Here is a 144,179-nt window from a genome sequence, read left to right on the forward strand (position 1 = left end):
TGATTATCAATGTGTATTACTAACATATATCCCTCCACAACTACAATATATACAAACTAGGGAATTTCCATCACAATAGCCATGATGATAGATGGAAAATGTGCAGATTAAATAACAACACTGTCTTTTTACAGGGTATACAACTATAAAGATTTGTCAATTTAGGCAGTTGAGGATTTTTTTCGTTTGGTCGTCAGATACAGGTCAGAATCAAAGCAGGCAATATGATACCAGGCAGCACACAGAAGCAGATTAGGAGAAAGCTAGGAAGACATCAGAGACCGTACCAGAGGAGCGAGCAGGCAAAAGGATCGTGATCGTCAATAGGTCGGGTCATGATGCAAGTAAGTATCACGTAGGTGAACACAGGTAAATACTGGAATACAGAAGTAAGCCTCATGCTCTGGCAGGGATACACTACCAGAGCAGTATAAAGAGACTAGGTCATTCCAATTTATAAAGTTCTGTGATTTTGGAGGATGTCTGAAAGGGGTATTAGTGCCTAGATATTGGAGCCTACCATTTGGCGAAAAATTATTCTGATTGTCAGGACAACCCAAAAAATCTGACAGTGTTTACCTAGCTTATTACTCTTTAGAAAATATACGTTAATATACTTACTGTTGATAACAGTATTTCTCCTAAGTCCACAGGATATATTGGGATATAGTGGAGCGACAGCAGATTTGCACCAAACGGTCAAAGCTTTTCGACCTTCCAGCATGCAATGGGCCCGTCCATGTATCCCGCCTACTGGCTCAGGCAAATCAGTTGTTTTCCAAAGCTCAAGGCAGGAACATCATGTAGAGCCCTAATGAGGCAACAAGAACACACATGCACACCCTTCCGTATAAGAATGGAAGAGGTTAGTGAGTAAAAGGATCCTCAAATCAGGTGCGTCAGGATGGGATTCCTGTGGAACATGTGGACTTAGGAGAAATACTGTTATCAACGGTAAGTTCTTACCATAACGAATATTTCTGCTGCAGGGTCCACAGGATATTTTTGGATGTCCCAAAGCAATTTAGTGGTAGGATGCTCCTGATTAGACAGGAGAATCCTTCGCCCAAATTCAGCGTCCTGAGAGGCAAAGGTATCAAGGCATAATGTCTAATGAATGTGTAAATGGAGAACATGTGTCTACCTAACATATCTATTCTGCTGAAAATAGCACATTGTGCTGCCCATAATTGCCTACCTTACAAGTAGAATGAGCAGAGACATTAGCCGGAAACAGGGAGATCAGCCTGAGAATATGCTTCTCAAATTTTCATCCGAAGCCACTTCACCAGTGTCTGCTTATCCGCAGACCATCCTCTCTTGTGAAATTCATAGAGAATGAAGAGAGTATCTTTCTGATGGCACTGGTATGATCCACGTAAATTCTAAAGGCACAGGGGGCGTGGCTTGCATCCTGACTGGAAGATTGTGTCCCAGGGGAGCTCCTGTCCGATTGAGCCCTTTTACCCCCTTTTTGGTGACCTACCCTAGTGTGTCCCCCTCCTGCAGCTTCCTATTGCAGTCCTTGCTGCTTTGTGGACATTGGGGGTGAGCTGCGGAGCCGGAGCACAGGCTTGTCCTGTGCTTGCAGGTTGCGGCATTCCCCTCGTGCTGCTGCCGGGACCTCGATTTGGACCCCCTCCCGCCCGAGTTCGGATGAAAACTGGGCGCCGCGCGCCGTTGAATACAGCCTGACCCACTTCTCCTCTCCTACCTGGGTGACCCAGCCGAGCAGTGGAAGCGGCGAGAGAAGCCCCTGGAGCTGCGGTCCCGGAGCTGAGCGGAGCGGCGGTGGTCCGGTGGCAGCGGCCTTCTTGGTTGTGGAGGTGAATGCAGCGCGAGTGCTGCGCCTCTACGAGCGGCCCGCCTGCCACACGCAGTTACCAGGGGGGTATTAATAAAGACAGTGGGGGTGACAGCCGGTCCCTACCCCCGCATATAAGTGTTGGTGACAATCACTGGAGTCTGGAGGGACACATTACATATCACTGACGGCGGCCATCTTGGAGGTGGCAAAGCAAGCTTCCCTATACTGTGCTGTCCCTTTTGTGCTAATAAAGGAGCCAGCTTACTGTTTCAGCAGGGAATTACTTCAGCACACCTGCTCTACACAAATACCTGCCTACAAGCAAAGCACTGTACATTTGTATCCAACTCCTTTCTTTTTTGTATATACAGTGCACCCTGCAGGACCTGATTCTCAGAGCCCCCTGCTGTTGTTTGTTATACTACATTTCACCTACTCTCGGTACGGTGTGCCGTGATCCTGGACGCTCTCCTGTGGACCCTTTTCGCTGTTTTAACAGATTATTGAGGCCTCGACCCTTCGAATGATGTGAACATATAGGTGCCTGACTTCCCCCCCACCCAAATCATCTGATGAGCACGCAACATTTTGGTGGATCTTTCTTGTAATCACTCCCTACTTGGGCACCTCAATTTCACCAGCTACTATGGGAAAAGCGAACACCTGAGCAAAAAAACGGGAACTTCACAAGATATTGCACAACACTTCTCACGCCGGGAAAAGCCAGCTGAAATTCCATCTCCGTCCTCTCGGCTGTCCACCCCTACCATGGATCCGACGGAGTCAACCTCAACCAAAGCGGATATTCAATCCCTTCAGAATATGATTTTGGACCTTAAGAGTTCTTTTACCACCGCTCTCCAGTCAGCGATTGGTGAACTGAAATCTGACTTGGCGGCTCTGGATTCCCGCACCAGCTCATTGGAATCACAAGTGGAAGAACAACAGGATTTCCGCAAACAAGTGGGTGAGGACATGAGCTACCTATCCGGTGAATTGGAATTCCTTAAGGATAAGGTTGAGGAAAGCGAAAATCGTGAGAGGCGGAATAATTTACGCATTCGCAATGTCCCTGAATCTGTATCGGCCTCCGAATTGGAACCTTACCTCAAACGTCTGTTTCTTCACTTGGTCCCGTCGCTCTCGGAATCTGCTATCTTGATAGAAAGAGCTCATCGTGCCCTGAGGCCTAAACCAAAGGATTCTGATCCTCCCCGTGATGTTATCCTCCGGTTTTTGTCTTTCAAGATTAAGAACAGTATTACAATGGCATGCAGAAATTCGACCTCGATTCTGTTAGAAGATTCCCGGATTCAGGTCTACCAAGACTTTTCGCCAGTGACCATTGCTAAACGGCGTGACCTGCGCTCTATTACTTCAACACTGCGCAATAATGGTTACAAATATCGCTGGGGTTTTCCTGTTCGCCTCATTGTGGAGATTGATGGCAAAGTATATATAATTCGCTCTCCTGAGGACGGGGACAAGCTGCCTCGAAAACTTCAACTGTCCCCCGCTGCTACTTCTCAGATGTGAAGCTTCCCATGTTTAAAATGTTAAAAAATTTAACTTTTATCAACGTTTAGTTTAAATAATTTTGTTCTCACTCTTGCTCCAATATTCTGTTGCCTTTATAATAGATGCTGTTTCGTATACGAATGCCCATCTACCTTATCTTTGAACTGTTTTTTTTGTTTTTTTGTTTTTTTATCTTCAGGTTTATATAATCTTTGTATCGCTAGGTTTTTGTCTCACTGTTCTGGTCGGTGGCTCGGAGGCACGGCCATGTGGAGGGGACATGGGAATAGATCCCTGCTCCGATACCATGGGGCCTGCCTCTGGCTATCGATATGCTCTGCGACTATGCCATTTGCTCTATTAATGTTACTTTTTTGATACTGTTTGCTATCTGGTCATCTTTTCTCTAGTACCCTGAATTTTAGACTGTCCTGCCTCTACTATGGGTCTTTATTTGGTTCATGAAGGTCCGTCCTCTTTATTTTAGATTAGTTTTGGGTGGGGTTGTTGGCGCCATAGCTTGACACTTCCTCCCCCAGTATTTAGGGATTAGAGATATTACCAAAAATACTGGGTTCATACCCTCATCTGTTTCATTGTATTTGTGTCCCACCTGTGAGCTCTTTCCTTTTTTTTTTTTTTTAGAGCTCTATCGTTCGTAGCAGTCCGGTATCCTGCCTTTTGGATACTACGTCTGCTTTTTTCGTTTTGTTTTTTCTCACTCTCCCCCCCTTTTAGATCCTTGCTACAGTTTGAGAGTATGTTGACGTATCTGCATTCACAGTTAGATATATCCATTTATTTTATACTGTTGTTCGTGTGTTGAATTGTACATCTCTATTTCTTTTTTTTTTCTCTCTCCCTCTTTTTTTCTTTTATTTGTTTTAGCAGAGTCCGGATCCCTATTGGTTTCCAGTGGTTTCTTCTTTTTTCAATTCTTCAATCATGCCTGTCCATCAATGTTAAAGGGCTAAACACCCCCCAGAAACGCTCTCACCTCCACAGGTCTCTTAAAACTTTAAAAGGTGACGTGATTTTCTTTTACAGGAGACACATTTAAAACCGGCCTCCCATCCCTCCCTGACATCTAAACAATTTCCCATGGCCTAGTACTCCAATAACACTGCAAAAAGAAATGGGGTAGCAATCTTAGTTAGGGGATCCGTTCCTTTTACAGTTCTTAGACTGTAAATGCGACAATGAAGGTCGTTATGTAATGGTGAGAGGACAAATTGGACACGAGGATGTTACCTTGGCTAATCTGTACTCTCCAAACACCGCAAAATCTAAATTCTTCCGCAAGTTTTTTCACGACCTTTACTCATATAGATGAGGTAAGACACTTGTCGGTGGAGATTTCAATATGGCTCTCACGTGCATGGATAGGTCCGACCCCTTACGTAGTAGTCAAACCCCAAACTCCTCAGTACTACACAGGGGTATGGCCGAGGCTGGTTTGTTCGATATATGGCGTTTCCTTAATCCGACCACCAGGGACTACACTTTTTATTCCAATCCGCATGATGTGTACTCTCGCATTGATATGTTCTTGAGCTGTGCACCTCTCTCCCGGACGGCTCGCTCTTCCTCGATAGTCCCACTTACTTGGACTGACCACGCGGCTTTAGCTGCAACATTTTACATATTTGATATCCCTGACGGTAGACCAACATGGAGACTTAACGAAATGCTATTGAAGATTCCTAAGTTTCAGGACTTAATTAAAACTAAGCTTCAGGAATATTTTGAGGTTAATGTAGAAGACGACTGCAGTATAGCTACAATATGGGAAGCCCATAAGGCGGTTATTAGAGGATCCATTATTCAATTTGCATCCCGCCATAAGAGAAACCGGGAAACTCAAATTGCTCTGTTAACAGACAACATTGCAACATTAGATCGGGAACACAAACGTACACACTCCAAGAAAACACTAGCCGAACTAAGGCCCGTGATGACCTACAATCTCTTTTGGCGGAGAATATTGAGCGCTCACTTCGGTGGGCTAATCAATCGTTTTACGACAAAAGCAACAAGGCACATACTTTGTTGGCTAATCGCTTACGTGCCAAGAAGGCTAACCAATGCATCCATACTATTAGAAAACCCTCAGGCAACATTACCTATGACCCCAAGAAAATTAATGGCATCTTTTCTGACTATTATAGAGCACTCTATAACCTTGACCCCCCGTCCGACCCCTTGGCACAAGCCGACCAGGCTCAACAGTATCTAGATAAGTGCGCTCTTCCTCGTTTAGATGAGGAAACTAACTCTGCTCTCAATGCTGATATTTCTGCTGAAGAGATTGAAGCTGCACTAAAAACCCAGAAACCTTCTAAGGCACCTGGCCCGGATGGCTATCCGATGGTGTACTACAAAACCTTCGCCCCTCAGCTCATTCCTCATATGGTCTTTTTGTTTAACAAAATAATGCAGGGCACTCTTTTTCACACTGACTACATGACCTCTCGCATTATAGTAATCCCGAAACCTGGAAAGAATCTCTCGTATTGCTCAAATTATAGGCCCATATCTTTGATAAATACTGATCTCAAGCTTTTTGCCAAAGTACTAGCGTCTCGCCTGAATACTGTGTTGCCGTCATTAATAGACTCTGATCAAGTGGGATTTATTCCCGGCCGCCAGGCCTCGGAGAACACCAGACGTATTGTTAACTTAATTCATCAAATAAACTCGACGAAAACACCAGCGATTGCTTTGACGCTAGACGCCGAAAAGGCATTTGATCGCATCTCTTGGCCCTTTTTGTTTTCTACGTTTGGCCTCCATGGTCATTTCATCACTGCAGTAGCGGCCCTCTATTCTAACCCCTCATCTACATTCCTGACCAATGGATTAAGCTCGCCTCGGTTTAGTTTAAAGAACGGCACTCGACAGGGCTGCCCTCTCTCACCCATACTTTTTGTTTTATGTATTGAACCTCTTGCAGCCTGTATTAGGCTCAACACTGACATTGGAGGTGTTACTGTGGGGCAGAGCTCGTATAAAATATCTCTGTTTGCGGATGACGTGCTCTTGACTCTTTCTAACCCTCTGATTTCTCTTCCTAATCTACAGAAAGAATTACTTCTGTATAGTTCCCTCTCTGGTTATAAAATAAATCATACCAAATCTGAGGCCCTCACGTTTAATGTTTCATCCCATACTTATTTGATTTTAACTTCCTCTTTCCCCTTTCTCTGGAGACCCACGGCTATCAAATACCTTGGCATATTTATCACTAAATCCTACACCAGCCTATATCAGACTAATTATGGCCCTCATTCCGAGTTGTTCGCTCGCAAGCGGATTTTAGCAGATTTGCTCATGCTAAGCCGCCGCCTACTGGGAGTGAATCTTAGCATCTTAAAATTGCGAACGATGTATTCGCAATATTGCAATTACACACCTCGTAGCAGTTTCTGAGTAGCTTCAGACTTACTCGGCATCTGCGATCAGTTCAGTGCTTGTCGTTCCTGGTTTGACGTCACAAACACACCCAGCGTTCGCCCAGACACTCCTCCGTTTCTCCGGCCACTCCTGCGTTTTTTCCGGAAACGGTAGCGTTTTTTCCCACACGCCCATAAAACGGCCTGTTTCCGCCCAGTAACACCCATTTCCTGTCAATCACATTACGATCGCCAGAACGATGAAAAAGCCGTGAGTAAAATTCCTAACTGCATAGCAAATTTACTTGGCGCAGTCGCAGTGCGAACATTGCGCATGCGCATTAAGCGGAAAATCGCTGCGATGTGAAGATTTTTACCGAGCGAACAACTCGGAATGAGGGCCCATGTTCCTATGATTAAAACTCTCACTCAAGACCTAGATAAATGGGATCGGTTATACATTTCGTGGATTGGACGGATTAACACCCTAAAAATGAATTTCCTTCCCCGTATTCTTTATCTGTTCCGGACCATTCCGATAATGGTGCCCCGAGTGACTTTGGCATCCCTGCAAACACTGTGCAACAAATTTATTTTGGCTCACTGTAAATCTCGATTAAGACGAACATTGTTGACTAAGAGTGCTACCTCAGGCGGCTTGGGATATCCTAATCTTCAGGCTTATTTTAACGCCTGTCACCTTAACCACGTAGTGCCCTGGCATTCCCCCTGAGGGATCAGAAAATGGGTCGATATTGAGAACTCAATATATCAGGGTATTCCCCTCGACTCTCTTCTGTGGCTCCCCAGGTCCTGCAGACCAGCCTCGGCCTATTCAGTCCCCACGATTAAATTCACCCTTGGATTGTGGGACAAACTCTGCATCACCTATAATCTCTCTTCATACCTCTCACCTCTATCACCTATCTGGGGTCACCCTGCCTTCCCCCCAGGCAGCAAACGAAATATAGCGGCCCCATGGCAATCTCAGGGTGTCACGAGATTTATCCATGTTAAAGGCCACTCAGCACCGACCTCTTTTGGAGATTTTCAAGAGCGCCTCGGTATTCCATCCTTGTGTCATTACCATTATATTCAAATTCTTAGCTTTCTTAAATCAGAACTTAAAACTACTCCTTTGAGATCACCCACCTCCTTTCAACATATGTGTTTACTTTCGATTGGCAAAAAGGGGAATATCTCTACAATATATAACTCTATTTTGACTCCAGATCCTCCTACCCGTGAACCCCATGAACTAGCTTGGGAATCAGATCTCTCCCATCCGTTGGAAGATGATAAATGGGAAGAAATTAGATTGCGCATTGCTAAAGCTTCTATTAGTGTGGCACTTAGGGAAACATGTTATAAAGTTTATACCAGATGGTATTTGGTCCCCTCCAGACTTTATTCCATTTTACCCGCGACCTCGAATTTGTGCTGGAGACTCTGTGGAGAGGAGGGCACCTTTTTCCACGTCTGGTGGACTTGCCCCTCTATTCACCCCTTCTGGAACACAGTTGGAGCGCTTATTGCTCAAACTTGCGGGCATAACCTAGATCTCTCCCCTGAAATTGCTTTACTTCATGCCCACATATCGTCACTAGCCAAAATCTAAGACAAGCTTGCTATGCAATTCTGCATGGCGGCTAAATCTCTGATTGATAAATGTTGGAAAGACCATAAACCACCCTCCAAGGCTTTACTGATGACCAAGATTGATTATATAGCCAATATGGAGTATATTACTAGCCTGAGGAATAACACTGTGGCCCAATTCCACAACATTTGGTCTCCATGGTACCTCGCGCGCTCTTTATTAATACCCGGACTCTGCTAATACCTCTAATACCTCTGTTATTTCCTCCTCTATTGTCATTGCATGGGACTGTAGCCAACCTCTCGCTTCCTTATATGTAATTTTTTCAACTTTCCCCTTTTATTCGTGTACTTTTTCTTACTCTTTTTTTTTCCTTTACTCTTCTTTCTCTTTTTTGTTTTTACTTTTAACAAGTTTTTTCTCTGTTTTGGCATAGATTCTATACTATAAATGAAAAATAAAATGAGACTGATCATGTACACGTTTGGATTTACACAGGGTGCATACTGCTATTACTTGATAGCCTATATTGTCATAGAACTGTATATTTCATTCTGATGTGGTATGTAAAAACTTTTATCTGCATGTTCAATATCTTAACCTGTACAACTTCGATATTGTTTTGGTTACTGATCACTCTTAATAAAAATTCTAACTTTAAAAAAAAAAAAAAAAATTCTAAAGGCACAGACTACATCCAGTGATGCATCTCCCGCAGCACAGTCCAGCCCCTATAAGACCGAGACTACAATTTCTTCATTAAGATGGAATTTAGAAACTACCATAGGAAGATACCCAGATTTGGTTCGAAGAACTGCTCTATCTGGATAAAAAAAATGTAGAAATGGAGGATGACATAACAATGCCCCTAAATCTGAAATTCTTCTATTTGAAGCAAAGTCAGTAGAAAAAAAACTTTAGCTGTAATTTAAGATCCAATCTTTCAAGTGGTTCAAATGGGACGACCTGAAGGGTCTTTAGGACTAACTTAAATCCCCAGGCACTGTAGGAAGAACAAAAGGAGGTTGAACATGTCGCATTCCTTGGAAAAAAAGTTCACACATCCTGTAGGTTAACATTTTCTTTTGGAACCATACAGTCAATGCTGACACTTGTACTCTCAAGGAAGTCAGCCATAAACCTTTATGCATTGCTGCCTGAAGGATGCTAAGACTCTGGAAATTCTGAAAAATCAAGGATCAAATTTTTGGTATCTACACCATTGAACATGGGCTTGCCATATTTGGTGATAAATGTGAGCTGAGGAAATTTTCCTTGCTCTGAGCATAATTAGAATTACCTGTTGTGAGAATCCTTTTGCCTTCAGGATGGAGGTCTCGAGAGTCACTTCGTCAAAGACAGTCCATGCAGGTGTTTGTGTTAACCAGGACCCTGAGACGCTAGATCTGACCGTTGAAGGAGTAGGAATGGAGCATCCATCGACATCCTCTGCAGATCTGTGTATCAATGTCTTCTGGACCAAGCTGGAGCTATTCGTATCACAGCACCCTTTCAATGTCTTACCTTTCGTATCACCCTGTATCACAAGGCAATTGGTGGAAACAGATGAACCAGACGAAAGTTGACAAGTCATCCACAAGATCGTTTTGGGATCTGTTCTCGATATGTATGCGAAACCTTTGTTGTTCTGACAGAATAGCATGAGGTGTATCTCCGGTAACCCCCCTTATCCTAGGGGAGTAAGTCCATATGTTTACCTGAATGGCGAGTTGACTGAGAAAATCTGCTTCCCAGTTTAGGACTGCCGGAATGAGTACTGCGGACAAGCCTGGATAACGAAGTTCTTTCCACCTTACAGTGTGACTTACGTACTTCATTATGTTTTGGCTGTGAGATCCTCCCTGATGGTTGAGATAAGCCACTGCCATTGCATGTCCGAGCAGATTCCATCTGGATTCATTAGAAGGATATTCTTTGCCTGAATAAATACCACATATATGGCCTGAGGTTCCAATATATTTATTGTCAGGCAACATTTTTTCCTTGGTCCACTGCCCCTGGAAGCAACTTCTTCCTGACACTTCTCCCCAGCCCCACAGGCAGGCATCCATTGTCAGAGTTGCCATCTAATCACCAAAGGAGCCTTCCTTTGTCCAGGATAGGATGTCCAATAACCATCAAGCTATTGACCTCCTAACTTCCAGAGGAAGACCATAATCTGTGCTTTTATTGTCTGATGAAAATCCTTTCTACTAGGAAATGATCAGACATTGCAGATGTATCTAATGAAACTAAGTATACTCCATCATGTCCAATGTCTACACCATCGAACCCATCACATGCAGTACCACGTAAATGGATACCATTTGACTGTGTAGCAACTCCTAAATCCTTAAGTGAATTTTGGATATTTTCTTCAGAGGTAATTACTCTCTGAATACCCAATTCCAACACAGCCCCCAAATGAGTCATCCGATGTGACGGAATCAGAAACGACTTTGCCCAATTTATGAGCCAACCCTATCTCTGTAACAAGCTGTTGACAGAGACAGATGACAGAGAACAATTCCTGCGACTGTGTCAGGATTATTAAGTCATCGAGGTATGGGTTTTATAAAATACTTATCTCCTGCTAACAGAGATAAGATGCCATCACTACCATAATTTTGGTTAATACTCTGGGAGCTGTGGTCAGCCCAAATGGCAGGGCCTGAAATAGAGGATGAAGGATAGCAACCTAACATAGCGCTGAAGGAACAGTGCTATGGGAACATGTGGATAGGCATCCTGAATATTCTGGAATGCCCTGAATCCTCCTCTGTGGCAGAAGTAATGGAAAGTCTCCATATGAAACCTGAGGCACCCAAAAGTACCTGTTCATTGCTTTGAAATTGAGTATGGGCCATAATGACCCATTTGGCTTCTGGAATAGAAACAGGTTGAATCAAACATTGTCCTTACTGTGCAGGAGGAACTGAATTATCACTCCTCACTGAAGCACCTGAACTGCCTCTTGCAAAGCCCTAGTCTTCGTTTCCACTGAAGATGGGCTGGTACAATTTTTAATTAGGGTATTTCTGAAAACACCTACAGCACTTGGTATTACCAGGTGGTTTACCATCCAAGTACTAACCAGGACCAACACTGCTTAGCTTCCAAGATCAGATAAGATTGGGCATGTCCAGTGTGGTTTGGCTGTAGATCATACCGTGAGATACCACTTTTTGCACCCAGACATCTGTAGTAGACTGCTGGCAGCTCTGTGCAAACTGAAGAAATCAGCCTCCCACCCTGGGTCGCCCCAGGTGGAGGCCCTCATGATCAGGCTGATGGCTTATCTTCAGATTCGAAAACCAGTCTTCTGATAGCCCAATACCTTTTAGTCCTACCAGACTTGTTGGATTGGGACTGTTAGCCTTTTACCCTTTCCTTTTGCTTTTCCTTGATTCCAAAAGGACCGGAAAGCTGGAAACTAGGCTTGAATTTTTGTGTGAAAAGAAACTTCACTTTCTTGGAGTCTGATTTCAAATACTGTTACTCCTTTACCAAAAGAAAATTTTCAGTAACAAAGATAAGACTCCAGAACCTTCCTGGATTCTGACTCAGATTACCATGTACACAGCCAACCTGCTCTGCGAGCTGCTGCTACAGCTGCTGTCTGAGAGGCAATTGTACCCATATCCAGGTCCGCTTATCGCTGCCTGTTTGATATGCAATATGGAATTTTTGCTTTCTAGATGCCATTGAAAGATCTCCTTTCAATGCATCAGCCCAGGCTGCCACTGCTTACTCTATCTGAGCTGAAGCCAAGGCTGGTATAATGATTGTCCCACACAAAAAGAAAAAATGGTCTTTAGAAAGCCATTGAGTCTCCTATCCATGACATCATTTATTTATGTTGAAAATAAAAATAATGTAGAATGTCACAGCAATCTAAGGTCTGCAAATCTACTTAGGGAGCCACCCTTCTTTTTTAAACAGTCCCCAGCTGGATGAGGATAATTGGAATTTAATTTCCTGGAATTCTAACTTCCTATTGGGCGTAACCCAACATAATTTCCATCAGCTGTTTTGGAACGTTTAAACACAGCTGCCTTAGTTTCTAACACAGGCTCTGCTGCTTCTGAGGATAGAATGGCTTACATAGCACTAATTAGCTCAGGTATGTCCACTGAGCTGAGACCTTCCGAAATTCAATGAGTCCTCAGCTAAACATGTGTAGACTGTGAAGATGTTGTATCATGTCTATGTGATATACTTACCACTGGCCTTTCAGGCTGCCATTCCTGCATGTAAAGGTTAATAGGATAACCTATCGCTGGTATAGGAGCTGGGATTATCTGCTCAGCTACATTGGATAATGTCTGTGCAAAATAGTCCATGAAGGTTCAACCAGAACCTGTGCCTGCCTCAGTTACTTAAGAGGCTTTGGAGACAACTAAACCATTTTGCACATAATCCCATTGAAACAGTCCTGATAGGTTAACCTAGCTCTGCAAGACAACATGAAATGAGTGTTGGTGCTGCTGTGGAAAGTGTATTTTCCTCACCCTTGCCGCTCTTAGACATGATAAATAAATTACACACCTTACAGTGTTATTACACAATTTGTTACTGTAATCACTTTAAATTTGTTAAAGTGACATACAATCTGACCCTACCCTGCTTTGCACCAGCATTGGGGATCAGATACACAGAAAAATTGATGGAATTTATAGTAAAGTCAGCAATCACACTAGCAGTCAGTCACAGGTTATGCATTAGTATAATAAGCAGTATGAGCACATAATCAAATACAAATACATTTCAAGTATGTAGGAGAAACATATTACTGCATTACCTTTTATAGGAGTTTTAAACATATTCAGTTGCACAGCAAACGAAGACCACAGCAATAGTTATCAGACTCATATGCATCAGGCACTTTATCTAACTATTCGAACTCAAAGGTAGATAGAGACTTAGTGCTGTATTACCCACTCAGTAGAATGGGATACAGGAAGATGCTCCCCGCTTCCAGGACCGATCAATACATTTGCGAAAACTGAGTGGATTCAAATGCTACTAGTGTACACAATGGCTCCATGAACCTACAGTGAACACAGATGCCCAAGTGAGCACTGACGCACCAGTCACACAGCCGCCTATGCAGCGACTGGGTCCCCCAAGTACACAGCGTCTCAGACCGAAGCGGAAAAAACAGTTCATGGCGGGAGACTTGGAGGAAACTGGTCATGAACCAGGGGGAGGGGTGACCAGGGGAGCATCTGACTCCCCACTGCTATCAACCCTAGGGATCGCGGCCTCATACTACCCCTGGAGCCTATGATCCTTAAGGCCTAGCGCTGGTGCACTCTCGGTGACAGTCGTGTCAGCGACTGTTTGGTAGTCTCCTCCCAAACCAGTGCGGCTGTGTCCGCATTCCCCCTCTAAGCGGAACCGATACCTTGCCTCCTGGACCTGCTAGTATATTCGACACAGACGCCTGCCGAAACAGCACTGTACTCGTGGGTAAGCGTTGTCGCGACCCGGCGGAGAGTTGTTGGAGCAACTTTCTAATATAAAATGCTTTTTAGAAAGATCACTCAGAAAAAATAGTAAGACTATAAAAATAAAATAATAAAGCTTATGGCTGCTAAAAAAACAGCAGCCCCCTGACCATGGTCCGGCTCCTGCTGCACAAAAAACAGATTTGCCTGAGCCAGGAGGCAGGAATATGGACGGGCACGTTACATGCTGGGAGCCCGAAAAGCTTTGACCGCTTGATGCTGTCGCTCCACTATATCCCAATGTATCCTGTGGATACCCTGTGGACCCTGCAGGAGAAATCAGTTTTTAAATTGTAGTGATCTACTAAAAGTGAATTATAAAACAAAGTACAGTTGTGAAAGGAGATATAGTTATTTGACTGGCGGTCACAATACCTCCCCCTACACCCCGCCCACTTAGAATCCTGACAGTCGGCATGCCAACTAGCAGGGACTATTCCCACTTGTGGGTGTCCACGACACCCATAGAGTGGGAATAGAACCTGTGGCGAGTGCAGCGAGCGGGATCCCGGCGTCGGTATGGTGATCGGCGGTGTCCCGACCACCGGTCAGGCATACCCAACCCTTGTGAATGATAATATACTATTCCCTATAGATTGTTGACTTGCATACAATCTGTTAATACCGTCTTGTTTTATTACAATGGGTTTCAAAACTGTAAAGTGCAATGGAATATGTTGGCACTACATAAATACATGTTAATAAATTGTATTTACAAACTTGGCACTACACATTCTTGTCAGCTCAGCAGCATCGCATCACAATGGCCGACACGGACAGCTTCCTCCAGTCTTCAAAATTCATACATACTATCCAAGCTTCCAGCACCATCCCAGGAACTACTCTGGCATGCCCAAGATCATTACAATTTCTGATTTTTTTCATTTGTTCTGCAATTCCCCGCTGTATATACTTAATAGTAATTGGTCATCCCGCCCACTGAAACCAATGTAGTGTGACCAAGAAAACCAATGTAGTGTGACCAAGATAACTGCCTCATGTGGTACTTTCATGGGCAGGATGGACAATACATGGAACTAGTTACTGAGTGGGTATCTTGTTACTAGCTTTTCATGTTTCATTTCTATGTCTTTATTTTCATGTACTGTACTGAAGATGGCTGCCCGTGCCTCGTCTGATACTCTTGTGGGTAGAATGAACAATACACAGATCTGATGGTTTTGAAAGGATTGTGTATCTTGCTTTATTATTTTGTATATCCCCCAATATGTGTCATCTATTCCAGACATTGAATATTCCCCTCAATATAACCTATACAGTACATCCAAAATGGCTGGCTCGTCTGGTACCTTTGTGGGTAGGATGAATAATGCTGGAACTGATGACCCTAAATAACTGCCTCACCGCTTTATTATGTTCCTGGTTTCTGTATTTTATGCAAATATAACTCTCTCCGAATTTGGTTTGTGTTTTGTAATGTGAAGCAGGTCCCATTGGACTATTATATTACTACACCATATATGATAGGCCCTCTTACAGTGTAACCTGTGATTGGAAGACTTTATTCATTTTCTTTTTGAGTGCTTAAATGTGCCTGTAAGTAATGAACAGCTTAAATGTTTGGTCTAGAGTGAATGAATAACAACGATTTCACTCTGAAAATACTTGGCAGGTGCTAAATATTCATCAAGATATATTTACCAAGGCTGTCATACATCCAATGTCAAATGCATTCCAGACCAACAGACTGAGCATGTGGAAGTGCCAAAATGTTCTTCAGACTATGGTATTCACAAAAAGCTAACTTGAATTTCACCTTAGGCAATGAGGGGAAATATTTGAAGGTAATTGTTTTTAGAATTGTATACAGTAAATTAAAAACTGTAAAATGTAATTAGGCTACAATTCAAGTTAAGCTTCTTCCAAATCTGCCCATAAGTACACTATTTATATATTGGAATCGCTTTTAGCCAGATGTCACTGACACAATTATCTGAAATGACTTGAAGGGCCTGATTCAGGTTTACTAAGCAAAAAAGCACACAACTGGGCAAAAACTATGTTGCACTGCAGGTGGGGCAGATGTAACATGTGTAGAGAGATTTCGATTTGGGTGGGTTATATTATTTCTATGCATGGTAAAAACTGTCTGCTTTTGTATGTAGCCCACTTTATTTTTAAACTACAATTTAGATTTCAGTTTGGAAACACATCACCCTAATCTGACTCTCTCTGCACGTTACATCTGCCCCACCTGCAATGCAGCATAGTTTTGCCTAGTTCAGTACTTTTTGGCTTTGCTTGCAAACATGAATCAGGTCCGAAATTTGTAATATCATCATTGGGAAACAGTGGGTAATGAAAAGATCTGTGTGTAGGTTTTCTTGTTAGAAATTAGTAAATTAAATAAAATTGTCATTCAACTGTTTAAAACCATATGAAGACCAATTAAAATAATCTGAATGAATGTGATTTAAACATGCAAAATTGTCCTATAAAACAGCTGCTAATAATATTCAGAAGTATACTAAAGAAAGCACATTTTAATTATTGTTCTCAGACATTTTACACTGAGAAATCATGGCAGACCAGAGTTCTTCAGGAAGTCTGCTGCATGTAGGTAAATATACCCGTTGCAGTACTCCCTGCTTCCCTAATCTCACATGTCCTGGTAAGCTCCCGACACTGTTACATGTGAATACATACGTGATGCTGGCTGTCAGTAAACCGACAGTGGCATCCCGCACACCTGAATCCCATCAGTGAGCTGAGCGAGTCCGCTCGCCGCGCCTCTGGCCCAGTGGCGTACTTTGTCAGTGGCATTACTATGTTTTATTTATATAGACCAACTTTACAGTTTGTGGTTCTTTAAATATTACGATGTATAAGTCTTCATAATAATCTGTCAGCATAACTCCCTTCAAAATCACTGCAAAATGAAGCATTCTAGTGTTTCATTATTTTAATTACATTTGAACAAAAAAACAACAGTATTATGCAGTTATGAAACATCTTCTGCTCATTGTTTGGAAGGCAAGGTAAGCTGATCGAATGATGATATAAGCCGGTACGCTGATTTCTCCTCATCCGTTAGTGCTGCATTGCCAGATCTTACTACTAGAGCCACGTGCACTCCTGCTTCCTCCGCAGCTTGTGCCTCTGTAACAACAACAAAATATTATTTTTCATTAAGTAAATTCGCTATTTGAATCTCATTATATATCAAAGACTTTGTATAACTGATCTGAATAACATATTAAATAACAAGAGGTGTTTATACTAAGTTCACCATGGTCTCTTAAGGCACTACACCCAGCTGCCACATTAGCTGCAGGCAGTGTGAAGGACAGCTTGGCATAACTGTGGGTTCATACAGTACATAGGGGCAGGATCAGGGATGTCTGCATCAGCTCCTGTCAGACCAATGACTATGTGAGAGGAGCTTCAGGGGTGCTATGTTAGGCCGACATTTATTATGTCGACATGGCTGCAATGTCAACATACTTAGCATGTAGCCAGTAACCATGTTGACATTCATCATGTCTACATGATAAAATGTCAAATTACCTGGTCCTGGTGGCAGCAGCGTCTCCAGTGGTAGCTTGCGGGTTCCGGTGGGGACATGTGCAGTACATTCGATGCAGAGGTGATGAACTACAGTATTTTTCCCCTAATCTCTAATCTGTAACACTAACTCTCCCCCCTAGTGCTTAACCCTAACAGTTAGCATCCTCACAATTTTGACATTTCACATGGCAACATTTTATTCTGAGGATATAGACATGTTGACATGCTAGTGTCAACACTGTGGTGTTGACATGGTCACTGTTGACCATGCAACTAGATCCCAGCTGTCTGTAGTGCAATGAGTAGGCAGTCACAGAGCTATGGTACTTTGGATTTTTCAGGTTAACACAAAATAGGGAAACCATCCCAATGCCGGAATCCTAACAGCCAGGATGACGAACAAGCAACCACCAGCCCGCTGGAAAGGTAAGCCGCGGATGGGGGCTGGTTAGGTGTGGGCTGCAGGAGGAGATTTAGGGTTAGGCTCCAAAGGGGGAAGGGTGGGGTAGGATTAGGCACCAGCAGGGAGGGTTAGGGTTAGTCTGCGGAGAGGGGAGGGTTTGGTTTAGAGGGCCAGTGGAGGGGGGGGTTTAAAGGTAAATATACTTACCTTCCCCTGTTGGGATTCCGATCGTAGGAATGCAGCAGTCGGTTTTCTGGCCGCCGGCATCCTAAATACTGGCAAATTGAACCTAACCCCTGTCAAACAGAGGTGGAGGCATGATGAAATGATAATAAACCAAAACATACCTCCATGCTATGTCAGAATTACTGTATCTTTGAGGAAAGATAATAACCTTCAAATCATTTAATGGCCAGCAGTCTCAAACTTAAATCCCATCAAGCTGGTTTGGGATGGACTGGACAGTAAGGTGAAAGCAAAGAAACCTATGAATGCAACACATTTGTGGGAACTTCTGTAACAGTGCTGGGAAGAACTTCCCAAGCAATATTTGATTTCTATTGTGTGCATTCTTAAGTTATATCTGTAAAAGGTGGCTACATTGACTTTAAAATGTAAATTAGGTTTTGTTAAACCAAAATTAAAATTTTTTTTTCTTGATTCCAATTGTTTATTCTTTCTATGCTGTAATTTCAAAGTACATTGAGACATGCGTACTGTAAATACTTAAGCTCCAAAAATCTGGGCTGCAAAACTTATGACCGGTAGTGTGTATCAGGGAAGTGTTCGTGTTACACAGAACTTTCTGGTACCTGGTGGTCCCAGAGCAGGTCCCAGTGATTTTTCCTAAAAATAAAGTTTTTAGGAAAAATCAGACTTCATCTGGGGGTTCACTAGAATTCACTGCTCCCTATTTTCAGCAACGCAAATTGAACAACATCCCCTGGGCTGCAGGAACAGGAAACACCCTGCACTACAGGGTATTTTAAATAACACACCGGCAATTGGATTGGACAGATGCGTAATGGCTGATTATACACGTCACACCAACAGATGGGAGGTAAGTCCCAAACCTGTGCATATTCCTCGGAATTCAAACATTTCTGATAACATTTTTGCTACCTAACAGAGTAACGTTTATTTTTTTCTATTGTTGATGATAGAAGTAAGACTCCGTTTCTACTTTTTTTGCTGCAGTCTGTGGATGATGCAATATTTGTACTTTTTTTTTTTTTTGTGACAAACATCTTACTTCAAAAAATCTTCTTTTGAGTAGTGAAAAAATAGAGAAGCAACCTTATTCCCTGAAGTATCCTGAACCAGTGCAATACAAAAAAAGAAAATGTACACATAAATCAAGCGCTAAAAAACAATACTTCCCTTATTGTGGGATAGTTGTGAACCAATGTTACTCCTCTTGAGTGAATGATATTCTTAAATAGATTCACCAGATGAATGCAGAAACATGGAACAAAGAATAAAAACAAATATGGTGTAGTATGTCAACCACACAATGATATAAAGTCCCACACTTCTGTGGTTGGCATACTACACCATATTTGTTTTTATTCTTTGTTCCATGTTTCTGCATTCATCTGGTGAATCTATTTGAGAATATCATTCACTCAAGAGGAGTAACATTGGTTCACAACTATCCCACAATAAGGGAAGTATTGTTTTTTAGCGCTTGATTTATGTGTACATTTACTTTTTTTGTATTGCATTGTTGTTTGGGAAGTAAGGTGAAACTTCTGAGAATTGCACTTAGTCAGCAGCTTCGGCGCCTGGTTGTGATATACTCTAACCCATTCCATTATCCTGAACCAGTGTCTGTGGAAGTAAATATCACTAAGGTGTAAAAGATAAAGGGGTCGATTCATTTAGTGCCCTCGCAGACCAATCTCACACCGGACTCAGATTTTTGTGGGAACCTTTAGAGGGAACCAGCAACTTAGATGGTTTAATTAGTCTTTCACACCTATGCCAAGGTCGGACGACTGATTTGCAGGTCAGGACCGCTGCGGACCATGAACAAAAATCAGCGAGTCCGGAGCTCCCCTTAGTGTGGCATATAGCCAAACATAACTGCACGAATTCACAGGGCGCATTTAACCCCTTAGATGAGGAATAGACTCTGCTTTTGAATTTGTTTTTCTTCTTCGGGTTGAATAGGGGGTCCACTATGGGGTTGTAGATGGTGGTCACTATTGTGGTAAAGAGGAATTACCACATCTGGATTTGAGATGATCCCAGAGAAAGAGCATAGTATGCCAACACCTGCTCAAGAGGCAGCTGCTGTACTGTCTTGAACAAGGCAAGGAAACCATTTAAAGTCAGCTAAGTCAGTGGATAACCCATAACTCCTTGCAGGAAATGTATTTGGAAGAAGACCCTTGATAAGCTTTTAAAACATCTCAAAAGGTTCCCAAAACTAACCTGCTTGATACTATAAAGGCCACCTATTTAGCTTGTCCGGACAGAAGTGAAGTAATAGGGCAAAAAGCAGGTACACACCAATACACATTGGGGCAGATGTATTAAGCTGGACAAGGCATAAGGAAGTGATAAACCAGTGATATGTGTAAGGTGATAAAGGCACCAGCCAATCAGATCCTAACTGTTAATTTACATATTGAAGCTGATTGGCTGGTGCCTTTAACACCTTGCACATATCACTGGTCTATCACTTCCTTATGCCTTCTCCAGGATAATACATCTGCCCCATACTTCCTTAAACTGTGCTGCTTAATGTAAGTAGGAAGAGTCAGTATGACAGGTACCCCAGTAGACTAACCAGGGTCATTGCAAGATACAAAACATTATTATGGAACAATTCTGACACCTAGTGGATTCTTCTTGAATTATTCCAGTAACTCATTTATACACACTGCAAAGACTTTCAAGCATAACTATATATCTTTGCTAGCAATATTTTACATATTAATATGTTTAAATGTGAAAAACACATAAAATGTGTTGAAGTACTGTTCCGAAACATACTACTCAAATGCAAAACAATGCAATGAGTATGGTAACACTAAAGACAATTGTTTTTTGTGGGGGGGGGTTTGCGTCACACTGGTTTACATGCAGTTTTTAAACATTAAAAACACTTATAAAACACAGCTGAAAACATGACAGTGGTTATGAGCCTTTAGATAGCCACTTCTGCATTCTGTGTACTAACAAGCGGATTGAAGCCTCTTTTCAAAGAATGCAGTCACAATGTCAACAGTTATGATGTCAGCATTATGTTGACAGGATGTTGACATTGTTGAAATAGCTACATTGAACAAGTCGGCATCTGCAGAATGTTGGCAAGTTAAGGTAGACATTCTGCAGGAACTGGAGGGTTAGATTTAGGTTGCAGCAGAGCAAAAGTGTTATGAGGGGTTGGGATTGCGTTGTTAGCACTAGTATACGTAAGGGGAGGATAAGGGACAGGTATACTCACCGCTGGAAGCTCCGCAGGATCTGCTGGAAGTCATCAGGAATCAGGACGTCACAGTCAGACCCTGCAGGCACCACTGAAGACGCCGTACCAGGTAAGTCACCACTAGACCACCGGGAACATTTTCTTGACATTCTAATCATGTTGCATTTCATGAATGTCGACATGAAAATGTTAACATGACAAGTGTGTCAACATCACAACCATGTCGTGATTCTCATGTCAACGTTATGAATGTTGACAAAATATACCAACCCCCTTTTTAATCATGTGTTTAGGTAAAAGTACATTTAACTCACGTCCACACACAGAGTTATAGACATATAAAAATATTTTGAAGGTAAAAATAAAGTCTTGGAGAGTACCAAGCAAACTGAAGCTCCATCCTGACCTACTGTTTCATCTGTAAACATCTTTCTGCATCAGGACACATAGTTTTAAAAAATTTAAGAAAAAAAGTTTACCATTTCAAGGGATTAAGAAATATATAACAATACCACGTGGGTAACATAGTATTAGAAGCAAAGCTACAATGTTTACCTATAGCACAGTTTTTATTCTTGTAAAATGTAATTTCTCCTATATTACAGACTAGGGAGCTAATGCAGAGCGTAATGCCTGTTTGCGGAGTATATCATGCATGTTTTCACACAGCGTAGTCTCGGACTTCTGTAAAAAGAAATCTGTGTTTTGCCCTCTTTTTATATTGTTTCTTTCTTCTTTCCTTTCCCTTCCAAAACTACGGGGGTGATTCAGACCTGATCGTAGATGTGCTAATTTTAGCACATCTACAATTAGATTCTCTGACATGCGCAGGGACTCCCAGCATAGGGCTAGTCCGCCTCACATGTCAGGCCCTACCCCCCTTCCTCCCAGCACAAATGCAAAAGCATTGCACGGCATCGATGCTTTCACACCCACCAAGTAGCTAGCTGCGCTGGCAGGTGGCTACCCGCCATGTTCTGGCCCACAGCCGCTCCGTGTGACATCACGCAGACACCGTGGCCCGCCCCAACAATGGTCCGGATATGTCTGCATTGTCCGTACCGCCAACCCCCCAACGGCATTCCAACGCCGTTGGCACGCACCCTCCTGAACCCGCCACCGCCTCTGCCTGTCAATCAGGCAGAGGCAATCACAGCAGTGAGATGCTTTTGCATCTCACTGTGTGCGCACGCGCAACGAGGCCACTGCGCGTGCGCACAACCAAAAGGGCTTAAGGCTGCGATTGCTGCCGTTGCAGCAATCGGGTCTGAATTAGGCCCTATGTCTTTTAACTACATTACGGAACGGTTGTCATTTTGTATGATATATATATATATATATATATATATATACACACACACACACACACACACACACACACACACACACACACACACACACACAACGGCTTGGAATACCTGTAATATGAAAACTTCTTTCTCAATAAAAATACTTTTGTTAAAAAGAAAGAAGGAAGAAATCTATGTTTTGGTGCACAACAAATAAAATATAACCGTTATTCATTTTGGTTAAAATCAGTGTGTAGACATCACATAGATTACTATGGATCTGATAGGATGGCTATGTATTACATTAAATAAGTATACAGGTTGAGTATCCCTTATCCAAAATGCTTTGGACCAGAGGTATTTTGGATATCAGATTTTTCCGTATTTTGGAATAATTGCATACCATAATGAGATATCATGGTGATGGGACCTAAATCTAAGCACAGAATGCATTTAAGTTTCATATACATTTTATACACACAGCCTGAAGGTCATTTTAGCCAATATTTTTTATAACTTTGTGCATTAAACAAAGTATGTCTACATTCACACAATTCATTTATGTTTCATATACACCTTATACACACAGCCTGAAGGTCATTTAATACCATATTTTTAATAACTTTGTGTATTAAACAAAGTTTGTGTACATTGAGCCATCAAAAAACAAAGGTTTCACTATCTCACTCTCACTCAAAAAAGTCCGTATTTCGGAATATTCCGTATTTCGGAATATTTGGATATGGGATACTCAACCTGTAACAGCACAATAATTAATTGGACTTTACTCCATTTGAAATATACAAAACATTAGTCCAGAAACCCATACATAATAGGTAGTCTTATAACTCCAAATATAATTTATTCACGTAAGTGAATCTGCTAGTAAACTAAAGTTAGGAGCATTTTCTATGCATAATGTGGAATCATAAATGCATGTAAAACTGGGGATTTAATCTGAATTTATGTACTTGTATATACTTCAATTAGTCCAAAATTATTTTATGATCATAAATGACCAGCTGATGTAATATTCATATTATGAAGATGGGTCATTCCATGTGACTCATGTTACATTTCAAGTTAATTTTAAAGGTTTAACCACTTGCCTGGCATGGTCGCATCAGATGCGACCACACCAGCAAGTGCTTTATCTGACCTGGTCGCAGAGGATGTGACCAGTCAGATAACCTGTGTTATCAGTGGTAGGGAAGGGAAACTTCCCTCCGTTGCTGCTGTCAGAGGGACCAGAAGGTCCCTCAGCCTCCCTGCACCCTCGCCCAGTGTTTGCCGTGCTGTCGATCACTGCTGATCGGTCAGTATGACCAGAGCCGGCCCTAACCAATATGATGCCCTAGGCAAGAATTTGGCTGGTGCCCCCTAGCACCGCCGCTAGTTCTTCAAGAGATGCCTGGCATGAGTCAGCTGGCAGCTCTACTAACTTCGGGCGCATTTTGTTTATGAAAATGCATCTTATTTGCATTACTATATGGCTAGAATGCACAAGCAGCTTCTACTGATTAAAATGATATGCGGCATGCCTATATTCTGTGTGCGACTGCGGCTGTATCTGCATATACGAAATGCTTCATTAGTTATTTCCAGGAATACACGCAACGTAGCATTTCGTATGCAGATACAGCCACAGTCGCACACAAAATATAGGCATGCCGCATATCATTTTAATCAGCAGAAGCTGCTGGTGCCCCTAAGCATACCAAATGCCCTAGGCATTTGCCTAGTTTGCCTATGCCTAAGGCCGGCTCTGAGTATGACAGGACACCCTACCCAGTGGCTGCAGGCAATAGGTACCGCTGGGAAAGTATAAACTAACCCCTTCAAGACCCCTCTGTGTACCTGGCAGCTGTCTGGTGTGGATCTATAAGACATCGCGCTTAGGAATGTATACTATAATTAAATAATATAACGATATAGCGAAAAAATATATATAATTTTTTTGTTTTGAAAGAATGGCTGTGAAGTGGTCTGGTGTGTAAAAAGTAATGTCACAATATTACCGATCTTCCCGACCGATGTTACGATTTTTGAGAAAAAATGTAAAAAACTGATTTTCATAAAAATGTTATTATTATTTTTTTTTTTTTTTTTTAACTAAAATCATTTTGGATAAGGTTAAATTCATGTTCTTCACCTAATTGACTCATAAAAAAACCTGACAATTTCTGAGCGGTTCTTGGGGGAAAAAATAATCAGTTAAGTGGTTAAATGCCCCCCACACAAAAATGAAGCAGAAATTCAACATTTTAAAAATGACAATAATATATGGGGTATGTAGCCATAATTAATGCTTACAAAGCAACAACAAAAAATTGTACACTCTTAGTAGTTAAGATTTTAGTTTTTATATGTGTGACTCATGTTACAACAGAATGGACATAGGAACTGAGGTCCGGACTAATTATTTTTACAATATAATTGTTATATTATACAATTAGAAGATCCTAAAGTGTACAAGTGTAAGGTAATGCACTGTGGTAACAAGAACAAAAATTACACCTACCTACTAAATGGGGTAAAATTAGGGGATTCTGTACTGGAAAAGGACTTAAGTGTCCTCATAGATAGCAAGCTAAGCAGTAGTACCCAAAGTAGGACTGCAGCAAAGAAGGCTAATAAGATATTAGCATGCATAAAACGGGGTATTGATGCTAGGGACAAGAGTATTATACTCCCGTTATATAAATCACTAGTGAGGCCACACCTTGAATACTGTGTACAATTCTGGGCACCGTACTACAAAAAGGATATCCTGGAGCTTGAAAAGGTACAGAGGAGGGCGACCAAACTAATTAAGGGCATGGAGACGATGGAATACAAGGAAAGGCTTGAAAGACTAGGCATGTTTACATTGGAAAAGCGGAGACTAAGAGGGGATATGATCAACATCTACAAATATATAAGGGGACAATACACAGAGCTTGCGCGGGACCTGTTTTTGGTTAGATCAACACAGAGGACTCGTGGACACTCGCTCAGGTTAGAGGAGAGGAGATTCCGCACAATACGGCGTAAAGGCTTTTTCACGGTAAGGACAATACGTGTTTGGAATTCCCTGCCCGAGGGAGTTGTAACGGCGGAATCTGTCAACACCTTTAAGAATGGGTTAGATAAATTCCTAATGGATAAGGATATCACGGGGTATGGTGCATAGTCATGCATTATAGTTACTATAAATAGGGATAAAATGCAACGGCTGACAGCAGCATCAGTCAGAAATTTTAGTCAAATCATCATGCATAGGAGACCACAAATAGGTTGAACTCGATGGACAATTGTCTTTTTTCAACCTCAGATACTATGTTACTAAACTTATGACTGACACACAAACAAAAACTGAATTTTAACCAAACTATACTTAAACTCAATTTTGACATGTGACTTATATTACATACAAATGTGACTCGCGTTACATTTCTGTCCCCAGTCAAAGGGCTCTGATACATATTACTCAAACCTGTAGAATCCACGTGATTTAATCAATGTAGGCCTGTTTCTCTTCCTGATTAACTGTGAAGATGTATAAAATATCTCATCTGGTGATGATGGTCAAATGAAAATCCGTTTATAACATACATGGAAATGCGCTGTTTTTGCATCCACTTCAACTACTTCCATATATGTTCAGTGTTTACACATAGAGGAAGTAGATACGCGATAAATATATCTATTTTCAAAGATCACACAATATACTACGATCTTTTAGCAGCATAAATATCCTAAAATGTTAGCGATTATGTGACCTTTAATTTTCATGTATTGTGTCCTATATTTCGTGGAATGACCAAGATATGTTCTCTTAAACCTATATGTGTAGCCAAAAATATGAGCGTTAATCCTTCATATATTACCCATGTCGGACTGGGACATGAAGGGCTCACTGGGGGAATGCAGTCTTAGGGGCCCATGTTAAGGGGTGTGGCCAGTATCCAGAGGGGTAGTGTCCAGCCACCACAGAGGCTTGGCTAACCATTAGAGAGTGCATGCCTAGATCCCTTGATAAATATATATAGCAAATACTGCTAGGGCATGCATGATTGCTGGCGCCTCCCTCTTAGCCCCTCCTACCAGACTCAGTCTAGGAAACTGTGCCCGAGGAGACGGACATACTTTGAGAGAAGGATAGACAGGGATAGTGGTGAGATTCCGAACCAGCACACCTCTCTCTGACCACCATCTCCTTTCTTTCACCCTCTCATCTTCCCCTCTCTGCTCCACACCCAGACCCACCATCACCAGACGCAATCTCGGGTCCCTCAACCCCGCTATCATGTCCTCCCTCGAGACCTTCCTCTCTCCTCTTTCCACTATGACTTGTCCCAACCAGGCAGCCTCCTTCTATAACTCTTCCCTTACTGCTGCTCTTGACTCTGTGGCCCCCCTCTCATCTGTCCCCCTCCGCCGCTTCAAACCCCAACCCTGGCACACCAAACTCACACGATTCCTACAAAAATGTTCACGGTCTGCAGAACGCTCCTGGAGGAGATCCCACTCTCTGGCGGACTTTCTCCATTTCAAGTTTATCCTCTCTTCCTATAGCTCTGCTCTTTCTCTCGCCAAGCAATCCTTTTTCCAAACACTCATCTCTTCTCAGTCCTCCAGTCCACGCCGACTCTTTGAAACTTTCAACACTCTCCTTCGCCCCCCTCCTCCTCCCCTCCCCTCCCCTCTTCCCTCACTCCCACTGACTTTGCCTCCTTCTTCATCTCCAAAATTGAGGATATTCAAAATTACATCTCCTCCCGTCACCCCCCTGCTGCCACCATCCCTCCCGTCCATCTATCCCACCCTGTCCTGCTTCCGTCCCACCTCAGACAAGGAAGTCCACTCCCTCATTTTATCCTCTCCCCCCACAACCTGCCACTTGGACCCCCTCCCCTCCCGTCTTCTCCGCTCCCTCCCCCCCACTGCCTGCTCCCACCTTGCTCACCTCTTTAACCTATCGCTCTCTACTGGCATCTTTCCCTCACCATTCAAACATGCTCTGGTGTCCCCTATTCTCAAAAAAGCCAACCTCGACCCTTCATCACTCACTAGCTACCGCCCCATCTCTCGTCTCCCTTTCGCCTCCAAACTACTTGAACGACTCGTCTACAGCCGTCTCACAAGCTACCTCTCTGACCACTCCATCCTTGATCCACTACAATCTGGCTTTCGCCCACTCCACTCCACCGAGACTGCCCTGGTGAAAGTCACCAGTGACCTGCTTTCGGCCAAATCCAAGGGCCACTTCTCTTTGCTCATCCTTCTGGACCTCTCTGCTGCCTTTGACACCGTGGATCACCCTCTCCTCCTCCGCACACTCCAAAATGTTGGCCTCTCTAGCACCGTCCTTGACTGGTTTACCTCATACCTCACTAACCGCTCCTTCTCTGTGTCTGCCTCCGGAACCACCTCACACCCTTCTATCCTTCCTGTTGGTGTCCCTCAGGGTTCTGTCCTAGGCCCCCTACTGTTCTCCCTCTACACCTCTTCCCTGGGTGCACTCATTAACTCATTTGGCCTTCAATACCACCTCTATGCTGATGACACACAACTCTACCTCTCCTCTCCTGATCTGTCCCCCTCTGTCCTCTCTCAGGTCTCCAGCTGCCTCTCTGCCATCTCCTCCTGGATGTCTGAGCGCTCTCTGAAGCTCAACATGGATAAAACTGAACTTATTATCTTTCCCCCAGCCAGAGCAACACCCCCTACAAATATCTCTATCACTGTTGACAACACTATCATCTCCCCCGTTCCCCAACTCCGCTGCCTGGGCGTCACTCTTGACTCCTCCCTCTCCTTTGCACCCTACATCCAAGCTCTGGCGCAATCATGTCGGTTCCAGCTACGCAACATTGCTCGCATCAGGCCATTTCTCTCCCAGAGTGCAACTAAACTTATCATCCACTCACTGGTCATCTCACGACTTGACTACTGCAATGTGCTCCTCACTGGCCTCACTTGCTCCCACATTGCTCCCCTCCAATCTGTCCTCAACTCTGCAGCTAGGCTCATCTTCCTCTCCCGCCGCTCCACTTCTGCCACTCCCCTTCAACAAAATCTACACTGGCTCCCATTCCCCTACAGAATCCTCTTCAAACTCCTCACCCTCACATACAAGGCCATCTCTAATTCCACTGCTCCCTACATCTCCAACCTCCTCTCCCTTCATACTCCCTCCTGCCCACTACGGTCGGCTGATGACCGTCGCCTCTCCTCTGCCTTGGTCACTGCTTCCCATGCACGAGTACAGGATTTTACCCGTGCTGCACCCCTTCAGTGGAATGCGCTCCCCCGCTCCATTAGACTCTCCCCGACCTTGCAAAGCTTCAAACGGGCATTGAAAACCCACCTATTTATCAAAGCGTACCCCTCCAATAAATAACCTAGTCCTTAGGCTGCTCCTCCATCCCCCTGCCCCATGCCTTGGACATCTCTGCTTTGCTCGCATACCACCATCAGGCTTCTACCTGCTTGCTTGTACCTCATGTCATCTGTCTGTTGCCCCTCCCCACTAGATTGTTAGCTCTTCAGAGCAGGACCCTCTTTCCTCTTGTCTAAACCCTCTTCTTGACACATTTCACTCAGCGACCATCTTTACCTGCTTTCTCTCCTGCTGGTAAAGGCTCATCTCTATCTATGGCCGCCAGCCCCAAGTAGTACAATGATTACTCCTTCGCTACTTACATCTAAGCTGTATTATGTTTTGAGAACTGTGTTGCTCTTTGTTACCTGCACTCCATTTTTGTTATTTATTTACTGTTATGCTAAGTTTTGTCTCCCTGTACTGTCCTTTGTACGGCGCTGCGAAACACTTGTGGCGCCCTATAAATAAAATGTAATAATAATAATAATAACAAGAGGAAAGCCATGCCAACCAAACTTGAAACAGGAACAGCAACAACTGAACCAAACAACAATACTTAACCAAGTAACAGTGCACGAAGCACCGGGCGAGCACCCAGTATCCTCTACGGACTACGAGAAAAGGATTTACCAGTAGGTAATTAAAATCCTATTTTCTCTTACATCCTAGAGGATACTGGGGTTCCATTTAGTACCATGGGGAAGTACCAAAGCGCCCAAACCGGGTGGGAGAGTGCTGAGGTTCCTGCAGAACTGATTGACCAAAATTAAGGTCTTCAGAGGCCAAGGTATCAAACTTGTAAAACTTAGCAAACGTGTTCGAACCTGACAAAGTAGCTGCTTGACAGAGCTGTAAAGCCGAGACACCCCGGGCAGCCGCCCAAGAAGAACCCATGGACCGAGTCGAGTGGGCCTGAACAGAAATTCCACTGCAGTATATTTTCTGTTCTCACACCAAGAGAAGTATTTCTTCCAAATCTGGTGGTAATATTTAGACGTTACCCCCTTCCAGACTTGGATCATAATCGGGATAACTCAGTCGTTCAACTTCCATGCCGTCAAACGTAGCCGTGGTAAGTCTTGACAGACGAACGGGCCCTGTTGCAGAAGATCCTCGCGAAGAGGTAGAGGCCACGGATCTTCGAGGCGCATCTCCAGGAGGTCCGCGTACCAGGACCTTCTTGGCCAGTCCGGAGCAATGAGAAATGCCTGAACCTTTTCCCTTTTTATTCTTTTCAGCATCCTTGGGATTAGAGGAAGTGAAGGAAACACGTACACCGTCTGATAGACCCATGGAGTCGTCAGAGTGTTCCACCGCCACTGCCTGTGGGTCTCTCGACCTGAAACAATACCGCCTGAGCTTCTTGTTGAGACGAGAGGCCATCATGTCAATCTGTGGATATCCCCATCGACTTGTCAAGCACCTAAATACTTCCGGGTGAAGGCCCCACTCGCCCGGGTGCAGGTCGTGTATGCTGAAGAAGTCTGCCGTCACATTGTCCGACTGGACCTGAATGGCCCGATCATGAAGAAGATATGAGGCCTGCAGAAGGGCATTGTATATGGCCCTGAGTTCCAGAATGTTGATTGGAAGGACGACTTCCTGACTTGACCATCTTTCTTGAAACTGCACCCCCTGGGTGACTGCTCCCCAACCGCTGAGGCTTGCGTCCGTGGTTAGCAGAATCCAATTTTGAATCCCGAACCGTCATTCTTCGAGCAGATGAGAAGTGTGTAGCCACCACAGAAGGGAGATCCTGGCCTTTGGCGACAGACGGATCCTCTGGTGCATGTGAAGATGCGATTTGGACCATTTGTCCAACAGATCGAGTTGGAAGGGTCGTGCATGAAACCTCCCGTACTGAAGAGCCTCGTAAGAGGCCACCATTTTCCCCAGAAGGCGAATGCACAGGTGCACCGATATCCGGGTTGGCTTCAGGACATCCCGGACCATCGACTGGATTACCAATGCTTATTCCATCGGAATAAAAACTTTCTGCGACTGTGTGTCCAGTATCATTCCCAGAAATGGGAGCCTCCAAGTTGGCTCTAAGTGAGACTTCGGAAGATTTAGAATCTAGCTGTGATCCGGGAGTAGTCTGGTTGTGAGGCCAATGCTGTGCAACAACTACTCCCTGGACGGAGCCTTTATCAAAAGATCATCCAGGTATGGAATAATGTTCACTCACAGCCGGCAATGCAGAAACATCATCTCTGCCATCACCCTGGTGAACACCCTCGGTGCCGTAGAAAGACCAAAGGGTAGGGCCTTGTGCTGGTAGTGACAGTCCTGTAGTGCAAACTGTAGATAAGCCTGATGAGGCGGCCAGATCGGAATGTGAAGGTACGCATCCTTGATGTCCAGAGACACTAGGAATTCCCCTTCCTCCAAACCTGAGATCACTGCTCTCAGAGACTCCATCTTGAATTTGAACACCCGTAAGTACGGGTTTAATGATTTGAGATTCAGATTCGACCTTACCGAACCATCTGGTTTCGGTACCACAAATAAGTTGGAATAATATCCCTTGTTTTGGAGATTAGGTGTAACAATTACCTGCATTTGTATCAGTTTTTGAATAGCATCCTGTAAGGTTATACTTGCCTCCTGTGAAACTGGTAAGCCTGATTTGAAGACTCTGTGAGGTGGGAGCTCCTGAAACTCCAGTCTGTAACCCTGGGAAATGAGATCTATGACCCAGGGATCCTGGCATGATGTTGTCCAGATGTGACTGAAATGTTTTAGTCGGGCTCCCACCTGCCAGCCTTCCAGGCATTGCGGTCCACCGTCATGCTGAAGGCTTTGAGGAAGCAGAGCTGGAGCTCTGTTACTGAGAACCGGCAGTTGCTGGTCTACGTGGTTTACCTCTACGCCACTGTTAGCTGTAGAAGATTCTCTGGCTTTGCCCTTAAACTGGGCAGTCCAAAAGGACTGTAGAGTAGGTCTTGAATAGGTCTTCCTTGTTGGGGGAGCTGCAGAAGGAAGATATGTGGACTTACCCACAGTAGCTTTGGAGATCAATTTGTCTAGTTCGTCTCCAAATAAGGCCTCGTCTGTGAAGGGTAGGCCTGCCACGCCTTTCCTGGAGTCTGTGTCCGCAGTCCACTGTTGTAACCATAAGCCCCTGCGTGCTGACACTGACATAGCCGTGGCGCATGCATTAAGCATACCCACTTAATTTATGGCTTCCACCATAAAGTTCGCAGAGTCCTGTATATGTTGCAGGAGTAAAACAATCTTACCCCTAGGTAAGGAATCCAACCCCTCAATTAGGTTACCTGACCACCTAGCAACGGCTTTAGGTAGTCATTTCGAGTTGTTCGCTCGCTGCCGTTTTTAGCAGAATAGCAATCAGGCTTAAAACCGGCAGTTATGCGTATGCGTATGGGCCGCAGGGCGCACGCGCTAAGTAATTTCACACAAAACTATGTAATTTTACACAGGGCCGAGCGACGCTTTTCAGTCGCTCTGCTGATCGGTGAGTGATTGACAGGAAGTGGGTGTTTCTGGGTGGTAACTGAGCCTTTTCTGGGAGTGTGCTAAAAAAACGCAGGCGTGACGGTTAAAAACGCAGGCGTGCCTGGGGAAACGGGGGAGTGGCTGGCCGAACGCAGGGCGTGTTTGTGACGACAAACCAGGAACCAAACAGTCTGCAGTGAATGCACTCTAGGAGTAGGTCTGTAGCTACTCAGAAACTGCAGGGAAATATTTAATAGCAGAACTGCTAACCTTTCGTTAGCAATTCTGCTAAGCTAAGATACACTCCCAGAGGGAGGCAGCCTAGCGTTTGCACTGCTGCTAAAAGCAGCTAGCGAGCGAACAACTCGGAATGAGGGCCTTAGTAATCCACGCACAGGCTATAGTGGGTCTTTGGGCCACCACAGCAGCTGTGTACAAGTCTCAATTTTACGATCAGCCATGCCTTTCAGGGAGGCTGCACCAGGGACAGGTAATACTATTTTCCGTGACAACCTGGACACTGATGCATCCACTATCGGTGGATTTTCCCATTTTTTCCTATCCTCCGGAGGAAAAGATGAGAGCAACCTTTTAGGGATTTGAAATGTCTTACCAAGATTAACCCACAATTCTTCAAACAGGGTATTCAATTCCTTTGACACAGGAAAAGTGACTGAGGATTTCTTCAGTACATTAAAGTAAGATTCCACACACTCCTCTGCCACTTTATTAGGAATCTGCAGAACGTCTCTGATAGCTTCTATAAGAGCCTCTATTCCCTGCCACAGAGCAGCGTCCGTCCCCACCCCTTCTGAATCCACCTCCCCCTCCTCCAAGTCTGACCCCTTTGCGGCAGATTCGGACTACAGAATATGTGCCAGAGATCGATTCTGTGGACAAATGGGAGGGGACTGAGATGCTTGTTTGGGGACTGAGTCTCTATTCATAATCTCATCCACAGACTGTCTTAAGTATTGCGTCTTTTTTTCATTGTGGGACAATTTATTAGATATATTGGAAATCCTACCTTTAATGGAATCCAGCCACGCTGGTTCAGCCCCGCTAGCCTGAGAAGGTGCACTACACTGAGTACATAGTAGTGAGCTCCCTGGGGAAGAGTAACACTCCGCCATACACGAAACGCACTCTTTGCCTGACATATTGTAAATGTGACAGCACACACATACAGGAAAGGTTAAAAGCACAATTAACCCACAACGAGCCCTTCCAGGGAGAGAGAGAGTATTTTGGAGCCAGCCCATAGTGCCCTTATCACTAATGCCAAACTTAGCCGGGTCGCAGACTAAGTACCCAGATTGTGGACTTAGTACACTAATATCGCTCCCCAACCTGCTATGACCCTCTGGTACCGCTGAGGTAATCTGGAGTCACACCGGAGGAGCTGCGCGTCCCTGTCAGTCAGCGCCTGTGTCCACTGCAGAGGGAAAATGGTGCTGGTGAGCTGCTGGATCCTCTCATAGTGAAGCCCCGCCCCTTCAATGGCGCGCGGTCTTCCTGCTTTTTTTATACTGGCTGAGGTAAATTTTGTGCTTAAAATGAAGCAAATCCATTTTAAGGCTGTGTTTGCCAGTGTGGGTACTGTGTACAGTGTACTGAGACGCAGCTGTGTACTGAATCTGGAGAAGCAATCCGCCCCGGTTAGAAGCCGTGTGTCTCTGCACCCTTATGCCGCCACAATGGCTGGCGACCCACTAACCAGGACGCCAGCTTAGTACTCACCACTCTTCTTTCTTCTGGCTCTGTTAGGGGTGGCGGCATGCTGTGGGAATGTGCGCTCGCCGTGGTGGGGCTTGCGAATAATTCCCGCAGGAGCTAGTGTCCTGTCAGCAGGGAACGGGACCATTAACCCTTCAAGAGGTTGGGCCAGAGTTGAAGATAAATTTAATGAACAAGAGGACTAGTAGAGCCACTAACAAAGTATGACTTCTAAATCATACAGGGTATGGAACCTGTGTCAGGAATGTTGGCTCTTAGCACAAAGAACCAGCTGAATGAAATTCCTTCAGGTATGGTCAGAAATAAATGTAAGTACTTTAACCCGTTCACTACCAATTACATTGTCCTTTTTCCTGGTATCTTCATATGACAGTGAGCAGTTATGCCCGAGAAGTACAAAAGACAAGTAGATACTGACATGTCTATTTAGAATCTGCCATATCCCACAATTAGGCAGCCAATAACAAATTCTACATCACCTGCTCCTATTGTATTACTGAATGTTTGATGTCCTGATCATCAACACTTATCGATTTTCACTGATACATCTGTAAATGTATATTTTTTGTTTGTTTGTACTTTTATTATCGATATTATTGTTAAAGTGAAAGTGTTTTAAGTTTAAGTTCATGCACAGTATACTAGGTATGGCCATCAACCATCGATGATATGCAACCATTGATGGTCTATGACAGAGGGGTAACCCCTTGTGTGGAAGAACATGCTTTCAATGTACTTTGATTTCCCCCCATATAATACTGCACACCCCCACACAGCAAATCTGAAGCTGGAAGACCGACTGAGCCACAACCTACTAATATCAGTTGCGGCTGAAACCACTGTACAACAGTCCTCCAGCCCATCAATGTCATGAGCAGCATGAGATGGCTCCCAGCTTTATTGTATAGTGCACCTCCCTTTTTAGTATACAGGTAGAGTTTTACAAATATATTAAACAAGCCTGTTATGCTGGTTCTTAAAAAACTTCAGCATAGAATAAAAAAATCCTGATTTCTTCACATTTCAGCATTTGCTATGATTGCATCAAATATATTATCATTATCTTTTCTTACTGGATTGAATGGATGAATTTACGTACATGAATGAAGAAATGTGATGGTGGAAATAGCACTATGGAACACAATGGATCTCATTTGCCAACACTGTGTAATGTAACACAAAAAGCACACACTTGTTTCATGGTCTATCCCAGTGGTTTTCAAACTTTTTTGAATCGCAGCGCCCTAGAGTATAAGAATTTTTTTCACGGCACCCCTAGGCCAAAAGATTCTTATTGAGAAATTTAGAAGGAAATATTACATTAGGTAAATTGTGTTTATATGTCATCCTTAGGCTCAGTTGTGTGGTGAGGGACAGGATTTGCTTCTGTTTGTCCACATATTTTATGATTGGCAGCCACCAGCGCTACATATTACATTGACTATAAATAATTTTAATTGGTCCTGGACCACCAACCCAGGGCACCCCTGCAAGTGTCTTGAAGCATCCCAGGGTGCCACGGCACACAGTTTGAGAACTGGTGTAACCGGTTATAAACACACAAAAAGATATTGCTGATTGGCTGCTTAAGGCAATATTAACAACCCTGTGTGTGTGGTGCAATTTGATTTTTATATTTATATGGTCTATTTTTCCACATGGGTTTTCTAAACTTTTCATTTGTTGGCTCCCAAAACATTACCAACTTTCCAGCAAAGAGGCACATTAACCTCTGTGTTCACAAATGCAGAATATCAGTTTGTAATAAGGATTCACAACGTTTCTGTGTAACAGACAGATGGTGCCCCAACTCAGGGCTGTATAAAGCTGAATTAGGATGCAGGATTCCGTAACTCTCCTGCAGCTTTACCTCATTCCTCCACCTTTGCTGCTTATTTTGCAATTTGGTCCCAAAACTTAAACACACCATGCCTATAATACTGTATGTTCATTCTCTCTGCTTCGTTTTTTTTGTTTTTTTGTGATACCATGGCATGTTATATTTTTCATATCATTCTACAGAACACGTGTCATTTATGAAAGATTAAGGGGAGTGTGTGATTGCTTACCTTTAGTAACATCTGTGAGAAAAAGAATGTTCCCAGTGGAGCATCCAATTATTTCAGCAATTTTTCTGTAGCTCTCACTTTCTAACTTGGAACCAATGGTGGTATCAAAATGCCCATGAAAGAACTGAAAAATACATTTGAATATTGAAATCTATTTACAGAAAAACAATAAATACTGTTGGATAACAACACTGCAATCACATGGTGTGCTGCATGCCTACATATTTACTAAATTTACCAGGTGTGTGATAAGAGTAAGACTTATAATCCACATTAAGGTTGTTACTGATGTTTATTTGCTTATTACACCGTGCAGAAGGTGAGCCTTGGAATATAAAGAAGGTTACTACAGGAGAGCACATAGGGGTAAATGTACCAAACTTTCTAAAGAGTATAGGTGACAGGGGCGTATCTAGAGAGGAGGGGACCCGTGTGTAGTCTCCGGGTGTGGGCCCCCTACTCTCCCGTCACTGCAGCAGCGCTATTAGCGCTCTATCTGAGCACTATAAACTCTGGCAGTGCCAAAGTCTACAGCGCATGCGCAAGTCTCCGAAAAAATGGCGCGGCGGCCATTTTTTCAGAGACATGCGCTGTAGACTCTGGCACTGTGCCAGAGTTTCTAGCGCTCAGACAGAGCACTAACAGCACTGCTGCGGCTGCCGGCTATGGTGACGGGAGAGGAGGGGGCCCATGCACGGACACCAGAAGGTAAGTATATAGAAGAAATGAGTGCCGTGTGTGCAGTGTGGGGCCCCTCTAGACCCAGGGACCTGTGTGCACCGCACACACTGTACCCATTATAGATACGCCAGTGATAGGTGATGAAGTTGCCCAAAGCATCTAGATTCTAACTATCATTTTATAGAATGTACTAGAGATCGTAAGAAGCGTATTGGTTTATATGGGCAACTTCTCCTCTTTTGAAGGTCTGATTCATCTCCCCCATAGTGTCTCTGATCTGTAATAATCTATAGGCACAAACATTTGTAAACTAGACATACATGGAACCTGGCTGCTCAAAACACTTGGTCCATTGATGTTTAGGTAGTTAAATGTTAACCTGAAAATATTTCAAGATCCAGAGAGCTAGGGAATACCAGGTTGTGAGGACAAGAGCTAGACAAGCTGACGCAGTATGTCGTGGCAGCGTTTAGCCTCTCCTTGGCATTACACAAATCCCCTATTACAGTTTAGTAACACATGGAGGAAAGCACAATAGGCATGTTAAGGAGGGTACACATGGGGAAATGTGTGCTGAGCAATCAGAGAACGCTCAGCACACATCTCTCCCCTACCTCAGCGCGATGTGTGCTGAGCGAGGGGGGGAGGTGAACGCTCATTTCACCCAGTGGATCTATTTAGATTTGGCATGCATGTATGCTAAATCTAGAGCCGGCAATAGCTACACGGAGTGATGTGTGCTTAATTTCTAAGCAATCTAGTCAGATTGCTTAGAAATTAAGTAAAAATCACTGTGTGTGTACCCCCCTTTAGGCAATGTATCATTACTTAAGTGACACAATAGCAGTAGCAGTGAGATAAGAGAGAACAGTCACCTATACAGGATAGTTCTTGAACTAAGAGCTGTATTTATCAGCTGTTATACGTGTGTGTGTGCTCTATATATTTTTTATGCGTAAAAAAACCCTCGATACAAAGGGCAAATAGTATGTAAATACATTTGGTATCACCTTTCTTTTCTATTTGTGCACATACCCTGGCACACACTGCTTTGTCTGCTCTGACTGAATGTTTGCATTAGAATTGTTGCTCATACATCTGCTATAAGGGTCTATTTACTGGATAGAGATAAAGTTGCTGGAGATAAAGTAGCAGCCAATCGGCCCCTAATTGTAATTTTTCAAACCCAGCCTGTGACATGTCAGTTAGGAGACGATTGGCTGGTACTTTATCTCCAGTGACTTTATCTCCATTCAAGGCTTAGTAAATAGACCCCATAGTCTTCTATTTCTTATACAAATGTATGTTTCGTATCAGTGCACTGTTTACATTTCTGATACAATGATTTTGCAGACATAATGAATCCATGGCTTTATGCAGCCTAATCAAAGGTTGTTAAGTCCCAAATACTGAATGAATGCAAATGGTTTAGCGTCTCTGTAGTTGTGATGCAACAAACAAGAAATGAAACATTACATGGATTTTTTTTAACCACTTGACTGACATGTGATTCGACCAGAGACAAGAGTACGTTACCTGGCCAGGTCGCATCACACGTGACGCCCTGCCCCACTGTTTACCTGGCTTGTAGATTAGGGGATTTGTTGTGCATCTCCCTGGCTCCCTGGACACACTGCAGTGATGTGGTAGTCTCTGACCGCTGACATCACTGCCAGAATCGCGCCCCAGAATGTTGTGCGACCACCATTCTGGAGTGCATGCACCAGGGATCACAGCGCAGGGAAGGGAACTTAGGGGCAGATGTATTAACCTGGAGAAGGGATAAAGAAGTGATAAAGCAGTGATATGTGCAAGGTGATAAACGCGCCAGCCAATCAGCTTCTAACTGTTCATTTACACACTGGAACTGATTGGCTGGTGCGTTTATCACCTTGCACATATCACTGGTTTATCACTTCCTTATGCATTCTCCAGGTTAATACATCTGCCCCTTAGTTCCTCCCCCAGCACAACTTGGCTGTGCTCTGCATGAGTGTGAGTGTTTGTGTGCGTGTGCGTGTGTGTGTGTGTGTGTGTGTGTGGGGGGGGGGGGGTATATGCCAAAGGGGGTGTGTGGGGGGGGGGGGGGTATATGCCAAAGGGTGTGTGGGGGGGGTGAGGAGGGATAAAATAAATATAAATAATGCTGAAGGGGGTAAATAATAATAATAAAAATAATTGGTCACAGGGTAGGTGGAGGGAGGCTACAAAAAGGGGCTTTTTTACCATGGGGGCGGTTGTTAAAAAAAACATGGAATTTTTATTACTACGAAGGGTGTAGCGGGGGTACTGTTATTAGTATTTAAGACCACTGAGGGGTCTATCGCTAATGGGGGTGGGGGTGGGGCGTAAATAAGAGGATTTTGATACTTACCGATAAATCCATGTCTCTAAATCCACTCAGGGACACTGAAGAACTAGACAGCTGGGGGTGTGAAGGATACAGACCGGAGGTAGCACAATGTAGTAAAAAAATTATGCACAGCTGGCTCCTTCCCTTTCACGTCCCCCCCCTCCATAATTCCTCCAGTTTGAAAAATTGACAAAGAGAAGAAGGAACATGAAAGATCAAGGCCATACGAGAAGAAACCAACCATACTATCACGTCAAATAGCAACCAAGAAACATTAACACAATAACCAAACTGCTTGAACTAAATTTTACAAGAACACACAGGCTGACAGCACCGAGGAGGGCGTCCAGTGTCCCCAAGTGGATTCAGAGAAATGGATTTATCGGTAAGTATCAATATACTATTTTCTCTATCATCCACTAGGGGACACTGGAGAACCAGACAGCTGGGGACACCCCAAAGATACTCCTATGGGCGGGAGTGCTATCCGAAGCCTGAAGAACCAAATGTCCAATATTTGCATCTCTAGATGCAAACGTATCAAACTTGTAGAAATGAGTGAACGTATGTGCCTATGTCCACGTTCCAGCTCTGCAAAGTTGGGTAGTGGAAGCTCCTCTAGCCACACCCCATGAAGCTCCTACTGATCTGGTGGTATGAGCACCTACCCAAAAAGGAACTCTCTTTCCACAAGAAATATATACCTGTTTGATGGTTAGTCGTATCCATCTAGCCAAGGTTTGTTTTGAAGCTGGCCAACCCCTCCTGGGTCCATCATACAGTACAAACAAAGTGTCAGACTTCCTAATAGAATCCGTAGCATGTACATAGACCCATAAGGCTCTGACCACATCCAAGGACAAGTCCCCCTCAGACAATCTTTGGAAGGAGGGAACCACAATCGGCTGGTTTATGTGGAAACCCGAAACCACCTTAGGTAAAAACTCTGCTTTTGTATGGAGCTCCGCTCTGTCTTCATGAAAAACTAGGAAAGGACTTTTACATGACAGGGTACCTAACTCTCAGAACCTTGCTGATGCTAAAGCTAGGAGCAGGACTGCTTTCAGATCATATATTTTAAATCCGCCTTTTCCAAAGGCTTGAAAACGGCCGATCTCAATAATTCTAACACCAAATTTAGATCCCACGGGGCCATGGGAGGACGAAAAGGTGGTTGTATTATCAACACACCTTGTAAAAATGTCTGGACCTCCTGCAAGGACGCCAGACTTTGCAGGAAAAGAATCTAGAGGGCCGAGATCTGTACCTTCAAGGATCCCAGTCTCAAACTACCATCCAAACCATTTTGGAGAAACCTCAACAGTCTAGGAAGGCAGAACTCTCTGGGGTTCCAACCCCTAGGCTGGCACCAGTCCATGTACTTCTTCCAGATTCTGTAGTAATGTGCCGCAGTGACTGGTTTACTTGCTGCTAACATGGTAGGAATAGCTGATTTCGGGATAGCCCTGTCTCTTAGTATCCTGGTCTCAAGAACCACGCTGTCAAACATAGACAGTTCGGATCTGGGTGAAGGAATGGGCCTTGTGATAGCAGGTCCTCCCTCTGCAGCAGTTTCCAAGGCTCTTCTGCCAGGAGTCCCCTGAGGTCCAAGTACTAACTTCTGCGAGGCCAGTCTGGTGCTATTAAAATCACCCACGCTCTTTCCCATTTCAACACTCTCGGTAACATAGGAAACAGTAGGAAGATATACACCAGAACATATGTCCAGGGAATCATCAGCGCGTCCACTACCTCTGCTGCTGGATCCCGCATCCTGGCCACATATCTTGGCAGCTGATGGTTGTTTCGAGAGGACATTAGGTCTATCTGCGGTAGAGCCCACCTTCGTAGACACCACTCCCCTGGATGCCTATCTTGACAACTGAGGTAGTCTGCTTCCCAATTGTCCATTCCTGGAATGAAGACTGCCGACAGGATTATGTTGCACTTTTCTGTCCAAGACAGAATCTTTGTGGCCTCTTTTAAAGTCATGCGGCTTCTTGTTCCTCCCTGACGATTTATGTAAGCTGTTGCCGTCACATTGTCTGACTGCACTCTCACGTGCTGAGCCCATACTAGGTTTTCCTCCAGAAGAAGTGCATTGTAAATGGCCCTTAGCTCCAGCACATTTATTGGAAGACTGCTCTCCTGTGGTGACCATCTTTCCTGAAACTGATGGTTGTCCAGTACTGCTCCCCATCCTGAGACTGGCATCTGTTGTCAAAATTTTTCAATCTCAGATTCCAAACATCTTTCCTGCCGCTAGGTTCTTATGCACCGACCACCAAATTAACGAGGTCCTGGCCTGGGGCGACAAGCAAATCCTTCAGTGAAAAAGTAAATGCATGCCTACCTCCTGAGCAATCAGATTCAGCTGAAAGGGTCTTGAATGTAGTCTGCCGCATTGGATTGCTTCGAAGGATGCTACCATCTTTCCTAGAAGCCGTACACAAAGATGCAGAGAGACCGTCTGGTGTTGTAGAACCTGACGTACCATTTCCTTGATGTCTCGAATCTTGTCTTCTGGGAGAAACACCTTCAGATGTATTGTATCTAAAATGAGACCCAGGAATTGAATCCTCTGTGTCGGTTGCAGATTGGATTTTTTTAAATTCATGATCCAGCCGTGTTGAATCAGAAACCGATGAGTGATCTGAGCATCCCGGATCAACTGGTCCTGAGAGGGGGCCTTGATAAGAAGGTCGTCTAGATACGGTACTGTCGTTACCCCTAACAATCTCAATTTTGCAACAATGACTGCCATGATCTTTGTGAAGACTCTAGGGGCTGATGATAGGCCAAACAAATTGGTAATGAGTCTTGCCCACTGCAAACCGTAAACAGGCTTGGTGCGGGGTCCAAATTGGGACATGGAGGTACACATCCTTTATGTCCATCGACATCATGAACTCCCGTTGCTCCAGACCCGCAATAACTGACTGTATTGATTCCATCTTGAATCTGTAAACCGTCAGGAATTGATTTACCACCTTTAAATTGAGGATTGGCCTACCAGACCCATCCGGTTTTGGCTCTACAAAAAGCTTTGAATAAAATCCCGTTCCTCTTTGAGAAGTCGGGACAGGCATAATCACTTCTGTCTGAAGTAACTTTTGAATAGAAGTGTCTAATGCCATCGCACTTTGAGGGCACAGAGGAACGCCTGTTGTAAAGAACTGACTGTGAGGTCGGTTCAGAAAATCTATTTTGTATCCCTGGGAAATAATATTGTTGATCCAGACTTCTGGTGAGGTTTCAGCCCAGGTGTCCTGAAACCTTTCAAACCGTGCGCCCACCATAGGAGACCCAAGGTGAGCTGGGAGACCATCATGCCTGCAGGTTTAGAGTAGTGTTTTTGGGCTGTGGACTGGGAATGGCCTCTGCCTCTGTTTCCACGAGCTTGACCCCCAAAACCTCTTCCTCTGGCTCAAAAAGTTTGAGACCTAAATGAACTGAACCCCGGACCAGAGTAATTTATTCTGACCTGTGGCGTAGTTCTAGGATACATGGTAGGCACAAAAGTAGATTTTCCCGCTGTTGCTTGTGAAATCCACTTGTCTAATTCCGGACCAAATAAAGCCTCTCCTACAAAAGGGATCGCCTCCACTGCCTTCTTGGAATCTGTGTCCACTTACCATTCTCTGCGCCAAAGAATCCTTCTCGCTGATATAGCCGAAGCCGAGATGCTATCCTGCTAGCATCCCTTGTAGCTTGGCAAATGTATGGGCGGACTCCCGGATATGCTCCGCTAGTCGAACTCTCTCTTCATGGCTGTTATCTTCTGCCACTGCCTGAACAATTTGACCAGCCCATGCTACAAAAGCCTTATTTACTCAAGCACTGATAATCGTAGGTCTTTGTGATGCTCCTGCCGCCACAAAGATCGACTTTAGTGCCGTATCCAACTTACGATCTACAAACAAAAAATGAGACAGCGCTACCCACCTTGGTTTTGAGATTTAAGTTTATCTTTTTATACTTTACATACACAAAGATGACAAAAAATAAATATAATAAATATAAACAAAAAGATACCGGCCAGTATCACACTAATATGATTAATCTAATTAAAATATAATCATAAAATACAATTCTTCATACATAAAATTGCCCTAGCGAATTAATGACAAGATTATATATAACTCTGGACTTTATAATGAAGAGTGCTATACTAACAGTCCCGGCAATTAGCACAATGATTTACTATGCCCCAATGAGCAAGCATATATCCCCTTATCCGAGCAGCCTTTCAATCATCCATATATGGCAAGGTTAGTATTATTATGTAGCCACACAAGATTCTCTCAGCTCAGATAGAAGAAGCAGACTTTAAAGAATAATGTCCTGTAAGACTTGCAAGAATTGACAGCCAATTGCCAGTGATAGAAGCAGAATTAGTAGATTAGGTTAGCCCTTGTTTTGCATTGATCCAGGATTAGAGCACATTTTGCCAAAGCACTCAACATAGATGTTATCCTTTCTGGCTGCACAAGCTAGCAGCATATGATTCAAAGGGTCACCAAAGCTTCATAGCACTCTTAACCCTGTGCACTGGGGTATGAGTGATAACAGTTCACCGGTCGGTAAATGCAAGTTGTGAGCCACACACCCGGTATTGCAAGGGGTGAGAGACTTTCTCTTAACTCACAGTACTTGTCTTTATCCCTCTCAAACGCGTTTCTCCGCCTCAGGGTCCGTTTTCAGCCGCTTCATCAGTGTCCGATGTGTCTGCTTGTCTCATTGAAACTTTAAATACCGGACTCGCCGGTTCGCGCATGCGCATAGCGCTCGCGGTTCAAGCCTCACTTTCAACGGAAAGTACTGAGCATGTGCGGCCAGCGTGTTCACTATCCAAGTATCCTTTTCATTAAATCGAACCTCCTGCGCATTCTAATAGTAATACCATTGTGCATATATTATCTAAAACCATATAGATAAGGTCAAACATAATTTTCTACCTTAATAATCAGACAACACATCTAAAAAAGAAAAATACATATATAAATAATAACAATAATCGCACTCTAGCAATATTAATCGTCATCATTATTAAAACCCTATCATCAATATATTATTATCAACCTTAATTTCCTATATATACAAACATACATACACACATACATACACATGCATACATGTATGTATCCATTTAGTTCAAACACCAGCATTGTCAAGCAAATTAATCCTAAACTGATGCCATCTAGTGGCCAATCTTTATATGGTCATCACCTAATAACCCATATATATGTATATCTCAGTCACCACTACAGAGTTCCCAAAATCTCCCCTAAATAATCGCAATATCGGACCAGTTCACATTATCAATCCTCCCAATATATTATGCAATATCCATCTTTTTATATTCTATTAATTAAATCCCAATATAGATATTGTTAATTTCTCTTCCTGGGTACCTAGACATCTATCCATTAAATTTCAACATAGTATCTCTACCTCGTACGACCCCAAATATATACTGTATCCATATAACGTCATCAAGAAAATATGTCCCTTTTAATGTTAGATGAAGTCCTTAAACCTCAATTAGATCCAAAGGGAATAACAATTTTTAGGAAGGCAGATAATCTGCGTTCCATTTTGGTCCCTAGTCATTTTGAAAGATCAAAAACATTAAAATCAGAAAAAATGTGGTTACCAGAAAAACCAGTAGGTTTCCACAAATGTGGTAGGTCCAGCTGCTGGTCTTGTAAAAACATACCTAGAAAAAGTGTTTCGTTTATATCCTCGAATACTGGGGAAGAATTCCTGATAAAGGAATTCTTAAATTGTAATTCCACATATATTATTTATGTGATCACCTGCGTATGTGGGAAACAATATATTGGAAGGACCACACGAACTATGCATATTCGGTACATGGAACATAGACGTAATGTATCTAAAGGCGCACGGCACCCACTGTCCAGTCATATAGCACAATGCCAGAATTAAAAATTTGAAAGCAGCACAATGGTAGCTATTGAACAGATAAAGAACACAATACGTGGAGGAGATCGTTATAACCTTCTCTGTAGAAGGGAAGCATTTTGGATATATAAAATGGACACGTTGGTGCCGGGTGGTCTTAATGATACGGTGGAACTGAATGGAATTTAATGGATTATTTGTATATATTCTTTCTTGACAGTGATCATTTTTCGCCTAAGAGGTGTATGAGGTACTATAAGTAAATGGTTGGCTCCAATTAGGGGTTAAGATAAATCATTAATAACTTAGTTTTGGTGACGTTATATGGATACAGTATATATTTGGGGTCGTACGAGGTAGAGATACTATGTTGAAATTTAATGGATAGATGTCTAGGTACCCAGGAAGAGAAATTAACAATATCTATATTGGGATTTAATTAATAGAATATAAAAAGATGGATATTGCATAATATATTGGGAGGATTGATAATGTGAACTGGTCCGATATTGCGATTATTTAGGGGAGATTTTGGGAACTCTGTAGTGGTGACTGAGATATACATATATATGGGTTATTAGGTGATGACCATATAAAGATTGGCCACTAGATGGTATCAGTTTAGGATTAATTTGCTTGACAATGCTGGTGTGTGAACTAAATGGATACATACATGTATGCATGTGTATGTATATGTGTATGTATGTTTGTATATATAGGAAATTAAGGTTGATAATAATATATTGATAGGGTTTTAATAATGATGACGATTAATATTGCTAGAGTGCGATTATTGTTATTATTTATATATGTATTTTTCTTTTTTAGATGTGTTGTCTGATTATTAAGGTAGAAAATTATGTTTGACCTTGTCTATATGGTTTTAGATAATATATGCACAATGGTATTACTATTAGAATGCGCAGGAGGTTCGATTTAATGAAAAGGATACTTGGATAGTGAACACGCTGGCCGCACATGCTCAGTACGTACAGTTGAAAGTGAGGCTTGAACCGCGAGCGCTATGCGCATGCGCGAACCGGCGAGTCCGGTATTTAAAGTTTCAATGAGACAAGCAGACACATCGGACACTGATGAAGCGGCTGAAAACGGACCCTGAGGCGGAGAAACGCGTTTGAGAGGGATAAAGACAAGTACTGTGAGTTAAGAGAAAGTCTCTCACCCCTTGCAATACCGGGTGTGTGGCTCACAACTTGCATTTACCGGCCGGTGAACTGTTATCACTCATACCCCAGTGCACAGGGTTAAGAGTGCTATGAAGCTTTGGTGACCCTTTGAATCATATGCTGCTAGCTTGTGCAGCCAGAAAGGATAACATCTATGTTGAGTGCTTTGGCAAAATGTGCTCTAATCCTGGATCAATGCAAAACAAGGGCTAACCTAATCTACTAATTCTGCTTCTATCACTGGCAATTGGCTGTCAATTCTTGCAAGTCTTACAGGACATTATTCTTTAAAGTCTGCTTCTTCTATCTGAGCTGAGAGAATCTTGTGTGGCTACATAATAATACTAACCTTGCCATATATGGATGATTGAAAGGCTGCTCGGATAAGGGGATATATGCTTGCTCATTGGGGCATAGTAAATCATTGTGCTAATTGCCGGGACTGTTAGTATAGCACTCTTCATTATAAAGTCCAGAGTTATATATAATCTTGTCATTAATTCGCTAGGGCAATTTTATGTATGAAGAATTGTATTTTATGATTATATTTTAATTAGATTAATCATATTAGTGTGATACTGGCCGGTATCTTTTTGTTTATATTTATTATATTTATTTTTTGTCATCTTTGTGTATGTAAAGTATAAAAAGATAAACTTAAATCTCAAAACCAAGGTGGGTAGCGCTGTCTCATTTTTTGTTTGTATATTCTTTGTTGGAGGGTTTTTGGATCATCCCTCAGAGTTCAGCTGCTTTCACTGTGGTTAGTGATTAGCGCCAGGTGCAAATCCATTTTTTTGTCCAACTTACGATCTGACACATCCTTTAGTGCAGTCACATTTGGTATCGGTAAGATTGTCTTTTTGACAATCTAGCCAGGGAGGGGTTCACAATCGGAGGAACCTCCCACTTAGACATGACACCCTTTAGCAGTGGGCAATTAGCCGTGAACTTTTGGGAATCTGGAAGCATCTATCTGGCTGCTTCCATGCTTCTCCCATTTGATCCTGGACAGTCTGAGGAATCGGAAAAACTGTTTGTGGTTTCTGAGACTCAAATAGATCAAAGACTTCCGGTTCCTTAACCTCTTCTTCCTTGAAGTTAAGGACCTGTTTAAACCGCTTCAATAAGGGATTCTAACCCCTTGACCTCAGCATACTCCTCCTGAGGATTGACATCAATTACCACCTCTACTGACTCCCCCTCATCCTCTATAAGACCCTCCCTCATCCTCCGACTATTCCTGCAGGAGAGGGAAGGGTCTCTTTACTGCTTTATGCACATTCTTTTCTACTTGTGCGGGGGGAATAATTCTAATTAGGAATTCCTCCATAGTTTTGGAAAACATTCTAAATGTTGCTTGCGGGATTCCACCATTTCCTTAGTCTTGATTGGTGCTTTAGACAAGATAAAACACACACACACACACACACACACACACACACACACACACACACACCAATCAGCAGTACTTTCACCCCATTAGAATAGGAGTCACACAGCTGGAATTATACTAAAATTAAAAAAAAAAATCTAAATTTTTAACCAGCCTGACGTTTATAACCCCCACACCACCAACTGTTGATACAGCTTGAGTTGACGGGGTTGAAATTCTGGTGCTCCTCCTCCGCAGGACCTGTCAGCAGTGTTCCTTGGAAGACAAAACATATAGGGGTCTATTCATGCAGCAGAGAAAAGCCCTGTTTTGCTGTAAACATGGCTTTTCTCTGCTTACCGCAATTCACAGAGCGGGTTACCGTAGAGAAGTCCCTGACTTCCCCAGCGGCACCCCCGCTCTGTGGCTGAATCGCATCACCATACGTTTGTATGGTGACTGCAATTTATGTAGGAACGGAAAGCCCAGCTTTCCGTTACCCTTCGCAAAACCCCATCGCCATCTCAGACAGGCGATGGGGAGGCTTGTACAGGAGAAGAGCAGTGAAAACGTCCATCTCCTGCCTTCTCCCCGCCCCCTTCCGTGACAAGAGCCAATCAGAGGAGCCCAGGGCATATGCATTTGCATATGCTGGGTCACCTCCTCCTTGCTGCCCTTGCCCGCCGCTGGAGGTCTCGTTTCCCCGGCGCATGTGCAGATTACACCTGGAGGCGGGGGGGGGGGGGGGGGGGACACTGCGCATGTGCAGAAGACCCCAGCCGCGGTATGAAGAGAGAAGACTGGAGAAGCCGGGATCGCGGACCAGCCGGATGCCGCATCGCATCAGGGAACAGGTAAGTATTAATGAATTGCGTTAGAAATCTGAAAAAAACCCTGAAATAAGAATGCGATGTTTAGTGATAAGTTAAACATAAACATCGCATTCTTACATGACTAGACCCCACAGTCTTTAATAAATTGATTTCAGAAAGATCTCAGCAGTAGAGTCTATACTAATCTCTTTTCTCTCTGCCTGCGCCAGTATGGAAAACCTGTCAGCATGTAACCAAAGTACCTATCCACTGCACCTGAGGTAAAATACTAACAACATTACAGCTATACATTCCCCTTCTGTAACAGGACTCTTAGCATGCCCACCCCCCTCAGAGAGGATTTCATGCTCTATCTGCGCGCCTGACAGAGAAAAACAAAATGGCCAAAACTGGGGGTTTTTTTTTAATTCACCTCGCAGCCCCTAATCCTTAACATATCCGGCTGCTTCCTGTGAAGACTATGCATGCCTGCCACGTTAGCCCTTCCTGTGCGCCCACAAGGAGCCCCCATTACCTCAGCGTCTCTCTGTACCAGCATCCTGTAATTACTATTCGGCTGCTTCCTGCTGCGCGCCTGACTCTCTCCTCCTGCTAGAAGTGCTGTGACTGCCGCTCAGAGCCTCCCCGTCCTGGCTGCCTGCGCCGCTCTGCCGCCATGTCTCCGCTTCAGCGGTGACCTCAGCGGCTCTCCTTATTCAGCTGCGCGCCTGTTAAAACTCACACTGTAACTCCTGCCTGAGGAGAGAGCAACATCTGCTGCTGGGGGGGGAATAGCCGCCTTGCTGCGTGCAAAGCCCCTGCTCAGTACTCACTGCTTGACGATCTCATAAGAGAGATGCTGATTCCTTCCACCGAGATCTTTGTCTCACTATATACTTTAAGTATAGCTTGTGGGAGCCTTCACCCTTCTTTCATATAGCCTGGATTGGCCCACTTGTAAATTTAGAGTGAAAAAACCTTTCATGGAGCAAATGGAGCAAGAGCTCCTTTCCTGTGCTGCTACCTCCAAGCACAATTTTTCAAACTGGAGGGATGGGAGGGCTACCTCCGGTCTGCATCCTTCACACATCCAGCTGTCTCGTTCTCCAGTGTCCCCTACTGGATGTTTGAGAAATATATTTTATTATATATATATATATATATATATATATACACGGACAAAGAACCAGGCGGCACTCAGGAGACAATAATTCGGTGAAACCAACGGGTGCTTTAGTTCAACGTTTCGGGGTTCGGGACCCCGTCTTCAGGACACACACAGTGCAATACAACTATTTAAATACCTCTCAGCTCTTTTTCATCACACAAGTTGCACAGTGTGAGTTTTATTCCACATATGAATATTGGCCACAGCACACGTGGTAAACTATACGGATTTTAGTACTTCCAGCATTAATACATCTCAGCGGACTTAACAACTATGGCAGTGGAGGTGTCGACCTGGATGAGGCTGCCTCTCTTTTAATGCTGAGTGATAATTTTGAAATGTTCAGTTTTTCAGACATTGAAGCTGAAAAAATACTGTACAGTGATACCCAGAGGTTTTCGCATCCACAATATGCCCACCATAGGAAGACACAATTTAGTGTTCTGTAAACACTGGATCTCAATACTGAATAAGTGCTCGATGGACTTAATCCTTCTGGTCATAGAAGAGTCCAAGAAAGAATTGAGTAGCACTAAGGCTAATATCAGCACATTTGAGTCTCAGCATGGAACAAGCCTAATGGCTGATACTACCACTAAATGGATGGACAAACTTACCACACAAGTGGAGCAATACCAAAGGGATCTGATACGATACAAAAAACAGAAACTGGCCCGTGTCCAACAGGATTACATACAACATAGAGTATATGCATGGCTTGGTGCCAAATCTCAATCACAGCAGCAAGGCCCGAGAGGCCAAGCAAGGAGGAGACGGATGGTCCAATTCACCAGCACCTCGGCCAGTGATAATGAGGAATGCACATCCACTCGGGGAGATCGAGTACAGGATGTCCCTTTAGTGGCTCGCACCTGGGCCGGTATCTCTGGCAGAAAAATAAGCCCACGAGGAGGGGGGGCCAAATGAGGCGGAGGGAGAGGAGCCGCATCAGACAAGAAACCTCCGAGAGCGACCCGCAATTGATCTTTAATCATTTCCATTGACCAAGGACATGACTGGGGTATTGAGTAAAGGCCTGTCATATGTGCCTACTCACAAGCCAGACATGGTACAGTGGAAAATTGACACATATAGATTACAACGAAACCTGAAGTTGAAAGAGTATTTTGGGAAGCATCCTAAAGCGACCAGTACATGTGTTGAGTCCACAGTACCCGAGGCCGTAAGAAAGATCACTACCAAGTCTCACTTTGAGCCAATATCCATCAACCCTTCTATTAAAACATTTAACCGTATGGTTGAGTCGTCGATAGAGCACTCGTGTGAGAAATCACATTCCAATTTAACTAAAGGGGAGCACTTGGCGCTCAAAGAATTGAGGGACAGAGATGATATCGTCATACGGGGAGCAGACAAGGGAGGAGCCAGTCATAATGGACATGGATAAATATAAAGCCGAATGTACTAGACTCCTTGGCGATACCTCCACTTATGTCTGTCTAGGCTAGAACCCCACCGTTAGGTTCCAGAGGGAACTAGATGAGTTGTTGTCGGAAGCTCTCACGAGGGCATCATCACGACAGCGGTACATAAGGCGTTGGTCAGAGTACATCCAGTGACACCTCTATTTTACATCATTCCCAAGGTTCACAAAGATGTGAATAACCCCCCTGGCAGACCTATCATCTCTGCCAGGGGGTCATTGTGTGAACCTATAGCGGTTTATTTAGACGCCTTCCTGCAGCCCTGCATACAAGCGACTCAGACACACTTGAAAGATACGTCAGCCCTGTTGAGGAAGTTGGATATGTTAAAAACCATTCCAGTTTCCTCCACTTTGGCCACAATTGACGTCTCGAGTTTATACACCTGTATTCCACATCATCAGGGAATACAGGCAGTGAGGATCCTTATTACCAATAATCCGCTTTACACTGGCCCAGATCCTGATTTCTTTTTGTCATTACTTGAATTTACGCTTACACAACTATTTTTTGCATGATAACAAATTTTATTTACAGCTCACAGGGTGTGCGATGGGGTCCTGTGTGGCCCCTTCGTTCGCGAATACATTTATGTGGGAGACGGATAAGGATTTATTTTTGTCACAACCCATTATTTTGCAACATTTGGTTCTATATACGAGGTATATAGACGATTTGTTGGTAATTGAGTCAGGACCTAAATGTGAACTGGAGAATTTGATCAATACACATAATGTTTCTTGTAGCCCAGTTAAATTTACCATGGCGCTCGATGCCCATCAGATCAATTTTCTAGACGTCCAGATCTCCATTGAGAATGGCGTGATCAGTACATCCATGTACACGAAAGAAACAGACCGTAATACTATATTGAGGTTCGATAGTTTTCACCCTAAGGCTACCATTTATGGCTTACCTTATTCGCAGATGTTGAGAGTATGCAGGATTAACAGCGACCCCAGTGTACGTGATATACAACTTGACAGCATGACATCCAAATTTCTTGAAAGGGGATATCCCATCGAGTTGTTACAACAAGCCCGACATAGAGCATTGAGTAAGCCCCGACAGCAATTGCTGGAAAGTAAAGACAAGAAATCCCAAGGGGATATTTTTCCTTGGGTCAATCAATTCAACACTGCTAGCAGATACACCAACAAAAAAACTAGAGAGCTGTGGCCCATTATTCAAACTGACCCAGAATTATGGATGTTCAAAAACAGCAGACTCATGCCTAGTTACACTAGGAGTAAAAATCTTAGGAGTCTATTAGTTAGATCAGACGTTTCAAAAAAAGCTGTTACAGCCACACATTTTTTGAGACAGAAAAAAGGCTGTTACAAATGTGGATGCACTACTTGTAATTTCCTGATACCCGGAGATTCGTTTCAGCACCCATATACTGGTAAAAAGATCAACATTCGGGTATCGGTTAATTGCAATTCTAAGTTTGTTGTATATTTACTGAAATGCCCCTGCGGTCAACATTACGTAGGGAAAACTGAATGCAGCTTTAAAGTCAGAATGACCCAACACAGGTCAGCGATGAGGGCGGCCCTGAACACGGGTACAAGTGAGCAACCTGTAGCCAGGCATTTTGCTTTAGCCAAACATAGCCTGGCTACATTAAGGTACCGTATTATAGACCAGGCCCCCTTTTCAATAAGAGGGGGAGACAGGGCCAAACACCTGTATCAATTAGAAACGAGGTGGATTCTGATGCTTAACACACTCAGCCCGAAGGGACTCAATGAATCCCTAGGCATGAGCAATTTTATATAAAGGTTATATTTCAAAATGAGTACTGTGAGTCCTATCATTGTCCGATGATGCATGTAGCAATTTTTATATTGCTTTTTTGCCATTCTGACAGGCACGGTGTATGTTTGTGAGATAGCATTTAGTGTAGATGGAACACTGGTTCCTCTGAATCTAATATTATCTTGATCCGTGACCTGTTTATTAAAGTACCTTAGACGTGTTAGTTATTTATTAGGTCAAGAAATAGCCTGCAGGTCGCTCAATCTGGTAAGATATGATTGCGCAGCCGCGGGACACTGTGCAATTAATGTTTCATTGTTTTTAATCTAGTATAGTAGGTATTAGCATATCTTCGTCACTGTGTCACTTTTTGCATATTATTTTTAGGTATTTATGATAATCAATTACTCAGGCAGTGTGAATGCTAGCCTGTCTTATAATATTTTAAATAATATTTCATACGATTCACTGTCATTTGTTCACTCAGTAATGTGGTGTTATTGTTGTTGACAGGCGTATCCTGGCAACATTCCCCCATGCCCCCCTGTGACGGCCTGGTGAGCGGGTATCCGGTCATGTGACAGTGTCCGGAACCGGAAGCCTGGATCCTGGAAGCCGAACGGAGGCGCGGCGAGGACAGCCAGAGAGGCGCCAGGTAAGGTATTTAAATAGTTGTATTGCACTGTGTTCACTGTGTGTGTCCTGAAGACGGGGTCCCGAACCCCGAAATGTTGAAGTAAAGCACCCGTTGGTTTCACCGAATTATTGTCTCCTGAGTGCCGCCTGGTTCTTTGTCCGTGTATGTACAGACTATCTAGTCTGGTTGGAGGGCACCGGAGCATATACACCATCAGCTGTCTATTCCTGAGTGCCGGACCAGTTTTATATATATATATATATATATATATATATATATATATATATATATATATATATATATATATATATACATACATACATACATATACACACACGCACTTTTACGTTTATTACGTAATTAAAATAAAAAAGATAATTTCTGAGTGGTTTTGTTGGGAAAAAAGTATCAGTTAAGTGATTAATGGAAGTACCTCCTTAATTGTAAATATTATTCTTTTTTAAACAAACTATGAATCAATTGGCCATATACATTCATTGAATTCAGACAGACTTTCATATCCCCTATATAAAAACTATAATTATTTGGTTAAATGATTGGAATGCCCCATGAATGGCCAGATTAAGGTTTCTTTGTTCAAATAAAACAATGGTATGTTTAGAATCGATGAACAAGGTGGTAATCGAAGACAAAATGAAAGACACATAGTGAGGGATCAGTATGAAAAGCCGGCAGTCGGGATGCCGGTTGTCAGTATACCGACACCGGCATTCCGATCGTGGCAATGCCGACAAAGGTGTGCAGGGTCCCCTAACCACCCGCCCCTACCTCTCCCTGTCCGCAGCTTAACCATAACCTTCCCTATTGGTGCCTAACCCTAACCTCCCCCGGTGGTGCCTAAACCTAACCCCCATTTCCCACAGCCTAAACCTAACCCGCCCCCCTTAGTGCCTAACCCTAACACTTCCCCGGTGGTGCCTAACCCTAACCCCCCTCTCTGCAGCCTAACCCTAATCTCCCTCCCCCCCGTAGCCTAACCCTAACCCCCCTAAAGCTGGGGTGATTGTGATACCCTCATCCTGGCTCAGATACAACTTATTTTGCTATATGATGTGGTCAGGGTAGGACAGAGAACATTTTAGGCTAAATATCAAATCGACTACATTTTGCGGGACACTTAGAAAATGTAACTCATCCATAACCAAACCCAGACACCCTTCTTGTGTACACATTAAAGGTATTGTTAAGTCATGCAACACCAGTACACACTTGGAAAATGTGCCAGCATCCATTCTAAAATGTCATTTTGCAGGAACAGTATTACACCATGAAATCCAGAGTATTATATACCTTAAGCAGATCACCTTCGATTGAGTGTCCAAACAGGAGCTTCTGTGCTTCAACACTGCCAGAAGAATATATATATAACTTCAGGCCCGCATTCCTCCATTTTCTCAATGCCGGCTGCACATCCTCGTATACCCTACAGGAAAATTGAGGATGCTTTTACTTAGTATATTAATATAGTATATATTAATTATATACTTTGTGTGGATAAATTGCAACCATGCCAATAGAATTAAATCAAATGTACAATGTAGTCTAGAGCAGGGGATCCCAACCAAGGTCCTCAATCACATTAACAGTCTGAGTTTTAAGGATAGTCAAATTGAGCACAGGTGACTTATTTATACCCCTTTCACACCAAATCCTTGGTTCAACTTGGGTTACTGTATATGGTTTGAAACCCTGTTCACACTGCAGGCTGTACCCGGGATATTGCTGGATAGACCCCTTTCAGACTGCATCAGTGTGCAAACTGCCTGATCTGCTAGCATCATCTCCAAGTGCTGGTGATCTGACACTCTGGTCCTTGTAGCATGACTAGGGTCGGATAACCTGGGTCACGTTATTACCACCACAGGCTACCCGAAGCACACCCAAATCCGACCCTGATAGCGGCCAGGGTCGGATTCCTGGGTAACGCAACCCGGATAGACCCTTTCACACCAAGCCAGGACTTGGGATGCCTCAGCAACATCCCGAGTCAGAAGCTTGGTGTGAAAGGCCTATAAGAACCTCAGTAAGTTTTGATTTAAACATTTGTGCTCAAGTATGGATATCACTAAAACGGGATCCGGTCTCTAGGGCGACAGTAACTAGGTCGACAGGGTCTCGAAGTCGACAGGTCACAAGGTCGACATTAGTTTTTCACAATTTTTTTCTTTTTTTGAACCTTTTCAAACTTAACGGTCCACGTGGACTACGAAGCATGGAAAGCTAAGCGAACCATGCGAAGGGACACGGTGCACTAATTGGAGTTCCCGGTCACTCTACGAAGAAAACTAGACCAAAAAAAACATAAAAAACTCATGTTGACCTTTTGACCTAGACCATGTCGACCTAGAGACCCTGTCGACCAATAGTGGTCGACCTAGACACTGTCGACCTAGTTACTATCTACCTTCCATACCACACCCCACTAAAACGGGGACTATTATACCCCTATTCCACCTAAATCCTGGGTCTGACCTGGGTTTTTGAACATGGTTCCAACCCAGGTTTGAGCAGGGACACACCCCGTTTAACACACTGCCGCCCCAACCTGGGTTGACCCCTTTCACACTGAACCTGTGTGCAGTGTGTTTCTGTTCCGCCAGCGCTTGGAGATGACATCATCTTCAAGCGCCTGTGAGCTAGCTTTCCCTATGGTTACAACAGAACCCGCATCACCCGTTTACACAGCCTCATTACCCAGGTTCTTCCCAGGAATAACTATTGGTATATATGTACAGTAAGTTTTATAAACTGTGGAAAAGAATTCAAGAACATACATATTAAATATAAAAATATATTTGTCATTTTATTTGTAAATATAATCGACTGCATTAAGTACCAAGCAGTAGGCAAGTGCCAGTCTGAAAATGCTAATTAATTGAATTTGAAAGATGTACAATCAAAGCAAGATACCGTATACCGGGACACTTCGACCGCACATAGCTTGAATAATTATATCTTACATCTATATTAGACTGTTCATTTGTTTATTTCAAATAAGAGCATTCTTAATATAGGGCACTCCCAAATGTAAGTCATAATTTCATAACGGTAATGGGTCTCTAATTCACAGTTGTTATTATTGTATCAATATTGCTACAATACTTACAATGTCTTGGGTTTTTGAGGATTTCAATGGAGAAGGCTTGACTGTGACTTATCAGTGTTATATTGTTTTCCTTAACACTGACTGTGCAGGCAAATTCAATAACTTTACTTACATTTGTCCTCACTGTTGTCTACAACCAGGATTAGCATTTTAAGTCAACTGTCTAATGGGAGTAATTTGACGATGCTCATTTTCTGATGTCTTTTATTGTTCAGTATTATTTATACTAGTGAAAGCAACATGATAAACTTTGGGAACCTTATTACACGGCCCTTTTACCTTCAAAAGGACCGCTCTAAAAAATATAAATCAATGAAAGAGACACTTATCAGTTTTGCAAGCTATAACAAACAAGTATGACAACAAAGAAGGGAGGAGCTGGTTGCTACATTTGAAGGCTTGTAGGGCATCATACTGCCCATAACTGATCTATACTCATCAGGGCTGTTTCTAGCCAATTTGGCTCCCAGTGCGAGATTTAAAAATGCGCCCCCCCATGACATAAAAAATGTGCGCCCCCCCCCCCCCCCCCCACACACACCTAGATGAAAAAGACTTGCGCGCGCACCCGGCAAGTGGGCGTGGCCTCGTCTAAATGGGTGTGGCCTCATTTTAATGGGCATGGCCTCGTCTGAAAAGACTACCTCACAATCCAGTTTTTGACCCTGCTCCAACAGATCACGACCACCACAGGAAAAAAAAATTCTACCATATTAAGCCCCACACAGTAATGCCCCCTGCACCATATTATGCCACACACTGCAATGCCCTTAATACATTAAATACCCACACTACGGCAGGCAAGAGTCCCCATTTCACACATTACGGGCAGGTGTCCCCATTTTACACATTGAAAGAGAGAGAGAGAATACTTACAGAGGCGATTACCGCTCTTCGGCACGCCTCACCAGTCGCTCCTCGCTCCGGCCTTTCCCTCTTCCTAACTTGGATCCCCCTCTGTACTCTGCTCGGGGGGTTTGTGGAGTGACGGGGTTGCGTCGTGACGTAACGACGCAACCGCGTCATTCCGTGAAACTCCGCCCCCCGAGCGGGTTACTCAGGGAGAAATATGAGGGGAAAGCAGGGAGCCACAGTTAGTGCCGGGGCGGGCGCCCAGTGCGGTTGCACTGCTCTTCTGCCCCAAGAAACGGCCCTGATACTCATTATGTCCCCAGTCATTTTAGGGTTTCGGGTGCTATTTTCTTGCAGGCACATTATTAACATCACACATAGAAAAAATGGATGCAGATGCACTATGCACTCATTACTACTCAAAACTGAAATATATATTACAATTAAATATCATATAAGAGGCTGTTAGCATATATTTGGCCAAAGATACGGGCCAGCTCACCAATGTCCAGGTCACCTCTTGTTGGGCAAGTCCCTAACACACTCTTGTGTTCGCGAATGGGGCGCAAAGCACCCCCAAACCTGTCCAGCCAATCCCCCCCCAAGGGCATCACTCTGATGAAAGATAGCAGTGAGTGGAGTGTTAATGGGGGTACACACGAAGAGATCAGTGCTTAAATACTAAGCAATCTGCCTAGATTGCTTAGAAGTTAAGCACAGATCTCTCCGTGTGTATGCCCCACAGTGATAGCGATGCGCAGCGCTGTACTAGATTGGCACAACAGTCTAGCAGGTCGCTTATTTCACCGCTGGGTGAAATGAGCGCCCCTCCCCGCTCAGCACACATCGTGTTAAGAGTGTTACAAAAGTAATAAATGTGTGAAAAAATATATGGATAAAAAGTGATATAAATTGTGAATATAAGTGTTAAGTGGTGATGCCTTGAAATGGCTTAGACAGAGTAGCTCAGGAGGCCCCACACCTCAACGCTCACCCAAAAAAACTGACACTATATAAATATAAAAAGGACTTACTTTTGATTATGCCTGAATCAATTTGCAGTCAGATATTTTCCTGCTTAAAACAGTTAGAGGGAGGTGGGTGAGGGGTGCCACTCTAGACTGAAGCAATCTCAAACTTCTAGTGTACATATATATATACATAGCATGGAATATACAGAGGAGTGGCTCTATACTGCACACCCAACCTGCTTGTAATGAGAGGTGCTAGCTTGCTGAGCTTTATAGTACTGCGCACAGAAAAAAAATATTTATTTTATTCTTTATTACCAGTTATTTATATAGCGCACACATATTCGGCAGCGCTTTACAGAGAATACTTGGCCATTCACATCAGTCCCTGCCCCAGTGGAGCTTACAATCTATATTCCTTACCACATGTACACACACACATTCACGCTAGGGTTATTTTGCAGGGAGCCAATTAACCTACCAGTATATTTTTGGATTGTGGGAGGAAACTGGAGTACCCGGAGGAAACCCACGCAAGTCCAGGGAAAATATACAAACTCTACACAGTTAGAGCCATGGTGGGAATCGAACCCATGACCTCAGTGCTGTGAGGCAGTAATGCGAACCATTACACCATCCGTACTTACTAAAAAATGAATACAGATGCACTATGCAATCATTAATACTCTGTTTTTTCTATGTGTAGTACTATAAATCTCAGTAAGATAGCAGCTCTCATTACAAGCAGCTAGGGTGTGCAGTCCAGAGCCACTCCCTCTGTACATTATTAACATCATTATACTTTATTATATCCATTATTTCCAAACTGTTCTGTAACCTAATACAATCGTAGAGTATTCATTTAATTCTATTTTTTTTTAATACAAATATGATAATGAGCTGATATTTGTATCGAACACTTACTAACCTGAAAGCAGTATAGAAAAAGCTGTAAATACTCACTCTCCTTTAACTTGTCCAGTAGCATATGCACACCTCCACATATGGCCCTGGAGCTGCTTAAGTGCTGTAGTCTTTCTGTCCAGTGACATTTGCCAATGAACATTATTCACTACGCCTTGTATGACTTGTTGCAACTCTGCATTATTATCGGTTACATCTGGAATAGGCACAAATCCATTCAGTCCACAGTCTTTTTCTGCCTTACAAGTACGAACAGAGAAAATAAAATAGATTAGTTTATGTTTAGTCTCATTAAGCATAAGCATGTTTGCCCATGTGAAAGTGTGCTGTAAACAAAATGCTATCTATCAAATGAAAAGAACACGAATGGGGAATAAAATATACAAAGAGACAGCAAACTTCAGCTCACATATTTAATTAGTTTCAATGGTAAATGGATGGGTGGCACTCGATATACCAGCTGTCGGGATCCCGACACTCAGCATACTGGCGCCGCAATCCTGACAGCCGGTATACCGACAACTATTCTCTCTCTTGGGGTTTCCACGACACCCCTGGAGGAAGAATAAATAATGTGGAGTGCGTAGCATTACGAGTGCAGCGAGCCTGCAAGGGGCTCTTTTGCGCTCACCCCGCTGCTGGCATTCTGACAGTCGGGATCTCGGCGCCAGGATCCCGACTGCCGGTCAGTCGTACTACACCCAAATGGATGCAGAGCTCAGTGTGAAATGTCTGTCAATGCTCGTTACTGATCTATATGGCAGTATATTTATTACTATGGGTGTTTTGCATGCTGCCTGGACACAAAACACCACAACAACAAAAACAAGGGCCACATCAGTCTGCCAGGATACATTATCCTATCTCAATAACTTGTATGAGACTTCATGTCACACTCATCCACACAGTATGTTCCCTGACTTACCCTATATATAGGTGTCTCCATCCCTGAGTGATGATAGGCTCCCATTATTTGTTAATTTAAAAATGGAACATAATTTATATGTGATAAAGTTTTCCTCAGTCTATTCCCCCAATGTTTTTGGACATTAAATGCTACAAATCAGAAATAAGAATATCTTGTAATGGAGCTTGTAATGTAGGAAATTTAGCTATTTTAAAAGGAGTCACAATAAAAAAGTGAATGTCTTGGAAAAATTGGGCATTTGACAGGTAACATGTATGTAACAGCACAGAGGAGTGGATAGTAATATTATTTTCAATGAAATTGGAATATGGTTGGGCAGACAAGACTGTATTTGATGGTGTTATCAGGTAGGCAGACAAACCAGAATATTGGCTTATCTCTAATGGATTATACTCATGCGCTTTTACAACAATGCGTGTTAATAGTATATTAGATAATACCTATGCTATGTCCTTGCGCTTGGAGCATGTTACATTATAAGCTTAGGAAAGTGTCTCAATGTAGTCAATGTACTTAGAAATGTCCTATAAATTAAGTCAAGACATCAAGCAATAATGTGAAGTACTAAAATGCTGACTGAGCATTCCCATAGCACTCCACTGCATTTATAACCCGTCATACTCTTCTGGACATTGAGTAGAACAAGCAAAGTGAAGGCTTGACAGAAAATGATGGGACCATCCATCCTCTATGTGTAATGACTAACCATCAGATTCTGTTTATACCTACAGAACAATCTGGAATTCACATATAGCAGGCACATCTCCCATAGAAGGCAATGTGCTCATCTGTAACTCAGTTTCCCCCAGGACTTATGTGCAAGTTAGTACAAGTTTACTTGAAGGTGGTGCTGACAATAGCAGGCAGTATATGAGACAGGTTAGCACAAACTGAACAATCACAATACTGGAATATTTGTGACATTATTGAAAAGTCATTGCAGATTGATAGTGTGAGAAAACAATGTGAGCATAGGCAAAGTTAAATAATAGAAAAGTCAAGTATAGGTAAAACAAGAGCACAACGGAGCAACACAATGGACAGGCAGGCTGAATGGTATAACCGAACATGTGTGCCCCTGATAGCCTTATAAAGCACCTAGGCAAAATTACACAACCCACCTCTACCCTGCAATTTAAGACTAAGGGGTCTATTGAATTAGTGTTTAAATTTCCGACAAGTCGGAAAAACGTCACTTTTGACTTTTTTAGGTCGAATCTGGATTCGACCTATTTAATTCCAGTGGTGTTTTTCCGACTTGACGAAAAAATCTGACTTGTCGGAAACCACGTGGATCGGAAGATAGCCACGGATCCACGTTTTTTGCCGAATTTGTGGGCATTTCCGACAGTTTTTTGGCCCGTTTTCGACAATGACAATTAGACTTTAAAAAAGTTGAATTGGCATTGTCGAAAACAGACCAAAAAACAGTCGGAAATGCCCGCAATTGAATAGGGGGTGTCGGATTAGAACTGTATTTCCGACTTGTCGGAAATTCTGGCTCTAACAGAATAGAGCCCTAAGGGGCATATTTATCTCAATCTGCAACTCAGATGCAGATGGGATGTAATAAAATCACCCCAATCCGCAATGTGATTACTGAATACATCACAGCGATGTATGAGGGAAAACGTGCCCCACAATGGCGCTGCCCCAGATTACAGTCACCTTTTAATGTGTAACCTTATTATTTTACACAAATAATAGATGAAGATTCCTTTCACACTTGTTCACTGATGAATGAATCAACAAAAGTTTTTTTTCCATGGGATAGACAATTCTATGCTAAAACTCCAAAAAAGATATTAACATAATGCAGTATTGTCTCAAATAGCTTAATTCTTATTGGAGTTTGGTGAAGGCACTATGTGTGTCACCACAGGCTGAAGTCACCAGTGTATGTGCATTTTTAGATCTAATTTTTATTATTTACAGGGATGTATCAATCATCACACGCAGGGACAGAGCTTGTGAGAAAGCGCTGTCCCTGCAAATCCACTACGCAGACTTCTCAGTAATTTTCACAAAAAAATACCCTGATTATGTGCTGCGCACGAGCAGCCGTTGGGTATCCCCCCTCCCTTGCACTTACCCGGTGAGCTTGTCCGGGTCCGGTCATCTGATCGCTGGCTTCGAGTTCTGTGACCCCATCATCTGATGTCTGCTGTAAACTGAGATGCCGGTTTACAGCAGACATCTGATGACTGCGCAGGAAGCCGGCACTCAGATGACCGGAGGAAAGGAGGAGCTCACAGGGCCCCGATTACCACACCAGGGGGCCTGTAAGTTTTTTATTTTTTTTTAATGGTGATCAGCCTGTGGTTTTATTAGACACACATGGCTGATCACAAGCGCAGGTTCCCGACTCTGCTCTGTCTGTCAAAGAGGAGAATGGAGCTGGGACTGTGGATAACGTTATCACATGGCTCCCTCCAGTGTTTTTATAAAAAAATGTAATAGTAAATCTGGCCATAACGTATTTCCCATTCCAAGTATGGGAAATGCAATCTGATTACTAAAGAAATGTGAATTAATGGGCTTGGAGTATTTTTACACTTAAACTGCTCCAAGAGTCATTTAACACATTTCAGTGAAACTAAAATAATGTGTAAAGGGTGTGAAAACACCCTTTTTTCCATTATTTTAGTAAAAATAACATCAATAAATATGCCCGTTAATGACATACACCTGGGGGAGTGACATCATGCTGTTTGGCCAGAGGAGTAATGGAATTACTGAGACTATTGTTGCTATCTTTCTGATCCTGATCAGGGCCGGCAACAGAAATCTTGGGGCCCCATACAGCATACCTCCTAACATGACCCTCTCCAGGAGGGACAGAATGATCTGCTCCTGGACTTCCCTCTTAATGTGTGATTGTCAGCACCTGTGCTGTAACACCTTTCTTATCCATTAACCTGTTCAATACAGGTGCTGCCAATCACAAATTAAGAGAGAAGTCCAGAAGCAGAGCATTGTGTCCCTCCTGGAGAGAATCATGTTGGGAGGTATGATACAGTGATAGCTATGGGGCCACCTCAGATTTTTTATACATATACAAATATATATATATATATATATATATATATATATAATATTAAAGTGCAACTAGCGATATATGAAAATGTTAATAGAAGAAGAGAAAAAATAAATAAATATATCTATATCTATATATATATATATATATATATATACCACACACACACATACAAGTTCAAGTACTGGCACTCCATTAGCTCCCAATGAGTGAACTGCAGCCGGAGCCGCACTTTATATATATATATATATATATATATAATGTCCACAGGCAGCCGGCACTCACTTAATTAGATGCTAAGGACTCAGGTGCTCCATCCAAAAGATAATGTACAAGTCCCAAAGAAATAGACGGCACTCAGAGACTTTGAAGAAATGAATATACAAGGCTGTATTCAAAATCGACGTTTCGGGGGTGCAACCCCCTTTCTCAAGATTGCATCACAGCATAACAGACATATATGTCTGTTATGCTGTGATACAATCTTGAGAAAGGGGGTTGCACCCCGAAACGTCGATTTTGAATACAGCCTTGTATATTCATTTCTTCAAAGTCTCTGAGTGCCGTCTATTTCTTTGGGACTTATTTATATATATATATATATAACACCAAAGATGCAGCAGGCGGCACTCACGGCTCAGAAAGAATCACAGTATACAACCTGATTCAGTCAACGTTTCAATGCTTTAGTCAAACATTTTTGTCAGCCGTGAGTGCCGCCAGCTGCATCTTTGGTTGTATTTTGAGGACTGGTCTTCAATGGAAGGCACCGGCCGTTTGTATTTACTTGTACAAAGCAAGGAGTGCCGCAGACCAGCCACTAATATTTATATATATATATATATATATATATATATATATATATACACACACACACACAGGGGAGGGATCCTGGGGTGCACACCGGTAATGAGAGGTGCGACCCTGCGGAGACCTTTCAGTAGAACTGCATACAAAGACAAGGTTGCAGGTGCACAATTCAAACATTACCATTTTATTAATGATAATCATTGCAATAAAATTTTGCATTTTGAGCGAGGTTCTTCGCTTAGTTATGGCCATAAGTAATGGCTTGCCCACCGTGTCCAGGTGACCTCATTAGTCGGGCAATATCTCCTTCCTCCCCCACATACACCACAGTCTGTGTCTGCCTTCCTCCCACACACCCCACTGTCCGTCTCTCCCCAATGACTCTGTGTTGCATTCCCAGCTCTTCCACCTCATGCCAAAGCCTTGTATCCCCTCACCAATCTCCTCTAGCCCCAGGGAGAGACTTCCCAGTATCCAGACCCTCACACCGCACAGCAGGAACCATGCTGCCCTCATACCCCACCAGAAGAGGCCGGCGCAGGGCACAGGAATACTGGTCAGCGGAGCTGCTGCAATGTCCTGTAACATCCTGCAGCAGATCCAAGACCAGGACACTTGTGCCACACTCTGTGCGAGAGGCTCCTGTCACTATGAGGTTACACCCACACCGCCTACAGCTCGCTGCCCTATGTGGTTAAGACGGTTCACATCCCTGCCGGGCACTAACCAGGATATACTTGGGGCCCCTCTGATCCTTGGGGCCTGGTACAGGTGTCCCCTGTCGCCGGCCGGCCCTGATCCTGACACTGCTCCACATAGTAGTGTCTCCCCTCCCCCCCACCCCCCCGGTCGAGGCAACAGATTTTTTAAGGAATTTAGGGGAAGATGTATTAACCTGCAGAAGGCATAAGGAAGTGATAAACCAGTGATATGTGCAAGGTGATAAAGGCACCAGCCAATTAGATCCTAACTGTTAATTTACATATTGGAGCTGATTGGCTGGTGCCTTTATCACCTTGCACATATCACTGATTTATCACTTCCTTATGCCTTCTCCAGGTTAATACATCTGCCCCTTAAGGTGAAACATCTCTATACTGTCTCTCTGTATGCACATACAGTAACTATTCTTGATCCATGCTCTCTCATCAGGACCATATCCTTTTCAGCAGAAATAGTGTTGGCACTGAGCTTCATATGATTTTATAGTTTCCTTAATGGAATATTGGACCAAATCTTCTTTAATTGTCCGGAAAGATGCCCTGCTTCAGGTAAATTCAGAGGACTACTACCAGAAAATGAGCATGACCAAAGAGGATAACCATGCCCACAAAAAATGTAAGAGTTATGGGAGACTTACAATTAACTATTTTTGACGAGGTCCATAGAATCCACAGGTAATACCTTGGGGTGTAGGTGGTTGCAGAGGATCAGGCACCAAACCGTTAAATCTTTTAAGCTCCCAGGATGCTTCAGTCCCTCGTCCCCATTATATTCCGTCCCCAGCCAGGGCCAGTCAATTTTCATGAACAAGCCCAAGGCAGAAGCAGGATAGGAGAGAAGGAAGAAACACACTCTCATACAACAGAGAAGGGAACTGGTGACCAAGAGGAAAAACCCATAGAAGCAAGGTGCACCAGTGCGGGTGCCCTGTGGAGCCTATGGACCTCGGAGAAAACGAGTTAACCATGGTAAGTCTACCATAACTCTTATTTTCTTCTTCAGAGTCCATAGTGTACCACAGGGAATACCCTGGGGATGTCCCAAAGCAGTTTTCTAAGGGAGGGGATACTCCTGAGCAGGAGAGGAGAATATGGCGCCCAAAGGAAGCATCTTGAAAGGCAAAGGTATGAAAAGCATAGAACCTAAGAAAAGTATGGACAGAAGACCACGGGGCCGACTTGCACAGTTGTTTAGCAGATGCACCACAACGGACTGCACACGAAGGACCCACAGAGCGAGTAGAATAGACAGAGACTGTATCCGGCACAGGGAGGTCAGCCTGCGTGTAAGCCTGGCGGATAGTCATGTGAAGCTTCCAAATCCTGAGCATCATTTGAGTGGGAGAAACCTTTGGATCTTAAGAGGAATGACTAAAGATCCATGCCATCAAAGACAGGCGAGCTATGGGGGTAATTCTGAGTTGATCGCAGCAGCAAGTTTGTTAGCAATTGGGCAAAACCATGTGCACTGCAGGAGGGGGGGGGGGGGCGATATAACATTTACAGAGAGAGTTAGATTTGAGTGGATTATTTTGTTTCTGTGCAGGGTAAATACTGGCTGCTTTATTTTTACACTGCAATTCAGATTTCAGTTTGAACACACCCCACCCAAATCTAACTCTCTCTGCACATGTTACATCTGCCCCTCCTGCAGTGCACATGGTTTTGCCCAACTGCTAACAAATTTGATGCTGCGATCAACTCAGAATTAGGCCCTATGTTCGGGTGCAGACAGGGACCTTGAGACAACAGGTCTGGTGGCAGAGGAAGTGGAAAAGGAGTGTCTATGGAGAGACTCTGGAAATCGGTGAACCAATTGCGCCTGGGCCAAGCCATTGCTATCAAAACGACGGTGCCTCCTTCTTGTCTGAATTTGCGAAGAACCCTGGGAAGGAGGGAGACCGGAAGGAAGAGCTACACCAGACTGAAGGTCCACTTCACTGCCAGAGCGTCCACAAAGGCTGTCAGGGTCTCTTGTTCTGGACCCATTTACAGGAACTTTATGGTTGTGTCGTAAGGCCATGAGATCCACGTTCGGTAGACCACATTTGTCCACCAGAGTTTGGAAGACTTCTGGGTGTACAGTCCACTCTCCTGCATGGACATCGTGACGGCTGAGGAAATCTGCCTTCCAGTTGAGGAACCCTGGGATGAACACCACCGAGATGGCCGGAATATGACGTTCGGCCCATCGGAGAATGTGTGCCACTTCCTGCATCGCCAACAAACTGCGACTGCCCCACTGATTGAGGTAGGCCACCGCAGTGGCTTTGTCAGACTTGACTCGGACAGGCCTGCCCTGGAGAATGTCCCTAGCCAGAGTGAGTGCTCTATAGACGGCTCGAATTTCCAGGAAATTGATTGCCAAGCAACTCCTGGTGGGAGTCTAACGGCCCTGAAAGAAATGTTGGCCGGTTACTGTGACCCACTCGCGGAGGCTGGCATCCGTGTAAAGGAGCACACAATCCGGAATCCAGAAGGGGGGAGCCTTTTCCAAGTGGGACGTCTGTAGCTACAAGGAGATGGACAGGCGAACTTCTGGAAAGAGGACCATTGTCTGGGACCTGATCAGATGATGTTGTACATTCCACCTGGAGAGGATTAGATGTTGAAGGGTCCTGGAGTGGAAATGGGCATATTCCACCATGTCGAAGGTGGAGACCATTGACCCCAAGATCTGCATTGCCAAGTGAATGGATACTCGGTGACTGTGAAGTAACCTCCATACTCTTGTTTGCAGTGCGGAAATTTTGTCTGCTTCTAGGAAAATCCTTTGTACCTGAGAATCCAGGAGAGCTCCCAGATACAGCGTCCGTTGGGAAGGAGTCAGGGAGGACTTTTTCCAGTTGATGAGCCAGCCGTGTGTTTGCAGGAAGGCCATGGTCATCTGAAGATGGCGGTGAAAGACTTTGTGGAGTGTGCCAGAATCAGCAGGTCATCTAGGTATGGGAGTATTCTGACCTCCTGACGATGAAGCTGGGCTGTCATAACAGCCATGATTTTGGTAAAGACCCGAGGAGCTCAAGAAAGGCCAGTGCCAGAAATTGGAAATGCTACTGAAGGACGAAGGCATGGAAAGAAGAAAGAAAAGGATCTGTTTTGTGGTGCACTAAATATTGAAAATTTAACTTTTAATCAATTCATTACCAAAATGGTGACATGTTATATTATCTCATGTCCTACAATTGACTATATGCTAAATATTTAAAAAAAAACATATATAACAATTATGTGAAAGTTTGACAACACTGAATTACAGAAGAAGAAATAAACATAGATTGTTAAAAACTGAGCGTCTTTTTTTGTCTGTCCTCTTGGATCACTAGCGTGGTATAGATTGATACTATGTATCTCCTTTTGGTCAATATTGTGAATTCCACTGAGATCTAACAAAATTGTTACTATTGTGCTCATACAAGAATCTTGGCAACTTGCCTGGAAATGTATTTATGTTTTGATACAATTATGTGACAGTAGTCAATGCTGTAACAAGTGTGGATCAATACACTTCGAGATGTATTATAGCTGACTTACATAAAGTGTGTTAAAAAGACTGTTGGTTTTTATATAATAGATTTAATTTCATATTCAGAGAGCCAATTATTATTCAATAGTTAACAATGGAGATTAATATATGGCTCCTAACTCGAGGGTAACATTCATGTCGTCAGGTATGATACTGGCAATTGTACATTATATAGTGGGAGCCCATATAGAGTATCTGATCTCATTAGGAGAGGATTTATTAATATCAGTCAGATTACCTCTCACATATAGGGCCGAATTCAATTCTTTTTAGCTCCTTCCACACCCGTTCTGTTTCTGCTGACGGGTGTGGTATCATCATTTCAACTCGCTACCCCCGGGGTAGCGAGGGTGCCCAACCCTTTCCGAGGCTAAATCTGATTACTATGGGCGACATAAGCGCGATAACGGTGATCACTTTACAAAGGAGATTGTACCATTTGAATACCGCCCATAGTGTCAGGTATATAGGTAAATTACCTCTCACATATAGTGTCAAGCATGTTGGAAAATTACCTCTCACTTTAATACAGTACATATTTAAATGCGCTGTTCTTATGGGCTCCTTAAATAATGTGGGTCTGAAAAGAAAAAATCTTTCACTTATTAGTGTCAGTGTCTCTCACCTATTAGTGTCAGACCACAGTATAATCTTTCACACACAATGTTATGTCTTCTACTCCCTTAATTTAATGCTGAGAGTTCTCTTACTTATTAGTGTCAGACCTTAATAGGCAAAAATTAGTTATTCCCTGCTCTCCGTTTAATTAAAGGTCCAGAAAATACTTATATACCATGTGTTTTATACATTACACATGTCATCATGGATGTAATTGATGCATTACATATGTCACCAAGGTTTCTATTAACATATCACAATAGTTATTTTTTAATGATAAGGTATGTCCGTAATTGTATACTGTATAGCAAATGTTCATATTTCAGCTATTGACCATGCAGCTTACTGATCTCAAAGTATAATTGCTCACTTTACAGTTTCATTATAATCCTAATGATGGTGTAACACTTATTGATCCCATAAAAAAAAAAATATTGGATCCCTTATCTTCAGATGGCAATATGAAATGCATACTAAGTATTTATACTATATATGCTTTACATACAGACAGTGGGAAATACTGTATCATCATATTACTCCCTATATTGCATAATGGATTTGGTATTACATATATTACGATCTTTATTGTGAAATTTAAGATACAGGAGACAACGTACACAAGTGTGACCATTAAAAAATGACAAAATCAATCATATGAATATATGATGGGATTAATGAGGATATAGAATTCAGCATATTGCCATCTGAAGATATAGGATCAAATACATGTTTTTGATGGGATCAATAAGCGATACACCATAATTAGGATTATAATGATACTGTAAAGTAAGCAATAATACTTTCAGATCAGTAAGCTGCATGGTCAATAGATGAAATATGAATATTTGATATAAGGAGATTTATGGTAGACTCACCATGGTTAAATCTCTTTCTGCGAGGTACACTGGGTTCCACAGGGAATACATTGGGGTGTAGAGATGGATCTTGATCGAGAGGCACCAACAGGCTAAAGCTTTAGACTGTCCCAGAATGCATTGTGGGGCCTCCTCTAAAACCCCACCTCCAGGCACTGTGAGCTCAGTTTCGTTAACCAGTCCAATGCAGAAGCTTGTAAAAGAAAAGGCAGAGGTTAGTCACATAGAACCACGTTCTCATGACAGGAGAAGGGACTAGCGGCTAATGCCATACAAACCCAAAGAAGTTAAGTGCGTCAGGGTGGGCACCCTGTGGAACCCAGTGTACCTCGCAGAAAGAGATTTAACCATGGTATAAATCTCCTTTTCTGCACCGGGGTACACTGTGTTCCACAGGGAATACATCGGGATGTCTTAAAGCAGTTCCTCAAGGGAGGGGACGCACCTTAGCGGGTATGAGAACCCGTCGTCCAAAGGAAGCATCCTGGGAGACGGAAGTATCAAAGGCATAGAACCTAATAAACATGTTCACTGAGGACCACATAGCCACCTTGCACAATTGTTCTGTGGACACACCACGAAGGGCCGCCCAAGAGTTTTTTGATTAAGTTAAAAAGATGGCACCACCTTCGGTAAATAACCAGGGCAAGTTCTAAGAACTGTTTGGTCACGATGAAATATCAAAAAGGGTGGACGACGGGACAACGCACCTAAATTTGACTCCCTTCTAGCAGAGGCAATAGCCAGCAGAAACAGGATCTGGGCTGTGAGCCATTTAAAGTCCACTGACTGAAGAGGTTCAAATGGAGACACTTGCAGGGCATTCAGAACAACAGACAAATCCCATGGAGCCACAGGAGAGACATAGGGAGGCTGAATCCGCAGTATGCCCTGAGTGAAAGTATGAACATCAGGTATAGATGCAATTTTTCTCTGAAACCACACCGACAAGGCAGATATGTGAACCTTGAGGGAGGCAGGACGAAGTCCTAAATCCAGACCTTGTTGCAAGAAAAGCCAGAAGTCTGGAAGTACTAAACTTGGAAGCATCATAATTCTGAGCAGCACACCAGGCGAAGAAAGAATTCCAGACCCTATAATAAGTATGTGCAGAAGCCGGTTTGCGGGCCTTTAGCATAATTTGGATAACCGCCTCTGAGAATTCTTTGGCCCTCAGGAGTGAAGCTTCAAGAGCCACGCCGTCAAAGACAGTCTGGCCAGGTCCAGGTAGACACAAGGGCCCTGAACGAGGAGGTCTGGGCATTGAAGTAGAAGAGGACGCTCTATCGATAGACCCTGCAGGTCTGAGAAACAATGCTATCTGGGCCACGCTGGTGCGACTAGAAGTAGTATTCCTCCTTCTTGCTTGAACTTCCGTAGTACCCTGGGCAGAAGTGACACTGGAAGGAACACGTAGGGCAGCCGAAAGTTCCATGGAATTGCCAGTGCATCCACGAACGCTGCTTGAGGATCTCTTGTTCTTGATCCGAAGACCGGAACTTTGTGATTGTGTTGCAACACCATCAGACCTACATCTGGTAGACCCCACTTGTTCACTAAGAGTTAAAAGACTTCCTGATGAAGACTCCACTCTCTGGCATGTACGGAAATCCGCTTCCCAGTTAAGAATTCACGGAATGAACACTGCTGATATCCGCCCAACTAAGGATTTTTGACACTTCCATCATTGCCATGAGGCTTCGAGTGCTGCCATGATGGTTTATGTATGCCACCGTGGTGGCGCTGTCTGATTGTACTTGAACAGGCCTGTTCTGTATCAGAGACAGGGCAAGAGTCAAAGCATTGAACACTGCCCGCAATTCCAGAATGTTTATCGAGAGGAGAGATTCCGCCTTGGTCCACCGACCCTGGAGTGTTGCTCCAGCACCACGCCCCAACCCCTCAGACTGGCATCCGTAGTCAGTAGGACCCAGTTGGGGATCCAGAAGGGACAGCCACTGCTCAACTGCTGGTCCTGTACCCACCAGCTTAGTGACAGACGAACCTCCGGAGTCAAGGAGATCATTTGAGACCTGATCCGATGAGGCAGGCCATCCCACTTGGAAAGAATTAACCTCTGCAGGGGGTGGGAATGAAATTGAGCGTACTCTACCATGTCGAAAGCCGACACCATGAGGCCTAGTATGAGGTCTGTACTACATTATTTTCTGTACTATATTATGCTATGCATCTGTTTCCTATTGGAGAAAGAGCGCTATAGAAATAAAATTATTATTATTATTATTATTATTATTATTAGAAGCACTTACATCGCCGAGTGTGTTGACACTCTTGGAAGAGAGAGGAAGTATCTGATCCTGTCCTGAAGCTTCAGGACCTTCTCTGGAGACAGAAACAGCCGTTGACTGTGTGTGTCTAGCAGTGCCCCCAGGGGCACCATGCTCCAAGCAGGAACCAGCGAAGACTTCTTCCAGTTGACGAGCCACCTGTGGGCTTGTAGGAAGCGTACCATCAGTTGCAGATGACTGAGGAGGACATCTTGGGAGTTCACCAGGAACATCAAGTCTTCCAGATATGGCAGGACCCTGAATGCTTGGCGACGCAGATGAGCAGTCATCATGGCTATAACCTTGGTGAAGATCCGAGGGGCCATGGCCAGTCCAAACGGCAGAGCCTGGAACCGATAGTGACTGTTGCCAATAGCAAACCGCAGATATTGCGGATGAGATATGGCAATAGGTACAGTATATGCAGATAAGCATCTTGTATATCCAGGGATACCATATAATCTCCGGGTTCCATGGCAAGTACAATCGAGTGCAGCGTTTCCATACAGAACTTGTACACCCTCACAAATTTGTTCAGTGATATGAAGTCGAGTATAGGCTGGATAGACCCACTGGGTTTCGGAATTAGAAACAGGGTCGAATAGTATCCCCTGCCTCTCTGGGACAGAGGTACCGGCACTACCACTCCTGTATCCAGGAGGGAATCCACAACCAGGTGTAGAGCATGCTCCTTCAACATATCCGAAGGAATAACCATTGTGCAGAACTGGCGAGGGGGGCGTCTCTTGAAAGAGACTGCGTACCCGTGAGAAACAACTTCTCGCACCCATGCGTCTGAAGTGGTCTTTAACCAGACCTGGAAGAATTGCACCAGTCGGCCTCCCACCCTGGGATCCCCCAGGGGGAGGCCAGCCCCGTCATGCAGCAGGCTTGTCTTGTTTGGAAGCAGGCTAATGGGCGGCCCAGGATTGTTTTGCTTTGGCCTTAGTGGTTTTGTGAGCACGAGCTTGTCTCGTGTATGTCTGACCCTTCGCTTTCCACTGAGGTCGAAAGGAACGAAAAGTGGTACTTTTTGCCTTCTGTGAATAAGGATTAGTATTAGGGAGAAATGCAGTCTTAGCAGCTGCTAAGTGTAACACTGTAGGGGTGCAAGGCGCCTCTTCCTGGGGAATATGGCAGCATGCAGCAGCTGAGGAACAACACAAGTCCAGTTTCTGGTACAACTGACCCCGGCCAGTTTTATTGAAACAGAAAATAAAACAAACACCAAAAGAAAATACCTTGCCTATCCGGCACTAACTAAACACAGGATATTCCTAACTGTCAGTAAACAAAAACAAAGAGTTCTCCAGTAAATACTGTGCAGCTTACTTGTGTCAAAAAGTGTGTTCCTCTCACACAGCTCCTGCAGCCTTCCCAGGCAGTCTCCCCATACTAATCAGACTAGCAGCCCTATAACACTCTTACACAGCTGAAACCCTGATTAGCCCTCTGTGAGGCCAAAGACCCGAACTGGGCCCAATGTCTAGAACTCTCCTTATCTCTCTCTTAGAGCCTATACCCAGCTTTTACAGCAAACTGAAAAGGTTCTGACAAAACCAAAAGCATTTTTCCTAGAAGTTAACACTTTTTAAAACATGTAAGACAAGAACCTGGGACAAACATACCTGCCTTCAAACACTATCCCAGTGTTCTTGTCACATATCCCCCTCCCCTGTTTCGACCTAGGGGCCGGAACACTTGTAGCCCCCAAACAGAAGATGCGAGACAATGCATCTGCGTTGGCCAATTGTGTTCCCGGTCTATGTTCGACCGTAAACTTAAAGTCCTGCAACGCCAGAAACCATCTAGTTACACGAGCATTCTTGCCTCTATTTACATACATCCATTTTAAAGGGGCATGGTCTGTCACTAGTCTGAATTGTCTACACAAGAGGTAATATCTCAAGGTATCTAGTGCCCACTTAATGGCCAAAGCCTCCTTTTCCACAATGGCATACCTTTTTTCATGCTCATTGAGTTTCCTACTCAAATAAATGATAGGGTGTTCGTCCCCATCTCTGGTTTGGGACAGCACAGCCCCTATCCCTACCTCTGAGGCATCTGTCTGTACCACAAATTCTTTTGAAAAATCTGGTGTTATCAATACCGGTTGTGAACACAAAGCCACTTTTAACGCTTGGAACGCTTTTTCTGCATCAGGGTTCCATTTCACCATATTTGACTGCTTCCCTTTGGTAAGGTCTGACAACGGCACCGCTGTGGTCGCAAAATTGGGAATAAACCGTCTATAGTACCCAGTAATTCCCAAAAAAGCCCTTACCTGTTTTTTATTCCCTGGACGAGGCCAGTTTTGAATAGCATCAACTTCATTCAATTGGGGCCTAATCAGACCTCTGCCTATGGTGAAGCCCAAGTATTTGACCTCCTCCATTGCGAGGCAGCACTTCTTTGGGTTAGCAGTTAACCCTGCCTCTCTGATTGAGTCCAGTACTGCTTGTACTTTAACCAAATGGGACCCCCAGTCTGTACTGTGAATTACCACATCATCCAAATAGGCAGCTGCATATTTTCTATGGGGCCTCAAAATTTTATCCATCGCCCGTTGAAAGGTTGCTGGAGCCCCATGCAACCCAAAGGGTAACATCTTATACTGGTACAGCCCCTCCGGAACCGAAAAAGCTGTTTTTTCTTTGGCGCTATCAGATAAAGGTATTTGCCAGTAACCTTTGGTCAGGTCCAATGTGGTGAGAAACCTGGCTGTTCCCAGCCTTTCTACAAGCTCATCCACACGGGGCATGGGGTATGCGTCAAACTTGGATACCTCATTTAACTTACGAAAGTCATTACAGAAGCGTATGCTACCGTCGGGCTTCGGGATGAGCACTATGGGACTGGACCACTCACTGTTAGACTCCTCTATGACTCCAAGTTCTAACATGGTTTTAACTTCTTTAGAAATAGCTTCTCGCTGAGCTTCAGGAATCCTATATGGCTTTAAATGAACCCTGACCCCTGGTTCTGTGACAATGTCATGTTTTATTATGGTCGTTCGGCCAGGCAGCTCTGAAAATACCTCCCTATTTTGGATGAGAAATTCTTTAACCTGATTGTTCTGATCAGCTGATAATGTCTCTGACACCTTCACTGCGGGAAGCAACCGGGGTGAAGACACCGAAGGGCAAGGCTCCGCTGACAGAGACAACCTATCTTTCCAGGGTTTGATTAAGTTAACATGGTAGATCTGTTCGGGTTTTCTCTTTCCCGGCTGGTATACTTTGTAATTAACCTCATTCACTTTTTCCCTAATCTCAAATGGACCCTGCCATTTAGCTAAGAATTTGCTTTCCACAGTGGGTACCAAAACAAGAACTCTATCTCCAGGAGCAAATTCCCGTATCTTGGCACTCCGGTTGTATACCCTCTGTTGAGCACTTTGGGCCTGTTCCATGTGCTCTCTGACAATAGGTACCACGGCTGCAATCCTATCCTGCATTTGTGATACATGTTCAATAACGCTTCTATAAGGAGTGGGCTGTCCTTCCCACGTCTCTTTGGCAACGTCCAACAGCCCTCTGGGGTGTCTACCATACAACAAATCAAATGGAGAAAACCCCGTAGAGGACTGAGGAACTTCTCTGACGGCCATTAACAAGTAGGGCAACAAACAATCCCAATTTTTCCCATCTTTATCAACAACCTTTTTTAACATACTTTTTAATGTTTTATTAAACCTTTCCACCAACCCATCAGTTTGGGGATGGTAAATGGACGTCCTGAGGTGAGTGACCTTAAATAATTTGCACAATTCTTTCATGACCTTTGACATAAAGGGAGTACCTTGGTCAGTCAAAATTTCTTTTGGTATTCCCACTCTACTAAAAACCTGCACCAGCTCCCTAGCTATCGCCTTGGTTGTGATAGTGCGTAAAGGGACAGCCTCAGGATATCGAGTGGCATAGTCCATTATTACCAGGATATACTGATGGCCCCGAGCGGACTTTAACAAGGGCCCCACAAGATCCATGGCTATTCTGTCAAACGGGACCTCTATAATAGGCATGGGAACTAGTGGGCTCCTGAAATGGGGTCTAGGGGCATGATACTGGCATTCAGGACAGGAAGAACAATATTCAGACACTTCTTTATAAACCCCTGGCCAAAAGAACCTTTGTAAAACTCTTTCAGTGGTTTTTTCTGCCCCTAAATGTCCTGCTGTAACGTGACTATGAGCTAAATCTAGTACCGTTCTCCGATAAGGCTGGGGTACTACCAGCTGTTCTACCACATCCTCACCCTTTTTGACAATGTGGTACAAGAGCTCATTACAGACGGCCATGTGGGGATACGTAACCCTGTCACCTGGTACCACAGGCTCCCCATTAACAATCTTAACATTCTCTCTAGCCTTTATCAAGGTAGGATCCTTTAACTGTTCAGATGCAAACAGATCCTTTTTTACCTCCAGGTCAGGCACGCTTTCGTTTCCAACCACTATGTCTCTGTTCCCAGCAAGAGGGTCCTCACTGGACTCCCCATCTGTCACTTCCCCAGCCAAACTGGCAAAAGGCAAAGGGTCAGTAAGTTCCGAAGACACACGTACATCCATACAATCACCGGCATTATCAACTGGCTCTTCACTTCTCACATCTGTTGATAAACGTGATTCCCACAGTTTCCAAAAATGAGGAAAATCCCTCCCTATTATGGCCTTATGCACCAAGGTGGGGACCAGTCCTACTTTAACCATTGCTGACCCACAACAAGTTTCTATATTCACTTCAGCAGTGACATAATACTGGGTATCCCCATGTATGCAAGTTACCCCAATAGGTATTTGCTGGACCTTTAAGGGGTTCACTAACCCAGCTTTCACGAGGGTAACTAAACTTCCTGAATCTAGCAAGGCCTCTACCCGGTTACCCTCTAAGAACACATCACACATTTGTTTTTCCAGCTCAGGTGAAGGTACCACAGTACAGGCTAACCTAGCAAAGAAAGACATTCTGCGACATTCAAAGGCAGCATCACATTGCATGGGTTCTTGCATGACTGGGCAATTGGCAATAACATGACCTGGCATACCACATCTAAAACATTTAACCACACGATTATCAACCCGTTTGGGCAACATAGACCGTTCTAGCCCCATTGGCCTGTCTCCAGGGCCAGTGTTTACAGTCTCTCCAGCCTTGCGTTCTCTTAACCGCCCAGCAACGTTTTCCCATGGAACAGTCTTACCAGTCTTTACTGAAGGGCGCTGTCGAGGATCTATGGGTTGCTGGGTGGTCATCAGTAGTTCCTCTGCTGCCAAATACCGCTCTACCATGTCCACTAATTGGTCAGCAGTACCCGGGTTTCCATGGCTCACCCACTTGCGCAGGACCATGGGCAAAGATCTCAAGTAGCGGTCCATGACGACTCTTTCAACCATCTGGGGACCAGTTAATGTCTCTGGCTGTAGCCATTTTTTTGTTAGCTGAATAAGGTCGTGCATCTGGGAGCGCGGAGGCTTCTCCATGGCGTACACCCAACGGTGCACCCGTTGTGCTCGTACTGACAGCGTAACTCCCAGGCGGGTCAGGATCTCAGTCTTTAGTTTATCATAGTCCCGAGCCTCAGCAGGGCTTAAATCAAAGTACGCTTTTTGGGGCTCACCTGACAGAAAAGGTGCAAGCAGACTGGCCCACTGTGCTTTTGGCCAGTTCTCACGCTCTGCAGTCCTTTCAAAAGTGGTCAAGTAGGCCTCCACATCATCAGCCTCTGTCATTTTCTGCAGGAAGTGACTGGCCCGTATAGAACTAGAGCTGGTCGGAGCACTGACGGCCATATCTCCAATCCGGGCTGCAAGGCTCTGCATCACTTCTGTTAAGGCCTCTCGCTGTAGTCTCCAATTTTCCTCCATTGCCACCTGCTGCTGTCTGTTGGCCTCCTGCTGAGCCGCTGTAGCTTGCAGCAAGGCTTTGAGCAGTTCCTCCATGTCGACAGACTTTTCAGGCGGCTTTATAGCTGCTTTCACCCAGGACATATATCAAACCCTCAGGGCAAGTCTCAGTAACATCACACTGGGCTGTATCTGCATAAGCCACCGTTTTCTGCAGGCCTCACAAAGCTGCTGCTTTCACTTATGCGCAGAACGGAGTGCTCGCATTCTCCACCAAGTTGTAACACTGTAGGGGTGCAAGGCGCCTCTTCCTGGGGAATATGGCAGCATGCAGCAGCTGAGGAACAACACAAGTCCAGTTTCTGGTACAACTGACCCCGGCCAGTTTTATTGAAACAGAAAATAAAACAAACACCAAAAGAATTTACCTTGCCTATCCGGCACTAACTAAACACAGGATATTCCTAACTGTCACTAAACAAAAACAAAGAGTTCTCCAGTAAATACTGTGCAGCTTACTTGTGTCAAAAAGCGTGTTCCTCTCACACAGCTCCTGCAGCCTTCCCAGGCAGTCTCCCCATACTAATCAGACTAGCAGCCCTATAACACTCTTACACAGCTGAAACCCTGATTAGCCCTCTGTGAGGCCAAAGACCCGAACTGGGCCCAATGTCTAGAACTCTCCTTATCTCTCTCTTAGAGCCTATACCCAGCTTTTACAGCAAACTGAAAAGGTTCTGACAAAACCAAAAGCATTTTTCCTAGAAGTTAACACTTTTTAAAACATGTAAGACAAGAACCTGGGACAAACATACCTGCCTTCAAACACTATCCCAGTGTTCTTGTCACATAAGTCATTCACAATCTTATTCAGATCTTCCCCAAATAGGATGTCTCCCTTAAAAGGAAGTACCTCCAAGGTCTTTTTGGAGTCCAGGTCCTCCTTCCATGACCTCAACCACAGAATTCGGGATGGACGTAGTCGACGCCTTGGCCGCTATTGCACCTGCATTAGAGGACGCCTCTGAATATATTGGGAGGCAGTGGTAATATAAGACAGATATTGTCTGGCAGTGTCATGGTGTGTACACACGGTGAGATTTTTTTCTTACGATTTTGACTATATAGTCAAAATCGTAGGAAAAGTTAGTGCAGATCGCAAGGTTAAAGTCACCTTGCGATCCCAATGCAATGCCGATGCGCGGCCCCGCTCAGTCGGCATTGCAAGCCTAGATAGACTGTGCAGGCAAGTCAATTTTGACTATCTGGTAGAAAAGATAGTCAGAATTTACACTTAGCCAACATCACACAGTCAGTATTGCAAGCAGTCTATTATATGCTTGCGATGCCGACCTAGCCCCTGTCGCATAGTGAGAAACGGGGTTAGCCCGAATCTCACCATGTGTACACACCTTCAGATATATCCTGAGGCAGCTCATCCTCTATTGCCTGAGCCCATGTTTCAATTCCTTTTGCGGCCCAGGAGGCCACTATAGTGGGTCTATGTAAGGGAGCAGATAGACTTCAGACATCCCTCCACATGTTTATCTGTCAGTTCCTTCAGTGAGGCGACAGTGGTGACAGGCAGAGTAGATGACACCACAAGATGGGTGACATGGGAATCCACTAGCAGTGAATTTTTCCACTTGTTACACAACTCAGCAGGGAGAGGATAGCGAGCTAGCATCTTTTTAAACAGGGATAATTTCCTTCCTGGAGAAGACCAGGGTTCTTGACGTATGCTACTAAGTGGTCAGAATGTGGTAAGACTACTTTAGCTACCTTCTGACATTTAAACTTATCAGGTTTCTTGGACGCAGCAGTGGTATCTACAGCATCATCGATTTGTAGAATCAGCTTAATAGCCTCCCCTAGGTCATGGACATCAACCTGAGTTGTAGGTTCCTCGTCAGAAGCAACTAAATTAGTGTCTGACTGATCAGTATACTCCCCATCCTCATCAGAAGTATCATCTGATATATTAGTGGATTGTGAGGAGGAAGCGGCCCACTTAGATGACCCCTCTTGACCCCAGAGGGACATGGTGTAGGTTTTTGTCTAACCAAAGACTGATTCAATTGTTGCAACTGGGTAGACAAATTATCCACCCAATGTGGATTTTACCATAGGGACAATATGTGGCTGCAATGGCACAGGAGGTCCCATAGGGGGCATAAGGCGTGTCATAAGCATATTGAGCATAGTTGAGAACGCTGCGCATGGTGGCTCCTGATTGGTTACAGGAGCTGCGGACTGACTGGGAGATGTATGGCACATATTACAGAGACCGTCAATTAAAGCTTCCCCCTCAGGCAAATCCCTGGTGCATGCGCTGCATGATACAGGAGTGTCAGCGGATTTCCCGCCTTTTGTGTTAGACATTTTAGTGAATGTAACCACAGAGAGTATGAGTACGATACAGCCAGACAGAGTACAATACCTGCGAATAAATCCCCTAGTATGTGACAGCGCACACAGTACACAACACCAGCAAATAAATCCGGTATGATGTGACTGAGTACACAGTAGAATACACTTAACGATAAATACTGTACAGCTCTATATATGAGACCCTGACGCACCTAGTCCTTTAGGGTACAGAATACAGTGATAGCTATAGCTGGGATACACTGAAAGTTAAATCCACACATCAGATACAGGCACACACAGTCACAGTAACAATGCAGATAATCATTTTATTGAGACAATAAAACTGCACTGGACTAGTATATATATATATATATATATATATATATATATATATATATATATATATATATATATAACAATGCGCGGTCTGAGACCGGATGTATATATCAGAACACTCGTACAATATATTCTGGTAGAGGGACGCTTGTTCTTAACTAACACTGTCTTAAAATGACATGTAGAATACTTAAGTGTCTGGAAAATCACAGCGCTGATGAATCAGGCGGATTTACAGAGGATTTAGGAAAATTACCAGGTCGGCGCTTAATACCAATTGGTGAACACAATGATAAAAATTAAGCCAATTTAATGACAACAAATCACAAAAAACACATAAAAATAAATAAAATTATACATAAACAGGACCACAATATAATAATATAAAACTGAGGTTCCAGGAACCTCTAAATTAAGCAGTAAATTGAACCTTAATTGGGTATACTCAGAGGGCCGTCACAGTACCTATGTTAAAGGATAATTCTTTTTTAGCTGTTTAGCTACATGAAGTTTTCTTGCCAAGATGTAAAAAGGCACAACAGTACTTAGCACAATTGTGCATATAGGTGTCCTCACTTTATAATTTGTTTTCCAATTGGGAAAAGTTCATCACTTGCCAATTTTAGTGTGGACTGTGCAGAGGTAAGCAGTAAAGGAATAGCTGTTACTCACAAACTGGACGGTATTTTCTCTTGTTGTACCGCAATGGTACCGGCGTGCATAGCCGCTCTCTATCACCCTTAGCACGGGTGAGACATCCGTCAGCGGTAGGACTCGTCCGTGGCGTGAGTAGTTGGTAGCGTCAGCTAAACGACCGCTCTCTCCTCCGGCAAAGTGTGAGTATACCGGTACAGCGTGTTCCACTCTCAGTATTGGTGGAATGATGTTCACCAAATTCAGGTGTTCCCAGTGTGATCCGAGGGGCTAAATGAATCAGTCACGCTAGAAAGTGTAGCAATTACCGGCAATGGTTTTTGATAAGCTGCTGGGAGGACACACTTCAGTTCTTATTGGCAGTAGGTACTGGGGCTCCTTCTCTCTGTATCCTCAACGCGTTTCTCCGCACCCCAGGCGGCTTCTTCAAGAGGCAGAGTGTTCTACTCAGAGTGTTGCTTCTCACTCTTTTATACCTTGTCAGTTCTAATTAGTGAGAGCAGGTGTATATGAAAGTTCAACAGGTGCATTCTCATTTGCACTCTCATATAGTAATGCTTAACTTAGAATGTTAAAAATGGTCCATATAGATTATACAGCAATAATTGACATTTAAAAACATTGCAATGCGGACAGAATATAAACAAACGTGATACTTTTTATTTATTGTACAATTATAAAGCAATATATTAGCTTTAGTAGTAAGCAAATCAATATTACTACTTTCTTAATCACATCTAAATTTCTCAATTATATAGATCACTCGTGTTTTGATTCCTTTATCTATGTGTTTACTTTCATTTAATTTTTATTTGTTATTTCTATTTATATCAGTATATTTTTACATTTTTACATTTTTACATATGCATAGCTGTAATGTGAAAACATCTCAAGCTCTATATTTTTACACATACATTCACAGTATATAAGGAGGAAAACTCTGTTACTATGTGATTTTGACTAGCGTATATATTTTAAAAAAGCATTCTAAACATTTTATCACTAAGGAAACCCAATTAGATAGTGCATGAATGGTTAGATAAAATTTCTCAGATTAACGTATAGACTGATACCCAAAATCGTGAGCCGACCAGGGAAGTGACATGCCGCTAGCAATATAGAGAAAATGTCAAGTCCGCACACGACCATGGGCACCAGCTACAATTGTTCTATTTCGTCCAAGGTAACCTCTTTGGACGTAATCTTATTATAAATAGAGAACTATGAGAAATATAAGAAATAGGGAAGATCGGAAGTTGGATAATATACGAAAGGAGAGGAAAGAAAAGGAACAGAAATATACCATCTAGAAAGGGGGTTTACAAATATCTAGACGGGGCTATATGAATTCAAGATCTATTGTTTCATTTAGCCCCTGTGGTTTTAGGGATTGTAATCTCCAAATCCAAGCAGCTTCTTGTCGACATAAAGTCTTAAAGCGATCCCCTCCTCTTGGAGTGACTTTAATCTGCTCTAAACCAATTAACTGTAAACAGGCAGGATTGCTAGCATGAAATTCAGTATAGTGACGAGAAACACTGTGATTCATGTATCCTTTGAGGATATTCCTCCTATGCTCCATGAATCGCAGTTTAAGTGCTCTGGTGGTACGTCCCACATAATGTAAATGACAAGAGCAACGTAACAAATAAATTACAAAATGTGAATTACAATTAATAAATGATTGAATCCTAAACTCTGTTTTTAAATCCGGTGCAGATATGTGTTTAATCTTATTGACTACATGATTACACGTTGTGCATTTATTGTGATTACATCTAAAAAAAACAGTAACTTTGGGGCCTACCAGAGTTTGTTGTCCACTCGGGGTTAAATTTATATCTGATCTATTAAAAAAGCTGGGAGCCAATATATTCCTCAAATTTCTAGCTTTTTTAAAGATTATTGTAGGGTTTGCAGGGAGAGTAGCATTCAGAATCGGATCAGTCATTAATAATTTATAGTTCCGTTTAATTATGCAGGAGATTTTATTAGCTTTTACATTAAATTTGGATTTAAATGCCAAATTGTAATCGTTTGTTTTCCGCAGTTTTTTTCTCTTGTTACTATAATTATCAGTGTTAGTATTGGTATTGTGTGCAGTTTGTTTACTTATTTTGATAGAGGGAATATCAGATGTTGATACATGATCCTCTTGTTCATTGATATCCCCTCTTTCAATCGTTAACTCTATCCTCTTATTTTTAACAATTACATCTCTATCTAACGTATGTGAATAGGCAATAGCCTCTTCCAAAATATTCTCAGGGTAAGCACGTTCTCTCAGGGAAGTGATAAGACCTTCAGCTTGTTCTGCAAATGTACCATCCAATGTACAATTACGCCTTATTCTATAGAGTTGGCTTTTTGGTACATTATTTAGCCAACTTTTTTTATGATTACTCGTGTAAGGGATAAAGCTACAAGTGTCGACCGGTTTTTTATAAGTCGACACCAGTATTTTTTCCTCTACCACCTCCACCATAACGTCTAAAAAATTAATGCGTGAGGGGTGGTGCACACAAGTGAAGGATAACCCATAATCATTAGTGTTTAGAAACTCAACAAAATTATTAATCGTGACAGTGTCTCCCCTCCAAATAAAAAACAAGTCATCAATATAGCGACAATAGAGGACCAGGTTCGCCGAGTATGGACCCTCCCATATATAGGTCTGCTCAAGGTCACCCATATAGATATTAGCAAAACTCGGTGCGAACCTGGTCCCCATCGCTGTGCCGAGTGTCTGTAAATAATGAACGTGATCAAACAAAAAGTGATTATGTGTTAAAATAAAATTAATAGCAGAAGTGATAAAGTTGCGTTTCATCTCTGAATCCATACCGATCTTAATGAGAGCATTATCCACAGATTGGACCCCTTTAGCATGTGGAATATTAGTGTACAAAGCTTGTACATCACAAGTAATTAAAGTATAATCAGGGGCCCAATTGTGGCCTTCCACCAATTTAATGAATTCTGTAGTGTCTCTAATATGAGATTTCAGAGATGTCGCACACGGTTGCAAAAAGTGATCAACATAATGGGATAAATTAGATGTCAAACTCCCTATACCAGAAATAATGGGACGCCCCGGGGGTGTGTGCAAGGATTTGTGAATTTTAGGAAGGTGATAATAAACCGGGACGATAGGGTGGAGGGGGCAGAGGAAATCATACTCATCGCGAGTAATAACCCCTGTAGTTTGAGCAGTTTCTAACAAATTTTTTAATTCTAACTGATATTTAAGGGAGGGGTCTGAAGCTAGTGTTAAATAGAATGATTTATCTGACAGTTGACGTTTAGCTTCTTTAATATAATCACACGTGTCCTGAATCACTATTCCCCCTCCCTTATCTGCTGGCTTAATTGTTATAGAGGTATCATTTGCTAGCTGTCTGAGGGCTTTTTGTTCTTCATTGGTTAAATTAAACAAGCAAGGATGTACCTTGCTATCACAAAGTGTCCGAAAATCGTTTAAAGATTTAGTATAGAAAGTTTCTATTGCACTAGTTCTGTGTTGTAGAGGATAAAATTGAGATTTATTTTTAAATAGAACTTGATTAGTATTATTAATGTCAAAAATTGGAGTTCCTACTAGATTTTGGGTGTCTTCTTTTGCACTTTCTAAAAGTAACTCGTTCAGTATATTTAGACCTGATTGATCATCTTGATCCAATACAGTAAGTGTGACAGGTCCTGGATCTTTTGTAGTACATGCAAAAAATCTTTTCCTGCATAAACTCCTAACATATCTATTGAGTTCGATAAAGAGTTCAAAAAAATTTGGTTTGGAGGTAGGGGCAAAGTTCATACCTTTAGCTAGTACCCTGCTTTCTAAATTGGTAAGGGGTTTGGAGGAGAGATTAAAAACAGCATCCGCGCCTAGTATAGGCGCTGGTTCTTTCTTTCTCCTCCTCTGTCCCCCTCGTCGCCCTCTTCTGGTTCTCTTGCTCTTTTTGGAGTCTCTGATATCAATTCGTACCTGTTTCGATGTTGGAAGTGGGGAGAGGGGACATAGTTCCTTGATCTCTTGTTGTAATCTAAAAAAGGCCCCTTTGCTTCTTGGCTATGGCTAGTGTTGTTATGATTAGAGTAACGTTTATTATCCCACCTTTTATGGCGGACTTCCCTCCATCCAGGTGACGGTGATTGGTGTGAATAGAATTTTCTCGTGGGATTTCTCCCACGATTTGGATAATACTCAACTAGTCTTGGGGAATAATACTTTTCTCTATCTCTATTCTCTGTCCTCACCCTATCCTGGGACTTCCCTTGTTTGGGTTTAACAGAGGGATTATGGTTGCGAGTTTTGGAGAAACTTCTCACACAATCAGATTGATAGTCGAGTAGATCTCTGGAAAACTTTTTTTCTTTTCGATCAATTGTTTCTCTCTCAAATTCCTCTACTCTCCTATTAATCACTGATTCCCTTTCTTTATAATAGGATTCCTCTTTATGTTTCCCTATTTGTTCCTGTACACTCTTAATCTCCTTCTCGATTTCTATAAGTTTGGATTCCCTATAGTCAATCAAAAGCTGCATTAATGCAAAAGAACATTTATCTAAAACGTTATCCCATTTTGTCCTTAGATCAGGATTATCCTGAAAAGAGAGATTCTTAAAGATTCGTAGACCACGAGGAATTTTATTATTCTCTATATATTTGGTGAGTGATGTCTTATCCCACCAATGTCTACATTCTGCTTTAAGTAGTTCCTCGAGTCTATTAGAATCCTGAAGAAACTCATCATATAAAGAGTTCTCTTTTTTCTTATAGACATTTTCATGTGTATATTTTTTCAATATTTCATGTCTACGTTGAATTCTGTCCGCATAGCAATTAACATTCATGTTTAAAAGCCACACAGGACTGCCCTGCTGCCCAAAAACCTCAGGCAATTAGAATACAAGCAGCAAAAAAAGGAAAAAGAGGTAATGGTGGCGCTGGCAGGCCTGTGTGTGTGTGCACCCTGGGATTAGCTGCCACCTGGTGAGGAGGTAGCCGGCCTCCTCAACAAACAAAGCAATTAGGAAAATTACCAGGTCGGCGCTTAATACCAATTGGTGAACACAATGATAAAAATTAAGCCAATTTAATGACAACAAATCACAAAAAACACATAAAAATAAATAAAATTATACATAAACAGGACCACAATATAATAATATAAAACTGAGGTTCCAGGAACCTCTAAATTAAGCAGTAAATTGAACCTTAATTGGGTATACTCAGAGGGCCGTCACAGTACCTATGTTAAAGGATAATTCTTTTTTAGCTGTTTAGCTACATGAAGTTTTCTTGCCAAGATGTAAAAAGGCACAACAGTACTTAGCACAATTGTGCATATAGGTGTCCTCACTTTATAATTTGTTTTCCAATTGGGAAAAGTTCATCACTTGCCAATTTTAGTGTGGACTGTGCAGAGGTAAGCAGTAAAGGAATAGCTGTTACTCACAAACTGGACGGTATTTTCTCTTGTTGTACCGCAATGGTACCGGCGTGCATAGCCGCTCTCTATCACCCTTAGCACGGGTGAGACATCCGTCAGCGGTAGGACTCGTCCGTGGCGTGAGTAGTTGGTAGCGTCAGCTAAACGACCGCTCTCTCCTCCGGCAAAGTGTGAGTATACCGGTACAGCGTGTTCCACTCTCAGTATTGGTGGAATGATGTTCACCAAATTCAGGTGTTCCCAGTGTGATCCGAGGGGCTAAATGAATCAGTCACGCTAGAAAGTGTAGCAATTACCGGCAATGGTTTTTGATAAGCTGCTGGGAGGACACACTTCAGTTCTTATTGGCAGTAGGTACTGGGGCTCCTTCTCTCTGTATCCTCAACGCGTTTCTCCGCACCCCAGGCGGCTTCTTCAAGAGGCAGAGTGTTCTACTCAGAGTGTTGCTTCTCACTCTTTTATACCTTGTCAGTTCTAATTAGTGAGAGCAGGTGTATATGAAAGTTCAACAGGTGCATTCTCATTTGCACTCTCATATAGTAATGCTTAACTTAGAATGTTAAAAATGGTCCATATAGATTATACAGCAATAATTGACATTTAAAAACATTGCAATGCGGACAGAATATAAACAAACGTGATACTTTTTATTTATTGTACAATTATAAAGCAATATATTAGCTTTAGTAGTAAGCAAATCAATATTACTACTTTCTTAATCACATCTAAATTTCTCAATTATATAGATCACTCGTGTTTTGATTCCTTTATCTATGTGTTTACTTTCATTTAATTTTTATTTGTTATTTCTATTTATATCAGTATATTTTTACATTTTTACATATGCATAGCTGTAATGTGAAAACATCTCAAGCTCTATATTTTTACACATACATTCACAGTATATAAGGAGGAAAACTCTGTTACTATGTGATTTTGACTAGCGTATATATTTTAAAAAAGCATTCTAAACATTTTATCACTAAGGAAACCCAATTAGATAGTGCATGAATGGTTAGATAAAATTTCTCAGATTAACGTATAGACTGATACCCAAAATCGTGAGCCGACCAGGGAAGTGACATGCCGCTAGCAATATAGAGAAAATGTCAAGTCCGCACACGACCATGGGCACCAGCTACAATAGTTCTATTTCGTCCAAGGTAACCTCTTTGGACGTAATCTTATTATAAATAGAGAACTATGAGAAATATAAGAAATAGGGAAGATCGGAAGTTGGATAATATACGAAAGGAGAGGAAAGAAAAGGAACAGAAATATACCATCTAGAAAGGGGGTTTACAAATATCTAGACGGGGCTATAACAGAGGATACCTTGCCCTGCAGTCCCGGAAGACCAGTCGCAGCTACTGTGAGAAGATGGCGCCCAGAGTCTCAGTCAGGGAGTGAGGGAGAGTGTGAGGCAGCGCCAGGGCGGGAACACCAGCACTAGATGCGCCCGGAGCTGGAGGAGGGGCTACAGTTCAAGCACCTTTTTCCCTATGCTGGTCCTCACCACCGGGTACTATTGAGCCTTATTAAAGTGGATAATTTACTATCCGACCTGTGCTCCCATGACCTGGTGGATATAGTGAGGTCCCTGCTCTGACACGGTGTCCACACCAGCGTCACGGTTCGTCTCCTTAAACCGCGATCGGAACACGATTTAATGGTGGGTCCCGTCTGGGGGACCCTCTTACCTCCTCCCTTAGTAGCAACCACACGATCCAGGAGAGCGTCTGCGGTGGTGTGCCTAAGAACCGGAGCGTATCCGTCGCAAGTACCCAGGAACAGAGCCAGCGGGAGTATGCGATGCCGCTGGGGTGGTGATGGAGCCGCAGCACAGTATGTCACACTGATGTATGAAGTGCTGCAGCCCTTGAAGTAATCTAAAAAGCTTTTTCAGGGCTGCCTAGCGCAGCCCCCTGTTAAGTGACCTGCTTCATGCAGGCACCAACTCTACAAACTGAGCTCACAGTGCCTGGAGGCGGGGTTATAAAGGAGGCCCCACAATGCATTATGGGACAGTCTAAAATTTTAGCCTGTTGGTGCCTCTGGATCAAGATCCATCTCTACACTCCAATGTAATCCCTGTGGAACACAGTGCACCCCGCTGCAGAAATACAATTACGGACATACCTTATCATTACAAAATAACTATTGTGATGTGTTAATAGAAACCTTGGTGACAAATATAATACATCAATTACATCCATGATGACATGTGTAATGCACAAAACACATTGTATATAAGTACGATCTGGACCTTTAATTAAATGGGGAGCAGGGAATAACTAATTTTGCCTGTTAAGGTGTGACACTAATAGGTGAGAGACCTCTCGGCATTAAATTAGGGGAGTACAAGACATCACATAGTGTGCGAAAGATTATACCGAGAGAGACCTATAGATAACACTGACACTAATAAGTGAAAGATTTTTTTTCTTTTAAGACCCCCATTATTTAAGGATCTCATTAGAACAGCACATTTAAATATGTAAAATACCTGACACTTAAAGTGAGAAGTAATTTACCAACATACCTGACACTATATGCGAGAAGTAATTTACCTATATACCTGATACTATATGTGAGAGGTAATCTGACAGATATTAATAAATCCTCCCCTAATGAGATCAGATACCCTATATGGGCTACCACTATATAATGTACAATGTGCCAATATCGTACCTAACATCATGAATGTTACCCCTCGAGATAGGAGCCATATATTAATCTACAAAGTTAACTATTGAATAATAATTGGCTCTCCGAATATGAAATTAAATCTATCATATAAAAACCAACAGTCTTTAACACACTTTATTTAAGTCAGCTATAATACATCTCGAAGTGTATGGAACCACACTTGTTACAGCATTAAATACTGTGTCGCATAATTGTATTGAAACATAAATACATTTCCAGGCAAGTTGCCAAGATTCTTGTATGAGCACAATAGTAACAATTTTGTTAGATCTCAGTGGAATTCACAATATTGCCCAAAAGGAGATACATAGTATCAATCTATACCACGCTAGTGATCCAAGAGGACAGACATAAAAAAGACGCTCAGTTTTTAACAATCGATGTTTTTCTTCTTCTGTAACTCACAGTGTTGTCAAACTTTCACATAATTGTTATATTTTTTTTTTTAGATTTAGCATATAGTCAATTGTAGGACATGAGATAATATAACGTCACCATTTTTTTAATGAATCGTTTAAAAGTTACATTTTAAATATTCAGTGCACCACAAAACAGATCCTTTTCTTTCTTCTTTCCTTGCCTGCGTATAACAATATGATCTGTGGTAGCACCCCCTGCATTTGATTGATTAATAGCTATCATATTAGTATTAGGGGTATTTCTATATGAAGTCTATATGACACAGACAACATATTTTTCCTGTGCAACTGATACACCCCCTTCCTCCCTTCCTACAAAAACAAATTTTGCTGGAGGACAGCAAACAGGAGAAACTGTTGATGAGTGGGTGCTATGGGCACATGCAGGTAGGCATCCTGAATGTCCAGAGACACCATAAAGTTCCCAGGCTCCATTGCTAGGATAATGGAGCAGAGGGTTACCATACGAAACCTCGGCACTCAGATAAGGTAGATGAGACCCATTGGGTTTCTGAACCAAGAAAGGAGTAGAGTAAAAACCCATCCCTCGATGTGCCAAAGGGACAAGGATTATTACCCCTGAGTGCAGCAGAGACTGAATGGCCATCTGGAGGGCCAGGGCTTTGACCGGGTCTGTTGGAAGGCCTGGATAATAGAACTGCTGGAGGGGAGGGCCTCAGGAATGTGAGAGCGTACCCGACAGACCATTTCTTGCACCCAGGCGTCTGTTGTGGTACGATGCCAGAACTCTACGAACTGTAAAAATCTGCCTCCCACCCTAGTATCCCCCAGGAGGAGGCCCGCGCCATCAGGTGGAGGGTTTGTCGTCAGACTTGGTGGCTGGACGTCTAGTAGCCCAAGCCTATTTAGCACAGGGCTTGGAGGCCTTAGTGGAAGTAGACCACCGAGGGAAGGACTGTCCTTTAGCTTTCCCTTGAGGGTGAAAGGATCGAAGGAGGATGTCCGAGGCTTCGGGGTAGTTGCTGAGGGCAGGAAAGCAAATTTAGAGTCTGCTAGAGTAGCCACTATATTGTCCAATTCTACACCAAACAGAGTATCTCCAGTGTAGGGCAGGGATTCGAGGGCCTTCTTGGAGTCAATGTCTGCTTTCCAAGAGCATAGCTAGATGATTCTGCGGGCGACCACCGAATTAGCTAGGAAACCAGTATCCAAAGCGGCTTCACCTAAGTAGGAGGCTGCTTCCCTGATATGGGAGATGTGGGACAGCTGTTCCCTGGTATTGGTACTCCATGCTTCACAGATGAGGTCAGTGAGCTGATCTGCTTGAGGGAATTCAGCCTTAACAACCTTCTGGTGTTTGAATACCGGAGTTTTTAGCTTAGGAGCTGGCTCCTCATTCTCTATATCCAAAATAGACCACCCGAACTAGCGCAGGTACATCCACTGTAGAAGGACGTTCCTCTTCTCCTGAGGGGGACTAAGGAAGAAAGACACCTGCCTCATATGCCTCCCCAGAGGATACATCAGAATCTGAAAGCTGTGTAGACTGTGAAGATAGAACTGTATGCCTATGTGCTTTGGCGGCTAAGGGTCTGTCACCCTGTAACATCTGCTAAAAGGCGGCAGAAGTCTGAGCCAGATTCTACACTGAGCGAGAAAGTTCATCCACCCAGGGAGGAGGCATAGAGGGGACTGGTAAAGCAGGTTGTAACTGCTGTGGGAATCCCATAGGGGGAAGCAAAGTGGGAGCTGCTAAGCGGTCTGCTATCTGCAACAAAACCTGTGAAAAGAAAGACAACCATGGGGGAACCTGAACAGGAGCTGGTGGGGCAGGCTGGTTAGGTGGAATATAGCAATATGCACACAGGCCATCCTGTACAGTGTCCTGAGGAGATAATCCTGCTGAACAGGACTTGCATGAGGCCAGCATAGGAGCAGCAGCCTCCTTGTTACCCTTGCCTTTGGAAGACATACTGTAGCAGCAGTAACAGTATAGCACACTTTAGCACAATAATAAGTGGGTAGCAAGTATAGCAATGTGACACCCTTTGCAAATACGTTGTAAAAGTGAACTACTGTGAACCCCTATACACCTGTATACTGGGCTGTAAGAATAGAAGGGACAGTTATAAGTGACAGTGAGAAAATCAGACAGCAGAGCTAGCACAAGTCACATACAATGCATATACAAATATACAATTGCAACGGGCAGCGGCTGGAAGGGTTTAGCGCTGTATAACCTGGCCCTTGGGAGAGATATAGAGGGAGACTGGATCCAACGTTCCCAGAGGGTGTAGCATGGCTGACCACCAGTCAGCATACTGACACTGGGATCCCGGCAGCATACCGATGCCAGGATCCCAGCGGGGTAGGGGTTGAGTGCAGCAAGCCCCTGCAGTCTCGCTGAGCTTGCCACGCTGCGGGCTCGGTTGCAACACGGGTTCTATTCATGAGTGGAAATAGTCCCTGTTGGTCGGCCGTAGGGATAGTGAGGGGGTGGGATGTTGGAGGAGGGCATGTGACCGTCGGTCTCCTGTCCACCGGTCACATGAATACCACCGTTAAGCATGGTTATGTAAATGGCAGCTGAGCATCTTTGGGTGGGAGGAGGGTGAAGGAGGAGCAGCTCAGAGGCGAGGAGGGGCTGCGGGGGAGAGGTGACCACCTTTGCTGATGTTAACATCTAGGGACCACTGGCCTCTAAAAATACCCCAGCGCCAGTATTTGTTTGCCCTGGTGGACTAGTGTGGTCAGAGAACCGCGACCTGAGACAGACAGCAATGATGATCCACCTTAACTGTTCCCCCATTCTCCGACAACAGCCTGTGGGTCCCCAGGGAGCCTGCTAGCTGAGCTCAGTGGTGCTGTACACTTACAGAGTACTCATCAATTTTTTTCTACTTTTTCCTATCTCTTTCACCTACCATCTTTTAAAATTTCTCTGTGGACTCTCATCTATGATTCATAGAGTTAACCCTATGTCTAACGTAGACAGCAGATCAGTGACTTTCTCTCCTTCTAAAAATCTTTATTAGGTGCACACTCATTGGTGAGTCGGCTAATTTGTGTCCAACATTTTACTACCACACCCCACCGGTAGAGCCCGATCCCGTCTGATCTCGGAGGCGAAGCGGTGGTGGGCTGGGTCAGTATCTGTAGGGGGGACCCCCCGAGAATACCTGGTGTTGTAATTCGTGACCTATCTCGACTATACACCAACAGCAGGATCACCACAATTTTCTTCTTTTCTTGTTTTTTTCTCTCTTTCTTCTCTCTCCCCTTTTTTCTCCCAACCTTTCTGTTCCCAATGACCTAGGGCAATTTTATTAAGCACACCAAACAATATATAACCATGAAATAATATAGAGGGCTTTAACTGCATGGACACATATTGGTAATAGGATCTATACTCCTGATACTAGTAGTCCGTTCGAAAATGACCCAATGAGGTCTCATTAAAACAAGCATTGCTTGTGCTGGTTGGATAGAAGTTGGTTGTAGAGCTACAGTGTCTACATCACCCTACAAGTCTATTAGGATAGACTAACCAGAACATTTCCAATTTTTTTACTTATTTACTTAATCTGTTTTGCATTTATTTACCTTAAATATATATGTGTGTAATTTGTCTATATATATGCATATCTTTACCAATTAACCTTGGTGGATTTTGAGAGTGTGGATTAATCTTAAATTCTGAAATTAATAAACGTTAAGTTTTAATATTCATCTATCTAACCAAATAAACACAAGAGTGCACCCACACAAGAGTCTTCTGCAAGCCATTTTTTCTTCTTTTCAGTGTGCCATATAATAATTATTGTCTAACCTGTAATCTTAGCTGCCGAACATCCTCCTGGCACTCTTCTTCTTGCCAGTGTTTCTGCAAATATTCTTCAACATTGTCATGAATATAAGGAAACAAAATGTCCTGTGGGAAAATAACACAACAGATGATTTTACATTGGGGTAAATGTCAAAAAAGGTTGAATAATATAGCAATTAGGCTTAGTAATAATAATAACTAAAAAAATCAGTGCACTTTTTTAACATAAGCAAGACTACATTAACAGTATAGAAAGGTAAAAATTGGCAGTTTTATTAATTACACATGAACTATCAATGTTAAAAATAAGGTATTCAGTCAAGTACAAACATCTTTTATATAAAATACTGATCATAAAAAATCTCTCTCTCTATATATAAATAAAAGGCTAACGCTGCTCCTCACCTACACGGGGGAATTAAAGTGTTTTTCGCACCAGTGGCCACTAGACAGCGCCCGATAGAGCAATCAATTGTTGTACCATTCGGGCGCACAAAGCTACCGGCGCTGACATTTCTGCTCACAGCCCCCCCCCCCCTCCCGAGCTGGCGAGCAGAAACTTACCAGAAAGGGTCAAACATGATCTTACAGTTATTTTGTAAAATCATATATTTGTGGTTCATTAAAATGTAAATTGGTTCAAAAATAAAGTGCTTTCATTCAACAAGCTAACAAATGTAAAAAAAAAAAAATAGTAATAATATGAGACTGGTGGAACATATAAATATATACATAAACACATATACACACATCTGCTATAATATCCCTGTGTAAATCATAGGTGTCGCTCCTAATTAATGAGCAAGTCACATATAAATCAGTAGAAAGGCGGTGCTTGGGAATAATAAGCTGCAGAGATGGCTGTTATATACAATACAGATAATAAATGACTGATTTGCTAGCTACCTTTAACTCTGATTGACAGGATCAGCATCTATTTTAGCCATTTTGTGGTTGTTCAGGCTGTTGTGTGCATGGGCCCAGCAGCCAGACCCCTTGCAGCATTACTGAGGCCTTCTATTGTGCATAGGCGCTAAATGCACACAAAGGCCAAATACACACAAAGGCTGTGGACACCTTCCAACTGCATTTACCAATATGGCAAAAAATGATGCACTCACATTTCACCTGATTATTATTGGGAATTACTGTCATTTTGAAGGTAGACAGGCAACATTATTTTAGTTTGTACAATAAACTTCCAAACCAGCAATATATATTTGCTATTTTAAGTTAAGATTTAGCAGTTTTACCCCATTATCTTTACATGCCATCTGTCCATTGATTTCTGGCTTGCCCTGCAGTCACAAGCGCACTTTACTCTTGGAAATCTGATTGTGCCATATGCATTTGTCACTTGCATTTGTCACATCATGACCTGTGTGAGGATATCTTCAGGGAATTATGTGGTATTATGTAGCACGGTGTCATCATAAAAATGACAAAGGAGCAACTGTGCAGAACACACTGATGCATGTAATTACTTACTTAAATTTCACAGAATTTATACGAAGGTCATTCTTTAAGAGTCACAACTAAAGTTGAATGTAGACAAAAAAAGATTTTATGAAATGTGTAAAATGATGTATGAACTTTGGGCCTAATTCGGAGTTGATCGCAGCAGCAAATTTGTTAGCAGTTGGGAAAAACCATGTGCACTGCAGGAGGGGCAGATGTAACATGTGCAGAGAGAGTTAGTTCTGGGTGGGGTGTATTCAAACTGAAATCTAAATTGCAGTGTAAAAATAAAGCAGGCAGTATTTATCCTGCACAGAAACAAAATAACCCACCCAAATCTAACTCTCTGCAAATGTTATATCTGGCCCCCCCCTGCAGTGCACATGGTTTTGCCCAATTGCTAACAAACTTGCTGCTGCAATTAACTCAGAATTACCCCCTTTGTTTCAAATGGGAACACTTTAGACACAACACATTTCGTACATTCGCAGTATCGCCTTAATTATTCTGTTATCAGTCTGTGGCTACAGAATTCTGCCTTAAGGGGGGTACACACGGAGAGATCCGTGCTTAAAATCTAAGCAATCTTGCTAGATTGCTTAGATTTTAAGCACGGATCTGCCGTGTGTATGCCCTCCAGCGATAGCGATGCGCGGCCCCGCGCATCGCTATCGCCGATGCTAGATTGAGCTGCATGCAGGCTCAATCTAGCGGGTCGCTCACTTCACCGTTGTGTGAAGTAAGCGCCCCCCCGTCGGCTTTCCCCCTCGCTCAGCACATCGCGCTGTGCTGAGCGGGGTGAGAGATGTGTGCTGAGCGGTCTGTGTTAAGATCGTTCAGCACACATCTCTCCCATGAGTACAGGGGGGTACACACGGAGAGATCCGTGCTTAAAATCTAAGCAATCTTGCTAGATTGCTTAGATTTTAAGCACGGATCTGCCGTGTGTATGCCCTCCAGCGATAGCGATGCGCGGCCCCGCGCATCGCTATCGCCGATGCTAGATTGAGCTGCATGCAGGCTCAATCTAGCGGGTCGCTCACTTCACCGTTGTGTGAAGTAAGCGCCCCCCCGTCGGCTTTCCCCCTCGCTCAGCACATCGCGCTGTGCTGAGCGGGGTGAGAGATGTGTGCTGAGCGGTCTGTGTTAAGATCGTTCAGCACACATCTCTCCCATGAGTACCCCCCTTACCCCCCTTTACACAACTCAGGTCCTTTCAGGAGTGGGCAGGGGGGCAGATCTGATTAAGTAAAGGTTGCGCTATATTCCACTCACTGAGGACATTACAGATCACCAGGACATAAAGACAATACAATAAGATACTCAGGTGCAAATCAAAAATGTTTGGGATTCCCATTGTAATAAATCTAATAAAATGTTTTGTGTACAAATTGCTGATCCCTATAATCCTAATCCTGCAATGTATATATATATATATCTCCAATTCCAACGGCGGCACTCAAATAGGGACTTGAAGTATCATAAAAAAGGAGACCACACTCCTAACAGCAAGTTAACGTTTCAGTTGTATTTTTCACAACTTTCGTCAGAACCAGTTGTGAAAAATACAACTGAAACGTTAACTTGCTGTTAGGAGTGTGGTCTCCTTTTTTATGCTACTTCAAGTCCCTATTTGAGTGCCGCCGTTGGAATTGGATACATTACACGCGTGTTGGAGGGCATCGGGGCATTGTATGAGGAGGGATTGAGTGCCAGACACAAAGGCTCTCTCTCTATATATATATATATACACACACATACAGGGTATGGATTTTTTTTTTTCGTTACCATTTTAATACAAAATCTCAATGAATGGAACTAGTGATTTCACGCACTGGAACACCCACCCCCACAAATGATACTTCCTTTTCCCTGGCTGGGGAAATCATGTCTTCCTAGAACATGTTATTTCACAAAGTGCACATACTAATTTAAAGGGCCCTTGTGGGAAAAGAAATTATAGCTCAAGTGGTTGCACTGAAAGCAAAACAAAACAATTAAAGTTTTCTGTGTTTGTAAATTCAACAGTGACAGTACAATTAGCCAATACTAAAGGGAATATTAGCGCACACCTTACTTATCTGTACATTAGCAGTATGCTCAATTCTAAGGTAATAATATCTTGGTGTCACATTTCCCCTACAGAAGCTAATCACTCATGCACAAGAAAGTAATTTACTGACAATGGTCAGTACTCCGAAAACCTAAATGTATCATAATTGCTGCATCAGATTGTAACTACTTCAAAGTATCAAAGGTATTGCCTAATAGTTGCATTTCTAGACAAAGGCATATGGGTCTATTTAGAACAACAACAAAAAATCTGGCCATTTTTATTTCCTTAAATCCCGAGAGAGAAATAATGGGGTTACATGATATTTATGGAAAGAAACAAGGACATGAGGGAATGAAGCCATCAGTAGCTGCTGCCGGGCGCTAATTATATTATATATATATATATATATATATATATATATATATATATATATATAATATATAAGAGCGATAACTGGCATGGTGTAACGCGACAGCGTGCGGTGGCATCATGCTTGAGGGGCCCTGGGGGCCACCCTTACCTTCACAAACGTGATCGGGGTAGTGGTGCCCTCTATATCTAATAGTAGCGCGGTGACTGAGGGGGGCAGCGGCAGCAGCATGTCTGTGCACCATCAGCAGCCTCGGTCACAGTCACACACCAGTGGCAGCAGCGGTACCCGGAGCCCGGCCTACTGCTGCTGCGTGTGTGACACAGCGAGGGGGGCGTGAGAGCAGGAACACACCCTACTCCTACCCTACTGCAGCTGCGGGCGGCAGAACGGTCGGAACGGTACTAACCCAGTGGCTGCAGGCTGGGCTTGGGGCCGGGTGGGGGGAAGGGGGGTAATTACAGGCGCCTCAGTAGCAGCTACGCGATTGTGCGCATCACTGTCATTATAGCCATGATTGAGAACACCGTGTATGTGTGCTACATACAGCTACACACACGCACACGGGGTGTATGTATATGCGCGCACGCTGCAGGTCACCGTGTGACGCTTTCTATGCATTATAGAGCACCATCAGCTTGTGTTAACTGTGGCTGCAGTGCACACGGCCTCGGCGCCATTTTCCATGCAAGCTCACGTGCTGCGGTAGCCATTGTCTTGCCCCCCTCCCCGGCCTGTCTAGTAACTAGCTACGCCGCGGTACAGCTGCTGCTGCTGTGTGAGCATGCGCAGTACCCTGCGGGAGAGCTTCCGGCCGCTGCGTGTGCGTTCCACTGTCCGCCGACAGCCAATAGTAAACGAACGCTCCCACATGATCTCACAAAGAGAGCGCGATTCTATTGGCTCCCGCTCCCTGTATATAAGCGAAGGGCGGGCTCTTGGGCGATCTTTTCCGTTGCTAGCTGCGGCAGAGTTGTTGTATAAGGAATCTCTCGTCCCGTTATCTGCTACCACCAATCATGAGCGGCTACGGAAACATGGATGAGTACTCCGAGGGCTCTAAGATCAACGCAAGCAAAAACCAGCAGGATGAGGGGTGAGTTTTGGGGTTAGAGGGAGAGAAGGGGGGGGGGGGGGGGGTATTCTTGCCGCTGTCGCTATGGTGATGTAGCAGGTTTCCGGGCTGTACGGGCGGCTTTTCTTTGGTGACTGCCGATGCTTGGGGTGTTTTTCATGGTGTAGGGACTACTGAGTCTTACACCAGCGGCGGGGTATTTGGAGAATGTCGTCAGCGGCAGCTACTAACACATGGGGGGCGGGGCGGGTGGTGCACGCTGCTGATTGGCTGGACGCTGTCACATGAGCGAGGCCCGCAGCTCTGCACCGATGCGGCCGCAGTGTCCCTGTCTGTAGGTGTGCGCTGTGCCTGATCCAGTGCTGCAATCATTATCTTGCAGCAAGATGTTCATCGGGGGCCTGAGCTGGGACACCAGTAAGAAGGATCTGACAGAGTACCTCTCCAGGTTCGGCGAAGTAGTAGACTGCACAATTAAAACGGATCCTGTGACTGGGCGATCAAGGGGCTTTGGCTTTGTTCTCTTCAAAGATGCAGTCAGTGTTGATAAGGTGAGTGCTGCTCGTATTCTCAAGTACAGCTCCAAGGAGTACAAGAGCTCTAACGACTTATTTTATTCTGCAGGTACTGGAGACTAAAGAACACAAACTTGATGGGAAACTCATTGATCCAAAGAGAGCAAAGGCATTAAAAAGCAAAGAGCCTCCAAAGAAAGTGTTTGTTGGTGGTTTGAGCCCAGATACTACAGAGGAACAGATAAAGGATTACTTTGGTGGCTTTGGAGATGTAAGTACAGTACCTCAAAGAAAACACTCCTTAAAGGCCCATACACACTAGGCGATTTTGAACTAAAATCGGCTCACTTTTGGTGTTAAAAGCTGCTTCCAGCTCAAAACCGCCCAGTGTGTATGCCCCGGCGATGAGCAGTGATGTGCGTCCCCCGCTTCATGAACGGTGGGGTGAACTGCTTTCCATAACCTCACCCCCGCTGACATCGTTGGGTAGGGGGGGGGAAATCGCTCAGTGTGTATGCACCTTTTATGTGCAATTACATATATGGCTACACTACATCTAGTTATGTTGGATTCACAAGCTGAGTTATGTAACTAAAGAGTAAACTAACAATGCGGTTTAACTTGAAGAACAAACTGAAAATACATAACACATTGAGTAATACAGTGGCTTCTAAACACTGTCCTCAAGGCACTGCAACAGGTTTTAAGGATATCCCTGCTTGTGCACAGATATAATAAAACTGCAGTACTGATCAAGTCACCTCTGGATCTTCTTTAAAACATCTACTGTTGGAGTGCATTGAGGACAATGGGACAGATGTATTAAGTCTGGAGAAGGCATAAAGAGTGATTAAGTGGTTATAATGTACCAGTCAATCAGCTCATAACTGTCAATTTACATATTGGAGCTGATTGGCTGGTGTGGTATCACCTTGCACTTATCACTGCTTTATCGCTTCTGTATGCCTTCTCCAGGCTTAATACATCTGCTCCTTTGTTTGGGAACCACTGGCTTAATAGCAACTATAGCAGAGGTTCTCGACACCAATCTTGGAGTGTCTACAACAGGTCAGGTATTCAGGATTTCCATCAGTGGTACTTGTAGGCATAATTATAGGCCCAGCAAAATCTCTTTACCTGTGCATGTCTGTATCTAGAAAACAGACTTCTACCCCTTTCATATCGCAATGGCAGGTCACACCTGCAAAAGGTACAGGGTTCTCTCCTGGGTGTGACCTGCCATGAGATCTCCATGCTGCCTACTCCATAGTGGGGACGGGTCCCAGGTTGCATCAACCTGGGTTACCGGTTCACACTGCACCTGACATGGTAGTAACTGCTTTTCTCTATCGTCCTAGTGGATGCTGGGGTTCCTGAAAGGACCATGGGGAATAGCGGCTCCGCAGGAGACAGGGCACAAAAAGTAAAGCTTTAGGATCAGGTGGTGTGCACTGGCTCCTCCCCCTATGACCCTCCTCCAAGCCTCAGTTGGATTTTTGTGCCCGGCCGAGAAGGGTGCAATCTAGGTGGCTCTCCTAAAGAGCTGCTTATAAAAGTTTAGCTTAGGTTTTTTATTTTACAGTGAGTCCTGCTGGCAACAGGATCACTGCAACGAGGGACTTAGGGGAGAAGAAGTGAACTCACCTGCGTGCAGGATGGATTGGCTTCTTTGGCTACTGGACATTAGCTCCAGAGGGACGATCACAGGTACAGCCTGGATGGTCACCGGAGCCTCGCCGCCGGCCCCCTTGCAGATGCTGAAACGAGAAGAGGTCCAGAACCGGCGGCAGAAGACTCCTCAGTCTTCTTAAGGTAGCGCACAGCACTGCAGCTGTGCGCCATTTCCTCTCAGCACACTTCACACGGCAGTCACTGAGGGTGCAGGGCGCTGGGAGGGGGGCGCCCTGGGAGGCAAATGAAAACCTTTTTTGGCTAAAAATACCTCACATATAGCCTCCGGGGGCTATATGGAGATATTTAACCCCTGCCAGAATCCATTAAAGAGCGGGAGACTAGCCCGCCGAAAAAGGGGCGGGGCCTATCTCCTCAGCACACAGCGCCATTTTCCCTCACAGAAAGGCTGGAGGGAAGGCTCCCAGGCTCTCCACTGCACTACAGAAACAGGGTTAAAACAGAGAGGGGGGGCACTAATTTGGCGTTAGAAATATATAAAAGATGCTATAAGGGAAAACACTTATATAAGGTTGTCCCTATATAATTATAGCGTTTTTGGTGTGTGCTGGCAAACTCTCCCTCTGTCTCTCCAAAGGGCTAGTGGGTCCTGTCCTCTATCAGAGCATTCCCTGTGTGTGTGCTGTGTGTCGGTACGTGTGTGTCGACATGTATGAGGACGATGTTGGTGAGGAGGCGGAGCAATTGCCTGTAATGGTGATGTCACTCTCTAGGGAGTCGACACCGGAATGGATGGCTTATTTAGGGAATTACGTGATAATGTCAACACGCTGCAAGGTCGGTTGACGACATGAGACGGCCGACAAACAATTAGTACCGGTCCAGACGTCTCAGAAACACCGTCAGGGGTTTTTAAAACGCCCTTTTACTTTAGTCGGTCGACACAGACACGGACACTGAATCCAGTGTCGACGGTGAATAAACAAACGTATTCCTTATTAGGGCCACACGTTAAGGGCAATGAAGGAGGTGTTACATATTTCTGATACTACAAGTACCACAAAAGAGGGTATTATGTGGGATGTGAAAAAACTACCGTAGTTTTTCCTGAATCAGATAAATTAAATGAAGTGTGTGATGATGCGTGGGTTCCCCCCGATAGAAAATTATGGGCGGTATACCCTTTCCCGCCAGAAGTTAGGGCGCGTTGGGAAACACCCCTTAGGGTGGATAAGGCGCTCACACGCTTATCAAAACAAGTGGCGGTACCGTCTATAGATAGGGCCGTCCTCAAGGAGCCAGCTGACAGGAGGCTGGAAAATATCATAAAAAGTATATACACACATACTGGTGTTATACTGCGACCAGCGATCGCCTCAGCCTGGATGTGCAGAGCTGGGGTGGCTTGGTCGGATTCCCTGACTAAAAATATTGATACCCTTGACAGGGACAGTATTTTATTGACTATAGAGCATTTAAAGGATGCATTTTCTATATATGCGAGATGCACAGAGGGATATTTGCACTCTGGCATCAAGAGTAAGTGCGATGTCAATATCTGCCAGAAGATGTTTATGGACACGACAGTGGTCAGGTGATGCAGATTCCAAACGGCACAAAGGTGTATTGCCGTATAAAGGAAGAGGAGTTATTTGGGGTCGGTCCATCGGACCTGGTGGCCACGGCAACTGCTGGAAAATCCACCGTTTTTACCCTAAGTCACATCTCTGCAGAAAAAGACACCGTCTTTTCAGCCTCAGTCCTTTCGTCCCTATAAGAGTCATATCTGCCCAGGGATAGAGGAAAGGGAAGAAGACTGCAGCAGGCAGCCCATTCCCAGGAACAGAAGCGTTCCACCGCTTCTGCCAAGCTCTCAGCATGACGCTGGGACCGTACAGGACCCCTGGATCCTACATGTAGTATCCCAGGGGTACAGATTGGAATGTCGAGACGTTTCCCCTTCGCAGGCTCCTGAAGTCTGGTTTACCAAGGTCTCCCTCCGACAAGGAGGCAGTATGGGAAACAATTCACAAGCTGTATTCCCAGCAGGTGATAATCAAATTACCCCTCCTACAACAAGAAAAGGGGTATTATTCCACATTATATTGTGGTACTGAAGCCAGAAGGCTAGGTGAGACCTATTCTAAATCTAAAAAAAAAATTTTGAACACTTACAAAGGTTCAAATCAAGATGGAGTCACTCAGAGCAGTGATAACGAACCAGGAAGAAGGGGACTATATAGTGTCCCAAGACATCAGGGATGCTTACCTCCATGTCCAAAATTTGCCCTTCTCACTAAGGGTACCTCAGGTTCGTGGTACAGAACTGTCACTATCAGTTTCAGACGCTGCCGTTTGGATTGTCCACGGCACCCCGGGTCTTTACCAAGGTAATGGCCGAAATGATGATTCTTCTTCGAAGAAAAGGCGTCTTAATTATCCCTTACTTGGACGATCTCCTGATAAGGGCAAAGTCCAGGGAACAGTTGGAGGTCGGAGTAGCACTATCTCGGATACTGCTACAACAGCACGGGTGGATTCTAAATATTCCAAAATCGCAGCTGATCCCGACGACAAGTCTGCTGTGCCTAGGGATGATTCTGGACACAGTCCAGAAAAAGGTGTTTCTCCCGGAAGAGAAAGCCAGGGAGTTATCCGAGCTAGTCAGGAACCTCCTAAAATCAGTGCATCATTGCACAAGGGTCCTGGTAAAGATGGTGACTTCCTACGAAGCAATTCCATTCGGCAGATTTCACGCAAGAATTTTTCAGTGGGATCTGCTGGACAAATGGTCCGGATCGCATCTTCAGATGCATCAGCGGATAACCCTATATCCAAGGACAAGGGTGTCTCTCCTGTGGTGGTTACAGAGTGCTCATCTTCTAGAGGGCCGCAGATTCGGCATTCAGGATTGGATGCTGGTGACCACGGAGGCCAGCCCGAGAGGCTGGGGAGCAGTCACACAAGGAAAAAATTTCCAGGGAGTGTGATCAAGTCTGGAGACTTTTCTCCACATAAATATACTGGAGCTAAGGGTAAATTTATAATACTCTAAGCTTAGCAAGACCTCTGCTTCAAGGTCAGCCGGTATTGATCCAGTGGGAAAAACATCACGGCAGTCGCCCACGTAAATAGACAGGGCGGCACAAGAAGCAGGAGGGCAATGGCAAAAACTGCAAGGACTTTTCGCTGGGCGGAAAATCATGTGATAGCACTGTCAGCAGTGTTTCATTCCGGGAATGGAAACTGGGAAGCAGACTTCCTCAGCAGGCACGACCTCCACCCGGCAGAATGGAAACTTCATCGGGAAGTTTTCCACATGATTGTAAACCGTTGGGAAATACCAAAGGTGGACATGATGGCGTCCCGTCTGAACAAAAAACGGGACAGGTATTGCGCCAGGTTAAGAGACCCTCAGGCAATAGCTGTGGACGTTCTGGTAACACCATGGATGTACCAGTCGGTGTATGTGTTCCATCCTCTGCTTCTCATACCTAAGGTACTGAGACTTATAAGACGTAGAGGAGTAAGAACTATACTCATGGCTCCGGATTGGCCAAGAAGGACTTGGTACCCGGAACTTCAAGAGATGCTCACAGAGGACTTATGGCCTCTGCCGCTAAGAAGGGACTTGTTTCAGCAAGTACCATGTCTGTTCCAAGACTTACCGCAGCTGCGTTTGACGGCATGGCGGTGGAACGCCGGATCCTAAGGGAAAAAGGCATTCCGGAAGAGGTCATTCCTACCCTGGTCAAAGCCAGAAAGGAGGTGACCGCACAACATTATCACCACATGTGGCAAAAATATGTTGCGTGGTGTGAGGCCAGAAAGGCCCCACGAAGAAATTTCAACTCGGTCGATTCCTGCATTTCCTGCAAACAGGAGTGTCTATGGGCCTCAAATTGGGGTCCATTAAGGTTCAAATTTCGGCCCTGTCGATTTTCTTCCAGAAAGAAGTGGCTTCAGTTCCTGAAGTCCAGAAGTTTGTCAAGGGAGTATTGCATATACAACCCCCTTTTGTGCCTCCAGTGGCACTGTGGGATCTCAACGTAGTTCTGGGATTCCTCAAATCACATTGGTTTAAAACCAGTCAAATCTGTGGATTTGAAGCATCTCACATGAAAAGTGACCATGCTCTTGGCCCTGGCCTGGACCAGGCGAGTGTCAAATTGGTGGTTTTTTTCTCAAAAAAGCCCATATCTGGTTGTCCATTTGGACAGGGCAGAGCTGCGGACTCGTCCCCAGTTCTCTCCCTAAGGTGGTGTCAGTGTTTCACCTGAACCAGCTTATTTTGGTGCCTTGCGCCTACTAGGGACTTGGAGGACTCCAGGTTGCTAGATGTTGTCAGGGCCCTGTAAATATAGGTTCCAGGACGGCTGGAGTCAGGAAAACTGACTTGCTGTTATCCTGTATGCACCCAACAAACTGGGTGCTCTTGCTTCTAAGCAGACTATTGCTAGTTGGATGTGTAATACAATTCAGCTTGCACATTCTGTGGCAGGCCTGCCACAGCCAAAATATGTAAATGCCCATTCCACAAGGAAGGTGGGCTTATCTTGGGCGGCTGCCCGAGGGGTCTCGGCTTTACAACTTTGCCGAGCGGCTATTTAGTCAGGGGCAAACACGTTGGTAAAATCCTACAAATTTGATACCCTGGCTAAGGAGGACCTGGAGTTCTCTCATTCGGTGCTGCAGAGTCATCCGCACTCTCCCGCCCGTTTGGGAGCTTTGGTATAATCCCCATGGTCCTTTCAGGAACCCCAGCATCCACTAGGACGATAGAGAAAATAAGAATTTACTTACCGATAATTCTATTTCTCGGAGTCCGTAGTGGATGCTGGGCGCCCATCCCAAGTGCGGATTATCTGCAATACTTGTACATAGTTACAAAAATCGGGTTATTATTGTTGTGAGCCATCTTTTCAGAGGCTCCGCTGTTATCATACTGTTAACTGGGTTCAGCTCACAGGTTGTACAGTGTGATTGGTGTGGCTGGTATGAGTCTTACCCGGGATTCAAAATCCTTCCTTATTGTGTACGCTCGTCTGGGCACAGTATCCTAACTGAGGCTTGGAGGAGGGTCATAGGGGGAGGAGCCAGTGCACACCACCTGATCCTAAAGCTTTACTTTTTGTGCCCTGTCTCCTGCGGAGCCGCTATTCCCCATGGTCCTTTCAGGAACCCCAGCATCCACTACGGACTCCGAGAAATAGAATTATCGGTAAGTAAATTCTTATTTATTCCTGGGTTTAAGTACAATGTTAGTTAACACAGGAAATAGGAACATACCTCTAACACAACACACCGCACCTCAACCTGGCAATTTTACCATGTTATTTGTGCAGTGTGAAAGGAGTAACTGAGGGTTGGAGTTTACTATCTTAGTTTGTTACAAACTGTAACTTCAGTTCTAAAAACATCTGTCTCTTTAGATTGAAAATATCGAACTTCCTATGGACACGAAGACAAATGAGAGAAGAGGATTCTGTTTCATCACATATACAGGCGAAGAGCCAGTAAAGAAGCTATTGGAAAGCAGATACCATCAAATTGGGTCAGGAAAGGTAAGGCTTGAGGATAACTGTTTAGATTATGTTGTGAACCTATAAATTGTAGTAGAAAGCTGTAATGTGTTCCCCAGATACATATGTTTACAGTAACTTTCTTCTAGTGTGAGATCAAAGTTGCACAGCCCAAGGAAGTTTACAGACAACAGCAGCAGCAACAGCAGAAAGGAGGAAGGGGAACATCCGCGCCACGAGGAGGTGGAAGGGGGAGGGGCAGGGGAGGTTTGTAACACTTAATTCCAATTTGCTGAATTTAGAGAACACACTTCTGTATTAACAAATATATTTATTTCTTCAATTTCGGCAGGCCAAAATTGGAACCAGGGTTACAATAACTACTACGATCAAGGATATGGAAGCTATGGTAATGGCAACTCCTCTTACAGTGACCAGGGTGGCTACAATAATTATGGTGGATATGATTACACTGGGTACAACTATGGAACCTATGGTGGATATAACCAAGGGTACACAGACTACAGTGGTGAGTTTGACACTAAACCTTGTTTGTGTTATGCTAACTTCATGATGTGGCAGTAATATATATCATTTTAATGCAGGTCAGCAAAGCACATATGGAAAGGCATCAAGAGGCGCTGGAAACCATCAAAATAACTACCAACCTTACTAATGGACTAGGATTCACATAAGGTGTGTATTTGAGTACATAGGTTTCAACCATTTTAAAAAAAAAATTAACTTTGAATAAAGATAACTTAAACAATGTGTGGACTCCTTTTTAAAAATGTTTTGATAACTTCCTTAACAGCCCTTTTGTAAATTGATTGCTTTTGTTAGTGTTTAACTTAAAGATGTGTTCTCTCTCCTTTTTTTAAAATAAATTTTTCCCTCTTTAAATAATACAGAGTCCTTTTTAAATTGGGGTTTTCTGGTCTTTGCCAGACGATCTATGGATAAATAAGCTATTTTTTAAAGTTAATACCAGGTAAAGTACTGAAATGGGTACAACTTAAGGTAAAGAAGAATGTTGTCTTCTAACTCTGACATTATACCTTGTTTGTACCCGCCAGCGGGAACTTCATTGCAGGCCGTGTGTCACCCTGACCACGTCTATCTCTGGGGTCGCACGTTGTGGGCAGAGCGCAAGGCGTACACCAGAAACCGCTGTCCTGTGGTATGGTCTCTCTTCCAACTTCATGTACCAGCGTAAAGATTAAATTGGGGGAAAAACCACTTCAGTCTTTGGCTTCTTAATCTTTAAAGTCTCTGTTTAACGTTCAATTTAAAATTGTTTTTTACAGGCGTTTTAGAGCAGATGCCTTTTTACAGCTTAATCATTTTTGCTCTCCATTTTGATAAAATGTTCGATTCTGATTTATGCATTTTAGTATTTAATGATTGCTTCTTTTCTTTATAGCAAATAGTGAAATCTACAGACAGAGGAACTTAATAAACTGAGGGGTGAATTGTTTGCAAGGTCTTTTGTGCATAATTAAATGCCAGTTCATAGAGGACACCATGGAGTTAGTGGGGATAAAATGCCTGGTCAATGCAGATTGTGCATATGATTTTTTTTCTTAGAGGAACTTTAATAGAGGACTGATTTTAATATTTTTGTAAAGTACCCAACCTTGCCACTGTGAAGAAAGTAACTATTTTCTTTTTCTTGTAGGTAGACAGGACAGAGGATTAACTACGGGACTTTCATCCAGGCTGGGAGTTTAAGATAAAAACTTTTCTCTTGTGAGGACTTGTGTACAGGACACAGTGGTGTCTTGCTGTAAATAGTATTTGGCTCATTTAATTTTCTTTTAATGGCTTTATAGTTTTATTTTTATTTTTTTCCCCCCCAATTCTGTAAACAGTGGTTTTTATGTTCCTTGAATTTTGTTTATAAACTGTAACGTTACCTTGTGACTTTCACGGCATAAATGTCCAGTGTTTGTAATAAAAGGATTTGAAAAAACTGGCGTTAACGACTGTGGGTTCCGCTGCTATGGGGTCAGGGTTGTAGCTTCCCCTCCAATGCGTCAGTAGTGAGCCCCGCCTGCCTGGCTCAGAGCCCTGTCAGCAGGGTAGTGCAGTGCTGTAATTCATGGGTATTTGGGGGTGGGAGGGTGAGGCTTAATGCTGTGAAAGGTCCACCCCATCAGAGCCCCCTGCTTGTAGTATGCTAACGTATCGCCTGCTTGCTCCCCCTCTTCCTGTCACTTCTCTCCCCTCTCGCTGACACTTGTGCTTGCTGCCACTGCTCTCCCAAATTCCCTCTCATTCCATCATTATTTTTTTATTTATTCTATAACCCCCCCCCCCCCCCCTTTTCTCTGACATCCTAGTGGATGCTGGGAACTCTAAGGACCATGGGGAATAGACGGGCTCCGCAGGAGACTGGGCACTCTAAAAGAAAGATTAGGTACTATCTGGTGTGCACTGGCTCCTCCCTCTATGCCCCTCCTCCAGACCTCAGTTAGAATCTGTGCCCGGCCAGAGCTGGGTGCTCCTAGTGGGCTCTCCTGGGCCTGCTAGTTAAAGAAAGTATTTGTTAGGTTTTTTTATTTTCAGTGAGCTTCTGCTGGCAACAGACTCACTGCTATGTGGGACCAAGGGGAGAGAAGCAAACGTACCTGTTCACAGCCAGGTTGTGCTTCTAAGGCTACTGGACACCATTAGCTCCAGAGGGTTCGAACACAGGCAGCTGTCCTTGATCGTCCGTTCCTGGAGCCGCGCCGCCGTCCCCCTCGCAGAGCCAGAAGATCAGAAGCTGGAAGACGGTCAAATCGGCGGCTGAAGACTCCTGTCTTCATTTAAGGTAGCGCACAGCACCGCAGCTGTGCGCCATTGCTCCCACTGCACACCACACTCCGGTCACTGTGGGGGGGGGCGCCCTGGGCAGCAATTAGAGTACCTTTGGCATAAATCTACACAATAGTCTGGTACTGTATATGTGAAAAATCCCCCACCATTTTCCTGTCACAGACAGCGGGAGAAGCCTGCCGCTGAGGGGGCGGGGCCTTCTTCCTCAGCACACCAGCGCCATTTTTCTTCACAGCTCTGCTGGAAGGATGCTCCCCAGGCTCTCCCCTGCAGTCTCCTGGAAGCTAGAAGGGTAAAAAGAGAGGGGGGGGGGGGCACATAAATTTCTCTAACGTCCTAGTGGATGCTGGGGACTCCGTCAGGACCATGGGGAATAGCGGCTCCGCAGGAGACTGGGCACAAAGTAAAAGCTTTAGGACTAGCTGGTGTGCACTGGCTCCTCCCCCTATGACCCTCCTCCAAGCCTCAGTTAAGATTTTGTGCCCGAACGAGAAGGGTGCAATCTAGGTGGCTCTCCTGAGCTGCTTAGAGTAAAAGTTTAAATAGGTTTTTTATTTTCAGTGAGACCTGCTGGCAACAGGCTCACTGCATCGAGGGACTAAGGGGAGAGAAACGAACTCACCTGCGTGCAGAGTGGATTGGGTTTCTTAGGCTACTGGACATTAGCTCCAGAGGGACGATCACAGGCCCAGCCATGGATGGGTCCCGGAGCCGCGCCGCCGGCCCCCTTACAGATGCTGAAGCAAGAAGAGGTCCATAAATCGGCGGCAGAAGACTTTCCTGTCTTCATAAGGTAGCGCACAGCACTGCAGCTGTGCGCCATTGCTCTCAGCACACTTCACACTCCGGTCACTGAGGGTGCAGGATGCTGGGGGGGGGGGGGGGCGTCCTGGGAAGCAATGAATTTACCTTAGTTGGCAAAAAATACATCACATATAGCTCCTGGGCTATATGGATGTATTTAACCCCTGCCAGTTTTCCAGAAAAAAGCGGGAGAAGAGCCTGCCGTGAAGGGGGCGGGGCCTATCTCCTCAGCACACAGCGCCATTTTTCCCACACAGCTCCGCTGGTAGGAAGGCTCCCAGAATCTCCCCTGCATCCTGCAACTACAGAAACAGGGTAAAAAAGAGAGGGGGGCACTTATTTGGCAAAATAACAGATATAAGGGATAGACACTTATTGTAAGGTTGTCCCTATACATATATAGCGCTCTGGTGTGTGCTGGCAAACTCTCCCTCTGTCTCCCCAAGGGGCTAAGTGGGTCCTGTCCTCTATGAGAGCATTCCCTGTGTGTGTGCTGGGTGTCAGTACGTGTGTGTCGACATGTATGAGGAGGAAAATGATGTGGAGGCGGAGCAGAGTGTCTGTAACAGTGATGTCACCCCCTAGGGGGTCGACACCTGAGTGGATGTACTGTTGAAAATTACGTGACGGTGTCAGCTCTATATAAAAAAACAGTGGTTGACATGAGACAGCCGGCTACTCAGCTTGTGCCTGTCCAGACGTCTCATAGGCCGTCAGGCAGATGGCAGATACAGACGCCGACATGGATACTGACTCCTGTGTCGACGGTGAAGAGACAACCGTGATTTCCAGTAGGGCCACACGTTACATGATTGAGACAATGGAAAATGTTTTATACATTTCTGATAATACGAGTACCACCAAAAAAGGGGTATTATGTTCGGTGAGGGAAAAACTACCTGTAGTTTTCCTGAATCTGAGAAATAAAATGTGTGATGATGCGTGGGTTTCCCCCCGATAACAATTAATAATTTCTTAAAAAGTATTGGCTGCATACCCTTTCCCGCCAGAGGTTAGGATGCATTGGGAAACACCCCCTAGGGGGGATAAGGCGCTCACACGCTTGTAAGAACAAGGGCTCTACCCTCTCATGAGATGGCCGCCCTTAAGGATCCTGCTGATAGAAAGCAGGAGGGTATCCAAAAAAAGGTATTTACACACATACTGGTGTTATACTGCGACCAGCTATCGCCTCAGCCTGGAGGTGCAGTGCTGGGTTGGCATGGTCGGATTCCCTGACTGGAAATATTGATATCCTAGATAAGGATAGTATATTATTGCCTATAGAGCATTTAAAAGATGCATTTCTATATATGCATGATGCACAGCGGAATAATTGCCGACTGGCATCAAGTATAAGTGCGTTGTCCAATTCTACCAGTAAAATGGTCAGGTGATGCGGATTCCAAACGTCATTTGGAAGTATTGCCTTTGAAAGGGGACATTTGGGGTCGGTCTTTTAGACCTGGTGGCCACGGCAACAGCTGGGAAATCCACGTTTGTACCCCAGGTCGCCTCTCAAAATAAGACGCCGTATTATCAGGCGCAGTCCTTTGTTGGCAAGCGGACAAAAGGTTCCTCTTTTCTGCTCGTGACAGAGGGAGAGGAAAAAGGCTGCAGAGATCAGCCAGTTCCCAGGAACAGAAACCCTTTCCAGCCTCTGCCAAGCCCTCAGTATGACGCTAGGGCTTTACAAGCTCAGGCACGGTGGGGGCCCGTTCTCAATGAATTTCAGTGCGCAGTGGGCTCACTCGCAAGTAGACCCCTGGATCCTTCAGGTAATATCTCAGGGGTACATATTGGAATTCGAAACGTCTCCCCCTCGCCGTTTCCAAAAGTCGACTTTACCGACGTCTCCCTCTGACAGGGAGGCAGTTTTGGAAGCCATTCACAAGCTGTATTCCCAGCAGGTGATAATCAAGGTACCCCTCCTGCAACAGGGAACGGGGTATTATTCCACACTATTGTGGTACCGAAGCCAGACGGCTCGGTGAGACCGATTCTAAAATCTTTGAACACTTACATACAGAGGTTCAAATTCAAGATTGAGTCACTCAGAGCAGTGATTGCGAACCTGGAAGAAGGGGACTACATGATGTCTCGGGACATCAAGGATGCTTACCTTCATGTCAAAATTTACCCTTCTCACCAAGGGTACCTCAGGTTTATGGTACAGAACTGTCACTATCAGTTCAGACGCTGCCGTAGGGATGGTCCACGGCACCCCGGGTCTTTACCAAGGTAATGGCCGAAATGATCCTTCGAAGGAAGGGAATTTTAGTTATCCCTTACTTGGACGATTCCCTGATAAGGGTAAGATCCAGGGAACAGTTGGAGGTCGGTGTAGCACTATCTCAGATAGTGTTGCGGCAGCACGATTGGATTCTCAATATTCCAAAATCGCAGCTGGTTCCGTCGACGTGTCTTCTGTTCCTAGGGATGATCCTGGACACAGTCCAGAAAAAGGTGTTTCTCCCGGAGGAGAAAGCCAGGGAGTTATCCGAGCTAGTCAGGAACCTCCTCAAACCGAGCCAAGTCTCAGTGCATCAATGCACAAGGGTTCTGGGTAAAATGGGGGCTTCCTACGAAGCAATCCCATTCGGCAGATTCCACGCAAGAACTTTCCAGTGGGACCTGCTGGACAAATGGTCCGGGTCGCATCTTCAGATGCATCAGCGGATAACCCTGTCACCAAGGACAAGGGTGTCCCTCCTGTGGTGGTTGCAGAGTGCTCATCTTCTAGAGGGCCGCAGATTCGGCATTCAGGACTGGGTCCTGGTAACCACGGATGCCAGCCTGCGAGGCTGGGGAGCAGTCACACAGGGAAGGAATATCCAGGACTTATGGTCAAGCCTGGAGACATCACTTCACATAAATATCCTGAAGCTAAGGGACATTTACAATGCTCTAAGCTTAGCAAGACCTCTGCTTCAAGGACAGCCGGTGTTGATCCAGTCGGACAACATCACGGCAGTCACCCACGTAAACAGACAGGGTGGCACAAGAAGCAGAAGGGCAATGACAGAAGCTGCAAGGATTCTTCGCTGGGCGGAAAATCATGGGATAGCACTGTCGGCAGTATTCATTCCGGGAGTGGACAACTGGGAAGCAGACTTCCTCAGCACGACCTCCACCCGGGGAGAGTGGGGACTTCACCCAGAAGTCTTCCACATGATTATAAACCGTTGGGAAAAACTCGACAGGTATTGCGCCAGGTCCAGGGACCCTCAGGCAATAGCTGTAGACGCTCTGGTATGTGTTCCCTCCTCTGCCTCTCATACCCAAGGTACTGAGATTGATAAGATGGTGAGGAGTAAGCACTATATTCGTGGCTCCGGATTGGCCAAGAAGGACTTGGTAACCGGAACTTCAAGAGATGCTCACGGAGGATCCGTAGCCTCTACCTCTAAGAAGGGACCTGCTCCAGCAAGGACCCTGTCTGTTCCAAGACTTACCGCGGCTGCGTTTGACGGCATGGCGGTTGAACGCCGGATCCTGAAGGAAAAAGGGCATTCCGGATGAAGTCATCCCTATCCTGATCAAAGCCAGGAAGGATGTAACCGCAAAAACATTATCACCGCAATTGGCGAAAATATGTTGCGTGGTGCGAGGCCAGTAAGGCCCGACGGTGGAAATTCGACTGGGTCGATTCCTACATTTCCTGCAAACAGGAGTGTCTATGGGCCTGAAATTGGGGTCCATTAAGGTTCAAATTTCGGCCCTGTCAATTTTCTTCCAAAAAGAACTAGCTTCAGTCCCTGAAGTTCAGACGTTTGTAAAAGGGGTACTGCATATACAGCCTCCTTTTGTGCCTCCAGTGGCACTTGGGATCTCAATGTAGTTTTTTTGGATTCCAAAAGTCACATTGGTTTGAACCACTTAAATCTGTGGAGTTAAAATATCTCACATGGAAAGTGGTCATGCTGTTGGCCCTGGCCTGGGCCAGGCGCGTGTCAGAACTGGCGGCTTTATCCTGTAAAAGCCCTTATCTGATTTTCCATTCGGACAGGGCGGAATTGAGGACTCGTCCTCAATTTCTCCCTAAGGTGTTTTCAGCATTTCACTTAAACCAACCTATTGTGGTGCCTGCGGCTACTAGGGACTTGGAGGATTCCAAGTTGCTGGACGTAGTCAGGGCCCTGAAAATATATGTTTCCAGGACGGCTGGAGTCAGAAAATCTGACTCGCTGTTTATCCTGTATGCACCCAACAAGCTGGGTGCTCCTGCTTCTAAGCAGACGATTGCTCGTTGGATTTGTAGTACAATTCAGCTTGCACATTCTGTGGCAGGCCTGCCACAGCCAAAATCTGTAAAAGCCCATTCCACACGGAAAGTGGGCTCATCTTGGGCGGCTGCCCGAGGGGTCTCGGCTTTACAACTTTGCCGAGCAGCTACTTGGTCAGGGGCAAACACGTTTGCTAAATTCTACAAATTTGATACCCTGGCTGAGGAGGACCTGGAGTTCTCTCATTCGGTGCTGCAGAGTCATCCGCACTCTCCCGCCCGTTTGGGAGCTTTGGTATAATCCCCATGGTCCTGACGGAGTCCCCAGCATCCACTAGGACGTTAGAGAAAATAAGAATTTACTTACCGATAATTATATTTCTCATAGTCCGTAGTGGATGCTGGGCGCCCATCCCAAGTGCGGATTGTCTGCATTACTTGTACATAGTTATTGTTACAAAAATCGGGTTATTGTTGTTGTAAAACCATCTTTTCAGAGGCTCCTTCTGTTATCATGCTGTTAACTGGGTTCAGATCACAAGTTGTACGGTGTGATTGGTGTGGCTGGTAATGAGTCTTACCCGGGATTCAAAATCCTTCCTTATTGTGTACGCTCGTCCGGGCACAGTATCCTAACTGAGGCTTGGAGGAGGGTCATAGGGGGAGGAGCCAGTGCACACCAGCTAGTCCTAAAGCTTTTACTTTGTGCCCAGTCTCCTGCGGAGCCGCTATTCCCCATGGTCCTGACGGAGTCCCCAGCATCCACTACGGACTATGAGAAATAGAATTATCGGTAAGTAAATTCTTATTTTAGGCACAAAAGGTGTTTATTAAGCAGCTATTGGGAAATCACTTCTTGTGGTATATATCCCTGAGTTATTATAGCGCTGTGGTGTGGGCTGGCATACTCTTTCTCTGTCTCCCCAAAGACCTTGTGGGGTCCTGTCCTCAGTCTGAGCATTCCCTGTGTGTGTGCTGTGTCGACATGTTTGATGAGGAGGGTTACGGGGAGGCGGAGCAAGTGCAGATAAATGTGGTGTCGGTGCTGACTCCTGATTAGATGGATATGTGGAAGGTCTTAAATGACAATGTAAACTCATTACACAAAAGGTTTGATGATGTTGCTGCCGGGGGACAGCCGGGCTCTCAACCCGGGCCTGCCCAGGCGCCTCAGAGGCCGGCAGGGTCTCAAAAACGCCCACTATCTCAGTTGGTTGACACGGAGTCCGACTCCAGTGTCGACGATGAGGCACAATTACAGCCTAAAATGACCAAGGCCATCCGATACATGATTATTGCAATGAAAAATGTATTACACATTTCAGAGGTTGACCCTGTCCCTGACAAGAGGGTAAATATGTTTGGGGAGAAAAAGCAGCCAGTGACTTTTCCCCCCGTCACATGAATTAAATGAGTTATGTGAAGAAGCGTGGTGATTCCCAAAAGAATACTAAAGGCGTACCCTTTCCCGCCAACGGATAGGTTACGTTGGGAATCCTCCCCTAGGGTAGACAAGGCCCTGACGCGCTTATCTAAGAGGGTGGCCTTGCCGTCTCAGGATACGGCCGCCTTAAAAGAGCCTGTGGATAGAAAGCAGGAAGGTATCCTGAAGTCAGTGTATACACACTCTGGTACTCTACTGAGACCGGCTATTGCTTCAGCCTGGATGTGCAGTGCTGTAGCAGCATGGACAGATACTCTGTCGGAGGAGTTAGATACCCTGGACAGGGATACCGTATTGCTAACCCTTGGCCATATTAAAGACGTTGTCTTGTATATGCGGGATGCCCAGAGGGACATTTGCCTGCTGGGCTCTAGAATAAATGCAATGTCCATTTCTGCCAGTCGGGTCTTATGGACTCGGCAATGGACAGGGGATGCCGACTCTAAAAAAAAAACACATGGAGGTTTTGCCTTATAAGGGTGAGGAGTTTGGGGACGGTCTCTCGGACCTCGTATCCACAGCAACGGCTGGAAAGTCAACATTCTTGCCACAGGCTTCCTCACAGCCTAAGAAAGCACCGTATTACCAGATGCAGTCCTTTCGTTCTCAAAAAAGCAAGAAAGTCAGAGGTGCGTCCTTTCTTGCTAGAGGCAGGGGTAGAGGAAAGAAGCTGCACCATGCAGCCAGTTTCCAGGAACAAAAGTCCTCCCCGGCTTCCACTAAGTCCACCGCATGACGCTGGGGCTCCACAGGCGGAGCGGTGGGGGCGCGTCTCCGACACTTCAGCAATCAGTGGGTTCGCTCACAGGTGGATCCTTGGGCTATACAGATTGTATCGCAGGGATACAAGCTGGAGTTCGAGGTGACCCCCCCTCACCGTTACCTAAAATCTGCCTTGCCAGCTTCTCCTACGGAGAGGGAGGTAGTCCTGGTGGCAATTCACAAGCTGTACCTCCAGCAAGTGATAATACTGGTACCCCCCCTTCAGCAGGGAAAGGGTTACTATTCCACACTGTTCGTGGTACCGAAACCGGACGGTTCGGTAAGACCCATTCTAAATTTAAAATCCTTGAACATTTACATGAAAAAGTTCAAGTTCAAAATGGAATCGCTCAGAGCGGTCATTGCGAGCCTGGAAGAGGAGGATTTTATGGTATCTCTGGACATCAAGAATGCGTACTTGCATGTCCCCATTTATCCACCTCACCAGGAGTACCTCAGGTTTGTGGTATAGGACGGTCATTTCCAATTCCAGACATTGCCGTTTGGTCTGTCCACGGCACCGACAGTTTTTACCAAGGTAATGGCGGAAATGATGGTACTCCTTCGGAAGCAAGGAGTTAGTTATCCCGTACTTGGACGATCTCCTCATAAAGGCGAGGTCCAGGGAGCAGTTGTTGATCAACGTAGCATACTCTCAGGAAGTGTTGCTACGGCACGGCTGGATTCTGAATATTCCAAAGTCGCAGCTGTGTCCCGGAGGAAAAGGCTCAGGAGTTAGTGAATCTGGTCAGAGACCTCCTGAAACCAAAACAGGTATCGGTGCACCACTGCACGCGAGTTCTGGGAAAGATGGTGGCGTCATATGAAGCCATTCCCTTCGGCAGGTTCCATGCCAGGATCTTTCAGTGGGATCTGTTGGACAAGTGGTCCGGATCGCATCTTCAGATGCATCGGCTGATCACCCTGTCCCCGAGGGCAAGGGTGTCTCTTCTGTGGTGGCTACAGAGTGCTCATCTTCTTCAGGGCCGCAGGTTCGGCATACAGGACTGGGTCCTGGTGACCACGGATGCAAGCCTCCGCGGATGGGGGGCAGTCACTCAAGGAAGAAACTTCCAGGGCCTGTGGTCAAGTCAGGAGACTTCACTACACATAAATATACTGGAACTAAGGGCCATTTACAACGCCCTGAGTCAAGCAGAGCCCCTGCTTCAAAACCAACCGGTGCTGATTCAGTCAGACAACATCACGGCGGTCGCCCATGTAAACCGCCAGGGCGGCACAAAAAGCAGGATGGCGATGGCAGAAGCCACAAGGATTCTTCGATGGGTGGAGAATCACGTCCTAGCACTGTCAGCAGTGTTCATTCCGGGAGTGGACAACTGGGAAGCAGACTTCCTCAGCAGGCATGACCCCCACCCGGGAGAGTGGGGACTTCATCCAGAAGTCTTCACACTGATTGTAAATCGTTGGGAACGGCCACAGGTGGATATGATGGCGTCCCGCCTCTGCAAAAAGCTAAAAAGATATTGCGCTAGGTCAAGGGACCCTCAGGCGATAGCTGTGGACGCCCTAGTGACACCGTGGGTGTACCAGTCGGTTTGTGTTCCCTCCTCTTCCTCTCATACCCAAGGTACTGAGGATAATAAGAAAGAGAGGAGTAAGAACTATACTCATCGTTCCGGATTGGCCAAGAAGAACTTGGTACCCAGAACTACAAGAAATGATCTCAGAGGACCCATGGCCTCTGCCTCTCCGACAGGACCTGCTACAGCAGGGGCCCTGTCTGTTCCAAGACTTACCGCGGCTGCGTTTGACGGCATGGCGGTTGAATGCCGGATCCTAACGGAAAAGGGCATTCCAGATGAAGTGATTCCTACGCTGATAAAAGCTAGGAAGGATGTGACCGCAAAACACTATCACCGCATATGGCGGAAATATGTTGCTTGGTGTGAGGCCAGGAAGGCCCCAACAGAGGAATTCCAGCTGGGTCGATTTCTGCACTTCCTACAGTCGGGTGACTATGGGCCTAAAATTAGGGTCCATAAAGGTCCAGATTTCGGCCCTATCTATTTTCTTTCAAAAAGAACTGGCTTCACTGCCTGAAGTGCAGACGTTTGTTAAGGGAGTGCTGCATATTCAGCCCCCTTTTGTGCCTCCAGTGGCACCTTGGGATCTTAACGTTGTGTTGGATTTGCTGAAATCCCACTGGTTTGAGCCACTTAAGACCGTGGAGCTAAAGTATCTCACGTGGAAGTGGTCATGCTGTTGGCCTTGGCTTCAGCTAGGCGCGTGTCAGAATTGGCGGCTTTGTCATGTAAAAGCCCATATCTGATTTTCCATATGGACAGGGCAGAATTGAGGACTCGTCCCCAATTTCTCCCAAAGGTGGTATCAGCGTTTCATTTGAACCAACCTATTGTGGTGCCTGCGGCTACTCGGGACTTGGAGGATTCCAAGTTGCTGGACGTAGTCCGGGCCCTGAAAATTTATGTTTCCAGGACGGCTAGAGTCAGAAATACTGACTCGCTATTTATCCTGCATGCACCCAACAAGCTGGGTGCTCCTGCTTCAAAGCAGACTATTGCTCGCTGGATCTGTAGCACGATTCAGCTGGCACATTCTGCGGCTGGACTGCCGCATCCTAAATCAGTAAACGCCCATTCCACAAGGAATGTGGGCTCTTCTTGGGCGGCTGCCCGAGGGGTCTCGGCTTTACAGCTTTGCCGAGCTGCTACTTGGTCGGGTTCAAACACATTTGCTAAATTCTACAAGTTTGATACCCTGGCTGAGGAGGACCTTGAGTTTGCTCATTAGGTGCTGCAGAGTCATCCGCACTCTCCCGCCCGTTTGGGAGCTTTGGTATAATCACCATGGTCCTTACGGAGTTCCCAGCATCCACTAGGACGTCAGAGAAAATAAGAATTTACTCACCAGTAATTCTATTTCTCATAGTCCGTAGTAGATGCTGGGCGCCCGTCCCAAGTGCGGACTTCTTCTGCAATGCTTGTATATAGTTATTGCTTACATAAGGGTTATGTTATGGTTGCATCAGGTTGGTCTGATGCTCTGTTGTTGTTCATACTGTTAACTGGGTAAGTTTATCACGAGTTATACGGTGTGGCTGGTATGAGTCTTACCCTGGATTCCAAAATCCTTTCCTTGTACTGTCAACTCTTCCGGGCACAGTTTCCTTAACTGAGGTCTGGAGGAGGGACATAGAGGGAGGAGCCAGTGCACACCAGTAGTCCTAATTCTTTCTTAGTGCCCTGTCTCCTGCGGAGCCCGTCTATTCCCCATGGTCCTTACGGAGTCCCCAGCATCCACTACGGACTACGAGAAATAGTAAAATAGAATAGTAAAATCTTATTTTATATATATATTCCAATCGAATCATGGCACTCTGCGGTCTCATTCAGGCAATAAAACGCAGCTCCCAGGAAGCTTGCAGCGACGTTTCGGCTTTAATAGCTTAACAAAGGCTATTAAAGCCGAAACGTGTCTGCAAGCTTCCTGGGAGCTGTGTTTTATTGCCTGAATGAGACCGCAGAGTGCTATGATTCGATTGGATTGTACATACATGTAATGGGCACCACGGCAGCTGATGTTGGAAGTGACAGTGCCGGTTACTAGTGTGTATGTATGTATATATATATATATGTATGTGTGTGTATATATATATATATATATCTCTATCACACACACACACGCACAATATCCAAAGACCATGTCAGGTGTAAAATGAGTGGTGCCTAGTCATGTGGCTTTTTCAATGCAGGCTTGTTGTGCTCCACCCACATTGTATTAGTTCTGAGCCAATAGAAGCTTTTCTTTATTATTAAAACAAGCCCAGCCTGAGTGTCGGCAGCATTGCAGTGTGTAAATGCAGAGCAGGAAAGGGAAGCATTGAAGCAGTGCTACAGTAGATGATGGGAGGAGGGGTAGGTTTGTGAGAAGAATTATGCTACTCATTGGTGGCTGGTCCTTGGGGATAGAGCCACTATGGTAAGCAGGGGTATACGTTTAATATGCTGGCTGTTGGGATCCCGGCGTTTAAGATACAGATGCCAGAATGCTGGCATACCGACACAACAGGGCTTTTCCAACTCCCACAGAATAGGAATAGAACTTGTGGCAAGCCTGCAGATGGAAAGCACAGTGAGCCTGCAAGAGGACTCTGTGCTTGCCCTGTTGCTGGGATGCCACTGTCGGTATATTGACGTTCAGCATATCATACTGAACTATAACCTGGTACGTCAGAGTCTGAGAGGGAGACAGAGCCTCCCACACTGCTACATACCCTGCAATAAGGTTGTATGTGTTTCACACATACAACCACTTACTGTATTGCACATTGAGGAGGTTCAGAGCAACAAGTGCTACTGCTTCTACCCTGCCTGCCACGAGTGACGCTGGGTGTCACTGTAGAGCAGCCTATCATAATGAGAAGAAAGAGCTGTACGCGCCCACACAGCCGGGGAAATGTCTGTTGCTTGGGCAGTGGCTGCATACGCTCCCCGATGCGGCCGACTTTTAACTTGCAAATTATTAAATCGGACAGTTATGCTGGAATATCCTGCATGACAGATTGATATTATTGGATTGGTTGCATACACTTTACAATTATAATTATCTGGCCGATCCATCAATATGAGGATCTGCTAGATAATTGTATAGTGTGTGCTCAGTATAAGCTATTCAGCAAATTGATCAAGAAAGCATTTACTGGTAATGGTGCTATGTGATTGTTTATGTATACATTGTATCAGACTGAGGCAAGAAGAGCTGATCCTTACAAGCCATACAGAATTAAATGAATGGGTGCTACATTATCTTGGATAACACTCGGTAATTGCAATGCTCTGTTTAACATCTTACAAAATGTAAAAGTAAATCTGACTGGGACTGTTTTTTTTTTTTTTTTACACTTGCTTTGTCATCTCCCAGGAGGAGTTTCAACAGAAGAGCGGCCTGATCACTTCCGGATTTGTGAACCGCATGACGCGCCGGTGTGATCACGTGATCGGCGCTGGTCATGTGGTCCCGGGCGGGATCATACGAAATCAGCAGCACTGGTTCTACTGGCTAGTACAGGCCATGTGACCGGCTGCGATCACATGATACAAACTTTATATCTCATTCTTATGTTTTTATGATATTTACAACACTCGTTTCTATGAATAAAGACATGTATAATATATTCTATACTACTGATTGCCTTCTGTTGTAACGAAATATTAAATTTGTGAAATAGATTTTATTAAGTGTTAGTAGGTCTAGCAGATGTTTCCAACTAATCCCTAATTACTAAGGGTATATATAGTCCATAAGTTGGACATTGGACTTATGCTCCTGAGGAAGCTGGCACCCATTAGACCAGCGAAACGCGTTGGGCTCTTCTCTGTAGGACCACAAGCACCAGCACCCATGTCCACCTCCTGGCCTCATTTGGACCTACTGGCATCCACTGGATCAAATTCCGGCACAAGTTCTTCACAGACCCTTACTTATCCCCATCTGCCATCTGGACCCTATTTGCATGGGACTCCTAGGGGACTTATATCCGGAAGAAAGTCTGGTAAAATGCTCTTACACCAACTAAACTTGTGGGCAAATGTGGAATAGTGTCCTAGCCAGGAACTGTGGACATTTTTTACAAAAGGGTTAACCTTTGTGGTATCCTACAGAATTCATTTAATATATTCTATCAGTGTTGTTTTACCCGTGAGGGATAGATTATTCTCTTGTAGATGAATGTGTATTAAAAGATATATTTTATATTTTTATATTGTGTTTTGAATCACAGCCGGCGCCAGTACTTTTCTTTTTCTTGCTTGTATCTACCATTGTGGGAACTGACCTTCCCTGTACGGGCTGCCGTTGACAGCGCACTCCATCTACTTAACTCTATTCAGATATCCCCTACTCCCTTCCCAGAGAACGGCAATACTATAAGTTTTGCCCAGAAAGACAGTCATCTTGCAGCCCATATTACCCCCCTGCAGTCATACCTCCACCCACTACTGGCAATGTCACAGGACTGCCTACTCCCTGAGTTGTTTTGGCATGTGAAATTGAAGAAGTAGTTTTGTACAGTCTAAAAAAACAAAAACTTTTCTCTGACGTCCTAGTGGATGCTGGGGACTCCGTAAGGACCATGGGGAATAGCGGCTCCGCAGGAGACTGGGCACAAAAGTAAAGCTTTAGAACTACCTGGTGTGCACTGGCTCCTCCCCCTATGACCCTCCTCCAAGCCTCAGTTAGATTTTTGTGCCCGAACGAGAAGGGTGCACACTAGGTGGCTCTCCTGAGCTGCTTAGTGCAAAGGTTTTTTATGTTCAGTGAGACCTGCTGGCAACAGGCTCACTGCATCGAGGGACTAAGGGGAGAAGAAGCGAACTCACCTGCGTGCAGAGTGGATTGGGCTTCTTAGGCTACTGTACATTAGCTCCAGAGGGACCGATCACAGGCCCAGCCATGGATAGGTCCCACAGCCGCGCCGCCGGCCCCCTTACAGAGCCAGAAGACAGAAGAGGTCCGGAAAATCGGCGGCAGAAGACGTCCTGTCTTCAACAAGGTAGCGCACAGCACTGCAGCTGTGCGCCATTGCTCTCAGCACACTTCACACTCCGGTCACTGAGGGTGCAGGGCGCTGGGGGGGGGCACCCTGAGACGCAATAAAAACACCTTGGATGGCAAAAAATGCATCACATATAGCTCCTGGGCTATATGGATGAATTTAACCCCTGCCAGAATACACAGAAAAACGGGAAAGGCCGCCGAGAAGGGGGCGGAGCCTATCTCCTCAGCACACTGGCGCCATTTTCCCTCACAGCTCCGTTGGAGGGAAGCTCCCTGGCTCTCCCCTGCACTACAGAAAGGGTTAAAAAAGAGAGGGGGGCACTAATTACGCGCAGTATTAAAAATACAGCAGCTATAAGGGGAAAAACACTTATATAAGGTTATCCCTGTATATATATAGCGCTCTGGTGTGTGCTGGCAAACTCTCCCTCTGTCTCCCCAAAGGGCTAGTGGGGTCCTGTCCTCTATCAGAGCATTCCCTGTGTGTGTGCTGTGTGTCGGTACGTTTGTGTCGACATGTATGAGGAGAAAAATGATGTGGAGACGGAGCAGATTGCCTGTAATAGTGATGTCACCCCCTAGGGGGTCGACACCTGAGTGGATGAACTGTTGGAAGGAATTACGTGACAGTGTCAGCTCTGTATAAAAGACAGTGGTTGACATGAGACAGCCGGCTACTCAGCTTGTGCCTGTCCAGACGTCTCATAGGCCGTCAGGGGCTCTAAAGCGCCCGTTACCTCAGATGGCAGAATATGACGCCGACACGGATACTGACTCCAGTGTCGACGGTGAAGAGACAAATGTGACTTCCAGTAGGGCCACACGTTACATGATTGAGGCAATGAAAAATGTTTTACACATTTCTGATAATACGAGTACCACCAAAAAGGGGTATTATGTTCGGTGAGGAAAAACTACCTGTAGTTTTCCTGAATCTGAGAAATTAAATGAGGTGTGTGATGATGCGTGGGTTTCCCCCGATAACAACTGATAATTTCTAAAATGTTATTGGCATTATATCCTTTCCCGCCAGAGGTTAGGGTGTGTTGGGAAACACCCCCTAGGGTGGATAAAGCGCTCACACGCTTGTAAGAACAAGGGCTCTACCCTCTCCTGAGATGGCCGCCCTTAAGCATCCTGCTGATAGAAAGCAGGAGGGTATCCTAAAATGTATTACACACATACTGGTGTTATACTGCGACCAGCAATCGCCTCAGCCTGGATGTGCAGTGCTGGGTTGACGTGGTCTGATTCCCTGACTGAAAATATTGATACCCTAGATAGGGACAGTATATTATTGCCTATAGAGCATTTAAAAGATGCATTTCTATATATGCGTGATGCACAGCGGAATATTTGCCGACTGGCATCAAGTCTAAGTGCGTTGTCCATTTCTGCCAGTAGAGGGTTATGGACACGACAGTGGTCAAGTGATGCGGATTCCAAACGGCATTTGGAAGTATTGCCTTATTAAGGGGAGGAGTTATTTGGGGTCGGTCTTTCAGACCTGGTGGCCACGGCAACAGCTGGGAAATCCACGTTTGTACCCCAGGTCGCCTCTCAACATAAGAAGACGCCGTATTATCAGGCGCAGTCTTTTCGTGGGCAAGCGGGCAAAAGGTTCCTCATTTCTGCCCCGTGACAGAGGGAGAGGAAAAAGGCTGCAGAAATCAGCCAGTTCCCAGGAACAGAAGCCGTCTCCCGCCTCTGCCAAGCCCTCAGTATGACGCTGGGGCTTTACAAGCAGAATCAGGCACGGTGGGGGCCCGTCTCAATGAATTTCAGCGCGCAGTGGGCTCACTCGCAAGTAGACCCCTGGATCCTTCAGGTGATATCTCAGGGGTACAAATTGGAATTCGAGACGTCTCCCCCTCGCCGTTTCCTAAAGTCGGCTTTACCGATGTCTCCTTCTGACAGGGAGGCAGTTTTGGAAGCCATTCACAAGCTGTATTCCCAGCAGGTGATAATCAAGGTACCCCTCCTGCAACAGGGAACGGGGTATTATTCCACACTGTTGTGGTACCGAAGCCGGACGGCTCGGTGAGACCGATTCTAAATCTAAAATCTTGAACACTTACATAAGGAGGTTCAAATTCAAGATTGAGTCACTCAGAGCAGTGATTGCGAACCTGGAAGAAGGGGGACTACATGATGTCTTGGGACATCAAGGATGCTTACCTTCATGTCCCAATTTACCCTTCTCACCAAGGGTACTTCAGGTTTATGGTACAGAACTGTCACTATCAGTTTCAGACGCTGCCGTATGGATGGTCCACGGCACCCCGGGTCTTTACCAAGGTAATGGCCGAAATGATGATACTCCTTCGAAGGAAGGGAATTTTAGTTATCCCTTACTTGGACGATTCCCTGATAAGGGTAAGATCCAGGGAACAGTTGGAGGTCGGTGTAGCACTATCTCAGGTAGTGTTGCGGCAGCACGATTGGATTCTCAATATTCCAAAATCGCAGCTGATTCCGACGATTCGTCGTCTGTTCCTAGGGATGATCCTGGACACAGTCCAGAAAAAGGTGTTTCTCCCGGAGGAGAAAGTCAGGGAGTTATCCGAGCTAGTACATCAATGAAAGGGTTCTGGGAAAAATGGTGGCTTCCTACGAAGCAATCCCATTCGGCAGATTCCACGCAAGAACTTTCCAGTGGGACCTGCTGGACAAATGGTCCGGGTCGCATCTTCAGATGCATCAGCGGATAACCCTGTCACCAAGCACAAGGGTGTCTCTCCTGTGGTGGTTGCAGAGTGCTCATCTTCTAGAGGGCCGCAGATTCGACATTCAGGACTGGGTCCTGGTGACCACGGATGCCAGCCTGCGAGGCTGGGGAGCAGTCACACAGGGAAGGAATTTCCAGAGCTTATGGTCAAGCCTGGAGACATCACTTCACATAAATATCCTGAAGCTAAGGGCCATTTACAATGCTCTAAGCTCAGCAAGACCTCTACTTCAAGGTCACCCGGAGTTGATCCATTCGGACAACATCACGGCAGTCACCCACGTAAACAGACAGGGTGACACAAGAAGCAGGAGGGCAATGGCAGAAGCTGCAAGGATTCTTCGCTGGGCGGAAAATCATGTGATAGCACTGTCAGCAAGTGGGGACTTCACCCAGAAGTCTTCCACATGTTTATAAAACTCGACAAGTATTGCGCCGGGTCAAGGGACCCTCCGGCAATAGCTGTAGACACTCTGGTAACACAGTGGGTGTACCAGTCAGTGTATGTGTTCCCTCCTCTGCCTCTCATACCCAAGGTACTGAGAATTATAAGATGGAGAGGAGTAAGCACTATATTCGGGCTCCGGATTGGCCAAGAAGGACTTGGTAACCGGAACTTCAAGAGATGCTCACGGAGGATCCGTGGCCTCTACCTCTAAGAAGGGACCTGCTCCAGCAAGGACCCTGTCTGTTCCAAGACTTACCGCGACTGCGTTTGACGGCATGGCGGTTGAACGCCGGATCCTGAAGGAGAAAGGCATTCCGGATGAAGTCATTCCTATCCTGATCAAAGCCAGGAAAGATATAACCGCAAAACATTATCACCGCATTTGGCGAAAATATGTTGCGTGGTGCGAGGCCAGTAAGGCCCCGACGGAGGAATTTTCAACTAGGTCGATTCCTACATTTCCTGCAAACAGGAGTGTCTATGGGCCTGAAATGGGGGTCCATTAAGGTTCAAATTTCGGCCCTGTCAATTTTCTTCCAAAAAGAACTAGCTTCAGTCCCTGAAGTTCAGACGTTTGTGAAAGGGGTACTGTATATACAGCCTCCTTTTGTGCCTCCAGTGGCACCTTGGGATCTAAATGTAGTTTTTGGGTTCCAAAAGTCACATTGGTTTGAACCACTTAAATATGTGGAGTTAAAATATCTCACATGGAAAGTGGTCATGCTGTTGGCCCTGGCCTGGGCCAGGTGCTTGTCAGAATTGGCGGCTTTATCCTGTAAAAGCCCTCATCTGATTTTCCATTCGGACAGGGCGGAATTGAGGACTTGTCCTCAGTTTCTCCCTAAGGTGGTTTTCAGCGTTTCACCTGAATCAACCTATTGTGGTGCCTGCGGCTACTAGGGACTTGGAGGACTCCAAGTTGCTAGACGTTGTCAGGGCCCTGGAAATATAGGTTTCCAGGACGGCTGGAGTCAGAAAATCTGACTCGTTGTTTATTCTGTATGCACCCAACAAGCTGGGTGCTCCTGCTTCTAAGCAGACTATTGCTCGTTGGATTTGTAGTACAATTCAGCTTGCACATTCTGTGGCAGGCCTGCCACAGACAAAATCTGTAAAAGCCCATTCCACAAGGAAGGTGGGCTCATCTTGGGCGGCTGCCCGAGGGGTCTCGGCTTTACAACTTTGCCGAGCAGCTACTTGGTCAGGAGCAAATACGTTTGTAAAATTCTACAAATTTGATACCCTGGCTGAGGAGGACCTGGAGTTCTCTCATTTGGTGCTGCAGAGTCATCCGCACTCTCCCGCCCGTTTGGGAGCTTTGGTATAATCCCCATGGTCCTTACGGAGTCCCCAGCATCCACTAGGACGTCAGAGAAAATAAGAATTTACTTACCGATAATTCTATTTCTCGTAGTCCGTAGTGGATGCTGGGCGCCCATCCCAAGTGCGGATTGTCTGCAATACTGGTACATAGTTATTGTTACCAAAAAAATCGGGTTATTGCTGTAGTGAGCCATCTTTTCTAGAGGCTCCTCTGTTATCATGCTGTTAACTGGGTTTAGATCACAAGTTATATGGTGTGATTGGTGTGGCTGGTATGAGTCTTACCCGGGATTCAAAATCCTTCCTTATTGTGTACGCTCGTCCGGGCACAGTATCCTAACTGAGGCTTGGAGGAGGGTCATAGGGGGAGGAGCCAGTGCACACCAGGTAGTTCTAAAGCTTTACTTTTGTGCCCAGTCTCCTGCGGAGCCGCTATTCCCCATGGTCCTTACGGAGTCCCCAGCATCCACTACGGACAACGAGAAATAGAATTATCGGTAAGTAAATTCTTATTTTATATACAGTTTTTATTTACTGTTTGAATATATTGTCATTATGACCTCAAAATAGTTTTTTTTTTGTCACATTATGTAAATAGCTATATAAACTTGATTCGGTTTTCATTTGTATTAACTAATATGCATAATAAAGTTATACTGAATTAAGGGGGTCATTCCGAGTTGATCGCTCGCTAGCAACTTTTTGCAGTACTGCGATCAGATAGTCGCTGCTTATGGGGGAGTGTATTTTCGCTTTGCAAGTGTGCGAACACTTTTGCAGCCGACGGCACAAAAAAGTTTTTTGCAGTTTCTGAGTAGCTCTGGACTTACTCAGCCGCTGCGATCACTTCAGTCTTTTTGGTCTCGGAATTGATGTCAGACACCCGCCCTGCAAACACTTTGACATGCCTGCGTTTTTCCAAACACTCCCAGAAAACAGTCAGTTGACACCCACAAACGCCTTCTTCCTGTCAATCACCTTGCGATCGGCTATGCGAATAGATTCTTCGTTAAATCCATCGCCCAGCACCGATCCTCTTTGTACCCATACGATGCGCCTGCCAATGCGGTGCATACGCATGCACAGTTTTGCAGAGATTTAACCTGATCGCTGCGCTGCAAAAAGTTGCTAGCGAGCGATTAACTCGGAATAACCCCCTAAGTTTTAACAGTTCAAATTTGAGTATTGTCGATCAATGTGGAGTGGTATGAGCTAAGTTTGTTATTGGTGAAAGTGTTAAGGCCCTGGTCATTGGAGGGTGTTTTAAATTGGATTCTGTGAGGATCAGGAAGCCCGTGAAGAGAATGTCTGGTCTGGGAGACAGATGCATCGTGATGGGAGAGAAAAATCAGCATTGATGCAGTGCTAAGCATGAATTGAAAAGTAGAGCCAATTAGGAGATTCTACAGTAGTAGAGGCAGGAGACAATAGTGGTTTACGGTTTTGGTAGTGTTGGGTGAACAAGGACCTAATACTTAGGGCAGCATGGTTTGTGTACTTGTTAAGTCCCGTACACACGGGAGAGATGTGTGCTGAGCGATCTAGCACAGACCGCTCAGCACACATCACCCGCTCAGCGCGATGTGTGCTGAGCGAAGGGGGGGCTGGGTGAAATGAGCGATCTCATTTGATTTGGCATGCATGCATGCTAAATCTAGATAGCATCGCTGTCCCCGGGATCCTACACACGGAGCGATCCGTGCTTAATTTCTACGCAATCTAGTCAGATTGCTTAGAATTTAAGCAAGGATCTCTCCGTGTGTACTCCCCTTTAGCATTATTACCTTACAGCACTGAGTTCTTGGATTCAAATCCCTCATACACCACAACGGTGTGGAATTGTGTGTTCTCCCTGTGTTTACATGTTTCTTCACACCGGATGTAGTTAATATCCTGGCAGTCAGCAACCCGACTTTCAGAATACCAAAAGCGGCATCCCGACTTTTAAGTACTAGGGTTAGGGTATGGGTTAAAATAATCACCAGGATTTTGAACGTCCCCTTTCCACAAGCCAAACACATACATTTGGGTTAATTGGATTCTAACAACAACCTTACTGTTTATATGTAGTAGGGAATATACTGTAGATTTGGAAACTACTGATGTCAATGGACAAATATATTCTCTGTAAAGCAGTATGTGTGTGCTATATAAATAACTACCAATAATCCTACCAATGTTTCACAGGTTGAAATAATACTTAGACGAGCTGCTGAATATGGAGATGATAGTAAATGTTGGGAAATTCTAGAAGAGACACCGGAGCACACGAGGATCGATAGATTTGGGTGACCTCTGCTTAGGAGTGACGGTGGAGATTAAGTGGAAGTGTAAAGTGACTGGAGAAGAGGTCCTAGATCATTGTGGGACCAAAGGGAATAGAGAAGGAAATGTCGAAAGTAAACTAGGAGATGTAATGAAGGAAGTGCAAGAAGAGGTCCACAGTGTTAAAACTGGAAGAGAGGTCCAAAAGGATGAGTAAGAAAAAATAACTTGGACTTGACAAGGAAGAGATCATTGCTTTTGGTTTGTTATACGTATATATTCACTTATTCTGTTGGTGGGTCACAAAGCTAAAAACATTGGGAACCGTTAATGCCAGGGGTGATAATAGTGGGCAGCATGGACGGTGTAATGGTTAGCATTACTGCCTCAGCACTGAGGTCATGGGTTTGATTCCCATGATACCATAACTATGTGGAGTTTATATATTCTCCCTGGGCTTGTGTGGGTTTCCACAGGGTACTCTGGTTTCCTCCCACAATCCAAAAATATACTGGTAGGTTAATTGGCTCCCAACAAAAATTAACGTGTGTGTGTGTGTGTGTGTGTGTGTGTGTGTGTGTGTGTGTGTGTGTGTGTGTGTGTGTGTGTGTGTGTGTGTGTGTGTGTGTGTGTGTGTGTGTGTGTGTGTGTGTGTGTGTGTGTGTGTGTGTGTGTGTGTGTGTGTGTGTGTGTGTGTGTGTTAGGGAATATAGATAGTAAGCTCCACTGGGGCAGGGACTGATGTGAATGGCCAAATATGCTCTGTAAAACGCTGCGGTATATGTGTGCGCTATATAAATAACTGGTAATAATAACGGATAGCTTCCTCGTGTTTTGATTTGCACACATATTTCAAAGACTAACGTTGGGCATACACTGTTCAAATGACAGCCCTGTCAGATAATTGGACAGATAATTGAACACTATATTGCCATAACCAAGCAGTAATTATGGGTCTGTCGGACATGCAAAATTGTCGAACATGTGTGAAAGATCTGATTATTAGTGCTCTAATTTCAACTATGACAGGCTGAAAGCATCCACTATCTTTGCCATATTTTGACAGTGTAAAGTCCCCCATACATCAGCAATCACAATTTAATATTTCACAGATTCAGTGATTTATTCCATAGATTTAATGTTTCCCCAATCTAACTGTATCCATACATTAAAGATTTGTTTCAGTGATCAGTAGATCATAAAAGTGCCTATACATTACAACAATCAATTTGTCATTCTACTAGTCACATGTAGAAAATGTACATAATGGGCAGTACTACTACCTACCACACCCCGTCTACTGTTGAACTCAATAACATTTTCTACCATCACAATAAACCCTTCTGTTTATATATAAAATTACAAGAAACCGTGTGGGGTCCCCCACTCCAAGCATAACCAGCCCCGAGTTCTTTGAACAGGCCCTGGTTCAACAAATATGGGAAACAAAATGTTTAGGGTTCTGCCTATTTAATGAATCAGCATCGGGCTCCACTAGCAGCGGGTTAATGCCACAGCCAGGGGATACATTTCATGGCACTACCTTGGCCAAAGCATTAACTCCCCAACTAGTCAGGCCAGAGATTCCTGGGGAAGTATGGACCCCCCCCTCCGATAAAGGGCTCCCCTCCTCCATGGTCCCCCAGGTCTGGGCTGAAGCACAGGGCTATCTCCTGCACCCCTGGGCAGTGGGTGTTGGGTTGATAGCTTGTGATAGTGTATAAAGTAATAGTCTCCTTTATAGTGGCACTACAGGTCCCAACAAGCCTGCCCCACATGTCGGTACTTGGAGAGCAACAAGTACCAGCATGCGTAGCATAAATCCCCACTGGTACCTATGGTCCCCCTGTAAGGAAAAGATTAAAAAAAAAAAAAGACGCAACACAATGTTTTAATAATTTTACTGCACCTTCACATGGCAGTTGATGCCTTTAAGTTCTGTTTCTCTGACGTCCTAAGTGGATGCTGGGACTCCGTAAGGACCATGGGGAATAGCGGCTCCGCAGGAGACTGGGCACAACTAAAGAAAGCTTTAGGACTACCTGGTGTGCACTGGCTCCTCCCTCTATGACCCTCCTCCAGACCTCAGTTAGAATTTTGTGCCCGGCTGAGCTGGATGCACACTAGGGGCTCTCCTGAGCTCCTAGAAAAAGAAAGTTTATTTTAGGTTTTTTATTTTCAGTGAGATCTGCTGGCAGCAGACTCACTGCTACGAGGGACTAAGGGGAGAGAAGCGAACCTACCTGCTTGCAGCTAGCTTGGGCTTCTAAGGCTACTGGACACCATTAGCTCCAGAGGGATCGAACACAGGGCCCGACCTCGATCGTCCGTTCCCGGAGCCGCGCCGCCGTCCCCCTTACAGAGCCAGAAGAAGAGGTCCTGAAAATCGGCGGCAGAAGACTTCGGTCTTCAAACAAGGTAGCGCACAGCACTGCAGCTGTGCGCCATTGCTTCCCATGCACACCTCACACTCCAGTCACTGATGGGTGCAGGGCGCTGGGGGGGGGGGGGGGGGGGCCTGGGGCTGGAATATAAAGTACCTTGGCTGGCAAATAACACATAATATAGTCATAGAGACTATATATGTGTAAAATACCCCTGCCAGATATACATTGAAAAAAGCGGGAGAAATCCGCAGAAAAAGGGGCGGGGCTATCTCCCTCAGCACACTGGCGCCATTTTCCCTCACAGCTCCGCTGGAAGGATCGCTCCCAGGCTCTCCCCTGCAGTTTCCAGACTACATAGGGTAAAAAAGAGAGCGGGGGCACTAAATTTAGGCGCAATATTGTGTATACAAGCAGCTATTGGGAAAATCACTCAGTTATAGTGTAATCCCTGTGTTATATAGCGCTGTTGGTGTGTGCTGGCATACTCTCTCTCTGTCTCCCCAAAGGGCTTTGTGGGGTCCTGTCCTCAGTCAGAGCATTCCCTGTGTGTGTGCGGTGTGTCGGTACGGCTGTGTCGACATGTTTGATGAGGAGGCTTATGTGGAGGCGGAGCAAGTGCCAATAAATGTGATGTCACCCCCTGCGGGGCCGACACCTGAGTGGATGGACTTGTGGAAGGAATTACGTGAAAGTGTCAACTCCTTACATAAAAGGTTTGACGACATAGCAGATGTGGGACAGCCGGCTTCTCAGCTTGTGCCTGCCCAGCTGTCTCAAAAGCCATCAGGGGCTCTAAAACGCCCGCTACCTCAGATGGTGGACACAGATGTCGACACGGATACTGAATCCAGTGTCGACGACGATGAGACGAATGTGCATTCCAATAGGGCCACACGTTACATGATTGAGGCAATGAAAAATGTGTTGCACATTTCTGATATTACCCCAGGAACCACAAAAAAGGGTATTATGTTTGGGGAGAAAAAACTACCAGTGGTTTTTCCCCCATCTGAGGAATTAAATGAGGTGTGTGAAGAAGCGTGGGCTTCCCCCGATAAGAAACTGGTAATTTCTAAAAGATTACTAATGGCGTACCCTTTCCCGCCAGAGGATAGGTCACATTGGGAAACATCCCCTAGGGTGGATAAAGCGCTCACACGTCTGTCAAAGAAGGTGGCACTACCGTCTCCGGACACGGCTGCCCTAAAGGAGCCTGCTGATAGGAAGCAGGAGGCTATCCTGAAGTCTGTATATACACACTCAGGTATTATACTGAGACCAGCTATTGCTTCAGCATGGATGTGCAGTGCTGCAGCTGCGTGGTCAGATTCCCTGTCGGAAAATATTGATACCCTAGACAGGGACACTATATTGCTAACCATAGAGCATATAAAAGACGCAGTCTTATACATGAGAGATGCACAGAGGGATATTTGCCGGCTGGCATCTAAAATAAGTGCAATGTCCATTTCTGCCAGGAGAGGATTATGGACTCGGCAGTGGACGGGTGATGCAGATTCTAAAAGGCACATGGAAGTTTTGCCTTATAAGTGTGAGGAGTTGTTCGGGGATGGTCTCTCTGACCTAGTTTCCACCGCAACAGCTGGGAAGTCAGCATTTTTACCCCATGTTCCCTCACAGCCAAAGAAAGCACCGTATTATCAGGTACAGTCCTTTCGGACCCATAAAGGCAAGCGGGTTAAAGGCGCGTCCTTTCTGCCCAGAGGCAGAGGTAGAGGGAAAAAGCTGCAGCATACAGCCAGTTCCCAGGAGCAAAAGTCCTCCCCCGCTTCCTCCAAGTCCACCGCATGACGCTGGGGCTCCACAGGCGGAGCCAGGTACGGTGGGGGCCCGTCTCAAAAACTTCAGCAATCAGTGGGCTCGCTCACGGGTGGATCCCTGGATCCTTCAAGTGGTATCTCAGGGATACAAGCTGGAATTCGAGACGTCTCCCCCCCGCCGTTTCCTCAAATCTGCCTTGCCAACAACTCCCTCAGGCAGGGAGGCAGTGCTAGAGGCAATTCAAAAGCTGTATTCCCAGCAGGTGATAGTCAAGGTGCCCCTCCTTCAACAAGGACGGGGTTACTATTCCACAATGTTTGTGGTACCGAAACCGGACGGTTCGGTGAGACCCATTTTAAATTTGAAATCCTTGAACACTTATATAAAAAATTCAAGTTCAAGATGGAATCGCTCAGGGCGGTTATTTCAAGCCTGGACGAGGGGGATTACATGGTATCACTGGACATCAAGGATGCTTACTTGCATGTCCCCATTTACCATCCTCACCAGGAGTACCTCAGATTTGTGGTACAGGATTGTCATTACCAATTCCAGACGTTGCCATCTGGTCTGTCCACGGCACCGAGGGTATTTACCAAGGTAATGGCCGAAATGATGATACTCCTTCGAAAAAAGGGAGTTTTAATTATCCCGTACTTGGACGATCTCCTGATAAAGGCGAGGTCCAGGGAGCAGTTGTTGGTCGGGGTAGCACTATCTCGGGAGGTGCTACAACAGCATGGCTGAATTCTAAATATTCCAAAGTCACAGCTGGTTCCTACGACAAGTCTACTGTTCCTGGGGATGGTTCTGGACACAGAACAGAAAAAAGTGTTTCTCCCGGAGGAGAAAGTCAAGGAGCTGTCATCTCTAGTCAGAGGCCTCCTGAAACCAAAACAGGTGTCGGTGCATCACTGCACGCGAGTCCTGGGAAAAATGGTAGCTTCCTACAAAGCAATTCCATTCGGCAGGTTCCATGCAAGGACTTTTCAGTGGTAACTGTTGGACAAGTGGTCCGGATCGCATCTTCAGATGCATCGGCTGATAACCCTGTCTCCAAGGACCAGGGTGTCTCTGCTGTGGTGGCTGCAAAGTGCTCATCTTCAAGAGGGCCGCAGATTCGGCATACAGGACTGGGTCCTGGTGACCACGGATGCCAGCCTTCGAGGCTGGGGGGCAGTCACACAGGGAAGAAACTTCCAAGGACATGGTCAAGCCAGGAGACTTCCCTACACATAAATATTCTGGAACTGAGGGCCATTTACAATGCCCTAAGTCAGGCAAAACCCCTGCTTCAAAACCAGCCGGTACTGATCCAGTCAGACAACATCACGGCAGTCGCCCATGTAAACCGACAGGGCGGCACAAGAAGCAGGACGGCGATGGCAGAAGCCACAAGGATTCTCCGATGGGCGGAAAATCACGTGTTAGCACTGTCAGCAGTGTTCATTCCGGGAGTGGACAACTGGGAAGCAGACTTCCTCAGCAGGCACGACCTCCACCCGGGAGAGTGGGGACTTCATCCAGAAGTCTTCCAACTGATTGTAAACCGTTGGGAAAGGCCACAGGTGGACATGATGGCGTCCCGCCTAAACAAAAAGCTAGAAAAATATTGCGCCAGGTCAAGAGACCCTCAGGCGATAGCTGTGGACGCTCTAGTGACACCGTGGGTGTACCGGTCGGTTTATGTGTTCCCTCCTCTTCCTCTCATACCCAAGGTACTGAGGATAATAAGGAGAAGAGGAGTAAGAACTATACTCATTGTTCCGGATTGGCCAAGAAGAGCTTGGTACCCGGAACTTCAAGAAATGATCTCAGAGGACCCATGGCCTCTGCCGCTCAGACAGGACCTGCTGCAGCAGGGGCCCTGTCTGTTCCAAGACTTACCGCGGCTGCGTTTGACGGCATGGCTGTTGAACACCGGATCCTGAAGGAAAAGGGCATTCCGGAGGAAGTCATTCCTACGCTGATTAAAGCTAGGAAAGAAGTGACCGCAAACCATTATCACCGCATTTGGCGAAAATATGTTGCGTGGTGTGAGGCCAGGAAGGCCCCAACAGAGGAATTTCAGCTGGGCCGTTTCCTGCACTTCCTACAGTCAGGGGTGACTATGGGCCTTAAATTGGGTTCCATTAAGGTCCAGATTTCGGCTCTATCGATTTTCTTCCAGAGAGAACTGGCTTCGCTACCTGAAGTTCAGACTTTTGTTAAGGGAGTGCTGCATATTCAGCCCCCTTTTGTGCCTCCAGTGGCACCTTGGGATCTCAATGTGGTGTTGGATTTCCTAAAGTCACATTGGTTTGAGCCACTTAAAACCGTGGAATTAAAATATCTCACATGGAAAGTGGTCATGCTGTTGGCCTTGGCTTCGGCCAGGCGTGTGTCAGAATTGGCGGCTTTGTCATGTAAAAGCCCTTATCTGATTTTCCATATGGATAGGGTAGAATTGAGGACTCGTCCCCAGTTTCTCCCTAAGGTGGTATCAGCCTTTCATTTGAACCAACCTATTGTGGTGCCTGCGGCTACAAAAGACTTGGAGGCTTCCAAGTTGTTGGACGTAGTCAGGGCCCTGAAAATTTATGTTTCCAGGACAGCTAGTGTCAGGAAAACTGACTCGTTGTTTATCCTGTATGCATCCAACAAGCTGGGTGCTCCTGCTTCAAAGCAGACTATTGCTCGCTGGATCTGTAGTACGATTCAGCTTGCACATTCTGCGGCTGGACTGCCGCATCCTAAATCAGTGAAAGCCCATTCCACAAGGAAGGTGGGCTCTTCTTGGGCGGCTGCCCGAGGGGTCTCGGCTTTACAACTTTGCCGAGCAGCTACTTGGTCGGGGTCTAACACATTTGCTAAATTCTACAAGTTTGACACCCTGGCTGAGGAGGACCTAGAGTTTGCCCATTCGGTGCTGCAGAGTCATCCGCACTCTCCCGCCCGTTTGGGAGCTTTGGTATAATCCCCATGGTCCTTACGGAGTCCCAGCATCCACTTAGGACGTCAGAGAAAATAAGATTTTACTCACCGGTAAATCTATTTCTCGTAGTCCGTAGTGGATGCTGGGCGCCCATCCCAAGTGCGGATTGTCTGCAATACTTGTATATAGTTATTGTTTAACTAAAGGGTTATTGTTGAGCCATCTGTTGAGAGGCTCAGTTATTATTCATACTGTTAACTGGGTATAGTATCACGAGTTATACGGTGTGATTGGTGTGGCTGGTATGGGTCTTACCCGGGATTCAAAATCCTTCCTTATTGTGTCAGCTCTTCCGGGCACAGTATCCTAACTGAGGTCTGGAGGAGGGTCATAGAGGGAGGAGCCAGTGCACACCAGGTAGTCCTAAAGCTTTCTTTAGTTGTGCCCAGTCTCCTGCGGAGCCGCTATTCCCCATGGTCCTTACGGAGTCCCAGCATCCACTACGGACTACGAGAAATAGATTTACCGGTGAGTAAAATCTTATTTTTTACGTGGCCCTCGCACCCTCAGCTTCAGCAGCGTAGTCTATTTTGATCTTCCTCTTAGGGGCGACAGCCATGTAAGCTCTTTGGTATTGGCCACTGGCGACCCAGGAGTCCAGAGTATTGTTCTATGGAGCACTTGCCAGCTACTCCTCCGCCGTTGGACTGCCTGCCCCCTGCCTCGTGCTGTAATATATACCAGCCAAAGGGGCGGGCTGATGCCGTGATTCACTGTGGCCATCTTGAAGTTCAAAAATGGTGCCACGTGTGAGCCCATTAAGGCTTTCTGCGCCATTTTTAAAATGGGCAGCGCAGGCAATCATGGCAATCCCTTTCTCTATAACCCCTGTTAGGCCTCAAAATATAATCTGATTACTGAAGCGGACCCCGTGACTGCCACCTGCACCACCAATCTACCGCTTACAAATGCCCACACACACACCTCCACCCCACTCCCACCACCGCTGCTATAGGCATCTACCGCCGCTCATGCTTCTGCTATAGGCACATACTTGCACCCACCCAAGTGCAGCATGCGAAGCCTTGCCCACAATCGGTGAAACGTCCTCGCCATACATCACAAAACAAAGCCCCAATAAATCATAATTTTTAAACCTGTTTAAAAATCTGATTTGGCGTTCCCAAGCACATTTTGATCGGAAATTCCAATAGGGGGAGCCCATACAGCAACGATTTATTGAGACAATCATCTCCAGAACAGATAATTGCCCCAGTATATCACAGATGTATGGGGGCTTTAAGGCAACAATATTGCATGTTGTCAGCATGTCAAATCAGTTGGTCTGTCAGACATTTTTATCTGAAAGTGTATGCTCGGCAATAGTGGTAGGTTACTTCAATTCTGATAGTAAAGATCCACTGGGGCTGGATCAAGTATTGAGTGAAGTTATCCATTTGTATGATGCTGTATAAATTATAATACATTATTTTTATCTTTTATTAATATGGTACTCTGTCCACAGTACCGTACAGAGAAACTTCCAGAAATATAAACACAATATAAAAAGGTTCAATGGGAAAATTGACCTGGACCAGAGCCGGTGTTTGGGTTTCCTTCCGGTGCTTGTTTTCCCTCCTACAGTCTCAAAACAATGGATACAGTGTAAATGCATATGTAGTAGGATACTTTGACCTCTAGCTGTGCAAGAAATGATCTGAATAAGTCTACAAAGTTTGCCCTCAGATGGACATGTGAAGTTGGAGCCTCCACTACCGCAATGGAGACGGACCAGGAAGAGGGAATACTCACTGCATGAGGTAAGTATATTGTGTTGGGGGTGTTAGGGCACGGACGATCCATAGCACCTTTTGGGGAAAAAAACAGTATATAAAAATAATTATTACTAGTAATTAAATTTCCTCTATAGAGCACTAGAATTATTGTCACTGATTTGTAGGGAACCACAGTGCACCACAGAGCCAGGCAGTGGGGAGTACATCATTCATCCAAAAGAGATACACAAGGTAAACTGGATGTTTTCACCAGTCTGAATGACGGCGGTCATGTGACCGACACCAAAAAACCGACCGCCGGAATGCCAAAGGTGAATATTGGGGATAGGGCCCAGGGTGGGAGGGTTAGGAACTGGAGGAGTTTAGGCACTAGGGTGGTTGTTAGCCATAGCAGCCACCCCCCAAGTGTTAGTTCTAGCCGCCACCCCCTAAGGGTATGGGTAGGGGCAGGAGAGGGGTGAAATACCCCTGTCCGGTGTCGGGATGCCGCAGTTGATGATGTGACCGCTGGCAACCCGACAGTATTTCCGAACCCAGGTAGACAAAAAAAGAGTATGGACGGCATTGGAGAAGGTACAATCTTAATTAATAGAAATATGTACTTTGTAAATGTCCCTTCAGAGTGATCTAAAGTGGGTGATGGTTTATGTGCAAACTGAGTGATCATAGGCCCACCTCTACAATCCTGTGGTTCACAACAGTGGGGTTGAGAACATGATGTGATACAAACGAAAGGGCATTGCTCAACAGAGACATTATAACCTTAAGAATTTTATACACACTGTTTAAACAACCCCTACAAGAGATAATTGATGGGATGTCAAGATGGGTGGCGTTGGGCATGATGTGAATTTTCTAATTATGGCCCAGCCCCAGCACTACAATACCAACTTTCGCAGCAGTGGGGGTGAGGCATGAAGATGTGATTCAACACAAATAATTGAATTGCCATCTGCTTTGCCCACTTCACTGGTTACGTTGGTGGGATCTGAAGGGCAGGCCAACAGGAGTCCCAATGACACACTGGGAGAACAGGCAAGTAGGATATATATATTTGGCAGTCGCAATGTCGGTGTGCAGTGTCAGTTACAGAGGAGGGGCTGCAGTGCAGTCTAAAATACAAATAGGGGTGCCTCTCCTAAACACTGCTGGCCAGGACTCACCTGGCAGTTGGTGTGGCTCCCCTATTTGGACTGCACCCTCCTCTGGAGCAGCCACATTGATGTCCACATCATGAACGTCGATAAATGTTAATGTAAACATTTCCAGCAGGCGTAGGGACAGAAGGAGAAATTTATCAAAACTTTAAGAGATAAAAGTACCAGCCATTCAGCTCCTGTCATTTTACAGGCTGTGTTTGAAAACTGGCAGAAGCTGATTATTTGATACTTTATCTCTCTCCAAGCTTCGATAAATCCAGGGTCGGACTGGCCCACAGGGGAAACCACCGGTGGGCCCCACTGCCTGGGGGACCTCCTCCTCCTCCTCTAGTGATCAGGTTCCAGACTCTGCACATGAATTATACATTATACATATGTTACCTTATACTGCACAGGACTATAATGTATTCTCTACAGTGCATTGCCAATATTTATCTGGTACATTATCATGCTCGCACTAGAAGTATTTATATATTTTTCAAGGGGCCCAGCCCATGCATTCATTAATTGGTTAGGCAATCCAATGAACGGCAGGCAACACTCCCTCTGGGGACTGACCACACCCCTAAACATGGGCCCCTACCACTGCATTCCTCGGTGGGCCCTTCATGCCCCAGTCCGACACTGGATAAATCGCAACCAGAATCAGAAGAAAACTGTGATGTTGACAAGAAACAAGTAACTGTTGAACATATACACCAACTCCAATATAGGGGGTATCCAGTTAGCTGCAATTGCGGCTAAAGTTATCGCACCAATCTCCCCAAAAAAACAGCTTATCACAGACTGCGTGTTCCTGTTTTTCGCACCTATCCTATTCCAAAATTGTGAAAATGGGCTACCCGGCAAAACTGAGATACGTATAGAAGAAAATGTGGAAATCTGCCTGTACTACCAAAAAAGCCAAACTAAAGGACCCTACACATTTAATGATCCGCCGCCGAGCTGCCCGACGGCGGATAAGGGCGACCAGGCGGCGGGGAGGGGTGGGGTGGCAGTGAAGTTTGGAGTGAAGTTTCTTCATTCCCCCGTCACACGGCTCCGTAGAAGTGCAGGCAAATATGGACGAGATCGTCCATATTGGTCTGCATGCACAGCCGACTGGGCACCAGTGATGAACGAGCGCAGGGCTGCGCTTCATTCATCGCTGATGCCTCCACACTCAAAGATATGAACGAGATCGTTCATATCTCTTAGAATTATCTCCCAGTGTTTAGGAGTCTATTAGTGGCCATTATAAAATTCATTTGGTGTAATTAAAGTGGGTCAAATGATATATGCATCTTTTTTTTTAAATGTGAAAAAAATATAGAAATCTATTCCCCCCCCGCAAAATAAGTGCTCTCAAAATCTGGGGTACATAAAAATGTGTATAAGTATAAATAAGTATAAGCATATATTTGGGTCACTTTAGGGGACTTTAAAAAAAAAAAAAATAGAAACAGGTTCCCTCCAGTAAGTAACAAGTGACTTACATGCTGCTGAAGGCAGGAGAATCTGCTGTAATATGGAAACAACAGTGTGGATGTACTGAAGCTGAGCTATTTGATGCTGTTTACTGCTTATTTCAGATATATGTGAGCTGTAAATGTTGATTTACTTACAGGACTAAAAGCAACACTTTAAAAATACATTCAATACACTTTAAAATGGAGTCGCTGCGGCCGCTGTAATCAATCCCTAGCCTACGTACTTTTTACACAGTTAGCGTACAAAGCCCCGTACCGTGTACGCACTTCGCGTACAAACGCTGCGATGGTCGTACAAAGTACACGCGGTGCGTACACACACAAAGACATGCCGTGAGCACTTTGCAGCTACACGTGTGACTAGATTACACTTATATAACACTAGCAGGGAAAGAGAGACACAACACCAATTTGTATTTCAAAGACTATGGCCAATATTTACTAAAAATTCGAGTTTGTCCGATTTGTGTTTTTTTTCTAAGTCCCAACACGGGAATTCACTAAGCACAAATGTCGGCAGTGTTTGGGCTATTCGTAATGGTTTTAACGGCAAAGTCCAAAAATACGAATGAATAGACCATCGGTCAAACGCGCCTGTTATTTCATACAACACGGGTATTCACTATTCATTCGTATTTGGGTGTTAGTCTCTGAGTGCTCACGTGCGGGTGTATTTTTTTGCGATTCGTTAAAAAAAGCAGCAAAAAAATAGACCTGCTTTTTCCAGGCGGGTTTGGATAATCATGCACGGATCTGTGAGATCTGTGCATGGTTATCTATGGGAAAGGGTCTGTTTACTGTAAAAACAGAAAAAAAATTGCGTGGGGTCCCCCCTCCTAAGCACAACCAGCCTCGGGCTCTTCAAGCCGGTCCTGGTTGTAAAAATATGGGGAAAAATTTGACAGGGGTTCCCCATATTTAAGCAACCAGTACCGGGCTCTGCGCCTGGTCCTGGTGCTAAAAATAAGGGGGACAAAAAGCGTAGGGGTCCCCCGTATTTTTAACACCAGCACCGGGCTCCACTAGTAGGAGAGATAATGCCACAGCCGGGGGACACTTTTATCTAGGTCCCTGCGGCCCTGGCATGAAATCACTAGTCACCCCTGGCCGGGGTACCCTGGAGGAGTGGGAACCCCTTAAATCAAGGGGCCCCCCCTCCAGCCACCCAAGGGCCAGGGGTGAAGCCCGAGGCTGTCCCCCCCATCCAAGGGCAGCGGATGGGGGGCTGATAGCCAAGTGTAAAAATCAGAATATTGTTTTTTGTAGCAGTACTACAAGTCCAAGCAAGCCTCCCCCGCAAGCTGGTACTTGGAGAACCACAAGTACCAGCATGTGGTGGAAAACCGGGCCCGCTGGTACCTGTAGTACTACTACAAAAAAATACCCAACAAAAAACAGAACACACACACCGTGATAGTAAAACTTTATTACATACATGCACACCTACATACACACATACTTACCTATGTTCACACGAGGCTCGGCCCACTTCTCACTGACGAATCCACGGGGTACCTGTGAATAAAATTATACTCACCTAATCCAGAGTAGCTTCTGTCCTATTTGTAATCCACGTACTTGGCAAAAAAACAAACCGAAACAACCCGAACCACGCACTGAATGGGGCCCCATGTTTACACATGGAACCCCTTTCCCCGACTGGCGGGACCCCCCTGACTCCTGTCAAAGAGGGTCCCTTCAGCCAATCAGGGAGCGCCACGTCGTGGCATTCTCCTGATTGGCTGTGCGCTATTGAGCTGTCAGTCAGGCTGCGCACTGAAGATACAATGTAGCGCACAGGCGCTCCATTGTATCCAATGGTGGGAACTTTGCGGTCAGCGGCTGAGGTTACTCGCGGTCAACCGCTGACCGCAAAGTTCCCACCATTGGATACAATGGAGCGCCTATGCGCTACATTGTATCTTCAGTGCGCAGCCTGACTAACAGCTCAGGAGCGCACAGCCAATCAGGAGAGTGCCACGACGTGGCGCTCCCTGATTGGCTGAAGGGACCCTCTTTGACAGGAGTCAGGGGGGGTCCCATGTGTAAACATGGGGCCCCTTTCAGTGCATGGTTCGGGTTGTTTCGGTTTGTTTTTTTGCCAAGTACGTGGATTACAAATAGGACAGAACGACCCTGGATTAGGTGAGTATAATTTTATTCACAGGTACCCCGTGGATTCGTCAGTGAGAAGTGGGCCGAGCCTCGTGTGAACATAGGTAAGTATGTGTGTATGTAGGTGTGCATGTATGTAATAAAGTTTTACTATCACGGTGTGTGTGTTCTGTTTTTTGTTGGGTATTTTTTTTGTAGTACTACAGGTACCAGCGGGCCCGGTTTTCCGCCGCATGCTGGTGTTTGTGGTTCTCCAAGTACCAGCTTGCGGGGAAGGCTTGCTGGGACTTGTAGTACTGCTACAAAAAACAATATTCTGATTTTTACACTTGGCTATCAGGCCCCCATCCGCCGCCCTTGGATGGGGGGGACAGCCTCGGGCTTCACCCCTGGCCCTTGGGTGGCTGGAGGGGGGGCCCCCTTGATTTAAGGGGTTCCCACTCCTCCAGGGTACCCCGGCCAGGGGTGACTAGTTAGTGATTTAATGCCAGGGCCGCAGGGACCTAGATAAAAGTGTCCCCCGGCTGTGGCATTATCTCTCTGACTAGTGGAGCCCGGTGCTGGTGTTAAAAATACGGGGGACCCCTACGCTTTTTGTCCCCCATATTTTTAGCACCAGGACCAGGCGCAGAGCCCGGTGCTGGTTGCTTAAATATGGGGGAACTTCTGTCAAATTTCCCCCCATATTTTTACAACCAGGACCGGCTCAAAGAGCCCGAGGCTGGTTATGCTTAGGAGGGGGGACCCCACGCAATTTTTTTTTTTAACTCTTTAAACACTGTTTTAAGGTACACAATGAAGCCCTGCACGGATCTCACAGATCCGGCCGGGATTCCTTGTGTTTTGTCAGGCAGTG

The 144,179-nt window shown here is 44.8% G+C and overlaps 2 protein-coding genes and 2 pseudogenes across 7 annotated transcripts; 2 read left to right on the forward strand and 2 right to left on the reverse strand.

Moving 5' to 3' along the window:
• Positions 1 to 11,362: 11,362 nt before the first annotated feature.
• Positions 11,363 to 11,481, reverse strand: LOC134938793 (5S ribosomal RNA; annotated as a pseudogene).
• Positions 11,482 to 16,732: 5,251 nt separating this feature from the next.
• ENOPH1 (enolase-phosphatase 1) lies at positions 16,733 to 97,993 on the reverse strand. Of its 2 annotated transcripts, none has more exons than XM_063919945.1 (6): positions 97,748 to 97,993; positions 93,717 to 93,818; positions 59,376 to 59,575; positions 54,774 to 54,906; positions 36,116 to 36,239; positions 16,733 to 16,947 (listed from the first exon to the last, which is right to left on the reverse strand). In XM_063919945.1, the coding sequence occupies exons 1-6, from the start codon at positions 97,826 to 97,828 to the stop codon at positions 16,808 to 16,810; spliced, it is 780 nt and encodes a 259-aa protein (XP_063776015.1). In that variant the 5' UTR covers positions 97,829 to 97,993; the 3' UTR covers positions 16,733 to 16,807. The 2 variants fall into 2 exon arrangements, with proteins under 2 accessions (XP_063776015.1, XP_063776016.1); XM_063919946.1 differs by lacking the exon at positions 97,748 to 97,993 and adding an exon at positions 94,967 to 95,002.
• On the forward strand, positions 92,963 to 93,081 carry LOC134952106 (5S ribosomal RNA; annotated as a pseudogene).
• Positions 97,994 to 98,532: 539 nt separating the features above from the next.
• On the forward strand, positions 98,533 to 108,316 carry HNRNPDL (heterogeneous nuclear ribonucleoprotein D like). 5 transcript variants are annotated; one of them, XR_010176993.1, is made up of 9 exons: positions 98,533 to 98,693; positions 99,055 to 99,223; positions 99,297 to 99,458; positions 106,252 to 106,383; positions 106,491 to 106,608; positions 106,694 to 106,870; positions 106,947 to 107,037; positions 107,418 to 107,521; positions 108,020 to 108,316. XR_010176993.1 is itself a non-coding variant. In XM_063919943.1 (8 exons), exons 1-7 carry the CDS (start codon positions 98,617 to 98,619, stop codon positions 107,015 to 107,017), a joined length of 906 nt encoding a protein of 301 aa, XP_063776013.1. In that variant the 5' UTR covers positions 98,533 to 98,616; the 3' UTR covers positions 107,018 to 107,037; positions 108,024 to 108,314. The 5 variants fall into 5 exon arrangements, 3 of the variants coding, with proteins under 3 accessions (XP_063776013.1, XP_063776012.1, XP_063776014.1); XR_010176994.1 differs by having other exon boundaries at positions 108,024 to 108,316; XM_063919943.1 differs by lacking the exon at positions 107,418 to 107,521 and having other exon boundaries at positions 108,024 to 108,314.
• The last annotated feature ends 35,863 nt before the right edge of the window (positions 108,317 to 144,179 follow it).

The sequence above is a fragment of the Pseudophryne corroboree genome, chromosome 1, assembly GCF_028390025.1.
Source record: "Pseudophryne corroboree isolate aPseCor3 chromosome 1, aPseCor3.hap2, whole genome shotgun sequence".
Lineage (NCBI taxonomy): Eukaryota > Metazoa > Chordata > Amphibia > Anura > Myobatrachidae > Pseudophryne > Pseudophryne corroboree.

Excerpts from the sequence above, each read along its gene's own strand:
- ENOPH1 (XM_063919945.1), bottom strand. The coding sequence starts at position 97,828 with ATGCTGCTGCCGCTGCCCCCCTCAGTCACCGCGCTACTATTAGATATA. Across the intron at positions 93,819-97,747 it reads CCCCGATCACGTTTGTGAAG|GACATTTTGTTTCCTTATAT; the intron begins GTAAGGGTGGCC and ends ATTTTCCCACAG. Across the intron at positions 54,907-59,375 it reads ACTGGACAAGTTAAAGGAGA|GGTATACGAGGATGTGCAGC; the intron begins GTGAGTATTTAC and ends ATTTTCCTGTAG.
- HNRNPDL (XM_063919943.1), top strand. The coding sequence starts at position 98,617 with ATGAGCGGCTACGGAAACATGGATGAGTACTCCGAGGGCTCTAAGATC. Across the intron at positions 98,694-99,054 it reads AAAAACCAGCAGGATGAGGG|CAAGATGTTCATCGGGGGCC; the intron begins GTGAGTTTTGGG and ends ATTATCTTGCAG. Across the intron at positions 106,384-106,490 it reads ATCAAATTGGGTCAGGAAAG|TGTGAGATCAAAGTTGCACA; the intron begins GTAAGGCTTGAG and ends ACTTTCTTCTAG.